Here is a 142,441-nt window from a genome sequence, read left to right on the forward strand (position 1 = left end):
TCGGCCTGCTCACCCGGAAACACAGCCTCTTGGCCTGGAGCTTGTACTCCTGGCTAGGCTGGCTGTCTCGTGCAGTTTGCCTGTCTGAGCTCTCCACAGCTGGGATCGCAGGCATGCATGGCCATGCCTGACTTTTTAGACGGACCCAGGCTTTGAACTCATGTCCTCAGGTCCTCGTGCCTGCATGGCAAGTGCTCTTACCCACTAAGCCATCTCCCCAGTCCTCCTGATATTTCGAGAGAGGATCGTGTGTAGCCCAGGCTGGTCTTGGGCATGCTGTGGCTAAGGCTGATCTTGAATTTAAGATCCTCTCGATTCCTGAGATTACAGGTGGGCTTCCCTGTACCCAGCTTACACTCTACAGCCCTGGGGCAGAAATGTGTCCCTTATTCCCAAGGATGGGGGTTCTCTTGAAGGGAGGAGGCTGGGACTTGAGTATTGATCCCCGCCAGGTCCTGTTTTGGTGTTTTTGGTAGTACTCATTTAGCCCTACCACAAGCCCATAAAGTAAGTGCCCATAGTCAGTCCTAGTTAGCGGCTGAGATGAGGCCCAGAGAAGGTCAGCAATTGGTTCAAAGTCACACAGCAGCAAGCAGCAGAGGCAGCGTGAAACCCAAGTGGTCTGGATCCTGAACCCTTACTTTTAACCTCAATTCCCCCCCCCCTTTTAACAACCCCTATTTGTACTTCAGAACCACTTGTGAGCCCAGGTATGTCACAGGAAGCGGCTTTGGCTCAGCACCAACCAGAGAGTCTGAAGTAGAAGCAGAAGCAGAAAGGACTAAGATCACAGACATCACAGAGAGATCTGGAAGAGCCAGTGAGCCTATGACCCCCACTCCTCCACGGTCACATCTATGGGAACCCTCTCCTTTGGCAGATGCGGAGAGCCCAGCACCACGGTGCCTGCTCCGAGGGCAGGGTGTCGCTCACGTCCCCTTCTGCAAAGGCATCTGAGAGCTGGGCACTGGTCAGCAAAACTCCCCTGCCCCCGACAGCAGTACATCAGTTGTCATAGCAACTCTTTCTGGGTATCGCCTGGTTCCCGAGTTCACGGTTTGGGGTCAGGCAGGACTGAGGCTGGCACAGTTTGGGACAGAGACACAGAGGCACCAGTGCCTAGCTCCTGGGGAGGTACAACACACAGGACACTCCCTCCTTCCTTGTATCCTAGAATAGCTGGTGACAACTGTCCCTCTCTGTACCTTCTCCAAAGAGCAGCCACTGGCCCATCCAGGCTGTCTTCCACTCCATCCACCGGAAATCAGAAAAGCAGGGGGCAAAGGTCAGGGTGAGGCCAACTTGTTCTGGTGACAAAGAAGATTATGAATCCCGGCTCTTGGAGCTGAGGGCTAGGGCCGAAATCAGCCTGTGATCCCAAGTGAGAGGAGGTCAGAGGTCACCAGCTGGCTCCTTTGTGTGTCAATATTAACACAAGAGTTACCTAATTGGGGTGGGTCAGTGGCAGACTCTGTCCGGAAGCACATCAGGAGAGAGGGTCTGCCGGCCCCCGCACACCGCTTGACATAAGCTGGCTCCCACCTCGCTTCCATGTCGCTTCTGATGCTGCCATGCTATGATCCCTGAAGAGGCAGCCGCAGCAGCCGCATGCTTCGCGTGCCTGTAAATAAATTCCGGCCTGGTGGCTGCTCCTTAATATATTAAGCTGTCTCGGCCCCCTTATCTGTCACATTCCACCGCGGCCTTACCCTGCAGCCCAGGAAACGAGGCACAGAAGGGTTAGTCAGGGTCTGGCATCACACAGCTGGTACAGAGGGCTGGGGCTGGGCTCTGCCAGTCGCTCTTTAAATGCATCTCTCTCTTCTCAGTAAGGAAAGCGCAGAGAGGGTGCAAAGTCGCACGGGGTGAGGGACAGAACTGAGCTGCAAAGGCAAACACTTCTGCTCCAGAGCCTGCAGTAGCCCCGAATCTACTTGTGAATGTGCATTTGTATGCATGCAAGTATCATCTGTCTGTCTGTCTGTCTGTCTGTCTGTCTGTCTGTCTGTCTTAGAGACAGGGTCTCATATAGTCCAGGCTACCCTTGAACTCAGTATGTAACTGTGGATACACCTTGCACTTTTGATCCTCCTGTCCCACTGGGACTACAGGCATGTGCCCCTCACTCTGGCTTTGTGAGGTGCTGGGAACAGATGCAGGCCTTGCTGTTCCCTGAGCAGGCAGGCACATCCCCAGCCCCCTCTGTGTCTGTTTTTAGGTTTATTTTAGTCTTAATATGTGAGTGTTTTCCACACTACTAGGAACTAGATCTCCAGTTGTCGTCCCCCACAAGTACCCTTGTACTTTTCTTTTAAGACAAGGTCTCACTAAGTTGCCTAGGCAGGCCTTGAACTTGTGAACCCCCCACATGTAACTGGTAACAGGGGCCTGGCTAGCGAAAAAAAATCTTTACTCCCTGAGATGTCTATGTTGGTGTTTTGTCACAACAGTGAAAAACTCTGCCACACACACACATTGGTTTATCACATCCCCATCAAAAGGCTCCTTTCTGAGCTGGAGGGATGGCTCAGAGGTTAAGGTACTGACTGTGGGTTTAATTCCCAGCACCCACATGGTGACTCACAACCATCTCTAATGTTAATCCTATGGGATCCAGTGCCCTCTTCTGGTGTGCAAATGTATATACAGACAAAACATCCCCATATATATATATATATATAATATTAATTGATATATACATTGATATATATGTATTACATAAATAAGCAAATCTCAAAAATAAAAAAGGACTCTCTTCACCAAGCAGTCACCAACACTGGTGAAAAAGGAAACATATTTATCCTTGGACATGAATCCTGCATAGGTCGCAGAACCATCAGGGCAGGACCCCAAAACAGAACCGCAAGTCATCTTGTCCTCGGCCACTTCCACAAGCTGTTCCCAGTGCTCTCAAAGTCTGTCACAGTGCCAACTCCTTTTGGCTCTGTCTTCAGGGGCTATAACAGTATAGCCAAGGTTGGGCCCCTTACAAAGAAAAGAGGTTTATTGAGTTTCCAGTGCTGTCGGCACAAGAGTACCGTGCTGGCTAAGACTTGGCTCTGTGAGGGCCGCCTCTTGGTGGATGATGTCAGGTGGGGGAGGGGTGCTGAGAGTTGGTTGCCATGACTTGCTCCCATGGCCACCAGTCCACCTCATGACCTCATGACCCCCGACAGACCCTACATGGTAAAGGTCTTGCCTCCTGGCGCATCTAACCTATTGGGACTCTTTCAACAAAATAAAACAGAAAAGCAGCTGTCACCGTTAGAGAATGAGAAGAAAAGTGAGCTATGTGGCAGAGCTGGGATTTGAACTCAGGTCCATGCCTACCTCTGAATAAATATGACCTATTTTGTTATAAATTTCTTCTTCTTCTTCTTCTTCTTCTTCTTCTTCTTCTTCTTCTTCTTCTTCTTCTTCTTCTTCTTCCTCTTCCTCCTCCTCTTCCTCTTCCTCCTCCTTCTTCTCCTCCTCCTCCTTCTCCTTCTTTCTTCTTTAAAAGATCATTATTTACTTGTGTGAGTGTGTGCCTTCATAGATCAGAGGACAGCTTGCAGGAGAGGGTTCTGGGGATCGAACTCAACCCGTCAGGGTCAGCAGCGAGACTCATCTTCCCAGCCCCATAGCTGAGTCTTTGCAACTCAGTTCTCAAAAGGTTCTGGGCCCGCAGGGCTAGACGCTTCCTAACTGTGAGAGCTGCCACTCCCTCCACCCCTGCCTTAGGCACTCCACCTGCCTCAGACCCATTTGCGGTGGCACAGACACATCGTGGCTCTTAAAGTTACCACTGAATACCCGACGACTTCAAGAGTGCCATGTGGTTCTGTTCAGAGGCCAGGCTGGCAGGAGTCTGTGGGATACTGGGGAGGTAGGGTGGATGGAGAGGGAAATAGGGGCATTTAGGCCAGCCTTAGCCTGGTTCCCCCAGCCACACCCACCACCCAGTGTCAGTGGCTGGCATTTTGGACCATGTACTAAGCAGGAAGTGGCTGCCTGGAACAGTGGGGTAGCTCAGCCTCCCTTTCATGGCAGTGAGCTTCGCACAGCCTGGACCTAAAGCAGCTGTTATAGCACAGTAGGAGGTGGGTGTGTGGGGAGGATGTGTAAGGTCAGCAGGGCACCACACACTGCCCAGTGCCTGCACTCCTCAGCTATGGGATTCAACCCCCTGCACCAACAAGGGCTCTTCATGTTCAGCAGTCTAGAGACATATCACTGGCTCATTTGCACAAGGCCCTGGGTTCGATGCTCAGGACTGTTAAACCTGGTGTTACGCTGCACGCCTGTGATCTCAGCCCCCAGCAGGTGGAAGCAGGAAGATTAGACGTTTAAGATTATCCTCAGCTACAGAGGAAGTTTAGGGACAACCTGGGCTCCATGCGATCCTGTCTCCATCTGGAGACACTTCCAAACCAAACACTCCCTGTGACCCTGTAGGCAGACATACTCATTTAGCATGGAGGGAGACCAGTCATGGGAGCTGCTGCTCCCGGGACTGTGGAGAATGTAAAAGCCACCTCTGGTTCCCAGGCCTGGGCAGCCCCCTCCAGTTTGCCGTTCTGGGACTCCAAGGTCAGTGGGGATGCAGAGCCCGCCCAGCACCAGTGGTCAAGAGCTGGGAAGATCACGAGGCTAATGGCCTGGCCATGAGCTGACATTTGGGTTTCACGCTCCCTGGGAAGTGCTAATTACTCCACTGCAAAGTCTGACTTCACTCCACTTGGATTTTATGGACTGCTTTGGGGTTGCCATTTCCGTGCGACTTCCTGAGACCACGGTGTGCCCTGCCTCTTCCTGGGCTCCTGGTGGCAGAGGCTCCGCACTAAGAAAGCTGAGCTTTCCACGAGCAGAACCTAGAGGAGGGCTCCTTGGCATACCCTTGCTCCACCTACCTTGAAGGTTCTGACAATCCCGTGTGGTAGGCGGGAAACTGAGGTCACGAGTCATGGGGCAGAGAGGTTTGAGCACAGGCTGCTATGAGCTTGGAGTCTGGCTGACAGTCACTGATAAATCTGCCATGTATCCTCAGCTACACAGGACCTCCGTTGTCTGGATGATGATGGTAGGAGCTAAGGACAGATGTGCATGCACATGGGGACAATCCCAGGGTCACTTCAGGCCACACTATGTGCCGTCCCCTTCCCAGGTTCTTCAGTCCTTCACCCAGCTCCAGTCTGCCTACCGTCCCAAGCCTTTCCCCAAACAGCCCCGTTCCTAAGATGCTGTCCCATCCTATGTGTGTCCTGAGTCCCTAGGCCAGGATCTCTGTTTTGCATGGACAGCCATCCCTCAGGCAGGGGGCAGACAAAGGAAGGACTTCTGGAGGAAATGGAGCATTCCCAGTCTCCCCAGAAATCACATAGCAAAGAGCAACGAGGAACTGTGTGGTCAAGTGTCCTACACCCCACTTTACAAAAGAGGGGGTTCAGAGGGTCTGTGTTGGTGGATGAATGATCACACGTGCCAAGAGCTGAGGCAATGCACGCTCTGCACTAGAGGCTGGAGCAGGCAGCAGATGACTATTGTAAGGTCGCACAGCCTTGGGGTACCCCAAAGTAGCTCCTGGGAATCCATGGATTGCGAGGGTGAAGACTGAAGTTCAACAACAGGGCGGGGGGGGTACCTACTGTGTGTAAGGCTAAGCTCTAGGTATTTTGTTCAGTCATCTTAGTCACACTTGTAGGTGGCTCTCACAATCCCCTGAGACAACGGAGCCTCAGAGACGTTAGGTCATGCGCCCCAAGCCACACAGGAGACAGGTTAGAATCCCAGCAAATTCAGCCCTGCTCTGTTTCCTTTCTCCCTTCTGTCCCGGTGGTGGTGGGTGGGGAAGGGGTGGGGCACGGACGAGGACGGCCGAAGTGAGTCTTGGACAAAAATGGGATGTGGGCAGCTGTAGGCTCTGCTCCGGTATGTGGGGCCCTGTGGGTAAGCAGCCCCAGCGGAGTCCACAGAAACTTCTTAGTGGCTTGACCTGGGGCGAACTGAACAGAGCTTTGTGTCTCCCAGGGAAGACGCCTCCTGGGGGCTTTCGCTTCCGCCCCACTCCTGCTGTCCTGAATTCCAGAGGCATTCAGGTCCCGCCAGGCCCTGCAGACAGTGACATTTTACACGGTTCCCCTGTGGTCAGCGCTGGGCAGTGATAACAGGATTAGGCTGCCAGGAAGATCACTTAATTAAACTTTGGAAAAGCTGCGCTCTGCGCTCTGGCTTCATCGCAGCTGGACGGGAAGGGGCGGTGGGGGCGGGGGCTGAGGGGCCAGGTGCAGACTCCACCCATCACCTTCGGCCTCTCATCCAGCCTCTGGGGCCTGAGGACCTGGCATGTGTGGTACAGGGAGGACCAAACTCCATCGCTCCCTGTCTGTCACCTGCCCCTTGTCCTTTCTCAGCAGTAGCTAGGGAGAGCCCTGCGCACCCCAAGCGGCTGAGGCATTTCATTTGCACTTTAGGCCCCTCCCACTAAAGGGTGAGTCTGAGTCCCTCCCGCCAAAGGACAGAATTAGATTCCCTGCCCTTGACGCACCCACTAAGGGGCTGAGTCTAATTTGCCACCGTAGATGCTGGGCTTTTTCCGCTGCAAAGACGGAGCTACGCGTCTGGTCCCGGCTAAGATGGCCACGTGACCCGCTGTGCCCAATAGAATGTGGGGAAAGACAAAGCGCTCTTGCAGAGCCTAGAGCGTTCCAGATCCCGAAGACGCCAGGGATTTTCACTCCCATCCCAGAAAGTAAGCAGGGATTTCACCCCCCCTGAAGCCACATTCCCCACAGCAGAGGCCAATCTAGAACACGCGTCAGCCAGTTGATGCTTAAATCTGAGAGAGAAGCCAGCCTAGATCCACAGAGCCACCCAGCAGCAACCCATCCCTGAAAGGGGATGCCTGAGAGTAAGGTCAAACCCAGGATGCAAGACTCGTGTTGTTTAGTGCTTACGCTCTGAAGTCCCTGGTCCTCCAAACTATCCAATCAGAAACCTTTCAGGTTCTCAAAAAAACGTTATGTCCAGAATGAACCAATCAATGGGCGCACACAACCCCTCCCGATGTTCATGGGGGAGAGCATCTAGGGAAGAACTAACGAAGAAATGGGAGACTCGGGCTGTGCGGTATGACGGGTGTGCATAGGACATCATGGGTGAAGACAGCAGAGACAAGCATTTCAGACAGGGACCAGCAGGTGCCAAGGCCCTGCGGCAAGAGGAAGCATGAAAAAAAAATAAACGAAGAAAAACCAAAGGAGTGGGCATTGGTTCTTCTTTTATTTCTTTTCAAGTGACCAGAAAGTGTTGATGCCCTGTGGCAGGGGTATATAGCCTGAGAAGATGGCTCAGCCACTAAAGTGTCTAACACGGAAGTGTGAGGACCTGAGCTCAGCTCCCAGAGCCATCTGGGAAGAAGCCAGGTGTCACGTCTGACACTTATAACCCAGGCATGGGGAGGCAGAGACAGGCAGATGGATCCCTGGGGACAGCAGCTGTCTAGCCGAATTGGCGAGTCCCAGGCCAGTGACAGACCAAACCAAACAAACAAACCGCCAAAGCGACTCGATGTCGTAGTGTATCCTCTTAATACCTGCACATGGGAGACAAAGGCAGGCAGATCTCTGTCTCCTGCTAGTACACTAAGCAGGAGTTTTTGTGTGAGGTCTAGGGATTTGAACTCTCCACGTCCCCAGGCTCCCACAGCAAGCACCTAACCCACCAAGCCATCTGCCTGGTGCCATGATTGTTTTTGGTGTGTGTGTGTACGCGCAAGTGTGTGTGTGTGTGTGTGTGTGTGTGTGTGCATGTGTGTGTGGTGTATGTGTGGACAATGCATGTGGAGGTCAAAGGACACCCTAGGGTGTCTGTCTTCAGGCACCTTCCACTTTTTATTTGGGACAGGTCCATGGGACTGACCTATCTCTTTCTTCCATCCACTCTCCCTAAAATATCAGGCTCATGCTGTGAGTTCAAGGTCAGCCTGGTCTACACAGTGAGTTCCAGCCTGACGGGGCTCCCTTGTCTCCAAAACAAATAGAACAAAAATCCCAAGGTGAACAGCTCTTAGGGAAGGTTGACCTCTGATGTCCTCCGAAGTCTCTCATGATGTGTGGGACCCCATCACTTTCATCTGGGCATGGATTTTCCCAAAAGGGCCAGTGAAAGCTTGCATGGGGTCAGTAACTACAAATTTCACCAAAAGGGCCAGTGGAAGCCCTCATGGGGCCAGTAACTACTAATTTCCCATCCTACCAGGTTTCACACACACACACACACACACACACACACACACGCACACGCACACGCACACGCACATGCACACGCACACTCTATCCTGGATAGAAATTAGTTTTCCTTTCAAAGGTGACTGTTGGATTTAATGGCTGCTTGCTTTGATTGATTAGTAATGTCTGCTCTGGCACAGGCACAGCACGTGTATAATATTGTGCTGTGTGTTTGCCCTGTTGCTGTGGGTACTGCTCGGGCAGATCCTTAAAGATTCCAAGACTGTACTTGAGCCATCTCTTGAAGGCTGGCTCCAAAATGACCAGTTAGGGAATGACATTCCCACCAGAGAAAAGTTCAAGGAGCAAAGCTCTGGAAAGGGCCCAGAGATGATGTGGGAATGCAGGGAGTAACATCAGGGATGCACTTTGAGAAGTGACAGAAGACATCCGGGGTTGGCCCGAGGATGTGACTCCACCCCAGACGCAGAGGCCCTTCAGCAGGTGAGCTGGGCTCCTGCAGCTCAGGTCTGGGTCTGCCTTCATACATATGGTTCCTGGTCTGATGGAGCCTGCAGCTTGTTTTTGGTACACGGAGCTCTGGTTAACCCCAACCATGCTCCATCAGCGTCTTCCACAGAAAGGCTCTAGGACCTAGGCTCATCCCTTTGCTGGGCCCTTTACAAACACTTTTCCAAAGTTCTCCCAGCGACCCTGGTAAATGTCACAAGCCATTCTGTGCAGATGGGGAAACCGAGGCTGACAAAGGGAAACTGACGTGTCCATCTCATAACCTGGGGGTGGAGCCCAGACTCAAGTTGAATGTGTATGACTCTGGATTCTGGAATTTTCTCCCATGCCCCTCTAACCCTGCTTGGAGCATTTGTGAACTTTCTCATGCATGATAAATTGAGGCTCTTGGGAACTCCCAGCGTTGGCTTGGCAGGGAGGGTTGGATATGGTTGGACTCTATTGTTTTGTGATTTATATCTGTGGATGTGTTGTGTACACACTCACATGTGTGAATGTGGGCTTACCATGCCACAGTGTGCTCAGAGGGCAAAGGACAACCATTTCTACCCTGTTTGAGGAGTAGGCGGGCCCGTGAGCACAGATCCTCCTCCTGTCTCCTGCTAGTACACTAAGCAGGAGTTTTTGTGTGAGGTCTAGGGATTTGAACTCTCCACGTCCCCAGGCTCCCACAGCAAGCACCTAACCCACCAAGCCATCTGCCTGGTGCCATGATTGTTTTTGGTGTGTGTGTGTACGCGCAAGTGTGTGTGTGTGTGTGTGCATGTGTGTGTGGTGTATGTGTGGACAATGCATGTGGAGGTCAAAGGACACCCTAGGGTGTCTGTCTTCAGGCACCTTCCACTTTTTATTTGGGACAGGTCCATGGGACTGACCTATCTCTTTCTTCCATCCACTCTCCCTAAAATATCAGGCTCATGCTACATGCCCAGCTTTTTTTTTTTGCCACGCCCCCCCACGCCTAGCTTTTTATGTGAAGCTCTGGGGAATCTGGATTCAGGTCCTCACATTTGCCAAGCCAGTGCCTTGTGAGCTGAGTCATCAGCCCACCCCGGTTCCTGGTGTCTGTCGCTTTGCCATTGAGCAGGTAGAGCGTGCCAGGCACAACGCGGTGCTGGGTGGTTCTCATAGCTCTTTGCTCGGATGTGAACCTGAGGTCCAGCCAAGTTGTGAAGTTCTTGCATCCCTAGGGACAGCACTGGGATTCAGCTTGTGGGTTTCATCTGTCTGATGGCCACCCACACCGTACAACCCCACAGCAGGAGGGCTCAGGCAGCAAGGGAGCCCATTTCCTCAGAAGGAAACCAAGTCTGGCTGGGATAACAAGTCAGGGCTCACAGGGATGGGTCCTGCCTCCCATTGCTTCTTCACAGCCTCCCCCTGCTCCTCCTCTCCCGCTGAGGCTTGCCCCCCACCCCAGGGAGAAGTGAGGAGGACAGTGATGGATTCCGGCTGGGCCTCATTTTCTTCCTCCCTCCCCGCTTCCCCAGCAGACGGATGACAAGCGAGAACGCCTGTGACCCAAAGAAATTATCTCCCTTTTCCTTTGCCGCATCATTTTCTGCCCTCGCGTCTGGACAAGCCTGGGTGATTTTTAGCTACAAAAAAAAAAGAGGGGGAAATTATCATTCAGGGGAAAAAAATAGAAGTAGGCTCCGAGCTCTCGACGAGACAGCCTGTCTCGGGGCGAAAATGAGAATCTCCCATCGTGTGAACTCAGGGGGATGCAGTGGGGGTGTTCACACTTGCAGATGGTGCCAGGCACCCCGGGGGGTTAGGCCTGCGCCTACAGCAGGTTCCAGCGGTTAGAGGCACCTGCAGATTTTTCTGGGGGCACCATATGTGGGCGCACACATGGCAGGCTTGGGTAAAAGCAACAGTCCTGAACTTCCAGCCACACCCCAGAATGACTGAGTTCTCCATTCTATTATACCCCAAAACTCTGCCTAAGCCTTGGGCTTTCTGGAAATTTCTCTTCTCTCTCTCCTCACACATACACACTGTGCTGTATTCACAGGATCTGTGCTGCTTTCAACAGACATGCTGGTACAGCCTGGCTATGTGGCCCAGGCTGGTCTTGAACTCATGACCCTCCCTTGAGCAATGGAATGACAGGTGCACATCACCACATCTGGTGCAAACCGCGGTTTTAAAAATGCTCCTGTACACACGTACACACGAGAGTGCGTGCGCAGGCACACGCCCTCGGTTTCTCCTCAGCCTGACACTTACTGTCTGTCCTTAGCACGCTTGAGAGTGATGCTCACGACATTTTAGAATTGATGGCTTGGCAGGGAGGATGAGTGGCAAGGAGGGAGATTCTCCTGTAGGGAGGTAAGCGGAGGAGTACGTGAAGGCTTTGGGAGTGGAGGGAGAGCCAGTCAAGAGTCAAAGGAGGGGCTTCTGGCGGGGTAGAAAGATGGTGGGTTCTCCTCACACCACCAAGAACAGCTGCTTCTTTGCTTCTGCGTATACCGTTCCAACCTGGAATGCTTATCCTTTGGTTCTTCTGCTTGAGTTTGAAGCATCTGACTTGAGGTATGGTGTGGTGGTTTGAGTAGGAATGGCCTCCACAGGCTCATATACTTGACTCCTTAGTCATCACAGAATGGCTGTACTTGAGAAGGATTAGGTAGTGTGGCCTTGTTGAACACTGGGGGGGGGTGGTGGTGGGGGTGTGCTTTGAGGTTTCAAAAGCCCGAGCCAGCCCCAGGGGCTTTCTCTCTTCCTGCTGTCTACAGATACAGGACTCTCAGTTCCTTCTCCAGCACTGCATCTGACCGCATACTGCCATGCTCCCCTCCATGAGGAGAGTGAACGAAAGCTCTGAACTGGAAGCCGGCCCTAATTAAATGTCTTCCTTTATCAGAGTTCTCGTGGTCACGGTCTCTTCACAGCCGCAGACACCCCAACTAAGACACGTGGCTTCACCACCAAGCTTTTTCTTTCCGAACACCAGGTCCTTGCCCACCGACCTCTTTCTTGAGTTTTCTTGGAGATAGAAGCGATCCCAATGTTTAATTATTTCTGAGATCTTGTCCCTCCTCATAAGGAGAGAGATTGGAGGCTCATTCTTGAGGCAAAGTCTCAGGGCCCAGGGCAGCTGGGAGCTGGCTCATCCAAGCAGAGATTCTGGGCTGTGAGTGGTGGCATAAGCTGTCATTCCAGTTCTCGGGAGGCTGAGGAAGGAGGGTTGTAAGTTTGGGACCAGCCTGGGCTACATAATGAGGCCTTGTCTGAACACAGAAAAATAAAACACTAAAACCAAGCAAAAGAAAGGGTGGTCATTCTCCATCCGGGTCACCCCATGAACTTACACGAGGTGATGTGACGTGTCACCAGTATCCAGCACATGGGTTTCTCAATCTCCAGGGTGAGGCTGCACTGGGGATTTGGAAGAGACCCTCCAGGTGATGCTCCAAGCAGAAGGTGAATCAGTGCCTGCTTCTAAGCTGGGCCACACATCCAGATGTCTGTCTGCGTCCATCCTGGTTTTGAAGCCGAACACATTGTATGATGTGCACGGTTATTTATTTATTTTTTATGGTCTCTGTCTTAGTTAAGGTGTCTATTGCTTCAACAAAACACCAGGGCCAAAAAGCAAGTTGGGGAGGAAAGGGTTTATTTGGCTTACCCTTCCACATAACCAAAGGAAGTCAGGACAGGATCCTGGAGGCAGGAGCTAAGGCAGAGGCCATGGAGGGTGCTGCTTACTCACTTGCTTCCCCTGGTTTTCTTAAAGAATCCAGGACCTCAGCCCAGGCCTGGCTGGTGGTTCTGTCCACCCTGGATGGCCTGGGATGATCACTAATTGAGAATATATCTTACAGCTGGATCTCATGGAGGCATTTCCTCAACTGAGGCTCCTTCCTCTCTGATGACTCTAGCTTGACCCAAGGTGACATAAAACCAGTAGGTACAGTCTCTCTATGTAGCCCAGGCTGTCCTGATCCTGCCTCAGTTTCCAAAGGGCTGGGATAACAGTGTGATGTATCCACCCCCAGCCTGCCCTGGATCCCACAGGGTTTTAGATCCTGCGGGATGGAGCCCCGTGATGCCAGCTAGAATCTTGCAACCCAAGATAAACATAGAAGTGACTTCTGCAAATCGTCCTCTGACCTAAGTGTGGCTGTGTCTCATAACAAATAAACACAGTGTAATATAACTACTGAAACATGTAAGTGGCTACCGCAACTCTCTTGTTAGAAGCAGGGAGGCATGTGCTCGGGTATAGACATAAGAACACACACACACTCTTGACACTCATACACATACTTATGTACACACACACTCACATACATACTTACGTACACATTGACACACACATACATTTGTTTGTACACATATACATATGTACACACATACATACACACTCATACACACATACTTACATACACACTGACACACACACACTTGAGTACACACATACATACGCACACACACACACATACATACATACACACTCATACACACATATACATACACACTCACTGACACACACTTGCACTTGTGTACACACATATACATATGTACACACACATTCACACCACTCCAAAATAAAGTAGGTTTATTTTATAAAGATCGGGAAGGATACCTAGGAATACTGGAAAATGGGAACATGAACGAAGACACTCACACCTTAAGAGCATCCTTTCTGATTTGTGACACGAGGCTGGACCAGTTTTCCGGACCAGTAATCAGCTGGGATCAGGTTGGGGCTCAGGCTTTCTTTCGATGTGGACTTGGTGTTGCAAAGCCATGATGAGCCAGCTACAGGGAGGGATCTGACTTTCACTCACACACAGCACTCATGAGTGTCTTTCAAATAGGCTGGTACATAGACCTCCTGCCCAGCCAGAGGGTCTCAGGGCCTGTGGGAAAACCCTCGTGGCTGACCCTGGATGGCCCTGGGTGACCCTGGCAGCTCCCACCTTGACAGTCCCGCTGGGAGACTGCCTCTTAGTCAAGGTCGTTGCTGGTTAGGGTTGCGCGTGATTGGCCCAGTGTCCGAACTATTTGTTAACTGCCATTGCCTTGGGCGGGCGTGGGCGCCTCTTTCCTCTCCTCTCCACGCCCTGCAGTTCTCCTCTTGTGATTTCATTCGCGCCCATCCTCAAAGCTCCTTCAAGCGCAGGGTCTGTGACTCTGGGGCACCTGGCTCCCAGGGTGCTTGGCCATCCCTGTGCTGTGGACCCTGAGTGTGACCACCTGACGCTCTTGGTAAGGGAGATGAGAAAGCGGCTGGGAGGCAGGGCTGGGTCCCCACTCCACAAGCCTCCCTGTGCTCCGTTCTCCATTCTGTAATATGGAGTCTGGAGCCGTGAGGGAAGTAAGTGAGCAGACACAGAAGGGAGGCCTGACCTCTGATAGGAAAGTGTCCTGCAGATCTCCTTCCAAGACCTCCTGGGTCAAACTCACGACTCTCCTGCATCTGCCTCCTCCATGGGCCACCTTGGACCGTGAGCCTTGTGTGGTGACCGCACCCTGTGCATACCCACGACCGCTTCTGCACAGCCTCCTGGCAAGCTCTGCTTGGCCTTTGGGGCCAGGGAGGGCATACTCAAATGCCTGCCGGTCACCAATTTCTATGGAAGCACAGGCTATAAGTCTTCAGGACTCCCCAGGAAGCCCATGGAGGGGGTCAGGACAGATCTCTAGAGCATCTTTCTCTAGGGGACAAGAGGAGCCCCTTCAGCCCAGTGGAGCCAGCCTACAGAGGCAGGCGGAGGGGGCGGGGCTCCCCTCCGCAGCAATGCTGTTATCAAAGAGGGAATTTGAATAAGGAGCAGCGGCGCCCCACCTCCACCCCACGGTTTCCAGGCGACACGGTGTCTGTTGCGGTTCGCTGTCATACAAACCCTCTCCCCGTAAGACAGCGGGTCCCACAGGGACAAGGGGCGAGGTGGAATATTTTATCAGCCGTGTACATGTGTAAGAAAAAACAGGTCTGAAAAGCCAAGCCTTGTTTTCATGAAAAGGGGGAAGGTGGGAGGGGTGAGGGGATAGAAGGGATTTATTTCTGTACCAGGTACTGGCTCCCACACTGAGAGGTGTCACCAGGGAGGATGGTCACTTGGAGGTTGTCTGGGGAAAAGGTTTAAAAGGCATTTTGGGGACATCTATCTGTCTATCCATCTATCGGTCTACCAGTCTGTCTGTCTGTCTGTCTGTCTGTCTGTCTGTCTACAGAAGGTGAAAAATGAGAGTGAACATTTTGAGGCTGAGGTCGGGTATGGTGGTGTGTTTCTGCAACCCCAGTTCTTGGGAAGCGGATGCAGGAGAGTTGCCACAAGTTCCAGGCCAGCCCGAGCTACATAAGGTGTTCCAGGCTACCCAAGAAATAGAGACCTTGTCAAGAGAGAGAAGAGAGAGAGGAGAGAGATTTAAAAGAAATGAAAGAGCAGAAGGAAGGAAGGGAGGAAAGGAGGAGAAAGAAAGATTTGAAAAATCACACAGTATTGGAAGACTCTTCGGAGACTGAGGCCATTTTCTCGATCACTCAACATTACATGTGTTTGTTTTATCTGTATAGAGCCTGACCACACAGCGCATTGAACAGTCCTCCTGCCTCAGCCTCCCAAGTGCTAAGAAGATGGGTGTGTGCCACAGAACCCCATTTTCACTTGAAGACTCCAGGTCTTTGGGCTCCTGGATGAGGGATTCTAAGCGGGGGTGGCCTGGCTTCTGCAGAGTGGTGGTCCTGAGTTCATCCTGTAACCAAGGTGGCAGTGAGAAGTGTGGCTTTCCTTGGGGTCAGAGAAAGCAGGGCTGGTCTCAGGGTCACTGCCTGAGAACAGTTTGGCAGACCTGGCTTCAGTTCTGAGCCACCCGCCTAGCTGGGCACCATTCTCCAAAGAATGTCCTAACGAACTTGGGAAAGTGGTCACCTTGAGAAACGCTTGCTTTGCCGGCTTGTCCTGTGAAGGTGACCACCCTGCAGGATGCCACCTGCCAAGTGGTGAGCAGAGTGGCCACTCACACGCTCACACCGTATGTCCCGGAGGAGCCTGGTCCATCGCCACCTTGCCCTTTGACAAGGGACAGGGAGGCTAAGTGCAAGCTGTGTGTGTGTGTGTGTGTGTGTGTGTGTGTGTGTGTGTGTGAGGGGGCATGGAGATGACCCAAAGGATAGGCAGGAGGAAACAGGAGCCCACAGCAAGGTTACAGATCAGATCTGGGAGGCTAGAGGATCGCTACACATCCCACACTGCTCTGTGCATCCTCGGGGTGAGCCCCCCCCCCCCCCCCCCCCCCCCGCTCATTTGGAAGTTGGTGAGACTTAAAGAAAAATAAGTGAAGCCAGGAGGGTAGGAGGAGAGAGGGGAGGAGTGAGGAACCCATCTGGGCCAGGCTGCACGTTGAAATTGCCCCGTATTAAAAATTCAGCGGCCGGAGAAGTTTCCAGGGATTTGCAGTAATTAGACGACAGAATGCTGGCGAACCTCAGGCTTGCCAAAGATGTTACACAGGGGTCAAAGACTCCACACTTTCGGCGGGGTAATTTGTAAGTGTCAATCACTCGCAGCCATCAGAGAGAAGCCGATCTGAGGGCTGCATTCTAACGAAGCTGCTGCAGCCAGACCCAGGCCCGTGACGCTAGCTCGGTGCCCACAGTGGCTGCTGCCCTACCGGCACTCAGCCCCGGGCCTCCAACTTCTGTCTTGAGTTTCCCTCCTTTTCCTGCCCAGCTGGTACCACCCGAGAGGGAGGCACGAGGCCTCGGTGGCGTCTGTGTCAGGGTGGCCACTTGGGGTCAAGGATGTATTAGCTCTGCACCTGTGAGCTGTGTGAGTCTGCAGGCCTCTGCGTTCCCATCTTTGAAGTGGGGATGAGAGAGACACGATGAAGAAATATCCTCTACCCACACATCTGTTCACTCCTCATCTGTGCACCTGGTTTGGGCACCATGGTGTCGGTAGTAACCATGAGAGCAGACCCTGTCTTTATGGAACACGAAAGATAAGGGAGAATGGGTAGGGAAATATGTGTATGAGGGTGTAGGTGTGAGTGCTAGGAGACAGTGACCCAGTCGGAGTGATGGGGCATGGGGACCATGCTTCCTGTTCAGCGTGGATGCACACTGGAACAGAGGGTCTTTGACAAGAGACAGGGAGGCCAAGTGCAAGCTGTGTGTGTGTGGGGGGGGGCATTGAGATGACCCAAAGGCTAGGCAGAGTGGAGAATCAGGCTGGGGTGGGGCTCAGCGGCACGGCATGGGCCCGTCACCCGCGAGGCTCTGGAGAGAGAACTACCCTCAGCAGGGTAGTTCTCATGAGGCTGGAGGATGAGGGACAGGGTTGGCAGGGACAAGGCAGGCTTAGCATCTTTGATAGCGTGAGACTCCAGGAAACAGGATCTGGTGAAGCCTAGCTATGAGCCCTGCGTGGAGCGGGGCTAGAGGGCGTGGGGGGGCGGGGTTGGGAAGGGGTGGCAGTACCAGGAATTACCCCATGCGACGTGAGATCTGACTGGTCCAGCAGGTGTGAGCCAGCAGAGGCAGGAATGCTCTCTGCCGATACCAGTCCTCAGCGAAGCTACAGAGGGACCTGGAGAGTCTGAAGGAAAAGTCAGTGCCATCACAGCCCAGCCTCTCCCTCCCTCACCACAGCTGACACAGTATCTTCGAGAAAGAGCCTGACTGGGCCATTCCTAAGCTGGATGACCCCAGGCAAAGCTGTCCACCTCTCTGAGCCCATGAACCCCACTAATGAATAAAGGGGCAGGTGTGAGACAGGCTGTGGGCATCAAGTCCTCTGGTCTCACAGGCTCACAGCATAGGACAGAGGGGTCAGTCTCAATGGGTTACCTGAATGTCCCAAACAGTGCGAGAATTAGGAGACCCCGAGTTTAGGAAAATGAACCAAAATGCTTTGCAAGATAAGGGACCAAAGCCCATGGTCTCAGCCTGTGTCTCACTTTCTGACATGGCTCTTCTCCAGCAGGCTCCATGTACTGCTGTACCGAGGGGTTTAGTGGCTTCATCCTGTCTCTGGGGATGGTCCTGTAAATTCCTCTCCCAGAACCCTCTCTGTTCAGCCATTTGTCCTGGGGGAGGGGAGGGGCAGGGGAGGGAGAGAGAGAGAGAGAGAGAGAGAGAGAGAGAGAGAGAGAGAGAGAGAGAGAGAGAGAGAGAGAGAGAGAGAGAGAGAGAGAGAGAGACTTGATTACCCCCTCCCAGGCCTGGGTCTCCATTCCAGCCTCCGCTGTGGGTCCAGCCAGGCCGAGAAACCACTCAAGGGGAAAATGAGAAACCGCGGGCTTTCACGGGTGGCAGCGGCTAGGCCTGCCGAGCAAGGCCTCTCCAGCTGCTAGCCTTAGTGGACGGACAGACAGACTTGGCGGTGGGAGGGGACCAGAGGCTTTGGTCTAGGGGCAGATGCTGGCTGTCCCCACCGAATTCCCAAGGCGTCCAGGCCACAGGCTCATTGAGGGTGCAGATAAAGGCAAGCCGTGGTGGCCAGCTGAGTCCTGGCTGCTGCCTTTATTGAGTGCCTACTGTATTCCTGGGGGTCCCTGGGAAACCTCGTCTTTGTCTGTACTCACAGAACCCAATGAGGTCAGTGTCGCCACTATCCTATGTCAATGGGGTCTTCATGCATGACCTCGTGGGAAGAAGCCCTGTCACGCAGTGCCCGCTCCTTGCTCTGACCCAATTCAAAGCAAAGGACCCCTTGGACACCACTGGGACATGGTGGCAACTTTGCATTCTGTCTCCTTTATGTTGCATCTCAGAGCTGGGTGGCTTTCAGTACATGTGTGTCATGTCAACTGATCTCCCCCCCCCTCTTTTGTTGAGCCCGCTTTGGTTCCCACTGTTCTCTGGGAGGACTCACAGGTGGGACATATGTGCTGCTGCTGGAGACAGCTCTCATCCCAGCAATGAGGGGCCAGGGCCACTGACATAGACTGTGCCCGAGAAGAAAGATTCGTTCAGTCATTGCTGCCGAGCATCGCCGCACCCTTCCCTGTGTGCACCGGGAAGGAAGGTTCCAGCTCCCAGAGCCTCGCTCCTGCTTTCTCAAGCGGGCAGGGTGGCATTCCTGGGTCTGTAAGAAGCCAGAGACTGTCTGGGGGCAGGGTTGGGAGAGGACACAGTGGAAAAACGCAACCATTCTGTCTGTTTCAACCCTGGCTCCCTTGCGAGCTGTGCGGTGTTGGGCGAGTCTCCGAGCCTCTCTGGTTTCTGAATTTGTCACTGGAGCGGAGGATGAAGCAGTGTATGGTGACTGCTTCATAGGGGGGCTGCTTATGAAATGGGTGGACATGAATGTACCCGGCGATGACTTCACTCGAGGATGTGGAAGAGCCTTGTCTACAGTGGGAGAGGTGGAGGGGGTGGTGTCATCCAGTGCCAAGGCCTGACACATGGGGACTTGGCTTGAGAGGCTTGGCGACACACATAACTTGGTGGCTTACATCATTCAGGCTCACTCAGTGGGTCTGCAAAGAGGTGTTTCTGACCCCATTTATATCATAAGAAACTGAGGCATGGGGCTGGAGAGATGGCTCAGTAGTTAAGAGTATTGCCTGCTCTTCCAAAGGTCCTGAGTTCAATTCCCAGCAACCACATGGTGGCTCACAACCATCTGTAATGAGGTCTGGTGCCCTCTTCTGGCCTGCAGACATACACACAGACAGAATATTGTATACATAATAAATAAATAAATAAATAAATAAATAAATAAATAAATAAATAAAAAACCGAGGCATGAGATAACCCAGTAGCTCCTGGGGTCAAAGCTTTGTAAGCAACAAGGTAAACCTCTAGCGAATCAATCCCGGAGTCTCCCAGGGTCCAGGTTATGCTGAGAACCTGGGTTTCTGGGGTTACAAGAAGTGCTCAGAGCAGTTTGAGGGTGGGTAACCTTCGGGGACCTGGGTTCCGAAAGCACCCTTCCAGGGCCTTGCCCTCATTCCTCCCTTGGTGAAGGCCCTGCCTGCTGGGATGGCCTGCCCAGATAACCCATTTCTTTCTCAGGGGCACAGTGAATGCCATAATTGTGGCCAGGGGCCTTGGAGATACTGGCCTTGGCTTTCAGTTAGGATAGAAGTGGCCTGAGGGGTCTCCCCCATGACTGATGTTATCTGGATGCTGGGAACATGGCCCTGGTTCAGTCTCCAACACACACACACACACACAGACCCGGAAACTGGAAGCCCACAGCCACACCCACCCCACGCTGCACAGATCAAGTTCTTTGCCTCTCTAGCTACGAATGCTCTTGGCTGGGGCTCCAAGCCTGCTGCCTGCAAGGGACACCCACTCCACCGCCTGCAGCTCTGCTGTCTGGCTTTCCAATTCTGGTCACATCATGCCCACACCTGCCCGCTGCTGTAGCTCTGCTTCCCCAGGCCCAGTTTGGGGTGAAAGCTTTGCTTATTAGCCAATCTGGACTCCTCTTTCTGTGAATTACCCGGCCTGATTGATATTCATGAGCCCACACATCTGAGGCCTCAGCCAGCTGCCACGTGACTGCTCCCGGCCTCCAGGATGACAGGGAGGATGTGTGCAGCCCAGAAGCACCGCCATGGTCCTCAGATGGGGATAGCGGTGTCTGGGGAGCAGCCCCTGGCTGACAGCATACCATCTCTGCAGTGGCAAGGACCTGGGCGCAGCAGCGGGGCTTCCCGCCAGAATGACCAAGAGGTGCTCATTCCTCCCACTCCATACAGGTCTTCTATCATTCTTCTGCTTTTCCTGGGGACCAGGGCTGGAATTCAGAATCACCATCTACCACTGTGCTGGCCTCGCCAATGACTGAGGCTTGCCACACTGTCCTGGCACATGCCACATGGGTATCATTTGTCACTTAGTCCCCCAGTCTCTGGGGAAGAGGACGTGGGGCCCTGGACTTCTTTCCCTGGCTTACTGCCCACTGCCTAGTACTGGGCAGTTATCAGCAAAACTCCGCAGAATGGATGGCTGCCAGGTCTCCTTTGGACTTGGGACGTGGTTCTGGCTTGATAAACGTCCTCTGGGTCCTTGAAACCATCTGGAAGGAGTGGTTTTCTCCCTGTCTTCAAGTGAGGGAGCAGGGGCACATCTGGGAACCTTCTGATCAGAATCTAGACTGGGTGGGGTTTCCAGACCGTGTTTCTAGGTCAAAAGGTGGCCCTTAACCCCACCACCTGAGGATGGGGATTCTTGGGCGTGGTCTCATCTTGGGAGAGAGGATGGCTTTTGCTCCAGAAACTGACACTCCTTGGCCAGAATAAAAGAAAACACTGGATAGAAGAACAAAAACAAAAACAAACAAACCTGCAAAAACTTACAAAAATCAACACCAACTGCCTCTCCCCAGCATCTGCCACTCTGTGAGCTTTGGGGGCCAGCAGGTGCAGAGCAGAGGTCAGCAGGTGGCTCACCTAGCAGGACAGGAGATGACAGAGTGGAGAATGATTCTCAGACCCAACCTGCTGGGGGCATGAGGGAGGTGCTGGCTCCTCCAAGAGTTCCCGGAAACGAGGCCACAGCATTGGGGAGGCAGGCGAAGTGGGGCCTCTATCTCTGATTTGGGCTCCAGAGTGAGGACAGCCAGGCCTGGGGAATTGCAGAGAAAGCAGAACGCGGTGAAATGAGGCCACATCCCAGACTAGGTTTTCTAAAGTCACAGCTTTCCCTGGGGCATTTGGATTGCAAAGGACGAGTCTGGGGGAATAAGATGAACTGGATCTGGCTGGAGGGGTTCCTGAGTACCTTCTCAACCAGGAATGGGCACCGTTTGCAAACGTCAGCGGCCCTGGGGAGGCAAGAGCAAGGGTTTGGGTCACTGGTCATCCTGGCAGGGATGATGGTTCCTCTTCCCATGATTTCAAGGGAAGACAGAACCCAAGACTTCTCAGTGGAGAGAAGTAGCTGCAAAGTCCACCACACCCCAGGTAGGGCTACTGGGTCTCTACCAATGTTCATGCTCCTAAAGTTGAGAGACAAGCTACTTGCCTTGCCAGTACCTTCCTGGGCTGGGCAGGGCAAGCCTCAGATTGGTAAGAAATGAATCTGCCCCAGTACCAGCAGAAGACAGTGCTCTCCGACGTAGGGGACAGTGCACACTGCTTTGAGGAAGTGGCGTCTGGATGAGAATGACAGACAGGTTAAGTCTGTCATTCACACAGAGGTGGAAGGTGCCCTAAAAATATGTGGGAGACTGAATGCATTCACAACCCCAATTTTCAAGTCTTTCCTCCTCCACGCCCATGAACATGGCCCCTCTTACTGACTATAAAATCTTTTCTTTTCTCTTTAAAGTAATGCTGGAGATTGACCTAGGCCTTACGTATTTGAGGCAAGCACTTTGCCACTGAGTTCTATCCCAACCCCTTCCGGCTGTCTCTGGGTCTTCCCGTGGGACTTACAGGCAACAGCAAACTTGACCCAAGAGGCTTTAAGGCAAGCTCTCCCGCTCTGCCTTCCCCACGAGGAGATGCCCTGACTGGCCTGCTGGAGGGACGAGGTCATGAGTCAGCTCAGACAAGAAATGAGCCCTGACATGGGGAAGAGGCCAGCCAAGATCTGCAGAGCCAGCTAACAAAGCCGCAACTGAAGGCAGAGGTGCGGAAGATGACTCTGAGGTAAGAACAGGTCACCCACAGCCCTCGACTAATGCTAAGCCGCTGGGCTTGGCAATCTCTATGCATTTTTGTGGCAGAGGCTAAGTGGTTCAGGAAAGGGGTGCAGAGCAGATGTCACGGGCTCAGATGGGACCAGACTTCTCTAGACAAAGCGTTCGCAACGCATCTTCAACATCAACTTGGCAGGATTTGGACCCTCGTGTGGGAGCATCTGGCACCGTTTCCCTCAATGTGTAACTGAGGTGGGAAGGCCCACTCTGAAGGTGGAAGGGGCACCAGCCCGTGGGCTGGGAGCCTGGACTGAATAAGAAGGAGAAAGTGGGCTGAGTACCAGCGTCTATCTCTCTCCGCTTCCTGACTGTGGATGTCACGTGACCCAGCCGCCTCACACTCCTGTCACCATGTCTACTCCCCCTCAATGAGCTATTCCCTTAAACCATGAGGAAAATGAATAAACAACCCCTAAGTCTTTCTTCCTTAGGCTGCTTCTGAGTCAGGCATTTTGTTACAGCAAGGAGAAAACTGAGTGATGGGCTGGACTCCTCCTCTCCTCAACATCCATCCATCTGGTATGGTCAGCATTGTAATCGGAACTCGGAATGTCCTCCCCTCTCCAGATTCCTACAGGCACCGGCAGCTCGGGTTGGATGCCGGCACTCTTAAACTTCTGTGTCTTCCCGACTGTGGGCAGAGACAGGGAAAGAGCAGTTCTCTGGCCCCTTCTGCTAACAGCCTCTGACCCTGTCTGAGCCTCAGTTTCCTCATCCATCAAGTGGGGCCACAGCCTCATCTCTTAGGTTGCTGTGAAGGCCACTGGTCTTGTCATTTATTGAATGCCCCACACCAATGGGGACACCCACCTTCCTTCCTCCGAGGAACTATTCTGGGAAGCTGGGAAATAATGGGGCTATGAGGGCCTAGCTAGAGGAAACGGGCCTTGGTCACCATGACATGACTGGCAGCCTCTGACTGCTATGCTGGTCTAAAATCCCTTGTCATAACAACGAGGACAGTCACTAATACACGGCCGCAGGGGGGCTTCCCAGTCACCAGGGAGACATCAGAGGGTGGCTTTCTAGGCAGATGGCGGCCATGTTCTTTCTGAGTGGTGGCTGAGCTCCACGCAGGGCATGGAGAGAGAACCAGAGAGGTGCCATGGTAGTTCCTTCCTCGGGAGTGTGTGGTCCCCGGGGAGGCATGGCACTGGGTGTCAGGGTATTACGGTTGGGTTGGGATTGGCTCTGCCTGCAGACAGGCTACTTGTGGGCCTTCAGGGCATCTACTTGGGAATCCACTGATCTCATGGGCTCATGTGCCACTTGGTCCCCAGAATGTGGCACTGTTTGGGGAGGTAGTAAACCCTTTTAGAAGTGGAGCCTTGTGGGAGGAAGCGGACCATTGTGGGTGGGAGGAACTTTTGGCCCATAGCCTGGCCTTGGCTCTTGGTCTGCCAAGAAGGAAGCAAGCACTGTTCCTACATCGATTGCCACACTTGTCAGTCACTCCCTAGAACGATGGACTGCACCTTCAAGCCATGAACCAGAATAAAGCCTTCCCTCCCTAGGTCACGGCAGTAAGGAAGGTAACGACCACAGACTGTGTCCCAGAATCCCTTGCAGCTAGGCTACCATGTCCTGGCCAGAGGAATATGGCAGGAGCCATATGAGGACTCCAGGAGGTGTGTCTGAGGGGCAGGGAAGGAGTTCTTTCTCCTCCACACTGGAGGACTGGGCATTCTCTGGGCTGTGTGAGGACGCATGCCCTCCAAACGAGAGGCATGCTCACCTTCCCACAGTCACTCTGGAGACTCACCTTTGTATAAAAAGCCCCCGAGGCCAGGGCTGGACACAGTAGCCAGAGCACACCTTCACCCTTGTTCACTCTCTCAGAAACCCTTGCAGCTAGAACCTCTGAGTCTGCAAGATTCTTTCGCAGAGCACTGAGGTACAAGACGGCCTTGTATTTTAGGTTCTGCGAGGTATCTCATGCTAAACCATTACCAAGAAATGCTCACACTGGGAGCAGAAAGATTTGGGGGTCTAGATCCCATCTCACCTCTGGGGAGCAGAGTCTGAGACCACATGGCAGGACAAGTGTTTTCTGTCTGCTTTCTCTGGATGGTCACACATGTCCTCACTAAGACTTTTTTCCTCCCATACAGCAAAGGGCAGAGAGAGGCCCAGGTTTTAGTCAACCATGAGGTGAGACTTGAGAGGAGGGGATGCTTGCCTTCCCCTTGCACTTTCCTGGAATATTCATGAGTACCTTGGCTCATCTGTCCAGCCTCAGTTTCCCCTTGTGCAAAAGCCCCTGCCTACGATCCCAGTGAGTCACTCTGTGAACTGCAGGCGTCCAGGGTCGTGGTGATGCCATCTGGAGTCCTGGGACAGAAGGACTCTCAAGTGCTTACAGGAGGAGGCAGGAGCTCCCGCTGTGCGGGTCTGCACAGATGGATGTGTTTGTTGCTGGCTCGAGCCCAGGGCAGGGGCACCGCGGCCCCAACGAATCACTGGCAGCAAAGTCGCAATGATGGGGAAGAGGGGTCTGTTAAGGAAGCCAGAGCGGAAGGTATCCTGGGTGTCTGGCAATCCTATAATGAACCTGTAGATCCCTTTTGTCACTCGTGGGGACAACCTCAGCCCAGGGCTGCTGGAAAGTGGGGGGGGGGGGGCTTGCTAGGCGTGCAGGACGAGAACACTGTTTTTGCTCTGGGAGGTGGGATAGCGACAGAAGAGGTTTTAGAGTGTGTGTTGGGGACCTATCCTAGCTCTTGGTATGTCCTGACCGATGAATCCGTGCTGGCTAATTTTATGTGAATGCGGCACAAGCTGGAGTCATCCGAGAGGAGGGAACTCCATTTGAGAAGATGCCTCCATTAGATAGGGCTGTAGTTAAGTCTGTAGGGCGTTTTCTTAATTAGTGGTCGATGGGAGAGGACCCAGCCCTTTGTGGGTGGCTCCATCCCTGGGCTGCTGGTCCTGGGTTCTATAAGAAAGCAGGCTGAGCAAGCCATGAGGAGCAAGCCAGTGAGCAGCACCCTCCATGGCCTCTGCATCAGCTCCTGCCTCCAGGCTCCTGCCCTGTGACTTCCTTCGATGATGAACAATGACACGGAAGTGTAAACCCAGCAGACCCTTTCCTCCCAAGTTGACTTGGGTCATGGGGTCTCATCGCAGCAATAGAAACCATTAAGATGGCATCCCCCGGCTCATGTGTCTGTCCTGCTATTGCCTGGAAGGACACTGAGGCACCAGGAGACCAAACAGCCAGTGTCGAGTCATATAATCCGTATGTGGCAGACCTGAGACCCAGCTCGGGTTGTCTATGCTGGTGACTGGGCAAGAGCAGTCATAAACTCTGCTGTGGTGACTCGGCTCTACCCACCGCAAAGCTGTGCAGATGATACGTATCTCAACTGGCACGGTGATGTTTGGATAAAACTTTATGTGAACACATAGTATCTGGACTTGGCCCTTAGACTGTCACTATTTTTATTTAAAATAACATTTATTTAAGAAATTTTCATGTGCTGTGGGGTGGGCAGCGTCATGTGTAAATGCCATGGGACGTGTTGTGAAGGTCAGAGGGCAACTTGTGGGGGGTTTGTGCCTGCCTTCTACCGTGTGGGTCTCAGGAACTGAACTCAGGTCGTCGGGCTTTGTGGCAAGCACTTTTGCCTAATGAGCTGTCTTGCTGGCCTCCTTGTTAGTATCCTGGAGAGCTTGGGAAAACCTGTGGATCCGCTGTGGCAACGGTCTGAGAGTGAACTCATGAATTGAAAAAATGAAGTAAACGTGGACTCTTGATATCTTCTCCTTGCCTCGAGCCACACTTCCTGTTTCTGGACCTGGTTTCAGCTTGCTGGTTTTCCACCATTGAGGTACTAGGGTCATGGGAGATGGCCCTATTCCCCACTTTGGCCTCCTCAGCAACTCTCACTTTCATGTGCTGTGGGGTGGGCACACTTTGAGCCGGGCAGTGGTGACACACACCTTTATTCCTCGCACTTGGGAGGCAGAGGCAGGCAGATCTCCGAGTTCGAGGCTAGCCTGGTCTACAGAGTGAGTTCCAGGACAGCCAGGGCTACACAGAGAAACCCTGTCTCAAAAAAACAAAACAATTGAAGGAGGAGTTGGTTGGCCAAGAGAGTGGGGGACTACCTTCCTGTGGCCCTGATGCAAACTTGAGGAACTGGGGTGTAGCTCAGTGCTAGAGTACCTGTCAAGCAAGTATCGGATCTCAGGTTTGATATCCAGCACCCCCAAACACACTACTATAAATAGAATGACAACAAACTAAATACCACCCCATGAAAAACCCCAAGGCAAACGGCATCTGATATTTGTGAGCCAAGGGTCAGGACCCTGGGCTGTGCCTCCCATGGGGGCTTGCATGGCTTGTCTCCTATTCCAAGGCCTCTGCCTCTTCATGGTGCCCATGCTCAGACTCACAGTCAGGATGGGACTAACCCCAAATAATCTGCTGCGACAGGAACAAGGAGTGGGCACAGGGCCCTGAACTTAGAGGCTGAGGTGGGTGGGTGGGGTCACAAGAGCCCAGGAGTGCAGGACTAGCCTGGGCAACACAGCCAGATCTAGAACAAATGGAAACGAGGAGGTATAATGTCATAAGAAGCCCCGATGGGGATGATGTGTCCCAGAGGGGATGGACAATGTGGGGGGCAGCCGCTGGGCCCTCCGCAGCAGAGGTGAATACATTACCAGGAAGCAAGCACCCCACTAAGATTTAAAAGGCGATTCTGCAGGAAAAAAATGCCTAGCTACTCCTGGTGAGGCAGAGAGAACAGGCAGATGGAGCCCCAGAGGCTTCATTCTTAGGACCCGAGCAAACTGGCTCCGCTTCCTCCAGGCCTTACCCGAAGGGTTAAAGCCATTTTCATTAAAATTTAAATTCCAGCAGGCACTCTCTCCCTCCTTCCCCGTACTTTGAACGTTTTGACTGGCAACCATTTCATATTTCAATCTCGGCAGAACAAATTGAATTAGATGTTGAGCCCGAGCTCGGCTCTGTTGGGCAAAGCCCGAGTGCACAGCCCCAGCTGATCCTGCCCCAGCCACCCTGAGCGGCAGTGGAAGCTGTGGACTGTGGGGAGGGTGGATCCCCTGCCCTAGGACAGCGTGGCGGGGTGGCAGAGTGAGGGGACACATGGGGGAAGGGCTGTCTCGCGCCTGATGTGGGCATCTCTTAAAAAAAAAAAAGCAACTTTTTACTGAGGCTTATCTTGGTCCCCTTTGTGTGCCACCTGAGTACAAGTGCATGCAGAATCCAGAAGGGGGCACCGGATCCTTTGGAGCTGGAGTTGCCAGCAGTTTTGAGTGTGGCTCACTGCAGGTGGCTGCTGGGAACCGAACCTGGGTCTTCCGGGAAAACTGCACAGTTTCTTAACTGGTGAAACGTCTCTCTAGCACCCCGCGTGTGCATCTCAAGACTGGGGACAGCCTCTGGAGTCCATCCAGCAAGGACTGCCGTGTCTCAAGAAAGACAGAGGCACCCGGGTTTGTCCTCAGGTCCAGGTCCAGCATGGGTTTGAGAAATGAATGCAAGAATGAAGGTCAGGTATCGCTGACTCTTACCTCCAACCTCTGGCACTTCCCCATCCGCTATAGGACGGCTGTTCTGATGTCTGTCTGTCCCTTATGGAGTGTGACAGCATGCTGGCGCCTTCCGGAGGCAGGGTCTCTGTGCTGGAACCAGCACAGAGGGCAGTGGCTGGCGTTCTCTATCTCAGGACTTCATGCTGGCTCAGACTCTACTCTCCTTCCTGATTTCCCTTCCCAGCTGGGTTCTTGGGAGGGTATTCACATCCCAAACACCAAAGCCTTCCTGGGTAATGAGTCTAGTCTCCTGCCCCTGACCTGCTGGCTGGAAACCATGTCCTCCAGGCCCCTGTCTGGTGAGGCTCAGTGAGGGCCCAGGCTTGCTCTACCCTCTTCTAGGCACTGGCCTCCCGCAGGCTCCTATTTATGTATGTGTGTGGATGGGGGTGGGGCAGGGCACACGTGAGGCCAGACGGTTGCCATGTCTTCCTCAGTTGCTTTCCACTATTTTATTATTATTATTCTTTGTAAATTTGACTCAGATTCTTACTCAACCTGGAGTTCACTGATTGGCTAGGCTGGCTGCCCACTGAGCCCTGAGGACCTGTCTGTCTCTCTACCCCATAAAATCAGGGATTACAGGCACACACACCACCTTCTCTGGCTGTTGCGTAGGAGCTGGGGACCTGAACTAAGGAGGCTGGAGGACTCAAAAGTTGCCTGCTGAACTCTAGAGCTTAGAGGGTCACTGTCGCAGGGGCCAGGCTGGCCAAGCACAGGTGCCCTGTGGACCCTGCTTTGGGGAGAGTTCAGCTGCTCCTGTGTCATCCTGGGGAGTTTATGCTGGTGACAGGCTGCAGCTTTCTGCCCCAGGCTCTCTGTGACATGTGGGCACACCTTGGTAGGACAGGGAAACTTCCCATCCTGTCTTCCATGGTTCCTGACGGCCCAGCCTTGGCATGGCAGCAAGTGACCTGACCCCTCCATGCAGGGCCACCGGTGGAGGTGGTGGAGGGTGATACCTGAAATGACGTAGGGGGAGGGGAGCCACTCTAGGTTCTGACTTTTATTGCCTAACTCTCAGCGCCCTTGGACTGTAACAAAGTGCCAGCCCCACCCACAGGGTGTGGTCCCAGCTTTGGTACGGGCCACTATGAAAAGCAGGGCCTCATCCCCCCAAAAATCACACAGGCTAAGATTCCCCCCAAAAAGTCCGAGTCCTGTCCAGCACCCACAGTCCAGGTGACAACGGCTCAGAAGTGGGAGGAGTCGTCTCAGGTCTTCCTGGGTTGGATGGTTGAACATGGTGTGGCTATCTGAGACCACCATGGCCAGCCCATCACCTGCATTGAGGAGACACCACCGGAGCTCCAAATGACGTAGGTCTGAAACTGCATGCTAGGGTGTTGGAGCTGAGGCTGGACAGTGGGTGAAGGGCTGTGGCCCCGCCCCCTGCCTGATGCCATGTCCTCTTTTGCAGTTGGTGATCTGGCCCAGGGCGAGGCTTGGACAGGGCTCCCAGGGCCTCCACTTAGAGAGGCAATGGTGATGGAACACCCAGGCCAGCCTGCGAACCTGGCAGCAGTGCTTGGAATGTGGTGCTCCAGGTCTGGGAAGGGCACTGTGTCTGAGGTGGCGTCCGCAGCTCCGTCCTCTGGCCGGCAGTGCTGGAGAGGGTGAGATGGCTGCAGGAGTCTGGCTGGGTGCGGCTGGGGTGGCTGGTGAACGGGGCTGAGGTGCGAGTCCCCGCCTAGACAGCGGCTTACTCCTCCCATGGGCTCTACACTGGCTGTGCACTGTCACCCACCACAGAGTCTCTGCTCCTCGGGAACAAGGAGAGGAGGATGTCGGGTCTGTGTCCCTGAAAGGAGCCACCTCACGTGGGCTCCCCAGTGCAGGTGCTCACAGCTGAAGAGCTTGCTCGTTGTCATCGTCGTTGTCCCTATCTTCCAGCTGCTCCAGGATCCCATCCAACACTGCGGATCGCTTTTTCTTCGGGGGCTCTGTGGCAGACGGCAGAGAGAGAAAAGACCCAGAGAGGGTTAAACAGTGAGGGGGGCAGAGGTGTGGGGCGGGCATAAGGAGAACAAATGGGGACTCAGAGAAGACCGAGAGAACACACAGGCCCTCTCTCTGGCCTCCCCCTGCTGCTGGCCACCTCTGCGCCCTCTCCCATCCTTGTCACAGAGCAAAGGACCCACTTTAGGGAGCCAGTGGTCACCTGAGAGTTGCTTCCTTCCTGCCAGCCAGAGGCCTAGCCAACTCTGGCAACAACTGGGCAGAGAAGCAGGAGCCAGCTCCGTTTCTGTGGCAGCCATGGGCCCCCAGGGTGTGGTTGAGTGGCTGTAAGCAGATCAGCCAATGTTAGGTGCGTGGCTGCAGTGCCCAAGGAATCTAGAGAGGCATGGGGACCATAACAGTGAGGGTGGCTTTGCAGGAGATGGGTTATCTGATTTGGGCTTTGATGAGTGCAGAAGAGTTTTCTATGAGGAAGGGGTGTGGGGATTGAGACACACAGCTGTTCCAAATGCCACTGACTGAGTACTCACTGTATGCTATGGCACCTTCAACAACCCCACAAAAGAGGAAACGGGGAGGCTGGCTATGAGCTGCTTGTTCCACCAGTCCCTCTGCCAGCCTAACCATCCATTCACTAGTGAAGGCCTAACTTATAAAAAGGCTGCCCACCTTCAGGAGACTCTAACTCCTTGTGTAAAGCCCCCCCCCCCCCCGCACACCTACCCCCACCCTTTACCTCACACCCGTACATGGCAGCAAATGGAGGGCACCATGCCTGGCTCCTCCTGGGATGTGGGTATGGTCCTAGAGTCCCTCTCCTTATCTCATTCTTCTCATGCTTATGAGGATAAGGACCCTGCCCACCTCCTCCATGGTGGTCCTCTGACCCAGCCACCTCCAACTCTCCCTGTCCACTCTGCCTTGCCCTAGGGGATCCTGCAGAGCCTACGCCCTGATCTCCCTTGCCCTGGCTCCCCACACTTCCCTGGCCACAGCCTGTGCCCCCCTTTCCCACTGTGCAGCAGGCACTCCTGTTTGGGACACTGTACCCAGCCGGGGCTCCCGTGAGGCATCCAAGTGGGAGACGCATGAACGCAGGAGCCCAGGGTTGGGGTGGAGGCTGTGCTGTGGGGAGAGGACTTGGCGGGGCGGGGGCACTGGCTGAGAGCCAAGGTCTGGCAGCTATGCCCATCATGGCCAACTGCAGAAAGGGGAGGAAGCGGCTGGGCTCCCTGCCGTGTCCTCTCTTCACTCAGCGCCTCATCCCGGCTGCACAATGGCCTCAGGAAATTGAATCGTGGGCAGGTAATAGGGCTGGAAATAGACAACAACAAAGCAGGTTCCCGGCCTGTGTCTGACGCCCCTCCCGCTGCGACCTTCGAGGCCACCAGAGAGCCGGTCAAGCCAATGGGCAAACCACAGCCAGAGCCCACCTACCATTCTGCAGCACCTCTGCTGTGCCCTGTTCCTGGGGGAGGCCGAAGCCGTCATACTGCTGGCGAATGGTTCACAGAGCTGGTCATTCCCCAATCCTGGTGCCCATTCCTCTTACCCCAGGGCCTTTGCACTGCCATGACCTGTCTGGAATGCTCTCTCTACTGGAGCACTCTGGGGTCTCACATCTGTGGTGAAGCTTCCCTGCTCTTCTCTCTTGCTGCGACTGTCCTGGGACCTGGTGGCCCTCAGGAAATGGCGACCGAATGGCTGAACAGTAGGGTCAAAGGGATCAGGCTATGGCAGGAGGGACAGACATTCTGAAGGATTTATGAGGCCAAGAACGTTTTCCATAAAGTTTTCCCCCGACTTCTCTCACACCAGAGACCTGGTCAACACTTGCTTTTGGAGCCACAAACAGAATCCAGCTGACTCCTGGGTGGGGCCTGTAAACACTGCCCCGCTAACCACCCTTGGGCAGGAGGCCTTGGGGACAGGGCACCCATTGCCCCTACCCTGGGCACATGGCACCAGACAGAGGTCTCTACTCCGTCTAGGCCTTTGTCCCCTTTCTAAAGAGCTGCTGTCTCGCTCGAGCACCCAGATGCAGGGGTGCTTCTTGCCTGGGGTCATTCCCTTAGTCACCAGGTCTCCTGCCAGGGAGTGGGTGCTCCACACTCTGCCTCTAGGGTGCACTAGGCTGTTTGTGACATGTGACCCTCACCTCCATAGCCCCTGGAGCCCATGGGTGCTCCTTCTACTCGCTGGCACTCAGCACACTTAGGGAACCCTTGTGAATGGGTCACTCTGCTCACATTCAGTCTTCTAGGGAGGTAGAGGAGGCAGTGTTCTGGAGCCTTCAGAGTTCCCACAACAGGGAACCAGCCCCCACAAAGGCCTGGCCTCCCTGAGGAAGTGACTGTGACTTCTGCTTCTGGTGACTCTCTGCTTGGCCCAGTGTGAGTGACCATCTGCTAGCTGCGAGTCAGTAAGAGGAGCCCAGGGTTTGGGGAACAACCAGCCATTCCTTTAGCTGCAGGTTAGAAAACGAGTTGTCGGGCTGGAGAGGTGGCTCAGTGGTTAAGAGCACTGGCTGCTCTTACAGAGGTGCTGAGTTCAATTCCCAGCACCCACATGGTGGCTCACAGCCATCTATAATGAGATCTGGTGCCCTCTTCTGGCCTGCAGACATACACGCAGGCAGAACACTGTATACATAATAAATCAATCTTAAAACAAACAAACAAATTGTCCAGGGACGTGCTGGAGGCCTGGGACAAAGGGGCCAGGCAGTGACCACAACTCCAGGACCCCAGACCAACAGACTCTGCCATCAGCAGCCTCCTGGGGCAGCTGTGAGGATGAAGGAGTCAAAGGGTGCACCTTGCCGTGGGTCTGGCTCAAGTTTACAGCCAGGGATTGGGGCTGGGCCCTTCCCCCGACCCACCCCCCCATAGAACACACTGGGCCCTGCGTCTTCGCTGCCACCCAGCCCCCCATTGGCCTGCCTCCACAGAGTGCCGGCTTGCCTGGCAGGAACAGCTGTGGAAACCCCACTTCCCCACATCGGAAGCCTCAGTGGGTCCTCACCAAACAAACACAAAGCAGAACCCGGGGAAGGTGTGAAATAAATAAACGAAACAAGCCGTGCATTTTCCCTCCACGGCGCAGCTGCTCCTGAAGATAAACAAGAAGTGACTGTCACCAAACATCAATACCGAGAAATGAACTTGACAAAAAGCTCGGCCGGCCCCCAGCAGCCCCCCAGTCCTGCCCCCTTCCCCCAACCTCCAAACACCACTTCTGCATTTCTCCAGTTCCCACCTAATGGTTTTATTTTTCAATTAATTCCTTGACAGAATGCCAGCCCGCATCTCTCCCTTCCCTGGCTGGCAATGTCGCCTGTGTGGAAGGCGCGGGTGGAGGGCCTGTGGGAGGACAAGAGAAAGCGCTTCCTGGGAGGAGAGGCAGGCAGGCTGGGGATGAGAGCGTGGCTGACAGGGAGAAAGGATGCTGGAAGGGCCTGCGAAGAAGAGACAAGACAGAGACAGCCTGGGATGGGAAGTTAGCAGGCCAGGAGCAGACCTTGCCGCTCTGGCTGGAGGCAGCAGGCCAGGCGCTTCCCCTGTCTGGGCTCAGCTACTGAATGAAGACAGAGCTCATTAGGAACACAGTTCCCAAGTTGCTGGCCATGCCTGGAACCCCACCACCAGAGAGGCTGGCACAGGAAGAAGGCCTGAGCCTGGTGTGAAGCCAGCCTGCACAATGGAGAGATCCCATTTCAAAATACAAAATATGACTGAATATGACTAGTCACAAGGCCTTCAAGACTGTGGCCAACACAAGGACGGACACTCAGGTGCCTGAAGGCAGAGGCCAAGGCGGACAAGAAGTGTTAAATGTACTATCAAGTGTTTATGATGGCTAGCACCTGGCAACCAGAGGGTCTGGGGGGCCATGGGAAAGCTGGAACACAGGCAGGAATGGGGTTCTAGGCAGCTGGGGGCTTGCTTAGCTGCGGCAGGCTGAATGTGGACTTTTCTACATTCCCACAAATTGGATGCATGCTCCCTGGGCTCAGGGGAAGTCCTCTGGGTAGAAGCTCTGCACAAGGGGCCCATGAACACTTGTCCTGCCATGGGTCCATCCTCTGAGAGTCTCAACAGAAATGAGAGCAGAGCCAGCCACAGGGCAACATTCATGCAGATGCTGACCCACCTCAAGGAGAAGGGGCACATGATGGCCTGGGGTCCTCTGTGCTTGGTCTGTGTGAGTGGGAACCCTGTGCAGCCTGGGAGAGCAGCAGGTGCCGAGGCAGGGAGACTTGCTGCAGAGAGAGCGAGTGCAGGAGGAGGGAGGCTGGCAGGAGGCTCCTGCAGCCCTGCTTGGCAACAGGAAGGAATATGCCAGTGTAGGGGCCAGGAGGAGTCATCACGGAGTCACATTGGACGACAGAGTCGACAGGGAATGCACGGGTCACATAAACGCACAGTAGCTCTGCAGGTCTCGCTGTGGGATGTGGGACCAGGGCGGCCAGACCTGATTTCCAGGTCAGATCTTCCAGTGGCCAAACAATGATGAATCCAATACTGTTTTGTATTCACACGTCACGGGCCAGGCACCAGTGGCTCAGCTGGTGGCCTCTGGTCTACAGGCTCCTCCCTGCCTATCACCAGTACTCGAGGCAGCCTTGGAAGCGGTTTTCCCTGACTTCCTCTGGTTGGGCCAGGCTGCATGTCAGGTACACTGGGCAGCCTGTACTCTCTGGTTCCTGGGCCTCCAGCCCCGCCCAGGATGGTGGCCGAGCCCTTTCTCTCCCACACCGCCCCGCGGCGCTCCCGTCAGTTTAATTCTGTGATCGATGAGAAGGAGCGGGCGAGATGGCCCGGCACAGCTGGCTTCCCCGTTAGCCCTAGCAGGGATTCGTGGGCTTGCTGGCGACGGCTGAGTGAAATGTTTGCAGAACGCACAGAACACAAGTCAATAACAATTTAGTGGGATTGGGAGCAGGTCCCTTCCTCGCACGGACAGCCGCTCCCAGGGGAGGGTGGCAGAGTGTGCAGGATATTGTCAAAGCGCTTGGAGTGGGAGGCTCGGGTGTGTGTGGGTTCAGAGGGAGGCAGGGGGTGTGGTTGGATAACACCTGCCCCAGCTGGTCCAGAGGACCTGCAGGCTCCAAGTGCATCTTCACTGGGAGATGAGGTTGCTGTCTGGAGGCTCCTCCACATCCCCATCCATCTGCATCCCGGCCAGGGGCTTTCTGGACCACATGGTTCCACTTCGTGAGTCTTGGTCTCCATTCACTTCACCAGCTGTGGCAATGGAGGCTGAGTGAGAGCGCGTCTTTGTGGCGCCTGACCTCTCCTGGCACAAGCCATCCGTGCAACCAGGTGCCAGGATGAAAGCCCTCTTGGGACCCTCACCGACAGTCTGGGGTGTCCAGAGGAAGGGCTGGCACAGCCAGGTCTTACGAGGAGTGAGAGGGGCGCAGATGAGGGGCTGAGATGTACAGCTCACACAAAACCCCCATCTCCAGGGAGCGAAGGAAGCGCGACCAGGGGATATTTTGAATAATAAATTCTGTGACTTCACATACTTGCTTGAACTTTCCGCCTGTGATTTGAAAGCCTGATGATTATGTCTTCACGGCTAAGATCAAGGAGGCCCATTTGCAGGGGCTGATGGGGGATAACGGGCTCTCGTAGTCCCTGGTCTTCTGAAAGCATGCCATTCTGCTGACAATGGAGGTGTGGAACGGGTTTGTGGGAACAGTGGCAGGCTTTAAATATCATCTGTATGCTGATAACTTCAAATTTATATCACAATTCAGTCTGAGCCCCTGAGCTCTGAACCCGTCCATCTATGTGCTGATATCCATCCCTTGGACATCCTGGCTGACGTCAGACAAACGGCCTCCTGACTCTGCACCTGCTCTTGGCCTCTCAGTCTGCTCACGGCCGGCCGAGGTGCCACCCTTGACTTCTGGCCAGCTCTCCCTTCTCTGGGCCACTTTCCTCCCTGCAGCCTTTGGCTGTGGCCTTCACCACCATCTTTGGACAATGGTGTGCTCCTCAGCCCAGGTTTCGGCACTAACCACTGCAATCCGACACAGCAGCAGCGATGGAGTCTGATGAGCTTGGTCTGACGTTTGCCTTCCCCTCCAGTCTTCCCAGACGACAACAGGGGAAGCCAGGCTTCCTGCCTCTCCTGTCTGTTTTCCACACTCTACTCTGGAGCTCCAGCACTGAACACACTTCTGCCTCAGGGCCTTTGCACCTGTGGTTCCCTGGGCTTGGGATGTTTCTCCCCTAAGTCTTTGGCTGGCTGGACCCTTGCAATCACACAGGAATGCTGACTCCGTGGGAAGGCTTTTTCTAGCTGCCACATTAGATGCACCCCTTCCCTTGAGGTATACTGTACCACCCATACTAATTTCTCAGAGAACTAGAGAACTGCCAGCACTTCCATCCTTCTAGCTTCTGGTAGTCGCCTGTCCCTCCCACTCAAACACCACCTCTGTGAGGGAATGAAGCGAGAGATGAAGCCACACGCCTTCTCCTAGGAAAGCTTACACTGAGGTTGCTAGCTAGGATGTGTGTGCATTGGGAATTCGAGAACTGTGGGGAATGCAGGGTGGAAAGAAACAGTATTCACTCTATAAGGGTCCAGGGCTGTGTGCTTTTAGCAAGGCGAACAGACCTCTCTGGGCCTGTCTGCACATGGGAACTGACTTTCTCTCCGAGTGTGTCAGGCTAAAGTGCCACTGGGCTTTTAAACTATGTGCAAAACTGCACAGTGCTGCTGCTGCTCAAAGGCCTTCAACAAAGATCTCTCTGGCTTCCCTGAGGCCGAACTCATCTTTAGAAAGAATTCACAGGGCCATGTTTCTGCAGATGCACAGGGCCCGAGGAACAAAGTGAGAATATCATGCTCCAAGCAGGGTCCTTGTCTTCATGTTTCAAGTCTAATAACTCTGGGCGGGGGTCACTGCTGGCTGTGCTGAGCCCGGGCCGGGGGGCCTATGCCTAATGTGGAGGCGGCTGCAATTAGCACCACCTGGGGCCCGGAACATGCTAGGTGTTCAGGTAACATCAGCCACACCCATAACTGGTTTATTGGGGTTCATTCATCTACTCTGTGAATAGTTAACGAAGCCAGCTTTATGCCTGATGCAAGGTAAGTTAGTGCAGAGGGAGAGAGCTGTCGCTCCTGGAGGATTAAGCTTGAGGGGAAAAGGACTCAGCTCCATGTGAGGACACATGGGCGTCGGGGGAGGGTTAAGGCACCGAGAGAAAAAGGAATGCTGCATGTTTGGACGGAGGGCTGGTGGTGGATTGCTGGGACAGGGTCAGGGGGCTGCCCGAGGCTAGGAGGCTGGCTCAGAGAGTCAAGCCTGCGGCTGACTGGCCAGGACTATTCCCATCTGTGCCCAAGGGCTCGTACCGTGTGCACTTTCTGTCTATGTTCTGTCCTGGCCAGCGTCGCCAGGCCCAGTGGGCAGGGTATAAGGCAGGGGTGGGGTGGGGCGGGGCGGGTGGAGGGAGTGCATCACCAGCCATTTGCCATGCTGCTCATGCCTGCACTCCTGCTCTGGAGGTGAAAGTTGCAGCCGCTAACCATCCTAACCACAACCCATCAGGCCTCCCCAGCTGGACTAAGACAACAGAAGGAAGTCGAGCCACGCTCCCAGCCAAGTAAAGGCCCATGTGCCAGGCCTCCCTGGCTGTGAGTGCTGAAGACAGGGCTGGGCAGCAGACTGCTGCCAGGCCACTTTATTCTGTCGCCCGTGCTCGTGGAGACCATGGCCTGCCAAACCCTGAAAGCTTTGAGATGCCGCAACCCTGCTGGTTTGTAACATGCTTAGGAAGAAAGGAACACAGCCAGAGGCAGACTTTCTTCTTCATCCCCCCTTGCGCTCTCTTCACATCCCACTCGGCAGGCAGAGAAGAACAACACTTCACCTACCACAGGGCCAGGGGCTGGAGACCAGAAATCGGATTCCTGACCAGGGAGGGAGGGGCTGGGAGGCAGAGAGCAAGGGAGAGACAGGAGTTGGAGGGATGGGAATGGGGAGAGGACCAGATTGGGATAGTCCAGGAGTGTGCGTGTGTGTGTGTGAGAGAGCGAGAGAGTGGGGTGTGTGTGTGTGAAAGTAGAGCCTCCTTCCCCCCAAGGTACCTGCTTGACTTTTTCCCAGTCAGGTCCAGTGACTTCCTGGGCCCTTCTTCCCACGTGCCAGGCTGTGTGTGCCCTGGCTGGAGAGTCAGGAGCACCAGGCTTTCACTCTACCCAGTCACAGCTCCCTCAGTGCACTAGCCTGGGACTGGGAGAGTGGCAACAAGGGGCCATTGCTATCTCCTTGTAGCCACAGGCCCCGAGGTGCTGGCACCCTGTACCTACTGTACAGATGGCAAAGCTAAGGCCGAGACTCACCAGAGACCACAGAGTGGATACTAGAACATGCACACACACGCTGAGTCTAACATAAGGGTGCTGACCTGATCAGTCAATGCAAAGGCTTGGACAGAAGAACGGCTGAAAACCTAGGTTTGTGTTCCAGCTGCGCTACGGGTAGCTGGGTGGCCATTAATAAGTTACCTGTGCTGCCTGAGCCTCAGATTTCTGATCTGCTAAATGAGTCAGCGACAGCCTCTACCTCCCTGAGTCCTGTACGATTAAGCACACAAAAGACTGCAGCTATGCCTGGGTCCTGGCAAGGCCTAGCAGAAGAGACGCACAGGGATGACAATGGGAGCTATGTCTTCACCACCCCTTCCATGTCAGCAGCGGGGCTGTGGGCAAGGCATAACCCAGGGCAGGAGCTGCACTGGAAGCTCCAGTGTAGCGGCTCTGGCTACGCATCACTAGCCCTGAGAATGGCTCAGGCCCGTCATGAGCAAGCTTGCTCCTGAGCTTTGCCTTTGATGACATGGCCTGCAGCCCTCAGGGAGCCTTTGTGGTGGCCAGTACTTCAAGGCCTCCACCTGAGGTCTGAGTGCCTTCCTGGCAGAGCCCAAGGGCAAGTGGGACTCGTGCCCAATCTGTCCTGGACCCTGGATGCTCAAAACAATGCAGAGTTTGACACAAATGAGCCAGTATTTTTCGCGGCAGGGAAAAGGGCAGAAGAGAAAGGAGGCCCAGGCAGGCACTGAGGCCTGCAGCCCTGTTCTGAGGACTTTGGATGCTGTGCACACGTGCAGGACAAGGTGGAGGTGGACGCTGCACACCTGGCAGCCTTGCACCTGCCCCAGGGCCTGCAGGGCAATACCTGATGTAAGTCATAGCCATGCTTGGAGGCCTCAGTCCTTGTGGCCACCTCGGATCTGCCAGAGAGGCAGACACAGGTATCTCTTGTCAGTTTCATTGCTAGACCTGCCTATTGGCTCCAAGGCTCTGCGCAGAACCAAGGCCTGGCTTCTGCTGCATCCTCTCACCTGGGAGGAGAGGATGCTGTCTTCAGAGCTCAATTTATTGAAGGGGCTTCTGCCCATGCGAAGTAGAAGTGCTGAGCCCGCACTCTTGCAGGCCTGGGCTGGGTGGTGGGGTGACCACAGGGGAGGCAGGCCTCTGCCTCGGTCCCGGGAGAGCGCCTTCCATAAACATTTGCCGATGGGTGCATTTGGGCCTGTCGATGCCTGTCGATGAAGACAGGTTCTGCCCATCAGGACTTGGGATCTTATTGAGTTGTGAGCCTGCCACTGAGTGTGCAATCCCCCGCTTCTCCAGCTTTGCATTGGCTTGGGTTGGAATGCTCCCGGCCCTGGGTGGAAAGCCTGGTGCTTCTCAGAGCCTGAACTAAACAGGGGTACCAGACAGAAACCAACCAGTCCCGATACAAGCATATAGCACACCACAGTTATCGTGGGGGATGGGGGGAGAGGCGGCTGGGCCTGGTCAGAACATAGAAGGCAAACAGCAAGAACGTACGGGGCAGAGGCACAGAGGAGCAAAGACAGGCACTGACTGACGCCTGACACCCAGAGGGAGGGAAGGGCTGCAGGAAGCAGCGGTCCTCTGAACGGGTCTCCACACCACTAACAGCCCAGTAGCAGCAGAGAGAAACGTATTAGATTAATGTGAACGGCATGGGTGAGGGCCCGAGGCCCCACCTTTAGGGGGGAACAATGAACCCTGTAGGGCAGAGGTTCTCAATCTATGGGCTGCAACCCCTTTAGAAGGTTGAACGACCCTTTCCCAGGGGTCACATATCAGATATTCTAGATATAAGATGTTTGCATTACAATTTGTAACAGTAGCAAAATTACAGTTATGAAATCGCAATGAAAATAAGTTTATGGTTGGGGTTTCCCACATGAGGAACTATATCAAAGGGGCGCAGCGTTAGGAAGGCTGAGAACCACTGCTCTGGGAAGTGTGGTGGGCAGGTGGCATGGCTCTGGATAGAAGACAAGTGGAAGGCCAGGGTCTATGTTCCAGGGCTTTGGTCTGCTGCAGTCAGTGGCCCCATGCTGCCTCTGGTTTTTAGCACTGGCCAGAAACAATCTTGCTGGACTGCTTTAAGCCCCCAGGACAACGTCCCTTCATGGTCCTCCGACTATCCTTGGCAAGGAACAGGGACAGATGGCTCCTGATCCCAGCTCTATAGACACAGAGCTCACAGCAAACACTTTCAGGGGACAACAGTGGTCTCTGAGTCTACTACCCAGGAGGATACCTGAGGGTCCTGATGCTGGGACAACCAGGTAGGAAGAAACTGCCTGCCTCTTGATCACAGCATCAATGTTACTGCAGACAGAGATGTTCCAGCCTAACCCAGAACCCGGCCTTGCCAGTAAGTGGGAGGAGGAACGTGTTCCCGGTTGGGAGACTCATAAACCAACAGACCTCAGGCCAGCAGACAATGGTAACTGCTGTGCTCTGCTTCCTGGGGACCTTGTGAGGATGCTGTTAAGGAAGTAGGCTTCAAGTTCAAGCCTTGACATCCTAGTGAGGGGTGCACACCCTATTAGAGACGAGGCCCACTGACTCCAGCTACCCCCCCCATTCCCTCTGTCCCTTAGCATCAGGTACAATGGACCCCCTGTTTTTCCCACGGCCCTGCTTAGTCACCATGGTGTCCCAATAATGAGAACAGCAGGGCTTAGGGGGTTCCTGGTCATCAGCTCAATAGTCTCCAAGGCCACAGAGTGTCACCTGGATGAAGTCAGCTCTGGGAGCGCAGAGCTCAGGCAGAAAGTAGGCAGCCCTTCAGAAAGGCATATTGGTAACCCCGTGGTTCAGGACCAGCCTCTGGGATCCATTGCTGCATCCCTGGGCTCGAGGGAACAACTGTGGAACCTGAATTGAGGACCGTAACATGGACAGAGGCGATAATTGCCTTGTCCTTCCTGCTTGCCTGGCCCCACTGCCCTACCTGCATGCAAGACAAGGTGGCTGTGTATATGGCTGTCCCTAGACAAGAGGGTTTAGTCACAGAGGCTGGGGCTTGTGCACAAGTGAGGACAGCTCTCCAGACCATCCCTGTTCCAGCTCCCACCACTCCTACCTTGGAAGTGTCTGGCCGTCTTCCTCCGCAGGGCCTGCACGGTCACCTCTGAGTCTGCCCACTCCAGGACCAGCCTCCGGCCATACAAGTGAGTGCTGTGGCAGAGGGCGCTGAAGGCTTTCTGGAGGGGACAAGAGAGATATTCTGTGAGCTGTGGGTTCCACGGTCTCCCTCCAGCCCTGGGACTCTGGGCGTCTGGCAAGGTACTGGGGTGCTGTTGGCACAACTACCTAATTAGTAAGTTGTGTTGCAAGGGAAAGAGTTATAAGTAGTGAGCAGTCAACACATCCACCCCCGGGACAGGCGGGTCACCCGCTGCCCATGCGCCATCTTATCTGTAGAGGGTGACTCCAATGACTCTCAGGGTCATCAGAGGACAGTTCCTCAGGGATACTCAATGCCACTTTCTTTTGCTGGCCCTGGGCCTGTCCCCTATTTCTTCCTTGAATCTGTCCTGTTTGTTTCTGCTGTCTCCTTACTGGTCCCCTGTCCCCTCCACCAAGGGCTCCCATGCCCAGTTCAGTAGCACGGGCCTCAAACAGCCTCTTCCTCCTTGCTCTGCCTAGCTCCCTGCCCCCTGCCCCTGCCTTTCAAACACTAAACTGCGATATAATCAATACACGGTCTGTGTATTTATATGCAAGCATCAGCATGTGGATTCTAGAACATCCTATCACCATCTCAAATGAAACAGGCACCTTGGTTGTTGCTCCTCAAGTCCCCCAATTCTTCTCCCAGCTCATGGAGACCACAAAACCACTTTCTGCTTTTCTGGATGTGCCTGTCCTGGGCACTCACACGATCACCAGCCAGCACTGACTGAAGCCCTCTATAAACATGGCTGGTTGAGAGGCTGAGTGGCCCAGTGCAGGAGCGGCCTCCAGTCTTCCGGAAACACCCATGTCACCAACACAGGACACTGGAGGCCAAGAGTCTTTGAACTCCAGAGTCACCACGTCTGGTGTGAGGCAGGCCCCATGCTTCCTTTTCTTCAAGCACTTAGGCAACTTAAGGGAACCTTCTGGGCTCAGCATCATCAAGCAGAAGGGTGAATACACCTGGGTGTGGGGCCCTGGCGGATAAGTGGGGACACAATGTGGGTACACAGCGTGGGTACCCATCTCCTGTGCTCAAATTCCCTTTGCAGCTTTCTAAGGAGAGGATGCTCTCGGGGCTCCTGGGAGGGGCTGCAGAGCACCTGGGCTGCTCCTCTCACCGCACTGACACGTGGAAGAACTCATTAGCTAGCACAGTGAGGCCTGGAACCAGCCACTGTCCCTTGCCCGTGATGTGACTGCTGTGGTTGGAAAGCTTCCCTCGGAGATGTGTCGGGGCCTGACCTTGGGCACTCTGGGAGGTGACTGCCCTGGAAAACAGTGGTTGAAGGAACCAGATCACACAGGAGCGAGGGGGCCCAGCTCAAAAGGACTACTGTCAGACACATAATATCATGTGGAGAGGTGAGTCTACCCACCACCAGATACCCAGTATCACCAGCTGTGGTCAGCGAATGGGAGGGAGGCAGGGGTTACACTTCACCCCACAATGCTTGGTCTGGGGCCCTGGAACTGCCAGGCAATGCACCTCTGTTGTGTACGCTTCAGGGTGTGGGGAATAAGGCGACGGCCCTGGGATAGTCACTGCCCCACTTGGGTCATGCCCCATCTTGGAAAGGCTGCAGGACTTAGACCAGGTTGTAAAGGCGGCACCCAGTGTCCATTTAAGACAAACAGAATCTGGAAGGACAGGAGGGCCTGGGATGGTTGGGTGGGAGAAGAGGCGTCAAACAGCTGTGTAGTCACACGGAGAGAGGAAAGGCCTCCACGCTCTGTTCTCTGCACTCTTGAGAAGGGCCAGGTGCAGCACCCCACACTTTTTTTTTTTTTAAGTTTAATTTAGAAGCCTCTCCTGGCTGCTAGCAGAACCCCTGCCATTTTTTTTCCCAGGCAGATATAAAAATGCATCTGGGCCCCGAACCGAAATGGCTCATTCTGAGCTCCAAAGCACAAGTGCTCAGCTGGCAGACAGGGAGACGGCGGGACTGGGGGAGTCAGCCCCTCAAGACTGAGAGAGGAACTGGTAGGGAGTCTGGTGTGCGTCCCCGAGGAGCGGCATCCTGGGGGCACGGCAGTCTGGGCAGCCAAGGCTGCATCTGGCGACTTCTCCAACCACACTTACAGAGAGAGTAGAAAGAGATCCTGGCAGGGAGGCCCATGAGAGCTGCCCCAACCCAGCCTTCATTTTCTTTCTCAATTTTTTGCAATCTATTTCTTCTTTCTTGTACCCCAGAAGGCCTGGTGGTGTTTCTGTTCACTGGAGGAGCTGCTAACAGCTCTTCTTGGTTCTCCCTCTCTCTCCCCCTCTGGTACTTTATCAACTCCTCCCATCAGAAGGGCTTTCCATACTCAGAGCTGTGGGGGCTGTGTCTCTACAGCTAGGCTGCCTCAGTTCAAATCCCTGTTGTACCACTTCCAAGCTGTGTGATGTTGCTCAAGCTGCTTGAGGTGTCTGAACCTAGGCTTCATCACATCTGCTCTGTGTGCCCACTTCCTGAGCTGGAGTGTGGTGTTCTCGAGCAGCGACTGGAGGCTAACGGCAGTCTCGGGAAGGCAGAGCACACGCAGCCTGTGGAGGTGATGGACACTTGTCTGCCTGAAGCATCTTAGGGGTGGAGTGAGGAGGGAGGAACAAACAGACCACTATTGAGGGGCTTCTGGGCTGGGGCAAGGACACACCTGAGATGCATGGAAGATTCTAGACTTGAGTGGGAAGAATGCAGGCTGCTGGCAGCTTCTCCCCTATACCTGGCCCCAGAGAAACCACCTCGCCACCTCCACAGAGAGGCTAGGCCCAGGGAACTCACTTTTGCCAACACAGCCTGAGGGATTGTCCCTTGTGGAACATGCAGCCCTGTGGCCGCTTTTTTGTCACCCCTAGTACCAACATTCTTCTTGGTGTGGCCCAGGGAAGCCCCAGGTTCCACAGGTCTCCAACAGAAATGACTCCAGCTTGCTCATTTCACTGACAGTCACTGGTCTCCCACTTCAACAGGGGACACCTGAGGGCCTGCTATCTGTTCCATCTTTGCATTGAAGCAGTGGCCTAGTCTGGGGGGGGTGGGTGTCTGTCACCCTGTGCCCAGCACACCCTGAACCCCAGAGGAAAGGTGCCCTGTCCCTTCCTTAGTTGGGACACTGCTCTCAGTAAACCAGAGTCACTTCCACCGAGGGCCTTGAGAACATGTCTCCACACTGGAGGGATGGTCAGCGGGGCTCTGTCACAGCATTTCACCCCACACTTCAGAACACAAAGACACAGTGAGAGCACAGCTGGGGTCCCTGATGAATGGACACAGCCACCCACCTGCTGACATAGGAGACAGAGCAACCTTTCACCGTGGCCTGCTGGGAAGCCTATAGTCCAGAGTGTAACTCAAGAGACTCAGGGTTGATAAAGGGAATGCCAGAGAAGAGCCACACCTTGCCATCTCCTGGTGGCCATCACTGGCTACCCTTAGCTTCATCCTCTACACTCTGGGAGCCTCTTCCCGGGACCACAGCCAGCGCTGTCTCCCTATCTCTACAGAGGGGAGGCAGATGGGAGATGAGAGGAGGGAAGTGGGAATTCCTTCCCACCCCAACCTCCAGACAACAGCATGGGCCTTACCCCTCTTCCTGAGAGTCTCTATCCCGAGTGTGCTGTTTTACCCCCACCATCTGACCCCGAGGAGACCACTGCTCATAGTTAGTCCCTCGGTTCCTGGGGTGTCAGTCTCTTTACTTGAGCCTCTGTGGGGGTGGACCTGTCCCAGCTGGACTAACTCCTATTGTCGGGCTCTGTTTCAGGCAGCTACTATCCCAAGTTGTGAGCATCTACCCCAGCCTAAGATACCGCACTCCATATGGGATGCCCTGTGATTGAGGTCTTAGCACTCAGGACCAAGGCCTCTTGCCTCCTCATCCTGATCCCACCTGGAAGACAGTCTGCTCAGGCAAAGCGGGGGAACCAATACAGGCTGCAACGAAGCTGGACCTGGTGGCCATCTTTTAAGGCCATGGAAGGTTCTAGAACGCTGCCAGTACAGTGCTGTGTTTGACCTCTATGCAGTTTCCCTGAAAACAAATTTCTTCCAGCAACCAAAACCATTTAGTGCCTTTGATAGGACTCCAGTCCCATGTGGTTACAGAGGACTGGCTGATCCCCAGTTGTGGGCAGAGGCAAGGATGAACCTAATATTAGATGTCAGGAGTCTCCTGGCCCTGCCCCCTGCTTCTTGGATGCCAACCCTGGCAAAGCCAGAGGGCTGCAGACACTAACACCACCAACCTGCCCTAAATATCTGTGCCCAAAACCTGAAGGGGAAGGGGAAGAGGTGGTCCCGTGAATGCAGGTGTCAAGACACTGAGCACAGGGGCAGAGGGGCCAAGTCCTATCAGGCTTGCAGGAAACACTGCGTAGTGACGTCCAGGGGTGAGTCTGCCTCCTCATGGCCTGCGCTATGGCGACGGGTCAGCAAAGCTTGCCAGCAGCTTCTTGCCTGCCCAGAAGTTGCCTCTTAGATAGGAGTGCGTCCTAGCTCTTTGGAAACATGGGGTGACTTCCGCAGTCCACTCTGAGAAGTGACACTGTCTTAGTCCCTGTTTCGTTGTTGAAAAGGGACACCATGACCACGGCAACTCTTACAAAGGAAAACATTCCAGCAGGGGCTTGCTTACAATTTCAGAGGCTTAGACCATTATCATGGTGGGAAGCATGGTGCTGGAGCAGTAGCTGAGAGCTACTTTCTGACACACTTCCTCCAACAAGACCACACCTTCTAATCCTTCCAAACAGTTCCATTCCGGGGATCCTATGGGAACCAGCCTAATTCAAACCACCAGACACCGAGGAGTGGAAGGCGATCATTCAAGACGACCAGTCACAGGCTCACTTATAGACTGTACCCGACTCTATGACACAAAGAGATGAATTCCCAGTCTTCCATCAGTTCAATCCAGTCAACTTAACCTCTGAGGACACTGCCCTGACTCAAAAGACAAACACTACCGCAGGGCAGGGGTGAAGCAGGGAGGGCAGCTGTCAGGTGGTCAGGGTAAGAGGTGACAGGCAGTGCTGACTAGGCTGCTCCTGCACTGTCCAGTAACCTGCTACAAATAGCACAATGTTGTACATTTCTCAATTCAGTATGAGGACCCATGACCCTTAGCTGGTGACCTAAGCAAGGCAGTGGCTGCTCCCTGGCCCTATGCATACCTCATGGCCGGGTTTCTATCTTCTCTGACTTACACTGTACCCGACAGGTCTGAAAGCCAAGTCTTTGCTTGGGTCTACAAGGTGCCTGGCAGGCCTCGGTCCCCAGAGGTCTGCGGGGTTGGAAATGGCAGCATGGCACAATGTGATCCTGCTTATGCCTCGGCAGTGAACGGGCAGCACCTGATCCCAGGTTGTTAGCTGGTGGAGCCTGAGTCCCAGCCCTGAAATGCAAGCGTGGCTAGAATTTGTACCCATGGACTGTGGTGACAGACGCCTGGCAGAGCAGCACCGTTCACATGCCAGCGTGATCTTGTATACAACATGAAAACCCACGCAAACAGAAACGTGGGGGTGAGACCCGGATGCCCGGGTCAGCTCTGGCTGCATCCTGGCAGACACAGAACAACCCATCAGCAGAGGCTGCAATCCTGGCAGACAACCCCAGGGCCCAGAGGACTCAGCTGCCTCCCCATCCCCAGCATGCGCACCACAACGATCTGTTCTCTCATGCTCTGCTACTCCCAAAGGGCAATGTCACCAGTTCCTGCTGTGGGGCAGGGTCACCTGCGCTAAGGGGCCCACATGTGGAACAGGAAGGCAGCTGACGTCATGGGCCACCCTGATCCCACTTGGCGTTGCTTGGTTGGAAGAGGTGTTGGGGCCATCCCCACAGACCCCATGTACTGACACCTCATTCTTGCCCTGTGCACCCATGCAGTTGTGTGCTACACACATGCTGCCGAGGCTGTCCACCACCCCGTATCTCTCTGACGGGCCCGCAGCACCACATGGCACCACCAGCCAGCGTGAGCTCAGGCCAAGCATCCTGTCGCTCGCTCCCTGGGCATCCACCCACCATGGTGGAAAAGTGGAAAAGAATAGAGAGAAGCATGAGACCCTACAATTAAAGTGGCGGTTGTTTATCACAGCAGAGCTCTGCCTGCCAACGCCAGCCGCCATCGCATCTCCGGCTGCCGGCTCCCCCCGAGTGTTTATTTAAGCCAACACATTGCTCTGCTAATTGGATAACATTCTATGTGAAAATAGGCCTTTTAAAACAACAGTGTCGGTGGCTAAAACAGCTGCAACCACAAAAGTACAAAGGAGCGTGGCTCAGGAGGGAGAATTAAAGGCACCTCGCGTGGGGAACAATTAATATTCTGGGTTCTGGGCATCTGTCTGCTCCTCCCCTCCTCCCCTTTCCTTCTTCCAGGGCCAGCCTGGGCTATGCAAGAAAAGGACGGTGGGGCCTGAATGAAAACCTGGTGCCTATTGGTGGATGTCTAGCCAATAGGGGCCAAACCCACCTGCCTGGGACTCCCCATTGCCTGTCCAGGTGAGAGGGCCACACTAGGAGCTGGGACGGGCTGGAGGGAGCTCAGCAGTGCAGAGGTTCAAGGGCTCCTAAAAGCTGTCTGCATGGGACTTCTTGGCCTCCGTGTGTCTTCACCCAGAGAGCCCTTTCCCAGGGTGAGGCTAAGGCTGGGTAGCAGGGATGGCTGCGTGGGGCGGGGCAAACCAATGCTTAACAGGAGGGAGGAGCCTGGCTGTATAACACTGTGCTATTTACTTCCCCACCTGTCAAGCAACCACCACCAATCTCCAGGGGGTAACAGAAGGGCTTTACCATCAGAGGTACCTAAGAAGCCCAGAGACGGGTGTGTCAGTGGTGACATGACAGGGGGCCAACACGCAGGCAGGTCAGCCCAGAGACCCCCCCACAGATAGGTAGGACGTGTGCCAGCCTGACTTCCTGCCCCATGCTACAGTCTCCTAGTTGACATTGGCTTCCCTCTTTCCTGCAGGGCTAAGTTCCCTGAGAAACATGGAGACTGAGATAATGTAGACCCCTTCAGTAGGACTGACATTTACTGCCTAGAACAAGGGGCTGATCCTAGACAGGGAGATTTGCCTGCATGCAGCAGGTAAGGAAGGCTCATGTCACCAGTGCCTGTGACTAGGCAGGTAGCCCCAGTGCCTCCTCCCATTTGCCTGAGCAAGTCCTTACTAACCAGGGATGGGCCCTGCGGCTGTGCAGATGTGCAAGGTCAGGAGAGGGAGGTTCTGTGCTAATCTCCACCTGACCTGGTGCACTGGACTGGGGCAGGCAATGTGCCTGTGGTAGACACGTCACTCACATAGGAGGTACCCTCAGGAGCCCCTGCCTATTATTGTTGGGTGCCTGGTTTCTCTTGGTTCTGCCTTGGTTCTTCATGGAGCCTCCTGCTAGGTTTGCTCTCCAGCATTGTTGTGTACTTGACTTAGAAGGGGTCTGATGGGTCAGAGAACCTGAGTGTGCAAGGTGTGAGGTCAGGCCTGGAGAGAGAAGCAAACTCCTCATTCCAGGATGAGGGAGCCCTTGTTTAGGGCTCAGTGGACCTCTGTGGGAGGGTATACCATGACTCTCAAGACAGTGGGGCCAGGGCAAGAACCTGATACCAGGAGCTGAGATGGCATGAGCCCCTCTGGGACTTCCGGCCTCATGATCCTCCATTTAGCAATGAATGCAGCCTCCTGCCTCAGCCCTACTGGCTGCCATACTTTTTCTCCCATCCCTCTTCCCTTCTTCTGGTTTTCCTTCTGTGTCTGAGGACGGCTTGAGGAGGTCTCCTAGTGTACAAGGTTGCAGGTACCCGCGACAAGCTGCCGCTCTGCATGGAGGAGTCATTCAAGAGGGTCAGAGACCACTGGGAGACCCAGGTGCTTCTAAAGGGGCCTCCCTTCTCTCAAACATCACATGATAAAGGAGGCTCAGGAAAGCATGTTCCAAGAGGCAGGGCCTGAGAGCCCTTTTCCAGCTTGGTTGGGTTCCACTCTTTCTCCACTGAGAGTAACTCCCACCCCCAGGCCATATATGGTGAAAGACTCCATGTTCCGATTGTGGCCACACTGTGTGCAGGGCACATGCATCCATGGCAAGTGAAAAGTACCCATAGTGCCACTCAGCAGACAACCCAGTTCTGCCGACAGAACGAGGGGATTATGGAGAGAGGCGCAGCTGCCCCAATAAACGAGATCAAGGGAGCACTTGGGAGAGGTACTGCGGCTCAGTCCCACATCCATTAAGATGATCTCACTGGCACAATGGGAGAACGGGCATGAGTCCTGGCACAGAGGGTAGGACAGGGGGACTGCTGCAAGGATGGAGAGGCCCGAAATAGACCTGGTGAGGGGCGGGCACAGACAGTCTCCAGGGCCGTGGGCTGAGTCCTCGCTGTCCTCAGCTGCCCTTTGTATTTCAGGAACTGAGAATGGGGAGGAACGGAGGAATGGGGAGGGGAGAAGCTGCTGCCTCACGGCTGAGGGGGCTGTGGAGGCCAACCGGGTGTAGAGTGCCCTGTGCCCCAGGGACTCAGGACTGCTCTATAGGACAGGAGTGGGTGTGTGGACATCCGCACCAAGCCTGTCCCTTCAGCCTATGTGCCAGGACAGCTGTGGCACTGACCTTGGGCAGGGCAGTCACTGTGCAGAAAGAGGGCTTCTGATTAAGGGGCTGGCACCGAACCCCCACTTGTCATAGCCCCCCCCCCCCACAAGGCAACACAAGGAGCTAGCAGAGCCAGGTCCTGGTCTAAGTGTCAGTCAGAACTGAGAGGTGTAGGAAGGGCGAGTCACTTTTCCAAGGTCACACAGAGGGGAAGAAGCCACGCTGGCTTCACAGACAGTGAGCACGCAAGTTTGGGGTCGACATTGGTCAAAGAGCTCTTTCAGGGACAGAGAGTTCTTTCTGCTTCTCCCCAGGGCTTCCTGGTCTAGGAGCCCGGACAGGAAACTGACAGTGGCGGTTCCGCCATCCCCACCCTCCTGTCCCATGCCCGGGAATCCCAGAGGTCTCGGATTGCTGCTCTGCTGACAGGAGTCACAGGTGTGCACAGGCCAGACAGCCTGGGTTGCCATAACTCAGGGTCCCTGGGTTATGGCAACGAGAACCAAGCTGTATTGAGTATTTGCCATGTGCCCGTGACCCGGCCTCATAGGTTCATCTGTCACAAACCTGGGACGGGGTGGGGGGCACTACTGCCAATCCATTTCACAGGTAAGGAAACCAAGGTACAGGGCAAGGCTAGGGAAAGCCACGTTGCCTTCAGTGACAGCGTTCTTCTGGTTGCCAAGGTCTAGTGCGTGCATTGTGCTGTCCCTTCTGTCACGGATGGAGGTGACAAGGGAAGGGCTGCCAGCTAAGGAGAGAGGACAAATGTCTAGGCGGTGTGGCAGGCACCTAAAGTGCGGTCTGGTACCCTGTGCCCGTGGGGTGCCCAGGCTGACCAGGCAGTGCTGATATCCTAAGCTGTCCCTTCTGTGCCATGCTGCCCGCGGGGCCCCTTGCAACACCACAGTTGGCTCTCAGAGTCACTCTGCTCTTCAGCAGGCTGCCCCTTGGGAATTGTCCTGGATGATCTGGTTCCCAGGGAGGAAAGCTGGGGCAATGGAGGGTCAAGGGTGTACAGGCAGGTGCTCGGTGTGGGGTACAGGATGGCCCAGAAGCCCTGACCTGTACAACCTAGCCTTCTGGATCTTGAGGCCGGTAAGAACAGTCCCTACACACTGGCAGGATGACGGCCTGGCTGTTATCTTGGGCCTGAAGGCAGAGCAGCTGCTGTGCTTCCAGGTCCTGGGTGGTGGTGGTCACAGGGGTATGGTAAGATGGCTCAGTGGGTAAGGGTACTTGCTTAATAACCTGAGTTCAACTTCCAGTACCTATGGGTAGGAGAGAGCCAATTCCTGCAAGCCGCCCTCTTATCTCCACATCCACACGTGCATGCACACACTCACGCACACGTACCAAACACATGTATAACAAATAAGCAAAAGTATCCACAGCCCCCAAAGCTGCTCTGCCCTCTGCACAGAGAAATATCTGCACAGGTGCATGTGTGCTGCAAGAGTGGCCCCTTGGTGTCACCAGCACAGAATGGAACTGGCCACAAGTGGAGGGAAGAGGAGGGAGCCGGGTCCCAGCCCAGGCACTGTTTTCTGCCAAACTGTTTAACTGCTGTCTACACCGCTCAGCCCCAGGGTCTTCTCCCTGCCATAGAGTGGCCTGAGAAACAGGTCAACCCAGGCTCCTGCACATGTATGATGGGCACATACATATACAGGCCAACACATGCTGCCTGGCCTTCCAAACCCCATGCCCAGTTCTCTTCCTCCAAGGACAGTGGTAAATTAGCAGCATCAGAGCCGATGGCACGAGGGAGTGGCCGCCACACTCACCTTCGCATCCTGCTTGGTGACGAAGTCCACAAAGCCGAAGCCCCGGTGCACTCCCGTCCCTGTCATCTTCTTTGGCAGGCGCACTGTCTTCAGCTCCCCAAAGGTGCTAGAGACAAAAGGCCCACATGGCAGATTAGGGGCTGAGGTACGGCTGGTTTCAGGGAACACCCACCGCCCAGGCACATTCATGTGGCTTCCCACTTCCCCACTGCCAGCCCTCACTCCGCAGGCGTGGCTTCCTTCTTCCTGCTGGCCACCAAGTGGGGGAGGGAGGGCACCATCGGGCTGGAGGTACTGATGGAAAAATTTTGGTGCCTCTCCTGCCACCTGGGGGACACCTGGACACCTATCCTTTCCCCGTGGGACGAGTCTTGTGCACACTGTGCCAGGCCAGGAAGGCCCCAGTCATGGCAAGGGACTGCTTGTGTTTGAGAGTGCGGGCTCGGGATGTTGGTGTGTTCCCCCACCTTTCCCAGGCAGTCTCCACATACACCATGGAGTCCCTTCTGCCAGCTCGAGGGCCCAGCACTCTGAAGACACAAGGCTCCTTCTAGCGCCATGCCCTCCCCAAGCTTCCCTTCTGATACCACTAAAGACAGTCAAGCAGCATTCTGCAGCAGATGGATCGGGGAACTGTGGCCTGGACCACCCTTGGAGTCACCCCTCCTCTCCACCAAGCTAACCTTTGAAAGACTCTAGGACAAAAGGAATGGGTCTCCTCAGGGTCTCCTGGCCACACGCCCAACCCCATCCCTTTGTAATGTCCATTTATCTAATATATACAAGCACACTGCCACTGATAAATATTTAATGCACTCAGTATATGAAGAGAGGTGTTATTTTTATTTGAAAAATCTACACTCTCTGGTGGCTGTTGGGTCCACACATCCACACACCACGGTCTGAGATGCTCCAGGCCAAGGACCGATTGGGTAAAGCACACGGCGCAGGCCATAAGCACTTGCAAAATGATATAAGTTAAATCTGAGGCGTTAACCCGCAGCCCTGACAGCATGAGCAGGCATCTGCTGGCCCCATTTCTGAAGGCAGGACGGTGTGTAAAAGCAGCATTATGAAGCCTCAAAATGAATCAGCACGTCCAGCTCTCCCCGGCAGCCCCCCCATCCCGCTCCTGTGCAGGCTGCTGGGAATGAAGCTGGTGACAAGGCCAGCCTCCCCGGGATGGAAAGGAGGCAGAGGGGAGCCTGGCCAGATTCTTTGCTGAGAGGGAGCTCTTAGCTAATTTGGAGGGGGTCCGGAGTCTGAGCAAGTCAGATGAGAAGCCTGGAGAGCTGACAGAGGCGCAGAGCCGGCAAACCCTGCTTTATTCTGCCACCTAAAGGCCTGCACATCTCATGACATGGCCTTTGGTCCCTCTACCCAGTTCCAATGAGCCTCTGACGTGCCTGGGATAGGGATAGCTGGGATGCACACAGCCTTGCTCCTAGGCTGGTCTGCAAGAAATAGCTCATTGGTCACTGTTGCAGGTAATGTCACCTGTGGGGACATTGAGGGCCCCGGTCCAAGGGCTTTACACCCAAGGTAAGAAGGCTAGAAGGTGTGGGGCAACTAGGCCAGCTGTCTCTGACAGAGTGGAGAATGCCAACATCTAGTTCTCCAGACCCACCGCATAGCCAGCACACCTATTAGCCACCTTCACAAAGCCACCACCCACTGCGTCCCAACATGGGAAAGGGGTGCTGTGTTACTTCAACGGTGAAAGAAGCCACACTGATCTTGCTTGTGTCTATGCCTGCAGCCTGATGCCCAGTGCTGTTCTGCATAGGGGGCTGCTAGAATCACTTCCAGAATGAACCAACAGGAGACGGCCCAAAGAGGTGGGGGTAACTGAGAAAGGAGCTGTGAAGTTCATCACTTCAAGTTTTTCCACCCTATTTTACAACCCAGCAGAGTCCTGGAGAAGCAGCCTGGTTCTGGGTGAAAAACAGCAGGGGTGAGCGCCCTTGCTCTGCCACAGGATGGTTCAAGCCTGTTCTGTCCCCCATAGGTACCAGCCACTTCCAGAAATGGGGCTTCTTTCTTTCCCAAACAGGACCAAGTCTAGGGTGAGGAGACGTGTGTGTGTGTGTGTGTGTGTGTGTGTGTGTGTGTGTGTGTGAGCGCGCGCATGCGTGTCTTGTGTGGTGGTGGCTGGCCTGCACAGAATCCAGGGTCCTAGCGATCCACCCAGGATCATGGGGGAAGGGAGGGAGAACCATGCGTACCTCCTTTCTGTCTGTCTGGCTCTACGTCAGGGGGATGGGGAAGGGAGACAGAGGAGGGGTGCTGCTGAGGTTAATTCCTCCCCTCTGCAACGTGCTGTGAGCCGTGGATGCTCGGTGCATGGTAAGCAGCTGAGGGGCCGGAGGAAGCGAGGAAAATAATTAAAAGGTGGAGAAAGAAGTGGTGAAGAGGCGGAAGGGGCCGAGCTGCTGTGGGCTGAGGACGTGCATCTGAGAGTGTGCTGAGGGAGCCGTGACAATTCGGAGTCACTGTGGAGCTGGGGTGTGGAGGACGGGAGCTGGGGGCTTGCCTTTGTGAAAGTCCAGAACCCTGGCGTGGGCTTCTAGACTGCCAACTGAATGGCCAAGGAAACAGGTGCCCAGAGACCAATCCCAGGAGCATCAGGGGAACGGCTCCCATGAAAAGTGGCTTCTAAGAACAGGGCAAGAGAACCAGGCCGAGGAGCCACTGGAGAGTCAGGGTTAGATCGTCCGAAGAACTTCCAGTTATCTGCGGACATTCTCAGAAATGTACAGTGCAGGCTTCAGGGCACTGTCACTGCTGCTATAAAGGAGGGCCTACTGGCTACCTGCCAGGTCTCGGAGGCCTGCCACTCCCAGACGTAACAATGCTGGGGTTCCAACTCACAGAGAAGCAAGAGGCACAGGGCAGAAGTGAGCTTGGTGCTCAGGGACAGGGCTGGCAAGAGACTGGCTCTGGGTGCCTGTGTGATGTGGAATCGTGGGAGGCCAGCACCAAGGACTGCTGAGAGATAGCTGAAGAGAATTAAAGAGAAAAGAGAAGGATGGGGGAGGAAAAAAAATCAATGAAGTACCTTTCGTTCCAAGGAGATAAGCGACATATGAATGCCGGCCATTACGAAGGTTCTTATCTGCTGGCCAGGTCTGTGAGGCCAGTTTTTAAAAGAGGCCTTTGAAGGGAGTTCCGCGTGAACTCTGTCTCCTGGGAGCCAAGGACATGGCCAGTGGGGAGAGGCTGGGCAGGGCCACCAGGGGCCAGGGAGGGAGCAAGGGAAACTGCAGCACCCAGGGATTCATCCCCAGCCCAGCACGCTGGGGGACCGAGCTGCGCACGCTCCCCACTGTGTAGATAATAGAAACCACAAAATAGCAATTACTGTATCAGAAGCTGTGAATAAAGAGGCCAGAGCGGGCTTTTAAACACAGCCCTCCTTCCCTCCCCCACACGCTCACACTTCCCCAACAAACTCACACCTCACTTTTCCAATTATTTCAATCACCCTGGGTTCACCAATTACTCCTGCACTGCGGCCCCACCCCCTCCGCCATGCCGCCACCACCATGATTGGTGGCGGGTCTGTGGGTTTTCAATGACAACTTGAGTTTGCTGTGGGTAGGTGGTTCTGGTTTCTTCAGGTGTATGGGGTGGAAGGAGGCACCCACAGGCCACTTATATCTGGCTAGGTATGCAAGGCATGTTTGCATACACAGGTCAAGGCATGTGTCCCCTCCCGGCAGGTCTCCTCCATACAGGCCACATCCCCTTCTTCCAGACTCAACCTACATAGTCCTGGCCAAGAAGATGGGCTCAGGGGAAAGAACAGCGAGGGAAGGGAAGGAGAACACCCTGAGCAGATGCCGGTTGAATGACACAGCTGCTCTAGAACCTGGCCCTGGGCAAGGTGGGCAGGCTGGGAAGTGGGCCTCACTGTGTGCATGCTGCCTGCCCACAAGGGAGTGGTTGGGGCACACCCTAATCCCAACTGTCCCTGGGGTCCAAGTCCTCATGCTGCCTGGAGCTCTGACTCTCCGGCTGAGTGTGGAGTTACATGGGAAATTCGCTGGCAGGTCCTTCCCCCACCTGAACTCAAGGCATTGTTGAGGAAGAGTCTGCTGCCACCCAAGGGACCCAGAGAGCAGTACTGCAGTGTGGGCAAGATGAAGGGCAGCTTTGTGACGGGCTAAACTGCAGGCGTCCTCTTGCCATGGAGTCCTTCAATATGTCCCCAGCGCTAACTACCACATTACACACGTGCGGCACAGCAAGTGGTGACCAGCACGTTCAGTCCCCTGTGTTTTGCAGTGTTGGGGGCAGCCTGGGCTGTGGACTCACAGGGCCCTGGAGAGAAAAGCATCGTCATTTCTGCTTTACAGACGGAGGTGACCAGGAACAGAGCTGGGTCACGACAGGCATCTGGTCCCCAGGCCTGCGGCTTGGCTAACAATGTCCATGGCTGAACCCAGGGGGAGCATCTAGACAGCCCACTTTTGCTGGGACGCACATAACCTAAGACTCCGGGGTGGTTTGTCCAGGCTTCCTTGTCCGATCTCTAGCCTTGCAAATCAGCTTAAGGCTATGCACAGCCCACAGCAGATCTGGGGGCCCCATTGCCCTGGAAGTCACATCTGTGTGCCAGACCCATGGCCTCAATGCTGCAGGACCTTCGCCTTCACCTCTCTTGTGGTCCAATCAGCTCATTCCCTGCCCCTTCTCACCTGTTAAGGACCTACAGGGGTTTTCCCTGGAGTTGGCACCAACCCCAGGGCCTTTGTACCAGTCGGTCCCATCACTTAAGACCCCTGACCTGGATGTCTCCTCATCTACCCTAGCCTCTCTACTATCTTCTCAGTTCAAATTTTGCTCCTGCCACTAATGCCTCCTCTACCCTGCTGGCCACTATGAAGACTGTCACCATCTGAACAGCCGATCTCCCTCCCTCTCCTTAGCTAGAAAAAGAAGGCACACTCTGACATGGCAGGGTCATGTCACTTAGCTGAGTCCATGGAGCGATGCCCAACACCGAGGAACACCCCTGCCTCTCTCTAGCTGCTGAGTCAACACTGCAAGTTCTAAGTGTCAGTACAGCCCCACCCACTCCCACTTAGGCAGTCACCCATGCAGGCAGAACATTCAGACTTAGGATGATGCCCTGGATGTTAGGTGACCCAAGAGTCACTACAAAGGCCTCACCTCTCCTCTCTGAATCTAGCAACAAAGTCACAGCAGGAGAGAGGGGGGCCTGTCCCACACTTGCTCTGGAGCTGTCCCCAGACAATGACCTTCTCAGTTATTTCCCAGTTAGTGGGAAAGAGAAGAGGCGACCGGCCTCCAAAGGTGATGTGGGCTGGGCGCGACACCTCAGTGGGATCTGTTCCTTCCCACAGAACCACGAACATGCAAGCGTGGACAAGCAAGTGTGTGCATGCGAATGCAGAAGCCACGGCGCAGGGCTGGTTAATGGAATCTCTCCCTCTTTGTCCTCGCGCTGGCTCTTTAAAGGTGCCTTTTACCCTGAGCCCTTCCAATTACCCGGCGCTTCGGCCTGGTGAGAGCCGATGTAAAAAGGTTACCCAGTCGCCATCAGCCAACACTCCCTTTCATTTTTGTCTCTTGAAGGCTGAAAAATGGCCTGGTTTCTAAGCAAGCGAGAGGAGCGGAGGGCAGCATTTAGCGTCTCTCAATAGCCTTTCACAGGGCCCTTGCCAGGCAGGTGCGGCCTCTGTATTTCCTAGATGAGAGATCCAGGGCTGAGTGGTTAAACGGAGTCTCTGAATCTAAGCTGGGGCTGAGTTCCAGGTGGAGCTCAGGGTCTCTCCTGAGCAGCTCTACGGAGGGGACACTGGGAGGTGGCCCTTGGCCCGACTGCACCTCCAGGGGTGGCTGTGGGTGAGCCACTGCCTGGCTGTGTTGATGGGCGGAAGGGGCGTGAGGTTGGCCATGCCTAAATTCATGACTCCCAGGTCAGGCAGATGGCAGGTGGGACACGTTCACTAAGAGGCTGGAGTGAGGAGCAGTCGACGGCCAAAGGTCCATCCCCACCAGGTCACTGAGCGAGCAGCCCCCACATTCCCTGAGACTGTCAGAGGCATGACCCTCACCATCTTTCTGAACTAGCCATGTGGGTTGCCATCAAGCTGCCAAATGCATGGGAGCTTGCACATGTCCAAGGCTACCGTTCCTCCAGGGAAGGCAGGGTCCACTTCGTCCAGCCCTGGCCTTCAGGTGGACACTTGGACTACAGACTGGTGATGCTTCCCTTCTAGAAAAGGAAGTCGGTGTCAGAGTCCAAGAGATTTAAATGATGTCAGCAAAGCCAAAAAAGCCAATAATAGAGCATCGCTAGATACATCAGCATCAGCACCGTCTCCAAGTCTGAGATCTGATCTGATTCGGTTCAAAGAATCCTGCAGGGCCGGCCCACTTCCTGAAGACTGTCTCCCACCCTTCCCTATCACCCGAGTCTGGGCCTTCCCTGCCTTACAGGAGTCCATGTCTATACAAGAGATTCTCGGGGACTCCATGTTCCATGAGAATCACGGACACACAAGGCCCACCCTCAGCTGCAGATCCACGCAGTGAGTTGCCCTCACCACGCTTCAGGCTCCAGAGCTGTGTCATTCTGAGGTGATCCGATGGAGCCCTTGGACTTGGGTCCCGTGGGCCTCAGCTGCACCTGGCCACACCTCCCTGTGCCCTCTGAGCAGGCTGAGCTCTGCTTTGACCCCTGCCATGCACCGTCAATAAGTTTGTGGTCTGCGGTCTTGGCTCTCCTGGGTGAAGAGGACCTGAATTTGGATCCCAGAACCCAAAGAAAAGCTGGCCCAGAGGCATCCCTCCCAGCAGGTCCCTGGACTTGCTGACCAGCCCCGTTGGTGAGCCTCATGGGAAAGTGAGAGGCTGAGTCTCAAAATATAAGGTGGAGGGCTAGAGAGATGGCTCAGAGGTTAAGAGCACTGGCTGCTCTCCCAAAGATCATGAGTTCAATTCCCAGCAACCACATGGTGGCTCACAACCATCTAAAATGAGATCTAGTGCCCTCTTCTGGCGTATAGGCACACATGCAGGTAGAACACTATGCATACTGAATAAATAAATCATTAAAAAAAAATAAGGTGGAGATCAACTGAGGGAGACTCTGGAGGCTAACCTCTGCCTGCCACACATACTCAGGGGTGTGCGCACGTGCAAACAAACTAGAGACACATAAAGGGCACTGTAACCCCAGAAATGAACTCTCCTCCTCTGACTATACCAGGTATGTTTGGGGCCACAGAGGACACAGAGCGCACCCTAGGTACTGCCACACGAGGGCCTTCTAAGCCATCTAATGGATCTGCCCAAACACACAAGGCTGTCAGGTGATGAGGCAGGGCTCAGCGGAGGCCCTGCACGACTCACTTGCTGTGCACACACCAGAGCAAGAGGGGGTTAAAAGTGTGGCAGTGCCCTTTGAAACCATTGCGGTTCAAAGCTATCCCGAGGGTCTGAGTCAGTATTAGAGTGTAGTGTGGTCATTGTCTCTGCTGTAGGCCTTGCCAGTGCCTTTAACACAGGGACACAAAGAGTATGTCTGGACGGTGAACGGATGCGGTGCTTCCCAAACTCAGCTGGCCACCAAGTCCGTTTTTTTTTTCCTTTTGTGCAAATGAATAAACTCATGGGATGTGTTAGCACACCCCTGCAATCCCAGATACTCAGGAAGCTAAGCAGGAGGAGAACTCCAAGTTCCAGGCTAGCCTGGGCTACTGAGTGAGTTTAAGGCCAGCTAGCAAGACATGGTGAGACCATGCGTGAGAAGCGAGCGGTAAGAAGGTTGGGCACATAGCATCTGAGCACCTGCGTAACACGTGTGAGACCTTGGGTTCCAATCCCTGTACTTCTGGGCAAAATACCATTGGCATCTCTTGGGACACAGGAGCCGCAGACACGGGGTGCTGTGGCGGATGAGAGAGGGCCTCTCTCCAGCAGCTTAGGCGCTGATGGTCCTGAGATCCAGGTGACGGCTCTGAACCTCCAGTGACTACACAATGAGTCACTCTGCAGAGGGTCCAGTTCTGACATGAGAAGCACCTATGCCTCAGGGGGAGATCTGGAATCAAGTCCCAGCCCCGTACCCGCCATCACATGTCTGAAGCACCTAACAGGGCTGTAGAATCCATGACCGTGTCAGAAACTGAGGGTTATGGCCACCCACATCAGTGCTGGCACCAAGCAAGTGAGGCCTCCCTGGGGACCATGTGTGTCCAACAGAGTTGAGTCACTCCTCACACCCTGAAACAGGCAGAGCTCCATCTTGGCATGTATCTCACCAATGTTAAAGATACTGTGCACAAGTGTCACCGTGAAGTGGCCCTGGGCCAGGTGAGCCCATGGAGAGCAGGGATAGAGAGAAGAGCCCCCTCTGGCCCAGGGTGGGCACTCAGTCAGGCCTGCCCTCCACCCGGTGCAGCAATGGAGCACACTGGCCCTCTCCCCTCTGGTCTTCAACTGCCTGGAGAACAGCTAATCCCATTACGAGAAAATAAAGTGGATAATTTAGGTTAATGAAATCGTTACAAGCACGCAGCGGCCAGAGGTGGATGCCTAGAGCCAGTTCAACACCCTCTGTTGTCATTATCCTCAAGACAGGAAGGGACAGAAAGGGAGGACAGACGTTTAAAGAGACAGCAAGAGAGAGGGGGAAAAAATCCTGGTCTTTCTTATTGGCTGAAACCAGCAAAGGCTTGTTTTTGTTTTTGGTCCCCCCCCCCCCCGCTGTTATTTCTACCCCGCCTTGAGGACACCCCAGAGGTTCGGGCGTGCTGGATGTGCTCACGGCTGTGCAGGACCTGCTCTATGCTGCTCTGCCATCTCTCACCCCGCTCTTTGACAACGACCGAGGACGAATGCCGGCCCAGGCTACCACTGCCGAGTTTACAATCTCCAGCTCTCACTGAGCTGTCCCAGGGTCTTCATTAGGAGCGGGGTCTCCAGGCTTCCCTGCAAGCCATGATGGGAAGTGGGAAGAAGGGAAGATGGGGCGAGCAGGGGCTGGGACCCAAGAGGCGAACCCAGAGCACTGTGCAGGCAGACAATCCTGCCACTGGCCCACAGCTGCTCAGATGGGCTCCCCAAAGCTTGAGTGTAGCCACCACACCTGCTGGCACATAGCCAGACTCAATTAAGACATGGTTCTACCTATTCGCATTTGCTTGGACCAGGTCACAGTGGTCTTTGGTGGGCCATTCCACCTGAGTGCCCGAGCTTCCATCGGTTCCCTGCTTTCTGCCCCGTCCCTCTCACACACAAACCGCCCTGTCAGTCAGGCATTTTGAGGATCCACTCTGACACTCAAAACATAATGATGGTTGCACGCCACCAACCACACCACGTGAAGCTGCTTCTCACAGGCCCTACATTATTCTCCGGAACTAGTCACTGCCTATGCTAATGTCTTAAGGGCAAAGAGTCTTCCAGCCATCTGGATCCTGACCAAGGATGGTGGCCAGGAGGATGGGAAGGGAAAAGGAGGGAGGCAGGTCTTCCTGGGCAGGTGGAAGATGCCCCACTGAGGGTGACAGCCAGGTCACCTCCATCAGCCAACACTGACAGTGAGGAAGGAGATAGGGCGTGGAAGAGGTGTGTGGCTACCTGATGCTGCCTTCTCTGCTGGGGTACAAAGTGATGTACCCCAAAGATTCAGAAAGGCCTCCATGGCCTCCTGACACTGTTTCTAGGAAACAAACTCTTGTGGCGGTAGGAGCCTCGGTGTGTGCAGGGAAGCAGAGCCTCTTCACCATGATTGCTGATGAGATCAAGACGGAAGGGCAGTCACTGGCTGTCACTGTGGAGAACCCAGGGATTCAGAAGGAAGGACGGATGCCTAGTCAGACCCTTCCTCCCCTCCTTCCTTCTCCCAGAGTGGCAGACAAGGGTGCAGGCAGATTCCAAACGCTTTAGGAAGTGACAGGTGGCAGCCACCGTTACAGCGGGGCGCTCACACATTTTCTATAAAGGTCAGATCGTAACTGGCTTCAGCATTGTGACTACTCAGCTCTCCCCGTACTTGGAAAGCAGCCAGAACTGTAAGTGTACAGACATGGGTGACTGCTGATAAAACTTTATTAAAACACTAGAAAAACATGGCAGCAAGAGGCTCTGAGGCACAGGAGCAGTGGTGCACCTGCTCTGGACAACCTGGAGGTTCCAGGGACATGCAGGAAAGGGCAGTCTCTCCCAAAGGCTGAGATTTTCAGAATCCCTGAGGGTGCCAGACACTTCAGAGGAAACCTCTCCTCCCCCAGAGGCTTGAGGCTAAGCTGGGCTGGGCATGCCTGCTGTCCAGCAGGAGTGCTGGCCCCTGGAACCCTGAGCCAGACCGCTTCCCATCCACCTGAGGACTTTCTGAGCAAACACAGGACCTTTAACCCTGGCTGACAGGCAGCCAAGGGAGCAGAACACAGGGTGGGCTAGCCCAGGGTGGCTTCCAGGAGCCTATGCAGGGGCTGGCATCTGTTCACCACCTAGACCCATGCTCTCGCACAAGAGGAAGCCTCCCTTCTTCATCTATGCTGGGCCTCCCTGCTGATGCCTAGGTGGTGCCAGTGGCATATGGCACCTTCTGGAGAAAGCCACCCATTCACATATGCTTGGCTTCCCTACTTCTCTGGTTTGCCGCCATTTTCCTCCTCCCTCAATCATGACCAGGTCCGTAACAGTGGAGTTAGCCCCTCCCTTTAGGGCCAGAGCGACCCTCTGAGGCTGCCATGGTGCTGTTGCCTGGGGTGTGCTGTGAAGTCTCTGCTGACTTCCTACTTCGCCTCACCAAGCCCTGCCTTCCCAACTCTAGATATAGTTGCAACATTCTGCTCTTGAATGGCTCCTGAATGTCTTGCTGGGGTGACTAGGCCCTGGAAAGCCAGCAGGCAAACAAAGGAGGCAGTGGAAGAGGCAGTGGAGTGAATGGCTCTGGCCTACAGTCTGAAGAGCTCTGGCTGTCTGGCCGTTTCTTCTGTCTGACAACTGACCTTGGGGAAATGCTCCAGAGACCTCACCCCCAGGGCACCAGAAGGCCTCTGAACGCTCCTCCCCCAAATACTAGAAGGCTTCCAAAACTCCACCCAGCCCAGCTTAGGGTGGTAAGAAAGTCTTGATAGGAAGTCCTGGGGATGCCAGGTTGACAGTTGGGAGGTGGTCACCCTTCCAGAACAACAGGGTACATACAGCCTGAGTGTGCTGCTTCAGCATTTGAGACAGCTAAGCCCAAGGTCGGGGAGGAAATGCCTTTCAAAGTCTGGAGAGCAAGCTGGGAAGAGGGCCTTAGAGGCTTCCCAGGGGCGAGGGAGATGGCGGGCGGGGGAGCAGCAGTGATTCATGCCACTGTGCCCGCGAGCACACTGGGGAGGGCAACGCGCCCAGCCTGGGACAACTGTTATTTTTAAAAGTCTGGGAAAGAAAACAATAATAAACAACTGTGAACATGATGGCCAGTGAGTTCTGAGAGAAAGGGAGCCTGGGAGATGAATCTGTGAGCTGCACCATTTGTTTGGGGCCAAGCAAACCAACACAGGACTCCACTCAATCCCATAGGGGAGAAGGTGGGGGCAGCGGCATGGTCCATCAGTCCTGGAGAACCAAGGGACTGGGACAAAGACAGGACTCAGCAGGCGGGTCCAAGGAACTAGAGGCAAAGATTTAAAAAAAAAAAATTCAATTAGGGCCAGATAGGATTTAAGTGTGGGAAAACTCAGGGGGATCAGCGGAGAAAGGGGAGAATCCTTTGGCCATCAGTACTAGCAGGACTCTTCAGAGAGGTGGCAGGGGGCACAGGAGCAGTGTGGCACAGCTGGGGACCAGATCCTGCTGGCAGGTCTGTGGTGACAGGGGACTTGGGGTGGGAGTGAGGGTGTTACCAGGGGGATGTAATCAATGCTTTCCCACCCTTAGGGGACAGGACGGAAGATATTAAAACCAGACTCGGTTTCCCTGGCTGGATTGCAGCCCCCATGAAACAGAAGTTCTGTCTGGACCAGATGTGGTGTTGGGGGCTCAGTTTTCATTCCAGGCTCTGGGTCTGGGAAACTAGGAGGGGTTGGAGTGGGGGCCCAGGTGGAGGGCGGGCTGCCTCTACACAGAGCTTCCCCACCCCACCCTGCCCTAGCCTCCCGTCTATGTTAACTAGGAAATGCACTAATCTATCTGATGTGTGTTGGCCCACACTGAACAGATGGTGCTGAAGAAGAAGATGAAGAAATGAACGAATGGTTGAACAAGAGCTCTCCCTAGCTGGGAATGGCAGCCCACGCCTACAATGCTCGCATGTGGGAGGCTGAGGCAGGGTTGCTGAGTTGGAGGCAAACCCGGGATACTTAGCGAGACCATCTCAAACAAAACAACACAACACAATCTCAAAGCCTATGTTCTCGGAACCAGTGACAGGTACTGAGGTAACGAGTAGAGATTACCACTTTTTGCAGCATAAGGAAGGAGGGGGCACTTGCCCTACCCACCTACACAGTGAACCTGGGCCCTCAACCATAGAGACCCTTCCCCCGCCTGCTGCACCTCTCCAACTCAGGGCAAGGAGGCTGAGGCTGGTGAGCTGGCTCAGGGGGTAAAAGTGCTTACCGCGCAAGCCTGACAAGTTCAGTCACACAGTGGAACCCACGGTGGAAGAAGAGAATCGACTCCCGAGGGTGGTCCTGAGTATGAGCGCGCGCACACACACACACACACACACACACACACACACACCCTCAATGGTACACTAAGGAGCAGATAGATCTGTTCTTCCCGGGCCTTAAGTCCTCCTATCCCTGAGGGTGGTCAGATGAACCATGTGACCAAGTATGACGTATAAGCATGAGCCCGACGGGACCCCCATGGTTCTCCCCTCGTGTTTGGAGTGAAACTGAGGACGAGTGTCTGTGTGGAGCCTACCAGTGACCTCACTGGACCTGCACACCTGTGGCTGGACCGCAGAGGCTGGGTGGAAGCCTCTGGAGGCACAGAAAGGCAGAGTAGAGGCAGCCCTGCTTTACTGTCTTTTGGTGCCTAGACAGTGATTCGTTTTAAATGATCAGCAAAGAAGGAAAAGCTGGTTGGCTCTTTCATACAGGGAGGGCCGGCAAGCTGCGGTCCATAGACCAAACAAATCTGACCTTCTAGGGACACTCCAATTACACTGGCATTCTGTGTCATCTATGGCTGCCGTGAGCCCCAGAGAACATGACCCTCACAACACTAAGACTTTACTCTGGATCCCCTTGTGGACGGCCTGGCACCCCTGCTTCACCCGGAGGCATGGTGCAGACAGGTCTCCCGAGGCCCTGGTGACTCTGTCTCCTCCTTCCTGCTGTCATTTGTTTTCCTTAATCAGGTACTTAGGAGGCCTGACGAGAGGCCAGGGAAGACCCAGTCAACCTGTAATTAGGAGGTTTGCAGCAAGCCTCATTAGGCCTCCCAACCTTGCCTCCCACATTCACCTGAGGGGCCTTGATGAGAATGTTTCCGGGTACACTGCTGAGAGGGCTGCACCCAGCATCGTCCCCAGTGGACCCCAACCCAGCTCTGCACTATGGGGACCAGAAGCAAGGGGAGGGGGTCCCCTAATCCTCAACAGACACAGAGATGGAAGGATGGAGGTACACTCTCCACGTGGACCATCAAGTCATAGTGCTACGTGAAAAGGAAAGTGCTGGAGAGCTGAAAACAGGACAAAAAAACCATACAATCAACCAACAACAACAACAAGCAAAAAAAACAAACAAAAACCCCAAAGTTGAGGGGCTGGGGGTGTGACTCAGAGGCAGAGTGCTTGCCTGGTATTCTGAGCTCTAAGCCCATCCCTGCCATCACCAAAACAGAGAGTTCTTTGTATTTGAAAAGCAGTATGAATGTACTCACAGCAGAGATCTCGGAAGGACAGATGGCCTAGTCTTAGCAAGTGTAAGGCAAGGCCACTCACTCTCAGGGAGGCTTCACCTGTCTACCAACCCACACATCGAGGCTCCACCTCATCAGGAGCCCGAGTATCCTGGCTGCTTTTGATGCCACCTGATTTACTGTCTAGCTCCCCACCTGCATGCCAGCTCTGTGACTGTAGGGTCTCACTGTCCCCTGAGGTCCCCACAGCTCCACCACATGTCAGCTCTGTGACCATAGGGTCTCATTGTCCCCCTGAGGTCCCCACAGCCCTACCACATGCCAGCTCTGTGACCGTAGGGTCTCACTGTCCCCCTGAGGTCCCCACAGCCCCACCATATGCCAGCTCTGTGACCATAGGGTAGCACTGTCCCCCTGAGGTCCCCAGAGCCCCATCACATGTCAGCTCTGTGACCGTAGGGTCTCACTGTCCCCCCTGAGGTCCCCACAGCCCCACCATGTGCTCAAGAAACAAAGGTAAAGATCAAGAAAGACTGGGCCTCTCCTTCCACCTTGCTCAAAAAAAAAAAAAAAAAAAAAAAAAAAAAAAAAAAAGACAGCCGCGAACATCACAAATGTCACTCAGCCTGTAGGCACCAGTGAGCATTTGGTGATCTATGTGAGCATCCCATAGAGTGTAAAGACCCCACCCACCTGGCCAACTTGTTACACGCATATACGGAGCTCTTGTCCTGCCCCCACCCTGCCCGCGCCATAGATAATGACTTCTCTTCAGCAAGTTTCTTGCAGCTGTGACTGCAAAGACAAGTGGCAGAAGCTGAGATGGGGACAGTTGCCATGATACGCACTGTGGTAATTTAGCCTCGGAGCTTTGGCTCCTGTGGAATAATTTAATGATCTGGTGGGGAGGGAGGGAGGAGGACAGGGGTCATGTGGCTTCACGTGCCCACCTCCAAAAACTCATCTAAGTTCCCAGAGCCCATGGAGGTGCACGGCTTGGGGAAGAAGAATGAGGTTTTCCTCCAGGACCCTGAGAGGTGTGTGTGTGGGGTGCCCTCCTCATCATTTTTGTGGGAGGGAAACAACAGGTGAATTAGAAAAACTGTGGAGCCTGCATCTTCCTCGCCCTGGGTCCCTTCCTTCCCATCCAGCCTGGAATGTCTTTTCCTAAAGGGACAGTCTGCGGGAGCCTTTGGCTGTGCCCTGCTTTCCCCTGTGACGGTCACCTTCATTGTTAAATGGACAGGATTTGGGATCTCCTGGGAGACACACCTTTGGCTATGTCTGCAAGGCTGTCTCCAGAGAGGCTTGACTGAGGTGGGAACACCCATCCTGTGTGTGGGCAGCATCATCCTGCAGGCTGGGGTCCTGCACACAGGCTGCCTTCCATCACCAGACTCCATCTACAGAGCCTGCCACATGCTCAGAGCTGCCCAGAGCCATGCTGGTTCCAGTCCATCATGATGCTCATTCCTGAGGGAGGAAGCTGAAGTTGGGGCACACACCCACCCAACTAAGGTCAAAACTGGCCAGAGACAGAGCTGGTATCCAAGCAGTCTGATGCTGTTTCCAGCCTTCGACCACACACACAGAATCTTTACAAAACAGGGACTCTGCATTGGCCCAGGCCTTTGAGCGCGCGCGCGCGCACACACACACACACACACACACACACACCCCGAATCTTCACAAAGCAGGGACGCTGCACTGGCCCAGGCTGTCAGAGGCAGCAGGATTTGAACCTAGATTCACCCTGTCTGATGTATCCATCTGAGGGACATCCACAGAGCAAGTGTCTGGGTGCCTGTCACAACTGCCTGAGCTGTGAGGAACAAGGGAGGAGGCTGTCCTCCTGATCTAAAGCCAACTCCAGGCTGAGGATGAGAGGGGACGTGCATTCTGCTGGGCCGGGATGTGATTCCCTCACATTTAGGTGGTGCACAGAGCAGTGGTGTGGGGACGGCCTGGTTTGTACAAACTATGGTCATTAAAGACATCTTGTTTTGACAAGAAAGATCTCTTAAATAACTTAGGGGGAGAATCAGCAATGAAGTTCACCCCCAAGTAGCCTCAGAAAAAACACCATACATATGTAAGAACAGAGAACAGACCAAACATGGATTTTTACAGTATTCTTGTAACTTCTCTATTTCTGAACAAACAAACAAACAAACAAACAAAAAACAAAACAAAAACCATGCCACCCTGCCCCCACAGCACTCAAATCCATCTTCAGTGATAGTGACAGACCCAGGCACCTATAATCAAGTCTCCTTAAAGATTAAAAAAGAAAAGAAAAAGTAACACTTGAGGCTGCGGCTGGGTCTTTCTCCTGTGCCAGGCAGACTCTGGCGGGCTCTGTAAGGTGCTCCATCTGGCACTGGGGGCTGGGATGGAATGCATGCTTTTCTGAGCTTTCTCTCGTCAATGATCGTCCCAGCCCTTGACGAAGGGCAGACACCTGACAGGGCACTTCCAAAGGGCTTCAGGAGATCTGACTTTCACACCAGTGACTCAAATGGTTAATTCCAAAAAGACAGGGCAGCAGGACCTCAGGGTACCCATCTTCTCTTTGCTGTCTCTTTATCCTAAAGCAAGTATTTCTGGGTGCCCGAGATGCACATCTATAACGTGTTAAGCACTGATGTAGAACTGAGGACATGGGGGCCCATCTACAGGAGGAAGCAGACACCTTCGGGGTGAGTGCCCCGAAGTGACAGTAGTGGGGGCAGAGAAAGGCTGAGTTTGGATAGAAAAACACAGGACCAGAGAAGTCACCTATAGTGAGAGTAGACAGTGACAGCCTCAGTAGGCCTGTTGCCCATCTCTACACAGCCTCAGAAAGAGCAGCGTTTGCACTGGGGAATGGTTGAAAAGAAAAACCTCACAAGAACACTGTGTGCCACAGGAGAAAGGTACGGCTTCCCGTCCCTTCACCCCAGTCAAAACTCCTAGCAACAGCCATACCCCCTTCCCTCCCAGTCCCCAGTGCTTTTGAGCTGTGACTATTGTCACCATGTCCCCTTCACAGAAAAAGCCAGACAGTCTCTGCTCTGGATGAACCCTGCTACCCTTGGCTGTGCCTGGGAGTTCCTGAGTCAGTACCCTGGGGCTTATGTATGCTGTGACTCTATGCGTACGATGCAGAGGGACTGAGAGTCAGCACCCTGGTGTTCATGATGAGGGCTATGGTAAGACTCAATCTGTATGGTGTACAGAGGTGGACAGAGCTGGAGACGGAAGAAGGAAGGAAGGGAGGGAGGGAGGGAGGGAGCCAACACATGGCCGAAAGTGACCTTACTAGACTGAACGTAATTTTAAAGACCCAATAGTTTGTTTAACGACGGAACACAATCCCTAAGATGCAACAGCCATCAAAGAGTGTTTGATTCTGCTTAGCCACACTTTGTATATTTTTTTTTTGGCCCAAATCTAATCTGGCTTTTCAATCCTGACTGTTTTTAGGGGTGCCAGGGTAGACCTGGAGCCTCACAGGAGTGCTCTACGCTGAACTACACCACAGCGTCTTACATTCTGAGGCAGACACCTAGGCTATGCAGGCAGGCCTTGAGCATGGGATCCCCCTGCCTCAACCTTTCAAGTGGCTGGGACAATGGGCCTGTGCTGCTCGGATGGCTTCTTGGTTTTATGTATTTATTTATTTTGAGATAAGAGCTCATGGTTATGGCCCGGTTTTAGGTCACATCTCCACGGCTGCTGACTGACTCTAACGTTCAGGGCCTCAAACAGGTTTATCATTATCCTCACGGACTTAGGTTCCTCCCAGGCACAATGGCTTCCTTCTCCATGTCACAACTTTGCCGAGTTCCTTTCCACTGCCCTCCCTCCCACTCCCCACCCCCGCTATATTGTGCTCCTGCCTTCCCATCTGTAAAGCAGAGGCAAACTTGGACTAGCAGTAGAGAGAAAATAACTGAAAGACAGTGGTTTCAAAGGCGGTGTTTCCGCCAGAGGGTCTGGGGGCACCTGTGGGGCTGGTCTGTCACAATGACTATCAACACTACCGGCTAGTCTTGGGTGGGCACCCACTCATGCAGAATACTCCCTAGACACTGTTGTCCCTCCATGTCAGTCCCACCGCTAGTCATCCATTACCATTCCCCAGCAAACCCCGCCACCAACCTCAGCCTCGTGTGTCCCACACCCTGGAGGATGCACACAGTACTCTGGCACGGGTACAAGTACCTCCTTCCCAGGCACGACAACACCAATGGCTCTGGACGCCGCTAAACGTCACATTCTGAGACCACAGCGCTCAACTCTGCGGTACTGACAGTAAGGGAAAGCCTGCACCAGGCCCAAATGGAGCAGGTGAAACCTGGAGGGAGGGAGGCTAGGCTCCCACGGGGGAAGTCTGAGAGAAGATGGGGATTTGGTGAAGGGAAAAGACGACACACGGCCCTAGCGTCTGGTCGAGTGCTGTGAAAGAATGAAATCTTTTACAGCACTCTGCCTGGAGCACGGCCCCCACGGTCCTCAATGCAAGGCGGAGCCTGCCTGCTTCTCCGTCACCACATCTGCCTTCTGGTGCTGCTGCTGACTTTTTTTTCTAAGCCTATAAACAAAACAAATCCAACAACCAAACAAACAGGGAATTTTCAACTGCTCGGGTAAAAGGCAGCGGATGCGAAGTGTTATTTATTCCCCTGCCTGGGCGCACAGCGCTCAGAGAGAAATGCGCAGGATGCAATTCCTACCATGGAGGAAGGCCTGTGAGGGACGGACAGGAAAGTGCACGCATTCTCGAGCTTCACTTAAGCAGACAGAGAGGATGAACAGGCTGTTTGGTGGACCGGGACTCCCTCGCCATGATCACCTCCTTCCCAGGCTCCCTGATGCAGGGCTTCTGGTTACCCCCGGTTTGAGCGGCTTACAGCCCTGGCAGCTGGAAGCTAGGAGTGGAAACTTTGCTAATTCAATCAATGAGCTCTGACAAGCCTAAATGGTTGTTTGGAAGGGGCCTCTCTCATCTACCTCCCTCATTGCCCCAAACCTCAAATACAATAAATTAAATAAAACATGAGATACAATTGGGGCCTTTCTGGCTGCAGTTTCTACTGGGAGTCAGAAACATGTAAATGAAGCCCGCGTTTTCCCTCCTCCTCTGCGATGTTTGCTCTTCCTCCTCCCGGCCTCTCCTGGTGGGGTGGGGGCAGGGGGGCTGGGGTATTATTCAGCGCACTGCCATAGGTGTCTTCAGCCAATCGCAGGCGATGGCAGCCGCTTGCACCTTGCTGACAGCTGCTGTCAAAATACTCTCTCAACCAGCGGCTCGATAATAACTCGAAAATGAGATACAAATGAGTGATTCCTTGCGTGTGACTGCGCCAACGGTTCTGCAGTCCACGGGCCCTTGCTGTGGCCGGGGAACACTACAGGGCAGCTCTGGCCTCTGAAGGGAGGGTAGCTCAAACAAACAAACACAAAAAAACAAAAAAACAGAAGCCAAATGGCTAGCCCTGGATGACTGTCTGAGGAAGATGCTCTGACCCCTGAAAGGGTCTTGAGAGTTGGTCCACGATCCCCCACCCCCTTGACATGTGGCTGGAATCTTTCAGTGCAGGCAACCTGTGAGGTGCTTTGTCTACTATGTGGGGGGCCATGTCTGGAACCCCAAGAAGAAATAGAACCCCACGGTGGCTTCCCAGTACAAGTACCACCCGCCTGCTTCCCCTGTCACCCACAGCCAGGCTGGCCTGTTTCTCCCTCAACTGATGTCAGCCTCTCAGTTTGGTAAGAAAGGCAGGCGAGCCCCTGGGAGGATCAAGTGTGTAGTCAGTCAGTCCTTCCCCATGGGTCCCTGGGATGGCGGAGCTCACGGCCACAGGCAGCAGGTCCTTGGGGACAGAGTCGACGCCTCTTCCCCATGGCCAGGGCTACTACTGCAGAGTCCCTCTGCTTGTCACGGGACAGATGTGTCGACGGTGCCTCTTTCCTGCTTAATAAACTGCTCTGTACTGACATGGCTGTCTGGCCAAGTTAAAAGAAGCTACGGTGATGGGGAGGCTGGGATGGGGGAAAAGCCGTTAGAGAGAACCTTACTTAAAGCAGTATTGTTGTGCCAAGGCTTCGGGAAGGGGCACCCTTGAGGCCTGCACTAAAACCTCTTCCCTCTGCTCGCTTTCTCCTCCCTCAACAAGCTTTTATTCCCAGCGCATGGTGGGAAAACATTTTGCTTCTTCCCCACGTGTGACAGTGTGTGTTCCCCGTCAGCCGCCTGTGCACCCATCTACTTTAAACAGTAAATGCGGAGAAGGCGGGATCAGCCTGTGGAGCCTGTCGTGTGAGCCGAGCCACCGTAGGAGGCTTTTAAGCGTACACTCGGAAGGACAAGAGGCTCTCAGCAGATACGAGCAGGGGAGATGCCGGTTTGGGGTTACGTCCATCAAACTCGCCCATGGAGCTAGGGGAGGAGTACAGACTGGAACCTGGGCCCCAGGGCCTCCATTCTGGCACTTGACGGCTATGAGACCTCAGGCGAGTCACTTAACCCCTCTGCCTTGCCGGCTCCTCATCTGTGGAGCGAGGACATTAATGCCGAGCCCTGCACAGAGGCAAGTGGGAAGAGAATGGGGAGGAGCCACAATGCAAGCAGAGAGTTGCATGCAGCTGCTTTTGTGGCTTCTGCTCACTTTCCCACGCTCTTTGGAACGAGACTCACTTTAGAATGGGGAGAAAGCCTTTTAAGAGCTAAGCTTTGACTTGTTGGCAGGTAATGATCCTTAAGGTGTTTAAGTTTCAACAGCGTGTGAAGGGCCAGGCAGAAATAGCAGTGGCCAGGACCATCCTGGCTACATTTATGGCAAGGAAATTCGAACAAGTGGTTGACCCAGGAGTTCAAAGGTGAAGCTATGAGAAGGCGCCGTCCCTGGAGAGAGAAGGGGGCGCGGGTCTGACAGAGTCATCCATGCACTGCTCGGTCCCTCACCAGCAGCTCTTCCACCAGGACACCAACTGAGAGGAAGTGCTTTTTCCTGACTCCAAGCGTCATAGCAGCCCATAGGGAGGGCATCTATGCCACCTGTAAGTGGACCACACTTCTCCTGCTCGTCACTGTGTGTGAGTGAGCACCTTCCACACAGACATCCTTTCCCTTCACTGCTGGGAAGACTCCCCGCCCAGCATGGCTGAGGTCTCCCTGATGTCTTCAGCCCCTCTACATGGAGACGGTCATAGGGAAAGGCAGGGAGGTGATGGAGAGAGGAACCCATGTGCACCGTGCCACTCCTGGCACCGGAGCACTCTCCGGGAATGCCCTGCTCCACCTCTGCCCCAGACAGTTCTCCCGAGGAGCCACACTGCACCTGTGTCTGGGGCTGGCCCTTGATGGGAACAGACGACATCTAGTAGACGCAGTCTTTTTGGGAGAAATGTAGCAAGCCCCAAAAGCTGGGCCTGGAAGGTAAGTGTTCTGAAATTGATCTAGTAAGAGAGAGGTGAGCAGCAGGGTGTGGGGTGAGGGGCAGGAGACATGAAAGAAAGAAATTTCTGGAGGACGTCAGGAACCTGCATGTCCTCTGGCTGCAGCCTAGCATTGGGCATTGTCGTGTATTTAATCACAATTCCCAAACTCCTTTGCTCCATAGCACCCCACAATGCCCTCAGAACCTCAGTGAGTTCTCACGGGATCCCTCAGATGCCCCCTAGTCTGCAGCAGCCCCCATCACAGCTGAGATAGGTTCACAGTGGCACTCAGGGGTGCTGGGTACACAGTTTTAGAACCGTGGCGTAGTGCCAGCAATTATGTAAGTGGAGCTGTTTTACTATGTGCTGATGAGGACTGCTGCATCCCCACAGGCCAACAGGCGTGGTCTGACGGTGGCAGGGCCACACTCAGAAACTCTGCTCTGGTGTGCTCCAGGGATGCCCTGGACACTGCACAGTTCTTGAGGTGGCCCCTCCCACAGCACTGTGCTCATGGCCCTGCCCTGCTCTGTGACTTCTGGGGTGACCTCCTGGCCATTTCCCACTGTCAAGCACAAAGACCAACGACATGCCACAGAGCGCCAGAGGTGCCATCAGCAACTGACCAATGCTAATGGGAAAATTGCACCAAAATTAGAGGTAGCACAACCAACCACCACTGAGGCTGACAGCAAAAAAGATTTGCAGGCTTAAGCGGACCCAACATGTATATTATACAGACATTTGGACTAAGGTAAAGGGCCAGTGTTCTGTCAGGATTCTTTGATCAAAAGTCTGCTGCCTGGAGAGACCCTGTCCAACCAGGACTAGCCTTGCCTCTCTAAGAGCTGATTACCCTGTGATGAACCTGGTGAGGACCTGCCCTTTACAGAGGCCCACAGAGTATTGCTCACTTAAAAGCTTTGTAACATGGGAGGGGCCTGAAGATGCTCTGGGGACATCTCCCAAGCTGTTTGGCTCCCACTGCCTTTTGCACCCAGCATGCCAAGTGACAGACAAGCGGAGAGCCCTGTGCTGGCTCCAACAGTCATCTGCAAGCAAGACCAAGACCAAATAGAGCGAGGGCTGGAACAGCCACTGTGTGCAAAGTGAAGAAAGGAACCATCACCCAGGGTGTACTACCTCAGTCTGTATCTTCCCTGGAGAGAGTGAAAGGCCGCCTCCTGCAGTTGGCTTCCTCATGTCAGGGTGGCAGGTGAAAACACCCTTGTAGCAGGTGAACATCCTCATCACTAGTGCCAACTGCGGCTGCTCACATGTCAATGCTGCGCTCCTGCAGCCACAGCAGACATCGCTAATCAATTGCAATGCATTCTGCATAGCCCAGGCAGTCTCCACAATCCCCAGCACAGAGTCCTAGGCAGCCATGACCAATGACTTTTGCTGCCTTGGAAGGCACAGCTCTCTGCCATAGCTGAGGCAACTGCACTGAGTTATTCAACCAACACAGGTCAAGATAGGTCAAGAAGTGGCCTGAGTTCCGCCTTCTTGGTGGTGCCCTGCTGACTTGGAAAATCACACTGGCTCTTTCCCAAGCTCATGGCCAACTTCTGATACCCGAGTAAGGAGATGCCAGATAAGCCCCAAACTCTCCTCTTAGCAAGTGGCTGGGCCTGGTGGAGCAGCAGAGGAACCATCATTTGGTATTGCCCTGAGTTCTGGGGTGTACATGGGGCTCATCAGGATAGGTGGGCTTAGAACTATGGCTACATGCACACCACAGATCCTATCCTACCTCCAGGGAGGGTACAGAGACACTCCCTGCCCCCATGGTGTTTGTTCCTTCACACCACAGACAATAAGGGTTGGTACTTCCAACTCTCCAGAATGCCAGGTTCATATCAGTTAGCACAGATTTAAGTACTAAAGTTTATGCAGCATATAGAAGTTGGGGTAACTTCTCTCTCCCTGATTCTTCCCCACTGGCTGTTGATTGACCTTGGTCGTAGCAGCTGCAAGACTCAGTAGTCTTTCCAACAGAGAGCTGCCATAGATGCTACTTGCTTACTCCTGTGACAGGCAGCTCACTACTGCCATCTGTCACAGCTTGGGGTACTGACTTCCTAGTTGAAATCTGAGGTCATTTCACAGAGTTACATGCAGCTGGCCTTGAACATATTATACAAAGATGTGGGGGACAATGTGGCCCTGTACCCTGCTCTGCTGTGGGACCAGCAGATTAGAAGCTTTAGTTTCCCAGGGAGGCAGAGGAAACAAGGGGATCCCAGGCACTGAGTGGTTCAGGCCTGGCAGGGTCTGTGGTCAGGAGATACTGTCCAGTGTGCCCTGTCCCATGGATCAGAGACATAACAAATGTTTACGTCACAGCTAATGCTCATGGATTCACCAGGAATGCTCACCAAGAGCCCAAACCGATGCCAATATTGGACAGAAGAACCAAAAAGCTCAACTCTGGATTGTGGCCCTGGCTAAGGTTCTCTTTGATGCATATGGAGGCAAGGGAGTGTGTGGAGGGACTGAGGGGCACTGCCAACCTCACTGGCTCCACTCCAGGTATAACCCACTGCCCTGCTGGCCACATGGTGCTTCAGTCATTGTCCTGGCCCTCACCGCGTGTGCACCCCGGAGTGGCCAGCATCTCACAAGAGAACTGCTAGCTTGATACCAAGCCACAGGAACCTGAGTTACAGGGTACACAGAAGTCCCTCATGGCCACTTGTGTGTAAGAGGCTATGTTCTCCCACAAAGGGCCTTAAATGGCCTTAGCCAATAAGATCCAGAGACCTGATAGAAGTACAGAGAACTGTAACACTCGGTGGGAAAAAACATTCCAGAATGTTCTGGGAGCATGTAGTAAGGTCTGCATCACCATCAGCCAGGTGGGCTAACTCTCGACCTCAGCCAGGTATAATGGATTTCAGAGGAACTGTGCTCGATGCAGGAGGCTTCACAGGAGAATATGGGGAGGAGGTGGAGACTGAGTGACAGCTACACATGAGTGGACAGTGAACTTCCACAGGACCACAACAGACACCGTGATCATGTAACCTGGGATGCAGTTCCAGAAAACACAGAATGACAGGGCCAATTAGGAAATTAATAAGAGAACTTAGTTTAAAGACAAGACAACCGGGGCTGGGGTGGTGAAGAGAGCTTGCTGCTATTCCAGAGGATGTTGTTCAGTTCCCAGCACCCATATGGCAGTTCACAATCACCTGCAACTTCCCTCCAGGAGATCCAATGGCCTTTTCTGCCCCCCATGGGCAAATGCTCTCCCACAAGGACATATGTGGATACACACACACACACACACAGACGAGACACTTGCAATAGAAAAATCAGAGAAACTAAGCCAGAGTCTCACAAATGAGATCAGTAGGCGAGTCGTGGGTGCACTGGCCAGATGTGGGGTATGTGTGTGTGTGGGGGTGGTGCAAATACTCCTACACTGGTGTTGAGTGCAGCTAGACCAGAGCTGCTCAGAAGCCTGCTCAGTTGTGGCACTTAAAGAACCAGGAAGCATGTGCCCCACACGTAATATACACAACAGCCAAGACCTGCAAAAGGCTGCACTGCCCCACAGTGAGACGCACGGCAGCACTGCCCCATGCACCACAAAGCTAGCCACCCTATACACTGCAGCACTGTCCTGCAGAGATGCACTCAGTGCTAGTCTATGCACCACAGCACTGCAGTGAGACACCACAGCACTGCAGTGACGGCACCACAACTCTACAGTTAGACACACCACAGCACTGTCCCACGCACTGAAGCCCTATAGTGACAGCACCACAACTCTACAGTGAGACACACCACAGCACTGCCCCACGCACTGCAGCTCTACAGTGAGACACACCACAGCACTGCCCCACACACTGCAGCTCTACAGTTAGACACCACAGCACTGCCCCACGCACTGCCAGGCAGAGCAGGACACAGCAATAAATAAGCAAGCAATGGCTCAGCTACCCAGCATGGATGCACCTTACAGCAGTATGGAGACCTCCCACAGACAAACATGGAGGCCCAGGAGTGGGAAGTGGTACTTCACACAACATGCTGGCAGAGGCACAGAAGTCAGTGGAGGGGCCACTCTTGCTGAGTGGTAGCAGGACCAGGAACCATGTGGGAATCACACTGGCTAGGGTATGGATGTGTGGGCACCCAAGCTTGTGATCCACATGCACCTCTGCATCTAATTACCTCTGTCAACCTCCAGCATGTCATCGGACCCAACATCTGTCTTCAGAACCTGCAAAATTATTCTGACATTCTTAGATCTCTGCAGGTGTCATCTGAGACAGAGAAGGAGCCGGCATGAAGCCCACGTCAAGAGGACTGTACATTATGACGCGCAGATGGGCACAGGTGGGTCCAGCAGTGAGGCAGGGACACTGGTCCAGGGTGTGGCATCTTTCCAGAGAGTCAGGGGAACCCGAACCCTCTCCCCTTATCCTACCCACAGTATGCAGAGCAGCTCAAAGAGCTTGAAGCTTCTAGAAAACACTGGCAGGAATGGATGTGCAGCAGAGCCTCCAGCCCTGGGCAGGGAAGGGAAGCCACTGTCTGTCCTCAGCTTTCCCGCCACTGTCACAGTGACTATGAGAAGAAATGAGCCCACAGGGACAGACTGAGCTGTCCACAAAGTCAGCACAACAGGTGTGCGGGGCTGAGGAGACCCAGGCGTGTAATTAAGGGCTCTGGACACCTGTTGTGAATTGCCCATTCACACCCTAGCAGGTGGCTCACACCTCTGAGGAGGAAACAGCAGGGGGAAAAAAGTTGTGTTCTATCTGGAGCCAGAGCCTAGCCAATGGAGCGGACATCCCTGCCCTTCAGGGACAGTTCCAGAAGGATGGTGGGCTCTAAAGAGGGAGCTGACTGCACCACCACAGAGCTGTGTGACCTAGGCAAACCGTTAACCCTCTCTGTGCCTCCTAAGATTTGATTTCTAGAGTAAGGTTCTGCGCAGTAGGTCTACATACCCTGAGCATCTGAGTACCGGCTGGGCGCCAGGCTCCCATGCACACTGTGTGATTCCAGTGCCATCTGACCTTACAGACTGGAGGGGTTTTGTTCAAGAAGCAGGTAACTGCATGGGCCGAGGTCAAAGGGGAGCTGGCAGGCAGGCTGGGAGAAAGTGGGAGAAACGAACAGAGTGGGAGGGGGCCAGCCAAGGGCAAGCGGAAGGGCTCGGCCCACACAGCTGTAACTCCAGAGGCACTGTGGGCCGATCTGTGCCCAGCATGGGGCACTCCAGATGAGACTCAGACACAAAGACAGTGGGTAACAAGCCCAGGCCACACAGCTAGGGATGGTGGCGCTGGGCTGGGTACTCAGGAGCTACCCCAGGCTGTGTCAAATCTGGCAGATGCTCAAACCCCGATGCCTGTTGGTGGGGATGAGGTGAGAGCAAGGGGCTGGACAGGGCTTCCTGGTAAGTGCTGTGTAAACAGAGTGGCAGTCGCTAGAGCTGTGTAGGACTCACGCTGATGGGTTTTCCTATCCTCAGAACCAGGACCCTAGGAACCTCACTACAGTACACAGCTCACCACTCCAATGCTGGTTGCTCCATAAAAAAACAATGTGGGCCATATGTGGCCTATAGTCTGTCAGCAGTACAGAGGGCTGTGATAAGCCAAGAGACAGTGACACTCTGCAACAGCCAGGTCTTAGGAACTTGACAGACAGAGGCCCTACCTCTGTGGGATGGCTCACATCCCAGGGCTCTGTTCTGAGAGGGTGGCAGCACTAAGGACACTTTACAGAGGAAACTGAGGCAGAGGGACGTGTCTGGGGCTCATGGGGAGTCAACAGCACAGAAGGCCAGGGACCTAGGTTCTACAGTGACTAGCTAGTGACTAGGGGGAGTCCTCGGGCTCTATAAGATGTCCTATTAGCCATCTCGTCTGTAGCAACAGTGTGGTACCTTTGAAGACATCTGGTCCTTCCAGGAGGGAAGCAGACAGCCTGCAGGCCTGGGGACAGCTCCAGGTACATCCCACAGCTTAAGAAGTTAGGTCTGTCTTCCCCCAGCTTGTCACCTGTGCCCAGGGTTGGGGAGGCAAAGTAAACTACCTAGACGTAAGGGGCAGAGAGGGCAGTGTGGGGAGCAACTGCGGGCAGGAAAGGGACAGCTTTCTTTTTGTACCCTGGAGAAGAGGACGGGAACTTCTGAGCAGAAACTGCACAGGGGCTATGTGGAGGCCCACCAGAGGCTGTGCCACCCAGGCCTTCTCACCCACCTTGGACCCATGACACTGATCTTCCCAACCTCAGGCTGGGAAATCCACAGTGACACAAGGGGAGCCTCTGGATCCTCTGTGGTTCTGCTGGGCATGCTCTCTAGCTCCACCCTGAAGTAAGGAAAGCTGAGGCCTCAAGGGCACCGCAGCCACTCAGGAGAAGAAAAGGAACCCTTGGGAAGCAGACAGTCTGGAGCACCCCTCTGGGCCTCCGGGCCTTCTACAGCGGCGGTTCTCCCCCCGCAGGTCTCAACCCCTGGGATATGTGTGTGTGTGTCAAACAACCCTTTTACAGAGGTCGCATATCAGATCTCCTGCATATTAGATACTTGCATTATGATTCACTAACAGTAGCAAAATTACAGTTATGAAATAGCAATGAAATAAGTGTATGGTTGGAGGAACTATATTTGAGGGTCGCAGCATGAGGAAGGTTGGGAACCACTGTTCTACAGGGTGGAGGGACCTGAGCACACGGGTCCCTCAGGCATCCTTGCAGGCTGACGGCAGAGAGAACGGCAGTGTGGGATGCAAGTACCCAGGGAAAGGTCAGACAGTGAGAAAAGCTACAGAAAACCTCCGAGGATCCCGCACTGTGGGTAGAGACACGGGCTGTCTGAAGCCAGGCCCTGGGTTCAAATCACACTCCTGCTGTTCTGGTGACGCTGAACCAGTCAATACTGGATACTCACTGTGACTGTGGCCTCTGGGTAACCTCACAGAGCCTCTAGCAGCCCCAGGTGGGAAGCCACCTAGTACAGGAGGGAACTGAGGCAGCTGGAGGCACTGGACACGTGAGTGGCTTGGACCTGGGCTTGGGAGCAGTTTCTCCCTGGAAAATGGATGCTGTTATAATGACTGCAGCCTGTAGCAACAGGGGATCCTGACAACTGGAAGTGTTCAGCCCAGCGCCTGGTGTCTGACTCTAGTAACAATCATTACATGTTATGATAGCACAGTTATTATGCGCACACCACCGGCATCAGCATAGTTATTATATGACAGGAACTGAGGCCCAGAACATGGACACCAGAGAGAGGCACCACTGTCCTCACCCACTGATGGCTCAGTCCTCAATCACTCCTGATGAGGTTCCTGCGGGCACGGGGCCCCACAGTGCCTCCTTCCTGCTCAGGTACTGTGGGAACTGATGGAGTCCAGTGGGCAGTTGGATCTCCAGAAAGGGTCCAGTGAATGCCATCCTGCCCTGGCAGGTAGTGATAAGACCTGCCCCACAGGCCCCGTGTTCTCGCATACTCTTCCCTGCCCCTCTGCAGGCAGCAGCGGCAAAAAGGAGAATCAAGACCCTCCTGATACAGCTGTGTTCCCTGGCATCTAGCACTCTGCCTCATACAAACCACACAGTATATCCCCACCAACAACGTGGGGGTGACAAATCCTCCTAAACCTGGGAGGACAATAGATTCCAAAGACCAAGTTCTGGGTCAGGGCCCTGAAAGCCATATGTTGGCCCAGATGTGTGGCCTCGTGTAGACCGTGCCTTGAGTTTCCTTTGGGCATAGCAGAAGTCCTCATGAGCCCAAGGCTGCAAGCACCAAGCAGATCCAGCATGGCAGGTACCAGGCATAGAGCCCAGCACACAGGCATGTGCCTGGAATGTGGGTTGTGATTTTGATCATATCCACCAGGAAAAGTCCCCCTAAATCCTGACATAGTAGGCCAACCAGTTCTTCCAAATCCTGAAGCCTCCCCTTAGTTAGTGACATTTTGCTGGCCAGTGGCTTTGTCTATAATCAGGCCTGAGGTGCAAGCATCCCCAGGAAGGCTCACAGTGACCCCTGCTGTCCACCACTGCAATTGGCCTCAGACCTCAGTTTGCTGGGAGGCTAACAAAAGCAAGGCAGGGTCTGTCCTGGAGGAGGGTTCCAGCTTCAGGGTTTATGACCACTCAGAGAGAACAATGGCCGACAGAAGAGACGCCACATGTAAGTCCATTCAGCAGACACTAATTCCCTGCCGACTAAATAAATGTACAATATGCAGATCAAACAAAGCTCCTTCCCTTGCCTTGCCATCTTTTGTTCCCCTGGATAAATGTCATCCCCTGAACACTGTAGAACCAAGTGACACTGTCATCTGCGAGGTATGTGGCTCCTGATTAACACACACCGGTCTTAGCATTCCTTTTGACAGGGCAGCGGTGAGACAGGACTCTTTAGAAGCAGAGTCACGGCAGGCAAGCACCGAGCCAATGCTCTCACTCTCCTTTTGGCTGATGGGCACGTGAAAAATGCCCTCTTGCCCCCAACTGTGACCTGTCTCACCAGGCTCCACGGCTCAGACTCAGAGGGGAAGGCCCGCGGCATCAATTCAGCTGACCTTGGCTATGCACGCCCCCACCCCAGGGGACAGGGAAGAACACAGAGAAGGGAAGGGTTTTGAAGCTGATTCCCCAAACAGCATCCCACTCTCTTAACCTCACAGCAAGAGTAAAGACGCAAGTCTCACAAAGATAAATCCTTCTCCGCACTCATTCTGCAGCCACTGCGCCTCGCAGGACGCTGACATGTCATCCTCCCAGACACACCACCTGAGAGAGTGACAAGCAGGGCCGAGTGCTGCTGACAGTGCTCCTCCCGGGGCTTCTGCAGCTGCAGCAGAGGGGAGGGGACTCAAGGCCCCAGCTGAGCCTCAGCAACCTGCATGGAGGGGTGAACTCACCCAACCAGTGATGTTGTGAGGGCACACAGCACTCCCCTCTCATGGGACCACAGGAATGTCTCCTTCAACTGAGGCTCAGTGCAGAGCCATCTCAGCAACAACTTTCCCATCAGAACGCTCTACTGCGCATGGGTGAGGTGGCCAGCCCGAGGCCTGTGTGTTGTTTTTAAAGAGTCCATAAGTCCTTCTGGGTTCCCCGTAAGAGTTCTGACTGAAGGGGGGCCAGACAGAGGGCTCGGTGTTTAAGAGCACTGTTTGTTCTTCCAGAGGACCTGGGTTCTTTTCTAGTGTCCACATGGCAGCTCACACCCATCTGTAACTCTAGTTCCAGGGGATCTGATGCCCTCCTCTGGCCTTTAGGACACTATACATACATGGTACAAAAATGAAAGCAAAATACTCACACACGTAAAATAAAAAGGTTGGGGGAGAAAGGATTTAAGCTTGAAAAAAAAGTTAGAAAGTGCTAACAGAGACCATGGCCTGTGGCTGTATGAGGGATATTCACTAAATGGCTTTTCCCAGGGACGAACTGAGATCAATGGTCTTATTCCCATCAATTATTCCCCCACCCGGGGGTGGGAGTGGGAAGCTGAGGTGAGGTCCCACTGCCTGGGGCCTTGAAGGCACTGACTCTCTGGAAAAAGAGCCCACACAAAGAAATGCCAGTAAATCCTACAGGGGAACCACAGGCTGTAGCCACTAGAACAGCTGTCCCTCAAGTTTGGTGACAGCCCTGGGGTGCAGACATACACCTGGCCATCCTCTTGCCTCAGAGAGGAGGCCAGGGTACTCCTGCACCATGATGAGATCAACGGCAGAGTTTGGAAAGCACCACTGTGCTGCACAGAAACAGTTTGGACCCAGGCGGCCTCCCAAGCTCCAGGGGGCACTGTGCCTACAGCCCAGGGCAGGACCTACCTGAAAAGCTCCCGGATTTCCCTCTGGTTGGCCTGGAAGGGGATATTCCGCACCAGAATCTTGGAGGTCGTCTGCTTCTTGGAGACCTGTTTCTTCCGAGAGGTTGTCAAGGCAGGCCTGGGGTGAGACGGCAGAAACAATGGGTTGAGGTGTCAACTGCTTCTGCCCAGACAGACCCTGCCACCTTCCCCCACAAAACACAGCTCCCTGTCATTCCAAGTGGCCTACTGAAGGGGCCACGTTGAAAGTAGAGGACTGAAGTTACTGTCTCTCCCTGGTCAATGCAGTCCATTGCTGCTGTCCCATAAGGAGGACCATGAGAAGGAGCCCCACGAGAGAGGACATTGTGCATTCCGGGCTAGCACTCAGCTCCAGAGCTACACTCTAGCCCCACTTGCTCCTTTATTATAAAAACAGGCCTGCCTGTCTAAGCTCTCTACCCAGGAGATGGGCGCTGATTGGTCCGGCCAGGCGGGGAAGTTGGCATCAAAGCTGGCAAGAGAAAGCTTAACTGGGAAGAACCCAATGGGGAGGAATTGGGGTGTGTGAAGGCATTTAGTAATCAGCACCAGGGTCAGACAGAGAGCTGCTGCCCAGCAAGGGAAGGGGAGATGCCTGAGGACTCACTTAGTGGCCCGTTCAGAGATTCGCACTTCCAGCTTATGGCCATCCACGACGTGACCCTGGAACACAAAACGACCATGACTGGTCACTTACCCATGCCTGCCCTTCCCTAGCATCCGGTCCCTGGTTTGAGGACAGGGATGGCTTGAACAGAAAGGCTGTCCCTGAGCTGAGCAGCAGGTGGCCAGAGACCCAGCCTCCTGATGTACTCCTGATCTCCTGGCTGCCCGTTTCTACCATTGGAGGCAGTCTCACAGAGTGGAGCCTGCAGGTCTAGCTTGCAGGCTCTTTACGGAACACTTTGACCCACCCGAGCCATGTGTAAGCTGGGCTCTGAATACAGTCCCCAGCTGCAAAGCTGGTGCATTGGCAGAGTGACCCTGGGAAATCCCCACACCGTGTGGGGCTCCGGACGCACGATCCCTGACAGAGATGTGCACACACGTTCCTGCACAGAGCAGTGCACGACATGCATGCAAATGCCCGGCTACCAACTCTCAAGAAACATGAAAGGGAAGATATGGACCACCATTTGCTGAGCTGAATTTGAGTTAAATGAAGACACAGGGTGCAGGATCAAACAAACAAAAAACCCCACAAAACTTCACAAGGCACGTGCTGGGCTACGGCCTCTGCCCTACGTGGCCTGAGATGACTGCCAATGCAAAGAGCTGTCTTTATTTACTCATTTATTTTTTGAGACAGGGTCTCTTACGTAGCTCAGGGATCCTCTTGAGTGTCAGCTGCCGCAGGCCCCAGTCCACCTTTGTCTAGACACCAGGGTGATATCTTGTGAGGGGTACAAGGGTTCCCCAGTCACCTCCAGACCATGCTCCTCACAGCGACGCAGGAAACTGTGCTAACACTCAACTCAGAGCCTCAGTCTCCCACTACCTTTGGGCCAGATGCTAGCCCATCAAAGGACCTATAAGAAGGTCTAGCCTTCCACACCTCTCTCCTTACCATCCTTCCCAGAACCCTGGCCCCCATTCTGCCCCCATACACTGAGCTCCTTCTCTGCCTCTCCAACATACAAAGCTCACTCCTACCTGTTCCTGCCACAGGTCTCTGCACTTGCTGTCCCCACCTCCTAGCTGCTCCCTCCCAGAGCTCCGAGCAGATGACTTCTCTGCCATGACAGGTATCTGAAGTTTTCCCCAGGGGAGGTGTTACTGTCATGGAGCACCTGTGACGGAGCACCTGTGACGCTGCCTTTGCATGTTTGTTCAGGTCAGAGTCCGCCTTTCCCAGCAGAGGAAGGGGTGAGTCCAGTTCACAGTCATGGTCTGAGGGAAGATGATAGACAGATGGCCTGCATGTGAACACAGTCTCACTAGCTCATTTCCTGGATAGCTGAGGGATTTCCAGGGTCATTTTGCTAATGCACTGGCTTTGCGTCTAGGGACTGCAGTTAGAGCCCAGCTTACGTGTGGCTCTGGTGGGTCAGAGTGTTCTGTAAAGAGCCTGCCAACTAGAGTAAGTATGTTTGGAGCCATGATAAAAGAATGGATGAGTGAGAGTGACCAGGGGGAGTGGGGGTGGGGTCTTAATCTTTCTTGGGCCATCGTCTCACCGTGATGACCCAGAACCCCTGGCTTACCTGGAGCTGCTTGAGGGCTTTCTGGGCTTGCTCTGGCTTCTTGTATTCCACAAACCCAAATCCCATTGAAAGCAGCACTCCTGAGGGAAAGAGGGACAGAGAAAGGGGGTGTGGGTAGAGCTCGGCACAGACCAGATCACTTGTAAAGACTCCGTGGAGGGACCTACACTTAGTGTCTCTCCCTTTCTCACCCCTCTTCCTTCAAAAGACCTCAGCTCGTGAGACCGCAATGGGGCTGCGGGGCTGCTGCCTGGGGCCTCCTTGGCTTGTACCAAGCAGATAACTGATATGACATTAACTTCCTAATCAGTGCCTGCCTTTCAGAGGTAGTGGGAAGTAACAGAAATAACCATAAGGGCAGCAAGCAACGAGACCTCAAGCTGGCCAGGGTCTGCCATGCATGAGGCAGAGGCGAATGTGGATGTGTGCAACGTTATCTCTTCTACATACATCTGACACCCGATCACACCTGGGTCCTGGGAACAAAGTCCGGACAGGGAGGCTGACCATGCTACTGATCACACCTGGGTCCTGGGAACAAAGTCCGGACAGGGAGGCTGACCATGCTACTGATCACACCTGGGTCCTAGGTAACAAAGTCTGGACAGGGAGGCTGACCATGGCTCTTTCCTGTTCTAGGGAGTGAGGAACAATAGTTCAGGTAGCAGGAGTTCTTGAGGACATTCTACCGGACTCATGCCTTCAGAACAGCCGTGTCTGAATGTGTACACTGTCGTATACATTGGTGTCCCACACTTGGTGTGAGGCTCCTGAAGACCAGGGATGGCAGGCAGTACTGGGTGCCCCAGAACCTCGTGTGGAAGCCAGTGTTCCTTAGACTGGGACCCTGCTTGAGACATGTTCTTGACTAGGGAAGTTGAGCAAAGTGAGGTCATCACAGTGTCCCTAATCCAGCACAGCTGAGGTTCTTTACAACCTGGGGGAGGCCAGACAGGGACACATGCCTATAATCCCAACACGGGAGGCTATGGTAGTCAAGACCAGCCTGGGCTAGACAGAGAAACCCTGCCTCCAAAACAGGCTAAAATTTGAACCCAGGACGGGCATACACAACCAGAATGCTATATGGGCCTGGAGATGGCTACCCACAGGCTAGGGGATGGGGCAGCAGGGGGAGCGGGAGACCGGACAGTTCCTTCCCCTCAGGAACCACACCTGGATTTCCAGTCTTAACCATAGTGACATGATTCACTCGTGACTTTAACCCCCAGATTAAAGCCACCTGAGTCACAGCCACCTGAGTGGAAGGGTGCAATGGACCTCTGACTCTCCCATCTGTTTACACCTCAGTGGCTCCCCGCTAACTAATGTGTAGGGCATAGGAGTTACCTCATTCCTGGACTCTGCCATCTGACAGCTCTGTCTCTCTTCAGGTGATTCACCGACTGCTGCCATGCAGGGCTTCCGCCCACCACAGCCCTTAGCACCGTGCTATACTTACTGCCTCCCCTCTAGTCCTCCAGAGAGTCTGGACACTCTTGGGGACAGGCACCTTTAAATTAATCGTCTGCTTTCATTTACAGGGAGGATCTCAGGACCCATCTGAGGTACCATGGCTATCCATCACTACCCAGAAGCAGGCTGGGCCAGCCCACATGATAATCCCACCAATGCTGGCTAACCAAAGGGACTCTAGATGGGGATGGGCTGGCCCTGCCCATCCCTTGCAGGAAGCCAGAAGGAAGACCACCAGCAGACTCGGGATAATCCCTGGACCAAAGAAAGATATGAGGCCTATGTGCCCACTGACCAGGGAGGATCAGGACTAATGATTCGGTAGAATGCTCTAGAACTTGTCTCTGGGTATTCCCCTTGGAAAAGCAGGAGGAAGAGTCCAAGGCCAGCCATTCCTTGGCATGCCCAGGAAAGTTCCAGAACACAGAGGTAAAAGAGGAGGCAGAGGCTTCTGCTCCACACTGCTGCCTCTGTGGAACTGTTCCAAAGCCACTCACTCTTGGGGAAAGTTCTAGAGAGAGAGGACCTAGTGTATTCAGCTGGGTCCGCCAAAGAGCAGGAGGCAATTTAGAGAGGGTGGTAACACTTGGAAAGCAAAGAGGAGAGGCCTCAGAGGCGTCCCATCTCCCTCCCTCGTGGGCTCCTGCAGAGTCAGGGGATAAATACCTGCTTTACTCTTCTTCTTGGACACGGTGCAGCTCTTCACGGCTCCCACTTTGGAAAACACCTGCAAAGACACACGCCCGTCACCGGCTGCCTTCCAGACAGACTACAGCTGCCACCACTCCCTTCTGTGAGGACCTGCCTCTGAGGAGAATGAGGGGGCCCAAGAGTTCTAGGCAGGGCGGACAGTGTGTTGTCACCAGGCCACGGACTGGGGCTTCACATCCCTCCCCGCCCAATTCACTCACTTCCTTCAGCGTCTCCTCTGTGGTGCTGAAGTTGAGGTTCTTAATAAATAAAGTGCATCCTGGGACACTTTCTTCCTCCTCCTCTTCCTCCTCCTCTTCCATCTCTTCTGCGGGGGCCTCTGCTCCTTCCCCTGACGTCTTTTCACCCTCTGGGTCGAGCGCTGGCGCCATCAACAGACAAACCAGTGCATTACATGGAGTCATTGCAAAGGCACAGAAGTCTCAGACTAATGGAGCACAGACCCTGCCAGATTAAAGGGGTTCTGCAGGCACTGTAGGGCTTCAGCAGGTGGGAAGAGAGAAAAGGAGGGAGAGGGGAGGAGGGGAAGAGAACTATAAGACAGGCAGGCAGACACACAGACGCCCTGCTGTTGGCTCCATTTGAGAGAGAACAGATACTGAACACAAAACTCTTGAGTGCTGAACAGGCCCAGGCCGCTCTAACTTAACTTTAAATTACTACACGAACTACTTTCTTTAACCAGGAACCTAAGCAAAATGTTACTTTTCCTCAAAAACAAAATCAAACAAAAACCCAGGGTGCTTAGTGAACTTTCAGATTAAAATTCAATTTTAAATTTCTCAAAACTGCAGAACGGGGATAGAACAGATCCTTATCACCAACTCCAAACTCAAGGGATTCAACTCAAAGCCCCCAGAAGCACTGCTGTCAGAGATTCCAGCCCAAGTGATGGTGACAGCTCTCAGTCCAGCTTCTGCCTGCGAGAGGGGCTTCCGTCCTGGACATCAGCTCTGCCCACTTTCCCATCCTTTCTGAAAGCCTCACACCACGAACCCACCCTGGTAAGTCCAACAGCAATGGCGCAGTGACCCTGCCTCCTCTCTGAAACAGTGGGAGACGCAGCTGCACCTTCTATGAGCCTGGCCCAGAACTCAGACTCAAGCCTTGGCAATCAGGTAAGTCTCCCAGCAACGCTACCACAGTGGAGGAAAAGTGTGACTCGTGATGGGGAGTGGGGACATCAGATCCTGGGGAAGGCTCAGGAGGCTTGTGACAGACATCTCTAACATGTGTGCCAAGACCTTGAGCTGTTGCTTCAGGAAACATGAGAGCCTAAAGAATATTTTGGAGGCTTCTGCGTCTGAACCCTAACCATCAGGCAGTCTCAGGTTGGTGCAAGGGTTCATCAGAATCAGGAAAGCCATTTTCACAGGGAAGGTAAGGAAGACGACGGCTCAGGAGGTGTGGCGCCCACAAGAGCGGTGTCCCTTGTTGGAACTGGTCAGTGTCTGACACTTGGGGACATCACCTCAGCATGATAAGAAAGGTGGAGTCTTCAGGAATAAAAAATAGCTGTTTAAAAAAACCCAGTTTATCAATTCTTGCAACTTAAGTTGGTAGCACTTAGCCTTCATCCTCAGTTGGGGCCAGCAAAGGAACTAGTTTGCTGGCCTCATGCTCTAAGTCCTGGCCTGTGCCCCACTGCTGACCCTACCCTCCTCCCATCCCTGGTCTGGACTCAGGCCACTCTCAGCAGCATCCAGGGGACAGGAGCCTGGCAGCCCCTGGCATGTGCCTCTGAGCGTGATCAGATGGTCACAGAAAGACGACACTCAGCTTTAACAACAAATTAAGCTAGGAAATCAGTATCCAAGTAGCAGGCTAGCTACTCCTAGTCCCAGCCTCAGAAGATAGGGGACTTTTGAGCATGGCTGGCATCTACTCTTAGGTGTCTGGCCAGAACAGTTCCAGTGGCCTCCTGGGTCCAAGGAAGGGCTGGAGGTGGCTGAAGCACCAGGAGGGTGGAAACAAGGTCTTTAAAAGAATTGCTTCTGCTTTAGCCCCAAGTGACAAAAGAAAGAAAAAAAAAGGGGTATCATGAAATCCAAATGGATGACAAGAAAGGCAAGAAGAACCAGAGAGAGGGAGTAAGAAATGTGGAGGCCTGGGCAAGGGCAAGGGCTGGGGTGAGAAGCTAGATGCCAGGTGCGCTGCAGGGTCTGGAAGGAGCAGGGAAAAAGCCACCTCTACCTCAGTCAGTACAATGACAGACAGCCACAGGGGGCGCCATTATAATCAGGCTGCAGGATTCCCCTGCCCCTCCCCACTCCAGGCTCCTGTGAGGCCCACAGCACAGCCTGTTATCAGCAGCCAGCAGCTTTGTGGGACCTCCCCTGACTCACAGCCCTTTATCTGGAGGTGAGGGTCTTGGTTGTGGGAAGATAAAACACGTTGTTCCTCTCCCTCGGGACCCATGCAGGGAACAGAAGCTCACTGCAGAAAAGCCTGCCCATCCCACCTCCTCCTTGCCTGTGAAATCTGAGTCTGGGTCCCCTGCACTCTTGGTCCTCACCCCACAGGGATGGGAGAGCTGGTGGCGCCTCAGAAACAATGCGCAATGGGCAGGGGGTGAGGGGGCACAGGATGGAACTCAGAGGACTTGGGACAGAAAGGGGACTGTGTAGTAAAACAAAGATTAGAAGAGCCACAGGATGCAGTGGGCCTAGGCAGGGCTACAGCCAGGGACAGCTTCCCAGTCCAAATATGGGTAAGTGCTCGGCCTTTCTCCTAGATCTGAGGACCTCGGTGCAGGTCACAGGCGGTAGCCCTGGAAACCAGCCCCTCCCAGGGTCAGAGCCTGGTGGGGACAAGGCAACAGAGCACCAACTCCAGACCCCAGACGCTGGTGTCAGGAAACCTCTAGTTCCAGAGAAAGGTCTGCACCCAAGGCCACCGACACTACTCAGCCCTACCAGGCCAGCTAGAAACTCTGGCCAGCAGGCTCTGTGTGGGTGGCTACAAGAGCACCTGGAGAAATGCCACTTGGCTTCCAGCCTGTGGGTGACAACAGTGACCTTGGTCATTCTGGTGGCTATCATCCATGTTACAGACGCAAAGACAGAACTCAGAGAAAGGAGACACTCCCCTACCAATGCAAGGAACACTAGACAGCACGTGCATCTCCCCAGAACAACGCAACTGCTGTAACTGTACCTCAGGATCCCACTGACCACTCACGGGCTCAGGCCACAACCACCTAAAGTCACCTTCACACCGCAGTGTCCTGACCACGCATGGGCTCAGGCCACAACCACCTAAAGTCAGCTTCACACCTCAGTGTCCTGACCACTCATTGGTTGGGGCCACCAAACACCTGAAGCCTCTTTCAAACCTCATGTGTGCCAGAGGCTCAGGCACAAGCACCACCATAAGCCAGCCCTCCCTGCAGAGGGATGGAGTCACAGCTTCCCACAGTCCTCTACCTTTGAAGCCATCCTGCCGACCCTGCCCTGTGCCTAGGGCTGCATGCTGAGCACCTGGGGTGCAGTGATAGACTGGCCCAGGAACACACAGGGAGAAACAGTGTGCGGATTCCAGTGTCACCTGGGGGGGGGGGGGGGGTACTGTGTCAGACGAATATATCAGGACAGGCAGGCAAAGCCACACACCATCTTCATGGCTGGCTCAGTGCCTCACAGGCTGATGCTGCCGCCCAGTCGGGAGATGGGCCTCCTGGGGTGTGTCTCTAGGAACCCTGGCCTTGGTTAACTTTCATGCTTGACAATAGTACTTGCTTTATGCCAAAACGTATCACCCAGGTTCAAGTGTAGTTCAGAGCCAAGAAGGAAGGCAGCTGGAGGCCGGGGGTGATATGGGGTAAGAACTAACCCAGAGAGAGGTGGGCAGATCAAAACTAAACACTTGCAGAACATCCACCGCCTGAGGTTCCAGCCCTCAACTCTAATGTAAAACAAACACAGGACTGCAAGAAGGGACGTCACTTGACTTATCACAACCATGCTGCCTCCTAACAGAAACTAGGAAAGGGTGTGTAAAAGGTCTCACCAGCTACAGAAAGTGTCAGGGTCAAAGGGCAGAGACAGAACTACCTTCCCATCTGGAACTATGGCCTCAGGCAGACCCTCAGTGGAGCGAGCAGAGATGTCACTCAACCCAGGCAAGAATCTGAGCCTCCATCTGCCAACCTCATTACTGGCCTTTGCTTTTCTTGGGGGCAATATAGTCCCATGTCCATACACATTAATATACAAAGACCACAGGAAGTGGGTGTAGTCCCAGTACTCAAGAGCAGAGAGGCAGGGGATCTGACGCTAGTGAAAGCCCTCACATCTGCTGGTCCACTGCCCAGGGTGACCCTGGCACGACACCTGGGTGCTTCATGTTCTCGGAGTAACAGCACTGCTGAGCCATCAGTCTGATGGGGGACAGTGATCCTGACCCTGACATCACAGTGAGGCACCAGCTAGGGGGACCACTGCCTTTTCCTTTTCTGATCATGCAGCCACTGGACACCAGGGGCAATGTGGCACCCAAGCTGCTGCAGAGGGAACATGTCTTCCAGCAGCCACCTTGATGATAGACAAGATTTACACAGCCTCTTTCATCCCTGTCAATCACTCAAAGATTCTGTCCCTATAGCCCTCCACCAAGAGGCTGAAAGTTGGCCACCTCACGTGGCTCACTTTTTAAAGGGCACTTGATGCTCTTATGCAATCTCTCTGCAGGGCATCTATCTGGCCAGTGGCCCAGTAACAGTCTCAGCTGCCCTCGCCCTCTTCCCACGACTGCCCATAGCATGGTGACCCCAGACGCTGTTCTTACCCATCTCTGACTCTGCCTTGTCTTTCTCTGCAGTCTGCGCAGGTTGGGAATCTTTCTTCTGCGGGGCTGCACCAAAGACACCAATTGGAGCCCACTCCAGGTACAGCGGGACATGATGAAACTGTAGGGACAGGGGTGCCAAGGTTGTAGGTCCCCATCAAAGAGCTGGCTGGGAGACTCAGTGCCACCTGACAGAAGAGCCTGAGGGGAAGAGGTGACAGGCACGGAGCCCTTCCTGCATAGGCCAGTCCCAGGACCCTTGTACAGCAAGATGCCAGAGTACAGCCTGTGGAGACTCCTGTCACACTGAGCCCTATGAAGCATAAAAGTGTCAGACAGAAATTCCTTGTACAGGGCTGAATGGTGGCTTCCCAAGATAAGGTCACATGTTGACCTTGAGCCCTGGAGCCTGTAACTACGAACTCTGCAATGTGAAGCAGATCCTGGAGGGAGACTACCCTGTGCTAAGTGTGCTCTAAGTTTAATAAAAACCAACCAAACAAAAAACTCCCTGCCTTTGTGTGTGTGTGTGTGTGTGTGTGAGAGAGAGAGAGAGAGAGACACCCATAATCCCAGTACCAGGGAGGCAGAGGTAGGCAGATCTCTGTGAGTTCAAGGACATCCTGGTCTACAGAGTGAGTTCTAGGGCAGCCAGGGCTACACAGAGAAACCCCATCTTGAAAAACAAAACAAAAGCCCAGAGGGAGGAACGGTTCAAGCAAAGAAGAGACTGGAGTGACTGACGGTCAAGTCAAGGGTCACTGGGGTTATCAGAAGCAAGAAAGTAGGGGACACACTCTGTCCTGCAGCTGGCAGAGGAGGGAAAGAACTGGCTGCTTGGTGGCTTGGGCTCCTGGCCGCCAGCTTTGGGGAGCCCAGACTCGGTTGTCTGATGCCACCAAGTTGGTGGCCACTTGTCACACAGTAGCCCAAGAAGCTCACACCTAATTTTTCTTTAATCAGAAGTCAGGAGGCAGCCCCAGGTACAGCTCACGGCCAGCACAAGGAGGGCAGCAAGCTCCTAGATGGAATGTGGACTTGGACAGAGCCTATATGTGCCAGGCCCATGCCAGCCTGAGGGCGCCACCAAGATCAGCGGCCATACCTTGGAATAGGCCAGGTGCCTGAAGGCCTTGCGGGCCTCCAGGGGCTCCAGGAACTCTACAATGGCTGAGATGCCACCTTCAGGCAGCAGCACACGGCCCAAGCTGCCAAAGCGGCCGAAGATCTCCTGGAGTTCTGCTGCCAGCGTGCCTGCTGGGAGGTTCTTCACCAGGATCACAGTCTTACTTCGCTCTGCTGCAGCCTGAGGGGAAGAGATGAATATGTATGACAACAGGAAGGTGACCTCAGCATGGCTTTAGCACTGACCACTGGTGGTGGTCCCATCAGGTCCCCTTGTGGACAAACCTGAAAAGCAGAGCTGGGGGGCTTGGTGGGGGCTGGGGGGACATGAGACTCACACGTTTATTTCTTGTGTGCTTCATGCCCCACAGACGGAACCACACCTCCCCCAGTTCACCCCAAGCCACACATATTCCAACAGTTCCTGATCTCAACCCGGACTGGAACACCCAGAGTGGCTCTATGGGCTTCCAAAGGACAGAGCCACATCTCAGTACCCAGGTGTAGAAGGTAGGAATAGCTGGGGGCTTTCATCACTGGGTACACCCGACCTTCTGCAGGGGATATTCTGAGGGGCCACTCCTGCAGGCCTCCTCTTGGTTCAGGCTCCCATCACCCACAGGATCTGTCTACATCTCTCCAGCCTCCCTCCCGGGAAACCCTTTCCCAGCTCTGTAGTGGAGACCCACTATGTGCAGTGAGGGACTCACCTGGCTGAAAGAGTCCAGGCAAACGCCATTGTCGATAAGGAAGCTGCGAACCTCCTGGACCAGCTGGGTCTCCCCCAGAGCCACACGCACTGCCACGCTGCCCTTGGTCTCCTGTGGGAGGAAGAAGCCTGGAACTGTCAGTCGGTGGCTCAGAGGGAAATGCGTGTGGTCCACGCACATCATTCTCTATGCGGAGGCTCCCAGGACTAAGACTCCTCCGGACTTGTGTAGTAAACTCTGGACTCCTTGGTCCCTCCCCTGGCTTTTCTCAGGTAGCTGGCCCTGGTGTTCTTATAGCTCACTGCCTGCAGGGGCTTCAGACTCATCCACCTCAGCCTCAGGCAGCTCCTACCCTAGCTTCTTGTCACCTGTCATTTGTGTCTCCCCCCATTAGAGGGCACCAGAAGAGCAGGTGTCCTTCTGTCCTGGGTTCCTGACATCTGAACCAAAGCAACTGTCCCTCTTAGGTCAGGCTATGGCCGCTCAAAACAGTGGCCATGTCACCAAATGCGGCCTGCTCAATTCCGTCCCATGCCAACTATACACACCCGCACCAAAGGAAGACAGGAAAATGGCTCGGGTTGTTTTATACTGGGCACATGTTCTAACAGGAGTACTTTAGATAGCCTGACTTTAAACACCATGAAAATGAACCCTGCTTGCTTCTCTGAAACATGATTACTAACTACCTCATCTGTGGTGGTGTGTTCGGTATCCAGGGACAGTGCTGACCCTGTGACAAGGGAGGGTGAGCTATGAGCAGTATCAACAGGCACCCTGGCTGACCGGGCCACAAGCTGCTCCCACTTCAGTGTTGGCCTAAGACAACTAACTCTGTGGCTGTCCAGGTCCAGACACCTGCCCCGCGGAAGAACTGATCCGATATAAATCACAGGCAGAGCCCCTTCACTCACGTGATCAAACACTTGGCTCTTAGTGGCGTTGTACTTCTGTGCAATGGCGTCGGCTACAGCATTTGGTCCCATAAACAGCGTGTTCCAGTTGTGAGAACTGAGGAGTAGGGGCAGAACAGAGGTCACATAGTGGTTCACTCCCTCCAACTCCAGGCCATGAGCCAAGCCCACGAGGTCTGAAGACCAGGAGACTGAGGGGGTCGCTAACATTCTCTCAAGCCAAGTCTCAGTCCTAGCTCTGGGCAGGGACTCTAAGCACCCCTCCTCCGATGCTACGCTGCAGGTCACAGGGAAACGCTGTTTCTGCTCTCCATGTCTCACAAATGGGAAAGCTGAGGCCCTGAGAAGTGATGAACTAGGACTCCAGTACCATGAAGAGTGAAAGACGGGGCCAAGGGCAGTGGAGCCTAGGACTGGGACTCAGGGGCCACTGAGGGCTGACTAGGACCTGGAGCTGTTGGCTTTGTCCATGGCTTCCTTCTTCTTCTTGTAAGAGGATCCCGGGGCATCTGCCTCCTGGCTGGCTTCTTTCTTGATAGTGGAAGGAAGGACGTGGAGCATCCTGCCCTGGAGGGAACAGAAGGAGGATGTAAACACAGGTTCTTCCCTTAAGGAAAATGGCTCCCAAAGGGAGTGTCACTGTTAGGAGGTGTGATTTTTGTTGGAGTAGGTGTGGCCTTATTGAAGGAAGTATGTCACTGTGGGGGTGGGCTTTGAGGTCTCCTATGCTCAAGCTTCCCTCAGTGTGACATTCAGTCTATTTCCTGCTGCCTGCATGTCAACATGTAGCAGCTCCGTCTCCAGCGCCATGTCTGCCTGCACACTGCCATGCTCCCCACCGTCATAATAATGGACTAAACCACTGAAACTATAAGCTGCCACCTCAATTAAATGTTTTCCTTATATGAGTTGCTATGGTCATGGTGTCTCTTCACAGCAACAGAAGCCCTAAAACATCTCATCTGGTCACAAGTACACTAGATCCATGTATGACTGGAGGGAGACAGCAGAGGGACCTTGTGGTTTGTGGCAGTTTGAATAAGAATGATCCTCATAGGCTCATAGATTTGAAAGTTTGGCCCCCAGTTTGTGAAACTATTTGGGAAGGATTAGGAGGTGTGGCCTTGTTGGAGGGGGACACTGAGGTTTCAAAAGCCCACACCATCTTCAGTTAGCTTTCTCTCTGCCTCATGCTTGTGGCTGGAGAGGTAACCACTCAGCTACTGCGCTGGCACCATGCCTGTCTGTAGTGACACTTCCACCATGACGGTCAGGCTCACGCCCTGAAACTGTCAGCCCCCAGTAAACTCTTTAGAATTTAAGACATCCATGTGTCAAAAGGCCGGTCACTGTAGTGAGGCCAGCTGACACCACCATGTACAGGAAACACGGTTCACGTTTAAAAAGATTTAATTTATGTACACGTGGTGTGTGCCTGAGCCTGACTGTATATATATGCACCATGTGTGTCGGGTTGGATCTTCTGAAGCTGGAGTTACAGGTGGTTGTGTGTAATCCAACATGGCTTTAGAGACTGAACTTTGATCCTCTGGAGGAAATGTTCATTTTTCTTCTTTGTTTCCCTCTGTCTTTTAAGACGGGGTCTCACTATATACCCCTGGCTGGCCTGGAAACTATATATAGATCAGGTTGGCCTTGAACTCACAGAGATCCACCTGCTTTTGCCTCCTGCGTTCTCCAGCTCTGGAAAGTGTTCACAGCCCCACAAACCTGCATCCCGTCCTTTCTGTCCCTACCCAGTGAGAGAACATGAGAAGTCCACAGGTGGATGCAGGTCTAGCCTGGTGACAGTGACATGCCATCTATAGATCAGGAACAAATAATCCCAACAGGCAGCCTGGGGCTCAGGCAGGTGTACCGTACGCACTACCTGTTACCATTGGGCACGCCCTGGCTACCTGCTTCCCACTTCACTGTCTGCCAAGAAGTATTTCAGGAGGCAAAGGGCACACTTTTCACTTAACAAATACTCTGTAAGTACCCAACGTGTGCCAGGCCCCTGCTGTTAGAAATTCCGCCCTCTAGAAACTCACTTGAGGTGACAGCATGGCAAGTCACTGTGAGCACTAAGGTCTAAAACAACAACACACACACACACACACACACCTGCTTCCTTGAGCCCAGCAATCTGACTAGTCCTGAGCAAACTTACCTGGAATACCTGCCCATCTACCTCAGCATAGGCCTTCACCGCGTGCTCAGGGAACATGAAGGTGACAAAGGCAAAACCTTTGGGCTTCTTGGTCAGGCTGTCGATGGGATAGTGGAGTTCTGACAGGGGACCTGGAGATGGGAGAAGTGCCAGTCAGCTGCGGGCCAGAGCGCTAGCATTGGGTACTGGCCAGGGAAAGGTCTGGACTGGTGAGATCAACAAATGGCTGTTCTGGACCAGCCCAGGCTGCTGGGTCCCACAGAGAGCATGGCAAAGGCCAGCTGGCTTAGCCGCTCGAGGTGTGGGCTATCTCCCCATCTGCTGCCTGCTCTATAGGCTGCCTTCCCTTGTCCCTGTCACTTAACACACACAGGCCTGTTTCCTCACCTACGAAATATCACAAATCCCTGGTTCACAGAACATGTATGGGGTGATCTGTACCAACACACGAGTGCAGCTAAGAGTGCCCCCTACAGGTGGCGGCGTGTAAGTGCCATGACATTCCCACACAAGACAAACAGAGCTTTCCACTCTGAACAGGGCATAATCGCGTCCTTACCATGAACCTCCATCTTCCCGAATGGACACCCACAGTCTAGACAAGCCCTCTCCTGTCCAGTCTGGCCATACCAGGCAGGAGAGCCTGGCAGGACAGCTGTGGGCACACTGGGAGGTTTCACCACCACCATGCCTACTCTCGGGACCCTGTCCTTGGATGAGCTACTTCAGGCATGCTGCAAGTGTTATGGTCTCAGCCCCATTTAGAGCCCTGCTGCCCTCTGTGCGATAATCCCAACCCCATAGGTAACCAGACAACTTACTGGCTGGTGAGTTTTCAGTGGGACAAACTACAACAGCAGCAACAGTAAGGATAGCATGCAAGGCCCCGGGCCCAGCCCTAGCACTGTTAGGAAGAAAGTTAGCTCTGGGAGGGACTGACCAACTGGTCCTCAGAACAGGACAAAAAGGACATAGTGCTGGTCTCTCCAGCCAAGCCAGTTCAGGGTCCTGAAAGTGGGGAGGGGAGCTGAAGAAGAGAAGATGGAAAAGGCGGGGGTGGTCAATTAGCTGAGACAGCTCAAACTGGCGTCAGGGTGCCCTTGCAAGGGGCGCGTGTGCAGAGAGGCTGTTAATCTTTCCCTAGTGAACTCTTCAGGTTTAGGGGTACTTTAACTCCCTGGCATAGTCTTGTATCTTTTTTTCCCCCCTTGAGATAGGGTCTCATTGTGTAGAACAGGCTGGCCTGGAGCTCAGAGATCCATCTGCCTCTGCCTCCTGAGTGCTGGGATTAGAGGCTGAAGGGCGTGTGCCTCTAGGCCCATCCACTTAACAGCCCGAGATCCAGGCTTTTAAGGTGTTCTTTACCTGGGAGTGACCACCCTGGGGGGCGGGGCACAGAGGAGAGAATAGCACAGGAGGAAGGACCTAGGACCTGCTAGGACCAGAACCACTGCTGCTGGGCTTGGCTCCTCCATTTGTTAAGGGGTATTCCTGCTTCCTGCTTATTTTAATTAAACTCCTGACTGCTTGATTCTCTTTTAAAAGCTAAAACTAGGGTAGAGACTGGAGGAGACCAAAGGATCCCTTTAATAACAGCATTATACACCCAACAAAAAGACCAGCCTCATGCTGGGCATCTTTAACCCCTGCACTCCAGAGGCAGAGGTAGGTAGGTAGATCTCTGAATTTGAGGCCAGTCTGGTCTACAGAGTGAGTTCGAGGCCAGTCAGGACTACACAGAGAAACCCTGTCTTAGAAGAAAAAAAGGCACTGCAGTACACTCTAGTAACGCCTGCACTCAGGAGGCTGAGGCAGGAGGATTGCTACAAATTCAAGGCCAGCCTGGGCTATATAGCAAGATTTTTGTTTCTAACACAAAAAAGACTTCTGACAGCCAGGTGCCTCGGTGTCTATTAAGGATGGGACGACAGCGACACCGGCCTGAGACACCATTCTCCCTGCTGCTCCACACAGCAGAGGAACCTCTAGACGACGGAAGAAAGCCCACCCAAGACCAAGTGCATGCAGCACCCACCATAGGCAGAGAACAGCTTCTCCAAGTCTTCCTCAGAGCTGGTGTAGGACAGGTTCCGCACGAAGAGCCTCCCAGAGTCGGCCAGGTCCTCCTCCTCCTCATGTTCCCCAAGCGTGCGGCCCTTCCAGGGTGTGGTGCTGCTCTTTGGGGGGCTGTGGGCCTTGGGGGCCTTCTCCCTGAAGACCTCAATATAGCGTCCACCTACATGAAGACAGGGGCCATGCCTGTATGTGCCTGAAGTTGGCTGAGCTTCCCGAGGGTGGCATTAGCTTCTGCTCTGCTGCTGTCCTCCCAAGTTAGCCAGTGTCACAGGCTCTTCCAGGGAGCTGGAGCTCAGGTCAGCACAGCCTGCCCCCTGCATGTCACTCCGGTGGACGATATTATGTGCCATTTCTCCCTTCCCTTTCCCGTGTTCACTCTGTGGCTGTGGACTCTCTGCTCCCTGTTGGGTCCCCAGAGCCCGCAGGTGTTTCAGCACCACATGTACAGTCAACACAGGCACGACCTCCCTGGCGTCCCACACACTCTCACCCATGTATTCCCGGTTGCACTTCAGAGCTTTCTTCACGTCTTCTTCACTGCTGAGGTCCACAAAGACACACCCTGAGAGAGGACAGTGACAAGGAGGGTCACAGGCAGAGCTGGAAAACCTGGCTGTATGGAGATGTGGGTCCCGGGAGTGAACGCCATGGTGGTGCAATGCTAGCTTCGGAGGGGTTCCATCGTTTACGTTGTGGGGCATGTGTTTAACGACGCAAAGATGTACTGCATCCTTTTATGTTTCGTTGGTTTAACTGCAAAGCTGTGCTACTTTTTCTGTCTAAAATACCCGATTGTTCTAATAAAGAGCTAAATGGCCAATAGCAAGGCAAGAGAAAGGATAGACGGGGCTGGGTGGAGAGAATAAACAGGAGGAGAAATCTAGGGAAGACAGCAGAGGGGAGTGAGGAAAGGAGAGGAGGAAGCGAGGGGCCATGGAGTAAGAAGGAAAGGGTGACATACAGAATAAAAAGTCCAGAAGCAAAGCACAGCTAGAGAAACAGGGTGATTCAGGTTAGAAAAGCTGGCTAGAAACAAGCCAAGCTACGGCCGGGCATTAGTAGAGAATTAGTAGAGAATAAGTCTCCCTGTATTTATTTAAGTGAGAGCTAGGTGTGGAAAAAACAAAGAAAACAAAAATCCTGACTACACTGCACAGCCTTCCTGCCCGCCAGCCCCACTCTGCTCCTGAATTCCCTAGAGCAGTGTGGGTGGAGGCAGTGCTGTGACTCAGTTCAGCTTGGTCAGGGCCACCTCCACGGCCACTGTCCCTGGAGCTCAGATCCAGGCCTGGAATCTTTGCTGACCCTGTGAGGCAGCAGAGCAGGGCCACCCTCTCTTAGAATAGTTAAGTCACATGCCCGATGTCACATGGGGATTGCCACAACCTGGCCCAAAGAACAAGGGTTTTCCACATGAAATCTGAGGAAGTCCTTTCTGTTCTCTGTTCTGTTCTCTGCAGAAACATCACCGACCCACCACGCATCTCCCAGAGACAGTGGCCCACGCCCTGCCAGACCAGCTAAGAGACCCCTCCATGCATGGCCGAGTCCCACTCCCCAGCTCTTTCCCAGCCCTGCTTGCTGCCCTGGAGGGACCGTGCTCGGGGCTGATCTTGACTGACAGCTTGGACACACTGCCTCCAGCTCCCTGCCCAGTCTATAAAGCAGGGCACCGTCCTCACCGCAGACCAACGCTGCCACAGTTCTCAAGGAGTGGGCAAGGCAGCCCTCGGTGTTAGCTCCTGGGCTCCTATGCTGCGAAGCTGGGATGGAGCCCCTTTAACCCCCACTGCCCTCTTCAGGATTAAACATGAGAACTGGTTTGGTACAAGATGTGATAAAGTCAAGAGGGGCGTTGGGGCAAGACATGGGACAGTGACTTAACTGTTCCTAATGCATGGGCGCTTTATCCCTCAGTGGGATAAAAGTGCCCAGGTGGCCTTTTCCTGCCAAAAACCCTCACAGCCTGCAGACTGTGGATTCCCACACCACAGGGCCTTGGTGTGGTTCTGAGAGATGCAGCTACATTCCTGCTGCTGCATCTCCCATAGCCTCCTGGCCCGGCCAGTAGGTAGGCCCCACAGGTGCCAGTCTACCCCAGCTCCAAGTCTGGTCAATCACCAGACTCTCTGCCTTAGGACTGCCCGATACAGTGCTCTGAGACCAGGAGACCCTGGGAAGACATGGCCCAAGGCCATGCCACATATACTCAGCTGTCAGACATGCCTATGGGCAGGTCAGCCAACCCTGAGCCCAGCATCTACCAACGGGGCATGTGAGCCTGCCAGGGTAGTGGAGCGGAGAGGGAGGGAGACAGAGGGAAAGGAATCAGTGTACAGGGCCACCAGACGCAGGGCTAGGAGACCCGTCTATGCAGATGAACTATGCCGAACTGAGGGCAATGGATGGCCAAAAAGAAATGGGTGTCCCCAGGGCAGCCTGTGGCCAGCAGTCTCGGGGCTGTGGGGCAGGGCAGCCTCTGCCTCACCTGTTTTGTTCCCGTGGACGTTTCTCATTATTCGAATGGCCGTTGGCTTCAGGGGCGCCAGGAACTCTGTAACGTTTTTCTGGGAGGAAAAGAAATGTGTTTTCCCTTCTGTCTTCACTTTTTACCAGTGAAATACTTCATTGAACCATTAACGATCAGCAACTGGACAGTGACAATTCTCTGACACTTTCTCTTAGGGTTCCAAGCACCTGACAACCTTATCAGGGACATAGCTTAGTGGCCGTGTGCTTGCCCCCAGTTCTCAAAACAAGAGAAGTAAACACCTGACCTCATCTTGTCTGTTAAGTTAGCAGTAACATCATGGATCTGATTTAGTTTTCTCTATCCTGGGGCTTGAACGGAGATCCAAGCACTCTGACCCGAGCTGTCTCTCCATCCCTGTGCTCCCTCGCTTTTAGACAGTGAGCCTGTCCACCCTGGCCCTCCCCTCCGGGATGTGACTCAGCAGCCTCCACACCCACTTCTAGCTCATGGTTTCACCTCACCCTGGCACCCCCCACCATCCTCTCTGCATCCTGTCTTCCGTGAACACACACCTCAGTGACATTGAAGGGGGCTCCCCGGAGCTTCACGGTGTAAGGGGTGGTGGGTTCCTTCCTGCCGACTGGTTTCTCTACCTGAGTGATGACAGAGGAAAAAGGGTTGTGGTGAGTACCTGAACCCACATGGCAGGCTGTGGCACACTGGCGCTAGAAGGGGCACCTGCAGCTGGGGAAGCTGGACGACTCCACGAGAATCCGTGACTGTTATGAGCTGAGCCCAAATGGATGGGGACAGGCAGCTGTGGAGCCTTCACTACACCCGAGATGAGGGCTGCAGGCAGAGCCTGGAGAGCCGTTGGCCCACAGACAGAGGCCTTGGCCCCAGGGAAATTGAGGCATACTCCAGAGGCTGAGCTTGTCCTGTGCCACATACTGCCCAGCATGTTCCAGTGCTAGGCTGGGCAGTACAACCCCACAGGGGTGCTGAGATCATGCCCAGAGTTCTGGAGTTCCAACAGCTCTAAAGAACTTCTGCTCTCGGTCTCTCTGAAGCTCAAAAGCCTGTCCTGGGCTGCTGTGTACCCCGGCTTCCTTCATCACATGAACCCCAAGGGCCTCCCTGGCTCCAGCTGAGGGATGCATGCATGGTGACTACACCACAGTCATCCTCTGGAAACTGAACGGCCCAATCCAGGCACTGTAGGGAAACATGCCATGAGGCAAGGTGGAGATCAGAAGCCTGAGGGGTGGATGCATCTCACCCAGGGGAACAGGCTCTGAGGGTCAGTGCTGGGATGTGAACTCCTAACTGCCACATGTCCTGGACAGGGCCTGTTGGTTTGAACTGGCAGCAATGAAGTGAAGAGCGGGGCAGGAGATGAGATGGTCCTGGGGAGGAGATGTGGTCCCACCCAAGTGTCCACGTGTCCTGTCTCTGCAGCACAGAGGACCTTCTAGTGGGAGATTAGGGGAGGGAGCATCCTCAAGGTCTCAGTCATCTTTGAAATCTCAGCTTCAGAGTCCCAGCCCCACTATCTGCCAGTCATGACCAAGGGTGAGCCACTGCCCCTCCGAGCCCTGCTTCCTCATCTGCGCAGAGGACTGTAAGGAGAACCAGTGACTTGCCGGGGACATTACCCAGCATGCAGTGAGCCCTCCCTGACCTCATCTGAGTGATAGGCTTCCGTACATCTATCCATCTTGTTGCTAAATACATGGCAAGACCTACCCAGCTCATGGATACCCAACACTCCAGCAACAGGGGATCTCCCCACTCCAGCTCATCGACACCCCCAACTCCAGCAACAGGCGGCCTCCCCTTTCCAGCTCATCAACACCCCCCAACTCCAGCAACAGGCGGCCTCCCCACTCCAGCTCAGGGACCTAGGCTGTAAAGACATCCTGTGGCTAAGTGGCCTTCCCTCCCAGGCAGGTCCCTAGGGAGGGGGCTGCAGTGACCCTGCGTGACCAGGCCCAGTCTCTCCCTCAGCCCTCACAGCAGAACACGCACCTTGTCAGCAGCGGCTGCCCCACTCGTACTCTTCTGCGGGACTGGGGAGGCAGGGGAGCCCTCCTCCTCTTCCTCCTTCTCCTCCTCGCTGCCCGCGTCACAGTTCACCGCCTCATCCTCGCTGTCCTCTTCATCCTCGGAGGACACCTCAGCCCGCTGCACCATCTTGGACTTCAGGTAGTCCATGTCGGACAGTTCCTTCTGCGTGGCTGCCTTTGTCTGCAGGCCTTGCTCCTCTGGGGACACAGAGGGTCAGCGGCCTTAGTGAGCAGAGACAAAATGCCCACCACGGCCATGGCCCTCACACAAATCCACTCTGATCAACACCTGGCACTGAATCAGACCACATGTGACTTTGCATGTCTTCCCATCCTGCCCACGACACTCCTCCCTGATAAGATTTAGTCATGTATGTGTCTGTGTGTGGATGTGAGACCATGAGTGCAGTGCCCACGGGTGCCAGCTGGGGGCAGCAGATACCCTTGGGCTGGAGTTTCAGGCCAATGTGAGCCACTGTGTGGACTGAGAACTGAACTCAGATATGGATGAGGAGTTAAGTGCTCTCAACTGCTGAGTCGATCACCCCCAGCTCCCCAAGATCCCCCCTTTACGTTAATATTTAAACAATATTAAAGTAATACACACAACACAGCTCATAGTAGAGACTACAATAATCTCCTGGTTCAGCAAACTCTACAAGAGTGCAGATTATAGTCCTTGTTAGACACTAAGCACATGTCTGTGATGCACACCTGCCACTTTGTCCCTTACTCAGGCTGAGCTGAGTTAGTCCCACATCCTCACCGATAAACCAGAAGAGCTCTTAGAGTGGACCATAGGACTTAGGGCCTATGCTCTGTGCTGATAGGCTACTTAGCAGTCACAGCAGGGCCCATGAGGACAAGACATCCTACCACTATCCCCTAGCACAGCAGGCACCCTTCTGGGAAGCTTTCCCACACGGGGTCACCACACCTGCTCAGCTGGGAACCACTTGTCTCTGTCCCTCTGCTCTTACTGCAAAGCCCACGCTACAGGTACGGGGATCCTTGGGGTCTTTTCTCACTGCTGTGTCCATAGTCTCCAAAGCTGTGCTGGCACACTGCTCATGCTCGGTGAATACTGGCTGAGTCAGGTGACCAGATCGGCCTGTGGGTAGGCTGCCCATCCCACAGGTGGCTGGAGGGAAGCACCTGACTGTCCCTTTCCTGCAGCCCTTGTCACCAGAAAGTGTCACACAAAGAGTCCTTTGTATGCCTGTGCCAAGTATATTGTCCTTGTGCCCATCCGGTCAGGGCAAGGCAAAGGCCCACATGTACCTGGGGTATACGCTCACCTTCAGGTTCCTCTCCAGTTGGCTCCTCCTCACTCTCCTGTCCTGAGTCTGAGTCAGAGTCGAAGTTCAGATAGTCACTCGCTGGCTTGGTCTTTGCTCTCGGGAGCTCGGTGTTCAGAGCATCATTTGCCCATGTGGCCACCTGGGCCCTCTTCTGGTGAATCGACAGGAACTCCTGGAACTCGGCATCTTCCTTCAGCTGCGGCAGTCAGCCGGGGGAGAGGCAGGAAAGAGAGAGGTGAGGCAGAGGCTCTCCAGCCCTCCACCGTCTCTCTCAGTGTTCACACCCACCCACCTCCAACCACAGAACACTCACCTTCTCCAGGTCACTGGGCACCTTTTTCTTTTTGTCATCCTGAAAGTGGAAGGCAGACAGGGTCATGGCAATGATGAAGGCAGGAAGACGAAGTGCACTGCCCTGGGCATGCCCACCTTCCAAAACCATCCGAAAGATACTTTCCACTCCCTCCCAGCGAGAGACCACCCTGCCAACACTGGGCACAGGGCGGGGCACACCACCTGCATACTTTTTTAGTATCTGAGGGAATGGAGTCCTGTGATGACTGCTTGGGCTGGCTGGGCTTCTGGGCATGTTTGCTCCAGGCTCGGGGTTTCGTTGGATCTCCAAAGGACTTGCAGAATTCCACCTGTATGGGGGAAAAGAGCTGGCTTCCACAGCTGCTGCGACACCCTGACACGTGTATGCCCCCTTCAGCTCTAGGGGGGGGTGGCTTTCCCAGAATGCAGTGGTCACTGACTTGCTGAGTGCATTAAAGCGATCCACCCACCCTAGACATCGTCCTCCAAAAAGTCATTCTGGCTACTGCCATTCAGAGAACTAGCTCTGTCTCCCACGCTCTCCAGTAGGTGACAGGAAATGATGCTGTCCCCTCTGCTCACACCAAAAGGTTAAGACAGAGACGGGGGGGCCCAGGAAGCAGGTGACGACAGAGCGGAGACAGAACTTGGGGCACATGGGGATTGGAAATCCACATTCACCCCCTAGGCTAACAAAGGATGTTGGGGGGTGGGGCAGCACCTGCCTGGCACAGGGCAACAGCAAATGGTGGCTGTCAGGGTGACGACAGAAGTGTAGAAGAACGCCAGGGACCGTGTATGAACCGATGTGGCGCTCAGCCCTGTCACCTCGGGTACACTTTCAGAGGCAGCTTTGGGGGGACATGCCCATGAGCCATCCCCAGACAGTCCAGGCTGTTACCAGTTAGCAAGCCACTTTATCCCAGTGACATGCCTTTAGAAGTGACTGATTCTATCAATTCTACCGTAATCACAAAGTGTTCAGGGTACAAAGGTCGAACAACAGAGTACAACGAAAGTCAAAAGCTTTAACTCATCAGACACTCTGGAGAGGGAACAGTTAGCAGATTCTCAGGAAATGATGCTTGGGCTCTTGAGAGCTTGGGTAGTCCTGAGGTAAGGCAAACTCTCCACGGCAGGCAGGATGAGACTCTCTGACTCACCGTGATCCGGGATGTGTCAATAAAACTCCGGTTGAAATGGCTCAGTGCTGCCTGCGCCTCCTCCTCCGACTTGAAGCCTATAAAGCCGAACTTGCGGAACTTGCCATCTTTGGTGAACTTAAGGCTGCAGTCAGTCAGTGTGCCAAAGGCGGAAAACAGCTGCCGGAACCGCTCCTCCTTCATCTAGGGGAGAAGGGGCATGATGAGGAGCCGGGATCCCCAGAGCAAAGAGACAGACAAGCTGGACACCTAGAGGACCTGGAGGTCACCCTGCAGGTGAAAAGATGGCAACATGGAGCCTGATGCCAGCTGAGTACCACAAGCAGGTTACCACTTCTTTAGTGAGGGAATGAGACCCCGGGGGCACCTCAAGTGCGCTTTCTTATTTATCCTGGGCCCTGTGAGGTCCACATCAGTTACAGCATCCATCTGTGGCTGAGGCTTTTCTAAATAAACAGACAAGGGAAGCTGTGTAAATGTTTACTAACCGTGGGAGGGAAGAATGGAACTCATTAAAGACAACCACACCCTGATCCCCAGCACCTGGGGCTGCACTGTGGTTCACTGCAAAGAAGAGTTTGTAGCCCTCATTGGGCTCTAACTAGAGATCCATCTGCCTCCCTTCCCAGTCCCAACAGAAATGCTCCACCACACCCTGGTATTTCAAAAGGGACATTTCAGATGTGCAGACGTGTTTAAACCCTGGTGATGAAGCCAGGGATGGTGATGTGCACTTTTAATTCTACGACTCTGGAGGCTTAGGAGGTAGATTTCTTAAATTTCACGCCAGCCTGGTCTACATGTCAAGTTCCAGGACAGCTAGGACTACTAACCAGACCCTTTCTCTAAAAAGAAAAGAATCCTGAGATGAAGTTGTGTATGGTGAGGCAGAGGCAGGAGGATGGCAAATTCAAGGTCAGCCTGGGCTACAAACTAAGGTTCTGTTTGTCTGTCTCTTTCTTTCATTTTGTTTTTCAAGACAGGGTTTCTCTGCATAGCCTTGGCTGGGCTGTCCTAGAAATCACTCTGTAGACCAGGCTGACCTTGAACTCCCATCCTCCGGCCTCCGCCTCCCAAATGCTGGGATTAAAGGCGTGCGCTACCACTGCCTAAGACTGTGGTTCAAAACCAAAATCCCAATGGGGTAGAGCATCCTGGATCTCTTTTCTGGTACTCCAATGCCATCAGTGAGGTCGAAGGCTCAGAGTGAGGAAGACTAGATGGTGGGAGAGAATCAGAAGACCAGGTGATCTGGACTTGGAGGATGGGGTGACAGAAGTGAACGAGAGTCACAGAGGACAATGGGCAGCACATGCTGAAGAACCCTAAGAAGATCCGCTGGCAGCCATGGTGTGTCATGTTGAAAGGTTAGACACCCGCCCCCCCCCAGCCAGCTGTGAGTGCCTGACAACACCTTGACATTAGGCTCCTTGAACTCTGAGATGATAAAAAAAAAAAAAAAAAAAATACCGATGGGCGGTGGTGGTGCACGCCTTTAATCTCAGCACTCTAGGGAGACAGAGGCAGGCGGATCTCTGTGAGTTTGAGGCCAGCCTGGTCTATAAGAGCTAGTTAACATGTTATTACTATAATGTGACTAAAATGTCCCACAGTGTAGACAACTGGATGCTTTATTCTCAACAGGCCAGACTTCTGGGTGTGGCTCAAGGGCAGTGGTTCTCAACGTGCCGGTTGCAACCCCCTTTGCGGGATGCGTATCAGATAACCTGCACATCAGATGTTTACATTACAATTTACAATAGTAGCAAGATGATAGTTATGAACGAGCAACAAAATAATTTTATGGTGGGGGGGGGCTTTTGCCAGAACATGAGGAACTGTATTAAAGGGCTGCAGCTTTAGGAAGGCTCAGAACCGCTGTTCTAGGGGCATGTGGCCCCACCAACAGCCCAAACAAATTCATTTATTTATTTGTTTGCTTATTTAATTTTGCCATATCTTGCTATGTAACCCAGGTTGGCCTCTCGCTTGCCATCCTACTGAAAGCTGACAATGGGTGTGTGCCACCACACTTGGCTTTGAAACCAGTCTGGAGCTGAGCTTGCTCTGTGATAGTGGAACAGTAAGTGCTCTGGTCGGCTTCCTGTTGTTGCCATCCACAGCAAGACCAAAAGCAACTTAGGGAGGACAACGGCTTATTTGGCTTACAGGTCCCAATCACACATCCAGGAAAGCCAAGGCAGAAACTGAAGCAGAGACCACGGAGAAACTCTGCAGACTTTACTTGCTCAGCTAGCATTTTTATGCTACCCAGAGGTGACACCACCCACAGCGGGCTAGGCCCTCCCACGTCAATCACCCACCAACGTCTCACAGACTTGTCCACCGGGCAAGTATACGGAAGCAATTCATCAACCGAAATTCCCTCTTTCTAAGTGACTCCGACTTGTGTAAAGTTGACCAAAATTAACCGCCACCACAAGGAAGAGTCCTCTGAGTGGCCACCTGGTCGCCTGTCACCACAAACGCGCGCTGGTTTCCTCCTTGACCCCGCACGGCACGCAGTTACCGAATGCCTGCTACCGGGTGCCAGTCCTGCCTCAGACTTAAGAACCCCTCCATCCTCCCGCCTCATTCACTTCCTGACCCCTCCCACGGCTCCTGCTCACCCCATTAGGGAGGTTCTTCACGATCAGTCGCGACATGGCTCCCAGGTCCTTCACGCTTCTGATTCACGCACCCCGCCACGCCGACTTCCCACAACTTTCACGCCACCTCACTGGGCGCCGCCATCTTTGGTGCGTCACGTGGCCCCCGCCAGATTCCGCCCGGAAGTGGGCGTGACCTCACAGAAGCGTCTCCAGGGAAGTCACGCCCTCAGGAGGGGAAGGAGGAGCGTTGAGAGCTTTCTGCGCAGGCGCAGTTTCTCCTCCGAGTCCTGGCGATGACAATGCTCGGTAAGGCCGGCAGGGGGCGCTGGTGCCGAAAGCCCGTAGGGTGACTGAGAAAGAGTAGGGATTTTTGCTTAAGACTTTTTTTTTTTTTTCCCGGCTGGTGGTGCTCACACTGCACTCGGGAGGCAGAGGTTGGTGGAGCTCGAAGCAAGTGTGGTCCACAGAGAGAATTCTCTGGCTGTTACACAGAAAAACCCTGTTTCAAAAGAAAAAACAAAACAAACCCTTTTTACAAATTCATTTGTTTATTGTGCATATATGTGTGTATATGTATACATATGTGTATATGTGTGTGTGTGTCTGTGTGTATGTGCACATATTCCAGGGTTCACATGTGACCGCCGGAGGACAGCTTAGCAGTGGGTCTTGGAGATCAAAGTCAGATGGTCAAGCTGGGCGGCAAAGCCCCTTAACGGGCTGAGCCATCTCAGCAGCCCCCTTGCTTGCTTTTTATATAGAGAAACTGCCAGGCACTGACTCAATGACTGAGCATGTTCTGTGAATATTGTTATAGGGTGAGCGTTGACGACAACAGCCCTGTTTTGCAGGCAGGTGTACTAGGACCTGTTGAATGGTGGTCTTGATTCAAGCCATGTAGGTGCTAAGTAGAGCCTCACAATGATTACCAACAGCCTGTAACCTTACAGGCATCCCACTGCTCTCTGGGGAACCTTTTTAACCCCTCATCTGCCAGCCTCAGGGCTGAGTTCTTGGCCAGACTTGCCTCTGTGGGCTTTGTGCCTGCTGCAGTTAGATGGGTTTTATCCTATTCAGTTCTTAACACGTCCCATTGCATTTCAAGGCCTTCTCTGGACCTGTTCTTAGGCAAGGGAGGTTTTAAATGGAGACTCCTGGTTCTCTGCAGAGAGGGCACCATCTACTATCATTACCCACAATGCCTCAGCTGAACCCTGCATCTTCCCATAAAGCCTTTGCAATTTTCTTCTAAAAGACATTCACCAGGTGGGTGACGGTGGTGAATTTAATCCCAGCACTCAGGAGGTAGAGGCAGGCAGCAGTCAGATCTCTGTGGGTTTGAGGCCACCCTGGTCTGCAGAGCGAGTTCCAGGACAGCTAGGGCTGTTACACAGGGAAACCCTGTCTTGGGGAAGAAAAGACATTTCACCCCATCTCCCCATGTCCTTTGTTCCTGTTGGCAGCTTTACTAAGATACAGTTCACACGTCACACAATCTACTCAAAGTGTAGGATTCCAATTGGCAACATAGGAGCTTGCTGCCAAAACTGACAACCTGAATTTTTACCCCTTTTACACCCTGGTACCTCATACTGGAAGGAAAAAGCCAACGCCAGCGAGTTGGTCTCAGACCTCCACGTACATGTGATAGCACACACCCCACCAAACACAAAATTAAAGTGTCCGGCTTGATGGTCTTTAGTATATGGACAATCTTTCACGCGTCACAACCTTAGAACATTTTTATTGAAAACTGCTTTTCATGCAATCTATTTTGATCATGGTTCCCCACGACTCCTCCCAGATCCTTCCCAACTCCCCACCAGCTAAACTCCCAGCCCTTTCTCTCTCTTTCTCTGTAGAAAGCAAACAGACAAACAGAACAAACAAAAACTCCAAACAAATTAGAATTTTTAAAAAATAATCAAAGAAAAAAAAACACAAGAAGCAAACACACACATAAACACCATATAAACACCAAATCTGAAACCATTATACACAAGCAAAGTACCAGGACATTCTCAGTTTTTCTTCCAGAAGCCCAGCACCTGCCATCATTCCTCCCCGCTCAGAACCTAGAAGTCCGCAGAGTCTCTATGGCCGCATTCCCCTCCTGGGGCGTTTCCCTTGGCACCTCGTTTCCCAGCTTCATCGGCATCCCTAGGTGAATTGTTCCTCGTTCCATTTCTTTCCCCTGACTAGTGTTACATGTCTGACCCTGCTCTGTTGTGTATTCACCCGTCAGCCTCAGACACCCGGATGGGTCCGGTCTGTGTGAATTATGTTGCTGAGATCATCTGTGTGCACGTCTTTATGTGGACACGTGTTTTTGTTTCTCACGAGCACGGTTCTGGGGTAGGATTCCTCGGACACATGTAATTCTGTAGGAACTTGTGAACAAATAGTTTTTCAAACTGTGTCATATTCTAAGGTAGCGTGTAAAAATTCTCATTTCCTGTTCTACCATTTTTATTTTTTTTTTATTACACCTGTCCTGCTGGCTGTTCTTGCTTTGATTTGGATCTCCCTGTTGGCTGGTGAAGGTGGCTATCTTTGTCTCTGAACCCCCCCCCCCCATTCCTGCTCTCCAAGACCAGCTCCAGCACAATGCCTGGACCAGCAACATCTTCCTTGCTGAGTGCCAGGTGCAAGGGAGCTTGTGTGTCCAGAGGAACTTAAAGCTGCAGAAGTCACTGCTGGAGCTGGGGAGAAGGCTTAGTCAGTAAAGTGCTTGCCTTGCAAGGATGAGGACCCAGGTTAGATCCAGGACCCATGTCCAGATGCCAGCTGTGGTAGTTCCTGATAGAACTCAGTGCTGGGGAGCAGAAGGCAGAGGTAGGTGGATCCTGGGGGTTCCAGGGCCAGCCAATCTAGACTAATTAGTGAGTTCCAGGACAGAAAAGACCCTGCAAAGGCGGTGGACCATATTCCTGAGGATGACACTGGGGTTGTCTTCTGTCTGTCTGTCTGTGTGTGTGTGTCTCTCTCTCCACACACACACACACACATGTGCATAGCTCGCACATGTACCACACACAAGTATACATGCACATGTACTGCACACACACACAAACACGTGCATGCATACATAAGTGCACACACATACATAAGTGCACACACACACATACACATTCGGGAATCTTTTAAAGCATTGCTTCCAGGGAACCTATTCAGCTGATTCCCAAGCTATAGCCAGGCAGCCTGCTCATTCCATGTTTTGCTACTAAAGGGGCCTCATCAAACCCACCTTCGCAAAGCTCCCCACCAGGAGCCAGGTGAGCCACCAACAGCTGTTTATGGAATGCTGATCACAGGCAGAGCTTGGCATAGTTCGAGCATCTGGAAGGTCTGTGAGCAGAGCCAGGTGGCTATGTCTCGTCTCTGAGGGAGTGAAGTTAGCAGCAGGCAGATATGGGGTGGCTGTCACCTAAGACAAGCATGGTAGCTCCAGAAACCAGACCAGGTGTGCAGAGAGCTTTGAGAGCGGGTGTGGCCCTGAGGACATCTTAATCTCAGGCTTCTCACTAGAGAGCCGAGAGAGGCCCCCTTCTGGCCGCCATGGGCACTGCACTCATATGTGCGAAACTACAGGCAGACACACATATGTACAGGTCATCTAAAATAAAAGTAGAATGTTTTAGGAAGAAGAAACAGCATGTTCTAGAGCCCAGAGGCCAGCAGTCCCTTCCCCCACAAACTGGGCTCTGAAGCGCACTGGCCAGGGCAGGGGCCATGGAAGCTGGGGAGGTTTCCAGGAGCTGTGGGAAGAGAGGTGGGGCCATCACAGAGCTACATGGGGTGTGGCTGCTCCCCCCATTTCCCACTGTAGCCTCACACTGGGCAACCCAACCAGAATCTAGGGCTTGGTGACTGTCTTTCTGTTGCTATAGAGAAATACCATGGCCAAGGCAACTCCGATAAAAAGAAAGCGTTTAATTAGTGACTGGCTTACGGTTTCAGAGGCTTAGTCCGTAACCATCATGGTGGGGAGTGTGGTGGCACAGGAGCAGGCATGGTGATTGAACAGTAGTTAAGAGCTACATCTTGATCCGCAGGCAGAGGGGGAGTGGGGAGGGGAGAGAGACAGAGACAGACAGAGAGACAGAGACAGACATAGACAGATAGAGACAGACAGAGACAGACAGACAGAGAGACAGAGATGACAGAGAGAGATACAGGGGAGAGACACAGGGAGACAGAGACAGAGAGACAGAGACGACAGAGAGACAGGGGAGAGACAGAGAGAAACAGAGACAGAGACACTGAGCCTGCTGGGGGCTTTCAAATCCTCAAGTCTGCTCCCAGTGACATACCTCAACAAGGACACACTTAATCTATCCATGCAGTTTACCAGCTGGGGACAAAGCGTGCACACGTATGAACCTATGGGGACCATCTTCATTCAACCCGCCACACTGACCAGGGATAGGGGCAATACATAGAGGGGGTACAAGGAAGGGTGAAGGGACAGGGATGGTCGACTAGGGACCAGCTACTGGAGAATGGTCACAACCTCTAAGATACGCCGGAGGATGGGAGCAAACCAAGTACAATCTGTCGTGTGCATTGTCCTTCGAGTGTAGGGAGCGATGGCATGGAGAAAGGGCACGCACTGTCTCTGTTGCCACGGCAACCTCACATTTAGCCCTCCTCCCAGGGCACTGCCTAGCTCTGTCTTTGTCTCCACCTCCCCACATCTCACTGCGGTCTCCTCTGCCCAGTGCGAGACCACACCTTGCCCTCTCCCCAGGGGAAGCAATGATTCCATTTTAACTCATTCACCTCTCAGACCCGGTTCCAAATAAGGTTCCCCATGTGGCTCTCAATGTTAGAGCTAGTAGGATCTCGATTTCTAAGTGTTTCCCAACCCCTTTTCCTGGTTTTTTTGTTTGTTTGTTTGTTTTGAGAGAGGGTCTTTCCACATAGCCCTGGCTGTCCTAGAACTCACTCTGTAGTCCAGGCTGGCCTGAAACTCAGAGATCCACCTGCCTCTGCCTCCTGAGTGCTGGGATTAAAGTTGTGCACCACCACCGCCAGGTTTATATTCAACCTTTAACAATCACATTAGTCATGGGGTGGGGGGGGAGGTGCACGCCTTTAATTCTAGTACAGTCAGGGCTACACAGAGAAATCTTGTCTCAAAAAACCAACCAACAACAAAAAACCCAAAACGAAACAAAAAGCCAAAGCCAAAAATCCCCAATTACACTAGCCAAGATGATCTCACAGGCCCATGAGGAGGTGATAGTGAGCAGTGCTTCTGAAAAGGGGACAGAGAAAGTGGTGTGGAAGAGGAACGCATCTTTTTAAAAGTATTTATTTATATTTCTTATTTGTGCACGTGCAAGAGAATGGGAGTGCAGTGCTCCCAGTGGCCAGAAGAGGGCGCTGGATACCCTGGAGTTACCGGATGTGGGTGGGTGCTGGGAATTAAACTTGGTCCTCCAGCAGATACTCTTAACCACTGAGCCATTGCTTCAAAGACGTCGTTTATGTTACGTAGCGATTGTCAGAAAACAACTTCCGACTTTTTAAAATTAATGACAGTGTTAACGACATGCGGATAGAGCTAAACTGAAGTTAGCACCGAATCAGTCGGCAGTGATGATCATGGAAACCATCCCCAAGGCATGGGGGGAGGGCACAAAAGCAAAGATTATCAACTTGGCTGGATGTAGGAGACACTCGTGGGGTGTATCTATGATTTAATTGCCAGAAAGGCGTAATTGAGGGTGTGAGAGCCACAAATGTGGGTGGCATCATTCCAGGGGCTGGGACCCCAGCATTCATCTCTCTCCGCTTCCTGACCTCAGATGCAATGAGGCTGCCTGTCTTTCAGTCTTGCCGCCTTGCTTCCCCACCACGGTGGACTGTACCCTCAAACGGTGTCCAACAAACCCTTGCTGCTTTCCTGATGCCTTAAGTTGTGTCCGTCAGGCCTTTTGTCACCCAGCAAGAAAACAAGCTAACATGGATTGATTGACTTTCCCCTAAAGGGCAGAGGAATCATTTCAGGTTTGGTGAGCTGCAGAGTCTCTGAGGAGGGTGCTTACTTCTGCTCAAAGGCAAGTCCAAGCAGTGGGCGTAGACAGGGGGATTTACTTGAGAGCACGCTGCATGCATGGCTTGATCAGGTGTGGACTCAACCACTAGACCACCAGGGAGTGTTGCTTCTGTTACATCTATCAAAGGTTACACCGCATCCTACATATGAACCCCACTATCAAGCTGGAGAGATGGCTCCGGGGCAGAGTGCTCGCGGGGGAAGCTCGAGGACCGGACATGCCCACACTCTCAAGGGAGGAGGACAGGAGAGAATTTCTGGAAGGGAAGCGGCGAATGACAAAGGGACTTCGTCTCACTCAAGGTGGATGACAAACACCGGGATTGTCCTCTGAACTCCATACACGCCATGGCACCGCCCACACACATGCATGAGATCAAGAAAATGCAATTATCACATGTGAACTATGATTATTTATTTTAATTTAAAACATACCTTCAATTCTGGGGACCACTCGGGGTCACCGTGCTTCAAAGTCGTTTGTTGACTCTGCCCCATTTTTTAATGTACGGAAATGTCCACACCCCAAGACCCTGTCAGGACAGGCTGGCTCAATCTTCATGGGGGGACTCTGGGGGCTTCGCCTTTAACTAAAGGGCAGACACAGGCGACTCCCTAGGTCCCAGATTCATAGACTTTGATTTTTATTATTTTTCATGAACTGCCGTTATTAAAACACACAACTAAATATAGCCTCCCCCCAGAGACGGCTCAACTCAGAAAGGTGTTTTAAAGGCATTAAAAAAAAAATGGAATGCTCTTTATGAACCCCATGTCCCCACGCTGGTCGGGGAAATATGGTTGCCACATGTCCGGAAGGCTGCTCTGTTCGCGGCCTCTGTCCCCGTGCATTAATAAGCTTGCTCACCTTGGCTTTATTGTGTCCTTCTTGCCCTCCTGACTTCCTGTCTTGCCCCCTACCCCTTGCCCCCTCTTTTCCTCTCCTCCTACCATTTTAAATTTTGGGGGCACCTGGAACCCCCAGGTTGGCCTCAGGAATTAAAAACAAAACCAACCCAGGGTGGTCTCAGCAGCTCCAGCCACAGTGGTTGGTTCCTGCATAAATTTGGGACCCTGAGGCACTGGAACCAGTCCTGAGGGGGCTGGTTTCCCATCTAGGGAAAAAGCAAGCACTGAATGGGGCCAGAGAAGTGGTTCTCAACCTGTGGGTCATGAACTCTTCAGGGCTGAACGACCCTTTCACAGGTGGCACCTAAGACTAGCAGAAAACACGGGTGTTTATCTACATCACAATTCATAACAGTAGCAAAATCAGAGTTAGGAAGTAACAATGACTAATTTTATGGCTGGGGCACTACAACATGAGGGACTGTATTAAAGGGTCGCAGTGTTAGGAAGGTTGAGAACCTCTGGCTCTGGAGGATGGAGAAAGGGATTACACAGGAGCTCCTGGTTTCCCGTGTTGCTGTGTGTCCTATTGATTGGGACCCCCAGGACCCCCAGAGGGGCTGCCAAGACCCTTTGGGATGCTTAATATTACTTGAAGCTTATTTAGCCTGTGTCTCTCTGTGTGTGTATGTGTGAGCATGCACAAGGGCACACACATGTAGACACGGATGTCCGTGTGTTCCTGAATCTCTCTTTCCCTTGTTTCTGAGAGAGATTCAGCAAGGCTGGCTAGTCTGCTGACTCCAGGGATCCCCCCCCCCCCCATTCAGCAAGGCTGCCTAGCCTCTCAGTACTCACTCAGCTCCAGGAATCCGCCCTCCTCCCAGGTGCTGGGGTGAGGGACTCACTCACCCAGCTTTTCTCATGACTCCTGGGGGCTGCACTCCCCTTCCATCTGCAAAGTTAGCAGCTTCCCCTCTCTGTGGAGGTCCCAGATCCTACTCTTAAAGACACAGGTGTCAGGGGTGGAGAGATGGCTCAGTGGTTAAGAACTCTGGCTGCTCTTCAGAGGACCTGAGTTCAATTCCCAGCACCCATACTTGGTGCCTTCTTCTGGCCTGCAGGCACACACGTGGAGAACACTGTATGTATATGTAAATTTTTATAAATATATATTTATATACACAAATATATTTATAAATATATACTATATATAAAATATTATATAAATAAATAAATATAAAAACATATATTAAGAAAATCTTTTCTAAAAAAGATATAACAATAATAATAACAAAGGCCAAGTAACATTAAAAAAGAAAGAAAGAAAAAGATACAGGTGTTATTTAAAACTTTTGTGACAGCCACATTCCACCTTCTTTCCAGCTCAACACTTTCCAGGAGAGGAGCAGAGAGGAACCCAACCCGGCTTCAAATTCCCACTTGTACACTTTCTGCTGTGTGACCTTGGACCGGTCAGCCACCCACTCTGAAAACTTCATCCCTCGTTTGAAAAACAAGACTTCTAGGCACCCATTTTCAGGGGAGTGTGTGCGCACGTGAGAACCAGAGGGAATGTATTCACACACCTGTTATCACAAAGCCAACAGCAGTTAACAACAAACTTGTGTTTTGAAGCGTTGGCTATAGAGACTAGCTCTCCCCAACTTCACAAAAGCCCAGGGATAGCCGTGCAATTATGGAGGGCTGAGCTTGCCCAGCCTGGAGCTTTGGTCAGGGCTGTAGCTCCGAGTCCTACTGGCCACTGGCTTGGTCTGGATTTCTGTATGGTTATCTGCCTCCCTGTTACACTGCCAGGCTCGTCCTGTCTGGGAGAGAGGGAGGCTTTTAGGAAAGATGTCTGCAATTCCAAACTAATGCCAGCAGAGGGAGCAAGAGGACCGCGGAGTAGCGCAAACCACAGCCTCTTTCTCCCTGGAAGGATCCAGGCCAACAACACAGGACTCGCTTGGTTCCAGTTGGCTGGTCAATATTTCTGCAAACACGAATAGGTTGGAATACCGAGTGACTGAAAGAAGCCAGGGAGCCAGCAGGGTGGGGATGGCAGGATTTGCCAGGGATGGGCCGCCAAGGGCTTGAAGGGACTCTGATGGGGGAGGGCATGGTCCCCAGAGGTGTGGGCGTGGTAAAGGAACACCAGAAGAGGCCAGGGAACTGTAGTAGGCTGAGAAGCACTTCTCCAGCTCCCCTAGTGGCAAGCGCCCTCTCAGGTGTGAAGTTATGGGCCCTTAAGATGGGAAAATTTGGGGGAATTGCCCAGTGGGCCCTTGGGCCATCCCTTGTATCCCAAGACAGAAGATCTAGGCGTGACCAACAAAGTCATGCAAGGACAGGGTCAGACTTCAGGTGGCAAGGGGAGGTTAGGAAGGGCCGACAAGTGGAAATCCCAGGAGCAGGGTCTTCCCCTCAAATGTCTAGGGCAGTGGTTCTCATATGTGGGTGGAGACCCCTTTTCATGGGAGTCGCCTAAGACCATCGGGAAACAAAGATGTTTACATGAAGTAGTGTATCACTGTGGGCTTAACTTCGGGGCTTTAAGGACATGCTCCTAAAGGCACCTTGGTTGATGGGTGTGTGTGTGTGCATGTGCGCATGTGCGTAAATGTACAAGTGTGTGCGTGTGTGTGCTCGTGTGGTTTTACACATATGACCGCAGGCTTCAACTCTGAGCGTGAGAAAGCTGGGCCACTGTGTCCCCATGAGTCGGAGGTCCCATCCTCAAGTCACCTCCCTGCCATCTTCATCCTGTTCGGCCGTCTCACAGGCAAGAGAGACCTCCCAACGACAGATGGGTTGACTCCTCTGTTGTGGGCGTCAGGATGCTGGGATAGGCTGCCATCTTAAACAGCATCAGCAGCAGGCGGTCGGTCATAAAGTCAGAAGAACGGAGAAAGACCATGGAGCTGGTTTTCACCTATGCTGGCAACCCCTCCTCTGATCTCCAAGCTGTGTTACCTCGGGAAGGATGCTTAACCTCTCTGTGCAGGTCAAACTTCTTCTCACTGGGCCAGGACAGCACCCGACGAGGTCTTTGGCTCCCATAGGAGGCTGCGTAGGCAGTGACATCGGGCTCCACATGTCACCTGCTCTCTGGGGGCTCAGATGGGCCTTGGGGGCTCTTAGGTCAAACAGGGACGAAGTGTTGCCTTTCTGTCGTGTCTTTGGGCCTCTGAGCTCCCGAGAGAGGGGAATGAGTGAAGTGTGGGGCTGGGGAGGTGACCTGACTTCTCAGGGTCTCCCAGGGAGCCCAGGTTAGCAGGAAAGCCTGACTCCTGCTTTCTGAGCCCGATTGGCCCAGGGGATTCAGGAAGGTTCAGAAGAGAATGTTGGCTTTGGGGGGTTCAAAATCCAGGTGGTAAATTTAGAAGTTGTGTGAGCATGGGAGAATGACTCATCCTCTCTGATCTGCTCTGAAGAGCTAGCCCAGGACTCCCCTGGGATACCACAGTGTCATCAAAAGAGTCAAAGCTCCACTCTCTTCAACCCCGTCTCAGCCACCAGTCAGCTGTGTGGCAGCGGAGACCCCCACATCAGGAAGGCCCGGTCCTCCCTGCAGCTGTCAGTTCCTCCATGTGGCCGCCAGAGGGCGCACGACCCAGTGCCTATCCGTTTCTCCCTGTATCCGCCAAAAGGTGAGCAGCTCTGGGCTTGCTTGACTTTAGCTTGGACTTGCAGGTCATTTAAAGCCACACTGGCTTTGGTTGCCTGCGGCAGAAGCCAAAGCAAGACATTCAGCCACAAACCAGAGCTCATTGCTCCTGTGTGCACATGGGTGACAATTCGTACAACATGGGGTGCCTGGGCCAGATATCCCTCTTTGTACCGATTGGTGGACTCCGCCAGTCCGCGGCTGAGCTTCTAGGGGAGGCCTGCCAAAAACAGAACAGGATCCACCGGAGGCTGGGCAAACCGGGAGAGGCTGAGAGACGTGTCTGAGATCATATGGCTGGTCAGAACTCGAACCCAGGACTCTGATGTCCAAACTTGGCCTTTTATGCTCCGCTGTGCCTCCAAGAGCAGCATGCTGGGGTGAGCCTGAGGCCTGGACTGGGGTGAAGTACCAAGCCCAGGGGGCATGAGAGAGACCGGTCCGGTTTGCCTCCTTCCTATGCTGTCTCTGCCCCGGAGACGCTGGCTCCCCACACGTACACAGCTGCCAGGGATCAAAGTCCTCTCCAAGATGTATTTGCTGTGACTTCCAAACAGACGGGTGTTAGCATGTAGCTAAGAGAAACATCGGGAGGACACAGCGTACAAAAGCCGAAGGCCCTTTAAAGTCCCGGTGATTGATGGGCCCCGCTTTGCTCTCTGGCTCTCTGGGGGCTGGAGTGGAAGGGTGAGGAGCCTGGAGCTCGCGGAGTGCAGGGCAGGGCAGAGCCACTGGCCGCCGAGGGGACGCGTCCCATGGCCTGCTCCATCTCTCCTGCTTGTGTCCTGAGAGGAAACTGCCCAGACTATGAGACACAGACCAATATCTGCACAGGAAAATATAAATCCCTCTAGTCTGTGCCAGACTGTGTCAGTCAAGGAGGGGGGAGCACTTCGTAGGTGCTGTTTCTGGAAACCGTGCCCCTGGTGACACAGAGGGCCCAGAACTGGCTGCCAGGGAGGGCTAGGCTCTGCTCTGTGCTCCTGGAATACTGACAAACCACGACAGTGGAAAAGCCCATTGTGGAGGGACATGCTTTTAATCACAGCTCTGGGGAGGCTGAGGCAGGAGGATTGCCAGTTTGGGCAAGTGTGGGCTACATAGTGAGACCCTGCACTCAGACTGGGGACTCTGACCTTGGCCATCCCCCAAAAAGCTTTGCAGTCCCAAAGCAGGACTTGGAGGAGAGGAGTGCAGATCTGACTTGAACCAGTTTCTACTTAGTGTAGTCTGGGGTAACCTCAGACCCATCGCGTAGCCAAGGATGTCCTTGAACTTAGATACTCCTTCATCTACCACTTGAATGCTGGGATTGATTCCAGGTGTGCTCACAGAGTAGTGCTGGGAGCCAAATTTGGCTTTGCGGGTGCTAGATAGGACCCCTAGCAACCAAGCTACACCCCCAGCCTTCTTTCCTTCCCTCCCCCACACCTGTGCATGTGTATACCCCAACACACACATGGAATCCCCAAGACAGATAGTGAGTCAGCTTTCTCCTTAAAAAGCAAAAGATTTATTTTGTGTATGTGTGTGTGTGTGTGTGTGTGTGTGTGTATGCGCACGCGCACATGAGTGTGGGTACCCACAGTGACCAGTAGGGGGCATTAGATCTCGTGGAGCTGGAGTTACAGGTGGTTATGAGCTGCCATGTGGATGTTAGCAGTGAATCAAGTCTTTTGAAAGAGCAGCTGATGCCCTTCACCACTGAGCCATCTCTCCTGCCCTGGGTTCTCTCCTTCTACCATGTGGGTCCTAGGATCAAACATCAGTGCTTTTACTCACCGAACCATCTTGGTTTTACAAAACCTCCTTACTTTTGTAAAAGTGGACTGGCCTCAAATCTCAATCCTCCTGCCTAAGCTTCCCAAGTGCTAGGAATATTAAGGGCCATTAGGCCCAGAAAGTTTCAACTATCAACCAAGAATTTTTTTTTTTTCTAGCAGTGTTCATGTGTCTTGGGGAATAGAATACGTGGAGACTGAAGACAGGCTGCTTTTGCGAGAGGCCAGCTGGGCCACCTATGGGTTGTGGGTCTCTTTGCTTTTCCCTTCCCAAAGCTCCTGGGTTCCTGTGACGTTGGGGCCTTGGCTGGGGAAATAAGAAAATCAGCAGGTGTTCCAAAGCTCTGGTGACCATCCCAGCATCTGCTGGAGGAAGAGGAATTGCCTCCAAGTCTGCATGCAGCCTGGTTTAGAAAAATAGAGCCATGAACTAGAGATCCCAGCACACGAGTTGGGGAGAGCATGAGCTATAACCCAGCCTGGATTATATAGCAAGCACATATCTAATAACACGAGAGAGAGAATTCTGGGCTGGAGTTTAGACAGCAGCGTGCTTGCCTTATCATACACAAAGCCCTGGGTTCCATGTCTAGCTCCAGCCTGGAGTGCATGAGACACTTCTCAACAAAACAAAAACAAAAACAAAAACAAAACAAAAAAAAAAACCCAAATCCAAAGCTTCATGTTATACACTGAACACATGCTTCCCCACTCCCATTCCCAACTCTCATTTGATTTTTTTTTTTTTTTGAGACAGGGTTTCACAGTGTAGCTTTGACTGTTTTGGAACTTGCTCTGTAGACCAGGCTGGCCTTGAACTCTGTCTGCCTCTGCCTCCCAACTGTGGGCCACCATGCCTGCTTCGTCGTTTGATTTTTAAAAAACACATGGTGGCTTTGGGTGTCCTCCATGGTTGTCTATTCCTTTGAAACAGCGACTGTCTCTGAACCCAGAAGTTGCATTTTCTCAGTAAGCCTCAGCGATCCTCCTGCCTCTGTCCCTCTTGGGGCTGGGGTTATAGACATGTGTAGGACAGCTGTCTGGTTATGTGGGTGCTGGGATCTGAACGCTGGTCTTCATGAGTGTCCAGCAAGCATTCTTAACCTCTACGCCAGATCTGCAGAAGTCAAGTATCTCCTTCCACAGTGTGGGTTCCAGGGACTGAGCTCTAGTCCTTGGGCTTGGCAGAAAGTGTCGTTATCAGTTGAGACATCTCGCTTCCTCCTCCTTTGTCTGGACTTGGTACTTTGTGGCCGAGACAAGGCTTGGGTACAGTGTGGAACTCTTGCTGTGGTTCAGGAAGTGGGGGAGAAAGATCATGTCCTGATCCTTTGAGAGAGCCACAGCAGATCCGAGGGACACAATTCCTGGCATGTGTGACTGGAGAAATGTCAGCTGCCCAACAGTTAAGAGCACTTGCTGCTCTTGCAGCGGACCCATTTCAAACCCCAGCACCCACGTAGGTAGGATTTACAACTATCTGTAACTCCAGCTGTGTGTGGAATTCTGACACCCTCTTCTGGTCTCTGTGGGATCCCCCCTAAATAAAAATAAATATATTTTTAAAAGTTCCCAGTGTGTAACAATACTGCTGCGGTCAGTCTTTGTAGGCCCCTGGCCCTGAATACCGAGCCGGGTTTCCGTTATGTAATTTTCCTGCTGACCAGCAATAAATAAAATGTAGAGAGACATTAGGAAGTAAGGCATTTTGGGTAATTCCCTTATTTGAATGTAACTTAACCGTTAGCTTGTGTACTTTTGGGGGTGGGGGGAGCGGTACTGGAGGCGGAACTTGAAGACACTTTGCGAGTGACCCTACTGAGCGATGCCTCTAGCTTCTTATTTTTAATTTTCTGGTGATTTGGGGGGGGGGAGTCTTGTGTACCCCTGACTGACCTTGAACTCACTGGAGAGTCGAGGATGACCTTCAACTCCCGATTCTCCTGCCTCCACCTGCCAAATGCCAGGATGACGAGCCTGTGCCACCATGGCTAGCTTTTCATTTAATTCTCAATAATGTCCGCGCTCGAGAAAGAGCTGTTGGAATTCCTGGTTACTTGTCACTACGCTTGTGAGAGGAGGAGTGGCAGGGCAGTGTGAGTGTGCGGAGGAGGGGCTTTATGCTCCACAGGAAGTGGGGGTGGGTGAGGGGGTGGAGGGAGGAGACTGAGTTGGGGAGAGGGGTCTGTGTGTGTGTGTGTGTGTGTGTCTATCCATCTGTGTCTGTGTTATACGTGTTTGTTCTGTGTGGCGCATTTATATGTGTGTGTGTTGTGTGGTATGTGTATATTATATGTGGGTGTATATATGTTGGTATGTGTGCTGTGTGAGTGTGACAAGACTTCTCTAAGGACCCATCCCCAGAGACCTACAAACTTACCTCCTAAAGTCTCTCCAAACCTTCCAAATAACGCTAGCATCCAGGGCCAATCCACTAATACATGGGCTTCTGGGGGTGGGGCACTTCATAGCTAGCTTGCAACACCAGCACCCCTTTCTCTTCTTACATAGCATGCCTTTGAGAAAGTCATAGCTGAGTCTTCACACTGATATTTGGTTCAAACATTAAGACTCCTTTGTACTGAAGCAACATGTTAGGGCTGGAGATGACTTGGTGGTCAGGGGCTCTGCCTATTCTTGCAGGGGACCCGAGTTCAGTTCCCAGCACCCACAGGGTAGTTCACAACCATCTGTAACTCCAGTTCTGGGGCTCTAACACCCTCTTCTGGCCTCCTCAGGCACTAGGCACGCACATGGTGCACTGACATATGTCTGTGTAGATACATGTGTGGGCATATGTGTGTATATAAGCCCATATATCTACATAAAAATTTACAAAGCAATATATTAATTGTCCAGGATAGAGAAAAAACTAAAATATTACTATTTATCATTTTTGTGTGTGTGTGATCATTGTGCACAGTCATGCACAGAAGTCAGAGGACAGCCAATGTCCCTTTCTTCCACCATGTGGGCTCTGGAGTTGTCCCTGGCCCTGCCGTTAGCCCCTTTAGCCGCTAACCCATCTTGCTGTCAGAAGATAACACTGTTTCTCAGTAGAGAAGCATCCACAAATGTCCGAGTCAGCAAAGGGGATGGAGATGTGTCTTCTCCCTGCTCAGGCCCATCCACCCCTCCTCCCTGCACTGAGGATCAACCCCAGGCCTGGCCAGTGTTCTGCCTCTATGCTATGCACCCCTCCACGTTATGCACCCCTATTGAAGATACGGTCTCAAGGCTGGCCTTGAACTCACGATTCTCCTGCCTCAGCTTCCCCAGTGTGCAGTGCTCAGACTATTAATAGCAATTGCAGCTCTTGAAGGCCTACAGGGAGACAGATGGAGCCAAGGTCCAGAGGCCATCTGGTGGGGGCATCATGGCCGCCCTGCCTGGGAACCGGCTTCCTCTCTGAGTTCTTGCTTCGGGATTCCTTTTGAGCCAGACGGGTCCCTGCAACTGGCACCAGCTATCCCTAAGCTCCTCTGACCAGTGGCCTTCCTTTTTGGTAACTGGTGATGGATGGAGAAGGCCCCGCCCAGCCAGGTTCCACGTCTGTCACGTGTCTGTCCCACACGCTCTGGGGAGGGTCTAGGCAACAGCTGCCTTTGATCAACCCAACATCTGGGCTGACTAGTGATCAAAGATGGGAGCGCTGTGACAGCTGAGACTTTGCAAGGACCCAGCCTGGCTGAATGCGTGGTGGGGGAGGGGAAGGACAGGGCAGGCGTGGAAGGTGGGGACAAAGTGGGGGGTGGGTGGAGTGAACCACCCAACTGCTACCTGATGGGAAAGCAACGGGGGTGCAGTAGACTGCCTCTGTAACTGCGAAGCTCCATGCCTCAGTTTGCTTTTCTGTAAAATGGGTGTCATATGGTCAAATGGGCTGAGACATGTATAAAACACTCAGAGCAGCGCCCCCTGCTGGTGCTATCTGGCATCACGAGTCTCCTTCCTTCCTTAGGCAGAGCCTGGGATGAACCCTCATTTGGAGTCTCAGTTTCCCCAGATGTAGAGTGAAGGCCCAGCACAGGACTTTGTAAACAGGAAACGATCATTTCTTTTCCCTAGACAGGTCGGGAGACGGAGGTCTGCAGTTGGAGGTCCCACGAGGAGGAAGCTGCATTTGACCAATTGGGGATGAGCCCAAATGGAGAGCATGGGCAGGAGACAGGGACCCGAAATAAAGCCCAAGGTGTTTTGGCGTCAGTCAAGAGTTCTGTCCTGGTCTCCTACACCTGGTGTCTATCGTGTTAACAGTAGCAGCAGGGAGTTTACTTTTTGTATGTGTGTGTGTGTGTGTGTGTGTGTGAGGGCGTGCGCCAGACCCAGCTTTCTTTATGCGTGTGCTGGGGCACATAACCAACGGAGCCATCCCCCAGCCTCAGGCTTATTAATAAGCCCATGTCAGCATGCTACACTCACAGTCTAGACTCACCTGTGGAACCAGCACCCAGATGAAGAATATTCTAGTCGCTAGGACACTCCCCATCTTCCCTGAGTCAGTTATAAAACATGCCCTCCCTCCCCCCCTCCGAGACCCTGTGAGGCAGGTGCTAGCTGTCCAGGCTCTGTCACCATAGCAACCTTGCAACAGCTCTGAGGTGGCCAGCACTCTCTGGGTGCTCACTGTGCAAAGGCCAAGCTCTTCCGGACTCTGGAAATGGGGCTGCTTGGTGACCTAGGGATGGTCCACTCATGTCCTTGGCCCCTGATGTAAAGTTAGAGCCTCGCTCTTGGGAACTCCTCACAACCCTGCACCCTTTCCTTGTGTCTGTGGCAAAAATGCGAGAGGAGCAGCAAGGGAAGGAGGACTTTTGGACACAGGTTCCAGGATATTGGTCCAGCAGGGCAGGGAAGGCTTGGAAGCTGAAGCGTAGTGGCTGGGGTGGATCTGTCCCTGATGGCAAGAGTTTGCAATGTCTCTTGTTCCCATCTTGGTGGATCATAGGGAAGCAGGGGTCTGCCTGGAAGAAGGACAAGGCTAGAATCCTCAAAGGTGAACCCCAGGGGCCACTTCTGCCAGGTCTGCCTCCATCATAAAGGTCTGTCAACCTCCGAAGCATCTCCACCTGCTGGGACCAAGTGTTCAAAGACACGAGCCTGTTGAGGACCACTTCACTGTCAAACTCTGACCTCAGGCTTGGACTCCTACGTATCAGAAACAGGACAGTCTTCTATGTTGTTTAAGCCTTCTAATCTGGCATATTTTTTTTTTCTCGAGTGGTCCCAGAAAGCTGACAACCCATTCAGCAAATGTAGCAATTGAGCAGAGGGGGAATTCTAGCCTTTATTTTTTTTCTTTTAATTTAAAACATGATTTTTATGTGTGGGGGTATTTTGTCTGCATGTATATCTATGTACCACGTGTGCCTGGTACCCTTGGAGGCCAGAAGAGGTCAGATCCCTGATTCTCTGGAAGAGCAACCTTGAGCCACCTCTCCAGCTCCAGAACACTAATCTTTGGGTGTGTTTTTGTCTCATGTAGCCGAGGCTGGCCCTTGAACTCACTACAGAGCTGATAGAAGCCTTGAATGTCTGATCCTTTTGTCTCGGAGATTACAGGCGTGAGCTGCTACACCTGGTCTATGCGGTGCTGGAGATGGGGACCCAGGGTTTCATGCATGTTAGGCAAACAGCACTCTACCCACTGGGCCTCCGCCCCATGCGCTCTCAGTAATATTTGGAAAGGTCCTATACAGCCTCAAACTCATCTGTGGCTTAAGGACGCCCTGGAGCTGGTGAACTTCCTGAAGGGGAAGAGGGCAGGGTGAGTCTCCAAGCTCTCACGGTTTGGGAGCATCGCTGTCACTTCACAGATTCACGAATCATGAGTAGAGATACAAGCTAAGACAATTCATGAAGGAAGAGACTGGGGGGAGCATGGATTGTTGGCCAGATCTGCTGTGAGTGGCCTTCAGTCTCACTGCAGCTCCCAACTCAGCCTCCCCTTCCCCTTCTGCTGCCTCCGGGGAAGGACAGGCTTACGTCTGGACAGGTAACAGCATTTTGCAGATTAGGAAATAGCCTTAGGGGCTATTCATTTAAACCCAATCATTGGGAAATTTTTGGCACATTGTCTAGGTGGGGGGGGGCACCTGTGTTCTCCTCCCTTCTCCATTCACGTGCAGAACCTTCCTACTGAGAGCTTGCTCCTCTTGGGGCTTCACCATCTTCAGAGGTCTGCTCCTAGTGGCTGCTGCTCTGTTAGCTCAGTGCTGATGGTGTCCGAGCCAGCACACACATCAGCACCACTCCGGGTGACCCTCGGCCACCAGCTGATGGGGCCGGGGCCACTATAGAGCTAGGCCCAGCTTGTCGCTGCCACGATCTTGCAGAACCAGGTTAAAGAGGGGTTGTGCTGAAACTCACCTGGGAGAAGAGTTCTAACGCTTATCCTCAATGGCCGCTCTCAAGTCTCCTTGAGCTGCGCTCTAATCCTGCAATCTTACGGAAGGCAGTGGTTTCGTGCCTTCTGGGGCACCCAAGTGTCCTCTCGGATATCCTGGGCTTGGGCTGCTTTCTGTGGCCCTGGCTCTAGATGTTTCCATGGTCCACAGAGAACAAGCATCAGCAGATAGAATTAGTCACTTCCATCAGCAGCAGTGACCGAGACTGGGGAAGGCTCTGCCCTTGAGCTAGGGTGAGCCTCTGCGGCTCCATAGGCCTTTGACATTTTCCTGGCTTCGTGGAACATCAGGGCTTTGACCTCTTCTCAACTAGAGGTCAGTGATGCCCCTTCAGTGTGTAAACAGAAGTGTCTCTGGAGACTACCTCCATCAAGGAGCTGCTGTTGTCAAATCAAGGGCCGAGAGCCCTCAGATGGGGTGAGTGGCTTGGTTCAACCACTGACAGCTCTGCAGGGAAGGACATGGGGTGTGTGGCACAGCTCTCAGGTAAGGGACGGTTGTGACTAGGGTACAGAGATGCAGGGACAGAGATGTCAGCCAGCAGTGTATGTGGACCACATGCGTGACGTGCCTGTGTGATACACCTGTCCCTGTCCATGCGGTGATGAGGACAGGCTGAAGCAGACTCTAGACAGCAATTTTCTTCCTAAGGTCATCAGACAAGATGGGTGGTGACTGGGTTCCTCTGAGTCTCAAAGAAGGGGAGACACTGAGTGCTGGGCTTTCTGGGTCCATGAGTTACTGCACACCGGTATCTGTTAGTTCCCTTATGGAAATACGGGGGGTCTTGGCTTTCATTCCTGCCCCATTTCCCCTCTTCCTATCTCTTAATGTCTTTCAAAACAGAGGCTTCCATCCCGAAGCCTTCACACGTCCATTTCACCATGGCCGTCACGCCCTTGGAACGGACCCTGGCTTTCTTCTCCATCAGAACAGGAGCTCAAACACCCTTCACAGCAGCATCCCCAGACCCTCCTGGCTGACTCTGCCAGAGCAAACAATCTCCACCTTTCCTCCCAAGCCCAGGGCCCGGCTGTCTGGGGACAATGAGTCCTTTGTGAGACATGGAGGACAGTCTTGCCCAGGGTGGTCCCTTGGCATGTCTGCAAGATGGCCTCCCCTGCCCTGGCGAGGCTAGCCCCATCCAGAGCTGACCAGCCTGCCTAGGCTTCCTTTGGCTCCCACTTGGAAAAGGCAAACCCAGTGCCCTCTCTGCTCAGGGTTTTGCGTCTTCTTGGAAGCATTCGATGACCGGTTTGTCAAAAACCCTATTCTGCTCCTTTCCCAAATAAACACTCTATAAAACGATTGGCAGTCAAAGGACGCATGCCCAGGCTGAGGACTGGATTTTCTCTTGGCTCCAGGCTTAAAGATACTCAGCCACAATGTAGTATTCTGTTCTTTAAAAAAAGATTAAAAAATTAAATTTCTCTCCCTCCCTTCCTCACTTCCCCTCTCCCTCCCTCCCTCCCCCTCTCACTTTCTCTCTCTTTCTCTCTCCCTCCCTCTCTTTCCCATACATGTGTGTGCAGGTGCCCTCTGAGGCCAGAAGAGGGCATCAGATCCCCTGGCACAGGGGCCACAGGATGCTGTCAACCTGGTGTGGGTGCTGGAAGCTGAACCCCAGTTCTCTGCAGAGCAGCAAGTGCTGTGAACCCTGGAGCCAGCTACCATGCGTGCTTCTGTTCTTAAGTTTTAAAGATAACTTTGGGCTCGCTCCCCCCGAAATGGGCCACTTAGTCTTCTCAGGAGTGGGAAACACTGCCATGTAAGCCCCTTCTGTCCTGGGTCCATGTCTGTTACAGTTGCACCCTTGCAGATTGGAGTAGCACAGAAGCCGCAGGTTCAGTGAAGACGCACAAGGAGTCCCCACGCCCCAGACCGTCATCCCAGGGGACCCAGGCAGCCTGCAATGTGTGGAATGACAAGAGCCAAGGAGGCCACATCTCTAGCTGAAACTTTCCAGGCAGTTCAGAACCAACCTGACCTCCTCTCCCCTCATCACCATCACTGATAGAGTAGGAAACAGTGTCTGCGCTAGTCAGGTGTGACCAAAGAGTCACACCCAGCTGGGCCCAATGGTGCACGCCTGTGATCCCAGCCTTGGGAGGCTGAGGTCGTAGAATCCAGCTTAAGTCTAGCCCAGGCAGCATGGTGAGACTCTGTTTTGAAGAGTAATGGCATCTGAGGTTTGGAAGCATCTTGAGCGGCTTCTCCCTAGCAGCTTGAGCTGAAGTCCTTTGCTTGGGAGGCAGTCCCAGGTCCTCTAGTGTGTCTATAAAGGGTGGTTTCCCGGCTTGGATCTCTACACTATCGTTACAGTGCAGATGGGCAGGGTGGCGCGCCCACAAGAATTTAGCTTGGAGCGGGAGGTCTACACAGAACACACGACCGATGAGTGTGTAACAAGGCTGTGGCATCTCCTGAAGTACAACATCCAAATCTTCAGTGGTCACCATCCCGCTCTGGGCTAGGATTCCAGCAATCAATTAAGCGGGTCCCATCTCATTTGCCAGTCAAGGCACAAAATCAAAGGCATTTTCCTGAATGTCCCAGAGGCTTGTGGAGAAGGGACTGTGTATTCACCTGTAGCAGAGAAGAGAGAACCTGGGGGCTCCGTCTTTTCTACAAATGGTGAGGAAAGAACGGGGATGCAGAGATGAGCCCTGAGATGAATTGGACGCACCTTCAGGCATTTTGGGTCGTAGTGCCCGGGTCAGGGTTCTAAGGGTCGCATGTGATGTCATATTGTAGAATGGGGGTCTGACCCTAAAAGAGACAGCTGCAAAGGGGGTGAGGTGGAAGTGGGAGAAATTCCCAGGTGTTAGGCGGTCGGAGAATGTACTAGTCAGGGTTCTCTAGAGTCAGAGCACATATGGAATGAATCTCTCCAAGAATCCAGTAGCCTCTCAGTCCCACACGGCTGGGTGTCTCAGCTGGCCTCCTGTATATGCTGGGACCCTGAAGAAGTAGAGTGCTGACATATTGTCCTTATATAGGCTTCTGGCAAAAGGAGTATCTTCCTGCCTCAAGATCCGGGTCACAGGTGTGTCTTCCCACTCAGGTCCAGACTAGGAGATTCGCCCCCTTCAAACCAAGCAGAAACACCTCACAGGTGTGTGCCCTCCATTTCTGGATTGCAGTTCATTCCAGGTCTAGTCAGGTTGACAACCTAGAGTAGCCATCACGGAGGGCTTCTTGTAGGTGGTACCGCTGAAGCTGGCAGGGCAGGTGGAGGATGAGGGTGGGCATGGGGTGGAGATCAAGAAGACCCTGGGCAGGCCAAGGGGACAGAACACAAGGGATTCTTAGACAACGAAGAGGGTAAGAGTCCTTCTCTCTCTGAGAAACGGATGCAATCACACAAGTGCCCTCGGATTAAGTGGGAAAACTGCTGGCAATGATTCATCTTTTCCATGAGGTGAGGTGACATTTTGCCACAAGAGGGCGCCCGAGCTCTTCACGGGGGAGCAGAGGGCTTCATTAGGAGGGGGGAAAAAAGAGACAGGTTTGGCATCCCCTTGCTGTCTCCTTGGTCTCTGACATCCTTAATAAGGGACTTGGCCTCCTACGCCTCAGTTTTCCTTCTGAGAACTGGGATGGCATGGTGGCTTATCCTCCTATCTGATCTCCATGGAAACCCCACTGGAAGGTGCTGAGCATGGTGCCTGGCAGGCCCTGCCTGTGGGACCACTGGGTCCTCCTCATGCCTCTGAGTCCTCCTTTCTGAAGAGTGGAGTTTACAATGGTGCCACTTGTTCGTGGGACGGTAGGGGACGGTTAAATGAGTGTCCGTGTAAAGGATCCAGGTGGTAATGCCAGTGGATTGGATTTTACCCTCTTAAATCTTTAACAACCCACACTTCTTGGTGTTGTTACGACACCCTGGAAATGCCCCCATTTTACAGAAATGGGCAGGAGATAACTTAGGCTAAGCAGTTGGCTGGAGGTGAGAAGAGACATGACTTTTCTCTCGGTCCAGTAGACCTCTAAAGTACCAGCTACAGCAGTAGGCAACACTGTCCTGTTCCTTGTCTATGCTCCCCGAAGGCCAAGCACCAACCCCAACTCCCTCGCAGTCTGCCTGGCCCAGCTCCGGCCCCTTCTGCCTTCTCAGTGTGAAAGCATCTTGGCACTTCCCAAGGGACACCATCTCCACAGGGGGTCAGCTCTCACCATGTCCATCAGTCTGTCACGTGGCCATCTTGGGAAGCCTCCTTGTTATTTTCGGAGAAGATTAAACCAGGTTCTCTGCAAGTTCATCAGCCGGGCTCTTTCCTATCAGTCTAAAGATGGATTACTAACAAGGGCAAGCGCTTCATAAACACTGGCTATGTTCCCAGCGTGGATACGAGAATATAGAACATATACGGCTACATAAGAGATTACAGGCCATTCCCCGCCCCCCCCCGGCCCCGCCCCCGACTGAGTTCTCTGACTCCAGGTAGAAAAGGCTGTGATCACTTTCATTTCGCAGATGAGTGAGCCCTCCCTCTCCCTCCTGAGCTCCTCTGGCAGGCAGGGGGCACGGACAGGGCTGAACACAGAACCTGGCCCTCATGAAGCCTTCAGCACACGACAGCTGTTATCACAGGAGGCTCCGAAGACCCTAACGAGCCAGCCCAGGGGGTCCCTCCTCTCTGATTTCCTGTGGGAGAGCTGGGGCTGGGTTATCTCACCATGCCCTTTCAACCTCTCAGAGGGCCGGGGTCAGGGCTGGGGCAGCAGGCCTGCTGGGAGCATGGTGTGTGTCAGTGTGAGATATACCAGGGAGATGGTTAGAGATGGCCAGGGAGCAGGGCAGGGAGAGGGGGAGAGGGACAATGAACAATGCCCACCCAGGGCAGGGGACAGTGTAGAGAAGAACGGAAAAGGGTACTGGAGCCAGTGGCACCTTTCTACCATTCTGGCTCTGTTTTGGCAACTCATAAAAAGCCTTTATTTAAAAACCAAAACTTATTGTGTGTGTGTGTACATGTGTGTGTGTGTGTGTGTGTGTGTACATACATGTGCATGCGGAGGCTAGAAATGAATCTTGGGGGTTGTTCGTCAGGAGTGACACATGTAAGTTGTGTGTTTGCGACAGGGTCTCACTATGTAGCCCTGGCCACCAGGGCTATCTTAGATCTGCTAAATTTAGCCAATAAATTTTTAGATTGCTAAAGTACAGCCAATAACATTCTCGAGATTCCCCCCTCCTCTTTCTTATAATTTAAAGTGAGAATTTCAACCATTTTTTTTTCTACTATAAAAACCATCCTCCACTCAGCTTTAAGTAGACCAGGCTGGCCTTGAATTCACAGAGATCCTCCTGCTACTGCCCCCCTCCCCCACCCCCCGAGTGCTGGATTAGAGGCGTGCGCCACAAGGGTCTCCGTAGGAATGTTTGAAGTTGGGTCTCTCTCTCTCTGGAGTCTGGGGCTTGCTGATTCAGTTAGGTGGCTGGCCAGTGAACCCCGGGGATCAGCCTCCACCCTGCCCAGGGATCAAACTCAAGCTCCGGCTTGGCGGCAAGCTCCTTTACCCATTTAGCCCTCTTGCCAGCCCCTAAATACTTAGTCTATTGCTTTGAATACCACCAGCCGGTGAATCTCTTTAGGAAACTTCCGGAAGTTGTAACATCTTCCCAATGGAGCCCACCCATCAGTCGTAGCTGCACGTGAGCCTCCGTGTCCTCTTCCATGTTCAAAGTCGCACAGCCTTGACATCCTTTTGCAAAAGGCAATTTGTATTATTGCTATTTCTCCGATGCACACTGTTCATTTATGTCTTGAAGGGCATGCCTTCAAGTTAAAATTCTGTGGGCCAACCTTATCTTTATTAATAGCTGCATGCTATTCCCCTCCTCTTTGGTCATGGGCTTGTCATTTCCCTACCGAGGGTCAGGGGGTCACGTCCAGTTGTTTGATTAAGAGTGCTGTCACCAACATCCCTTTCATGAGCTTTGGGTTCCGACGCTTATGTTTCTAGGGGCGAACTCCAGAAGCAGGCCAAAGGCCACTCACCTTGAGAATTTTAAATTTACCGCATGGTTTTCCAAAGAGATCCTAGACTCTTCAGCCATTGCTCCCATTTTCACCCTAAGGCATCTGCGAGTCCCGAGACAAGAGAAGGTTTCATTGCTCTTTTGGGAAAGTGACTATGGTTTTCCAGACATTTTCTTACCTAATCTCTCAAAGGGGGAGGCTGGGGTCACGTGGGGACATAGGAGGCAGTACAGTTGAGGGTAGTGGGGTCGGGCACAGTGCTGAGGGCTCAGGGTAGATATGTGTCTAGGAACCAGGATGAGGCTCACCATCCTGAGATCCTTGCTATCCCATCAGCATCCTGACACCTGGCTTCTCTGCTCCTGGACTCCCAGGGGCTGCACCCAGCTCTCCAGGAGATTGTGTGTGTGTGTGTGTGTGTGTGTGTGTGTGTGTGTGTGTAGCAGGGGTGTCTGGAGTGTCTCTGGCCCCAGTTACAGATGGAGGGGAGTATTTGGACTCAGCACTATCCTAGAGGTGGTGTACAAGGGGTGGGGACTGCAGGAACTTGAGAGTTCAGGCCCAGAGGGTCTCCACAGGATGGGTCTTTTCTCAAGCTACCCTGCTGACTGGGCTTGACCCTTGCACCGCACTTGGCCCTCTCCCTCACCTGTGTGTCTTGGGCACAGTCTACTAACACCCTCCCACACTCTGGGCTCATGCCAGGCTTTGTGTTTCTGGGGCAGACTCTTAAGGTGGTGGCAAAGCCAGGAAGGGTTTAGTCTAGAGATGTCACAGTGGAGGGAGTTTGTATACACACTGCAGAAAAGGAGGTCTGCAACTTGAGGGTAGCGTTGAGGGCTTCCCAGAATGCAACAGAACCCTGATGGTCCAGGTGTTCCTTGTTCTGTGTCGGAGCCCGTGTGGGTCCAACACAGATTCCCTAACTCGGCTGGAATGGAGTCGCGAGGAATAATCAGACACAACTTACACGGTCATCTTTCACGGGCAAGATCTCTCTCCAAAAAGATCTTTCATTTATTCTCCAAACAGCTTATATATCCTCACATGAATAGAGCGGGAACACATTCGGCTATCTCCTAGGTAACCAGGTGCCTGGGCTCTAGTCACTTCTGCATCTGGCATCTGGCAGTCAGGTAGGCCCTGAATTAGCATCTCTATAAGACATCCTTCAAATTACAAAGGAAGCACCAAACAACCTGACCAGTTTCAGCCAACACCTCTCCTCAGGAGATTTACATTACTAACAAGTACATCGTTGCTCTTGTTAGGCAGAGACAGCATGTCTGCAGAGCTACTGTGATCAGCTCAGACTGGGCCTATGGCTTTTGTGCCATATTGAAATATGGGCCCACAATCCACTCTCTCTTATTAATTTTAATAACCCCTGTGCTTCTGCAACAGGACAGATAAGCCCTGAAGTTGTCAGCCACACCACCATTGACAGGTTGCGTCCCCTCCCAAGGCTTCTTCCATCTCTACTGCCTTCGCTTTCCCCATCTGGATGGTGCCCACATGCCTGGATCACAAGCTTTGAGGAACGAGAATAACGGTGAAGTTCATGTTCCCCTCCTTGCTGCCTGCTCCGGTAGATACATACTCAGCCACTCCCTCCTGCGCAGTAGTAGACCTTGGACTACTGCGCCTCAGTTTCCCCCTGTTGCCACTGGTGACAACTGCACCTGTCTTTAGGATGCCGGAAGGATCACATGGCAGAGCAGGTGCACAGCCACCCAGAGAGAAGGGACCTAATACGGCACGGGTCACTCTCAGGTCCCAGTGGAGATGGAAGGAGGTTAGAGGCATCCACACTGGTAGACGGAGGGAGAAAAGGATAACTCTGTGTGTTTGTGAGAGAATCACAAGCATTTTTATTATACATTTATATGATTAAGACATACAAAACTAATAAAGTCACAGCCTCCCTTGGTGCCCCTCATAGGAAATCACTGTGATTGGTTTATCCATCCATTTTCCATGCCTTCCTACCTATTGCATATTAATACATGAGTCTGGCCTGGACCTCACTCTGTAGACCAGGCTGGCCTCAAACTCACTGAGATTCCCCCGTCTCTGCTTCCCAAGTGCTAGGATTAAAGGTCTGTGCCAACACATCCGATCTTTAAAGATATTTTTGAAAGCTAATTATTTCCTATGTGTACTTTAAAAAGTATTAGTGATCCCAGGAAAGGTGGCTTGGTGCATAGGCAGGGCCAGTCTGTAGCCACCCACCTAGTCCTTCCCTCGTGTAATCCCTTTGGGGACCCTTCATATGGCCATTCTCTTTCATTGATCTTGGAGCATGTGCTGTAGCGGTCTATCTCTTTGGGGATCAGTTCCTGGACCTCCTGTGTGTAAATTGACACACAGCCTTTGCGTGTAACACAAGCACTTATCTAGGGATCGAACCCGGGAATTGTACATTTTACTCCACCACAGAGTTACAGCCCCATACCTCTTTTTGCTTTTTTGATGAAGCTGGAACTCATCATTGGTCCAGGCCGACTTCTAACTCCACCTTCTAGCCCAGAGCCCTCAGAAGCAAAGGGTAGAGTGTTCACAACACACATGGGCAAGTCTGTGAGCCAGGAAAGTAAAGGGACTTTAGCAAGGAGGAACTCGGCTCTGTCACACACCTTAAAGAGGTCTGAAGCAGGAAGCAGGGCAGCCTATTTACGGGTGCGAGTCTTGGGCTTGATAAGCATGCTCCCCGGGTTCCTCGTCTTCTAGGGACAATTTTACCATGTGCATTATGGATAATTTCACTCAACCTCAGTGCTTAATGTGGGCACAGAGATTAATGGTAGTTTCAAATTTCAATATCTAAGAGTTAAAATTTTAGCCAGTAGTAGCTTGTGTGTGTGTGTGATGTGCATGTATACGTGTGATATGTGTGCTTATGTGTATTGTGGTGTGCATGTGTGGCACACGTGTGTGGTGCACGTGTGTCACGTGTCTGTCATGTCTGTGTATGTATCAAAAATAGATTATACGTTATTGTTTCAAGATCTTTTGGAGAATGTACCCTTTCATTGCTTGCACCTGGGTGGGTCAGTTTCCCCACAGCCTCCTCCATGCATGTAACCAACATCTCATTTCCAAAGCAATTCTGTACTTCACAGCAGAGTGCTTTAAAACATCAGAGACGGAGCATGCTGGTTTGTGCGATCATGAAGTTGAGGCAGGAGAAACACTGAGTGTAAGGTCAACTTTGGCTACATAATGGGTACAAGGTGATCTGAGCTCTGGAGTGAGAACCTGTCTCAAAAAACAGCAATGTGACAGTGTGTGTGTGTATGTGTGTGTGTGCGTGCATGTGCGTGCATGTGTGTGCATGCACACACGCACGCGCTAACATCAGGGTCCCACGCAGAGGCCAGAGGACAACTTCAGGAGTCAGTTCTGTTCTTTCACTGTGTGGGTCCTTTGGATTGAACTCAGGTCATCAGGCTTGGTGCTAAGTGGTACCTTTACCTGCTGAGACATCTTGCTGGCCCCCAGTAAAGAAACCCTTGTATAGGAGCCCCTTGTTACACTACCATTTCCAAGTTGTATTTCTATTCAAGTGCAAAAGGCGAAGAGCTAGGTTATATAAATACTTCTATTTGGAACTAACTTCATGAACTAATTTTATGGCGACCCCTGTGTGTTGGCATTCACAGTCCTTCCTCAACACCAAGCCCCAGCCTTGACATGTTCCTGTAAGTACAACTTTGCGCCGTCACTGGACCGGTATAAAACTGCGAGAAGTGCCCAGCCTTCCTGTTCCCAGGTCTTGTCCAGGACCCCAACTGCATGAGGTCAGTGAGTCCTTGTCCCCTCCAGTCCTTAGGGGCCCCTAACTGCATGTGCTCAGCATCTCTTGCCCTTCAGTCTGAGAAGGGGGATGGAGAACATGGGGGGGGGTAGGGAAGACTGGGGGATAGTGTGTGAGTGGATAGAAATGAGAGGCCGGAGCATGAGGTGATGTGGGTTATGTGGGGGTGGGAACATGCAAGGATGAGGGGATGAGGAGGTGGGGAACAAAGGGATGGAGGTTAGTGGGTGAAGGAAAGGGGGACGGAGAGATGAAAGGATTGGAAGGACTAATGGAGAGGTTGGAGAATTAACGGGTAAGCAGGGAGGCCACCATTCTCACTCCCAACGGGGCATTAGCCGTTACTACAGCAGCGCCTCCCCTTTGCCGTTTCTAGAAACACAGGCTCAAGGGGAGAGAGAGTGGAGCATCCTTCAACAGATCATTCACTTATACAGTAGGGGTCCCCCTCTCTTTCTTCCCCCTCTCAGACAAGGTCTCATGTAGCCCAGGCTGACGCTGAACTTGCTAGGTAGCAAAAGATGACCTTGAACTTCTTGATCCTCTTGCCTCCACCTCCCCAGGGCAGTGATTTGAAGTGATCACCACCAAGTTCTGTTCCCTGAGTTCCATCCCAGACCTGTGGCATCCCCCTCCACCCCATGACCCTTCATTATCAGTGACTTCATAAAAGAATTTCTCAGCATTCACTAAGATTTCCTATCTTTCTCCAAAATGAACAGTGTGGAGCGAGTTGAAAGCAGCCCACACTCCAGACTCACTCAGGTTGTTTTGGGACAACTCTACAAGTTCTCATATGAGGTCCCCAGTGGTGGCAAAGCCCTTTGCAGAGGCCTCTGGAGTCCTTGGAGTTGGGGATCGGAGCGGTAGCCAACAGTCTCAAAGGTGACTTCTCAAACCGTGGCCCATGGAGCAGCAGCTGAAGCTGCTTGGAAATGCAGAATCCCAGGCCCCACTCAGACCCCCGGAATCCCGCTCCACACTTGGGCAAGACTTGTAATCACATACCCACACTGTGAAGTTTTAGGACCACCGTGTCCCTGGGTGAAGACAGGGGGACAGTGGCTCCAACATCTCCCCAGATTTAGAGGATGGTCTCGGAAGGCACGGAGGGGACAGAGGTGGCAGCAGGTGGCTAAAGATGAGTGGGTGGGCTGGGCGAGGCGGGCGAGTGGTGGCCGTGTCGCCATGGCTGACGGATGAGCAGGCAGACCCTGGGAAGATGGATGAGTGTGGGGACGGAGTGATGGATGGGCTGGGGGCAGCAAAGGTTGCTGGACAGCTGCAAGGAGCAAAGGGTTTAGCGCACAAGATGCTGCGCTGTGGGTGGCGGGGAAACCGGGCAGCCATGTGCAGGGAGCGGGCTGGGCTTATCCATACTTCTCCTTCCCTCTCCTAGGAAGACAAGTTCAGGGGTCTCAAGTACAATGACATGGTCACACAGCCATTGCCACCCACCTCCAGAACTGCCACCTGCTCATTCCTGTTCCTCCCTCTGCCCACTGGTCCACTTTCTCTCTTTGAATTTGCATACTCAAGGTACCTCCATGTGGGGACTTGTGTGGTTTGGCCTCCTGTGACTTCTTTCTGGATCCATAGCTACATCCTGGATTAGAGGTAGAATCATGCTTCTGATGCAGACGAGGAGGAAGGCAATGGGGATGGGAGACCACTTGCCCAGCGCCTCCCACCCAGGGCAGCAATAATCGAGAAATCAGGGGGCCCTTTTGGTGTTCTGTGGAACATTCTGCCTAACTACCTTCAACCTTTCCCCTGTTTACTGGTGGGTTAAATAGGAGAGAGCCTGGGTTTGGAGAAGAAAGGAAGGGGGCTGATGAGGACACGCAGGGGTCCACGGGGCCCCTCTGAGGCTGAGATGCAAGGTGCAGATGGAATTGAATGGTTCTGGCTCCCAGATCTTCCTGCTCTGCCCCAGTGCCTGCAATAAAAGGGGATCAAACGTCTGAATGAATAAAGCCCGCTATTTTCTTGCCTTTGGTTCTTAAGACAGCATCGCAGGTAGCCCAGGCTGACCCTGAACTGGCTATGTAGCTCAAGGTGACCTTGAACTTCTGCTCCCCTGTCCTCGCCTCCCAAGTATTGGGGTTACAGGAGTGAGTGGCCACGCTTGACTTAGGTGGTGCTGAGAACGGAACCCAGCTTCATGCACGCTAGGAAGGCACTCAAACAACCGAGCCATGCTCCTTGCTTGACTGAAGTCTAACCTCAGGTATTGAGAAGAAGGGGGAGTCCTTACAAGGATGCCTTGAAATTGGAATTGAGTGGCTTTTGTTAAAACTGAAAAGAACCTTCCCAACAAATCCAGCGGGGGTGCTGGGCCCCTCTGTAGCTGTTCTTGCTGTCCTGTGGGGCCGTGCACACAGTAGGTGGGAAGATGGTCCACATGCCCTGAGTGGGGAGTGTCACGTGGGGGGTTTTCATGTCGTCCTTTGGCTGAACAAATATGCTCCGTTTCCTGATGGATTCTGAGCTCCGGGAGGATTGAATGGCGCACGCACAGGCTCCACATGAAGTACTTACCTGCTAAGTACTTGCTACCCTCAAAGTACTCCTGCTAAGTACCTCTCATGAATCAGGGTTCTTCATTGTAGGTAGGACTTGAGTCTCTAGGATGGTCCCTAGCGGCCCTTGACCCGCACTTCTTAGGCCCTCGTGAATCGACCCCTACCCTCCCTGACTGAGAAGACCCTGCGATGTGCTTCCGGCCGAAGGCATGTGATTGTCCCACCCATTTGCCAACATACTCTCCATCTTGCTGGCATCGATGGGCTCAGTTGCCAGAGAATGGGGGCCTCTATGTTCGAGTCTGCAGGTGAGACCTCAAGTAACAGGCTCACGTGGCCCTGCTCCAGGGGATCCCTGAAGCTGCCATGTTGATCTGACCCACAGGGCACAGTGCTCAGCTCGAATGGTATCTGCAGAGCGGGGTAACAGCAAGCTAAACCTGGGGTTCAGAGAGGCTGTCTGCCTGCCCTGAGGAGCACAACCAGGGACTGGCACCACAGTCAGACTCTGCCGTCGGTCTACGGTTCTCTCCCGTGGGTACACGTCACCCGGTGCTGTCCTTGGGAAACGACTTGTCTCTGAGCGCCCTCCTGTTCTGCCCATCACCCCCCACCCCCCCGCTGGGGAGCAGCGGAGGGCCAGGGTTTGTAAAACAGTGTCCAGCTGTCAGCACTGGCATTTGTCAAAGGAACTGACTGCTCTTGGGTCCCACCACCCTTTCCAAAGTGGACAATGCTCTGGAGGAGTGCGAGTGACCGGGCTTGTCAGGCCCAGCCAGGGGGAGGGGTGGGAGCTGTGTTCTGACCCCGAGGGACAGATAAGGGAGTCACAGCTCAGGGCAGAAGCGGCTTCTTTCTCCAAAGCAGTTCATGGGAGGGGTGGAGAGTGGGTGTGGGGATGGGCAAGACAGAGACCACTTCCTCCGTGTCTTTGTGGTCTAGAGACACAGCGCTGGAGGGCATCTCTATGGGAACCAGTGATGCGGGACAGATGGAAAGTCCTTTTGCGAATCTCAGTGGAATCCAAAGGATTCCTCTCTGCTGCAGGGTAGGGAAAATGGGGTACAGTCCCCCAACGGAGGTTGCCAAGATGGATGGCTCTGGACTGTAAGCAGTTGGGTAGGTTGGCTGGTGAAAGGGGAAGTCTCAGAAGTAAGGACTAAGTAACGAGGTGACCTGTTGCCGCTGTCTGAGTAATTCTATAGTTCCGAGGGGACAGGTAACTGGATAAAGGGATGTTTGCATGCATGTCATCTCCAGGTGACAAGAAACTGACCTGGAAACACCAGCTTGGCATGGCGGCCCAGGCCTGCAATCCCGACACCGAGGAGGTGGGGGTACTCAGACCCGTGAAATTATGAAATCGCCAGGAAAACGAAGGGAACTGAACAAATGGAATGAGATAACCTGGGCTCAAAAAAGACAAACTCTGCATGTCCTCTTCTCCTGTGTGGAGCCAGGCATCTACTTCCACATATGCGTGTGTTTCTGTGGAGGCCAGGACAGAGAAAGGGGCCCGTGAGCCGTCGTGGGGGTAGGGGCTGGTGAGGGTAATGAAATACATGTGGTTTGGAAGTGGAGGGGGAAAATACTGGGCTGGGTTTAAGAGGGGTGGAGAAAAAGGAGACAGGAAGGGGAGAGGCAGCCAACTAAGTATTTATGAAGATGCGAAATTAAAATACTAAAAAGGAAAGAAAAGGAGAAACCAGACTGCAGCGGTGACCAGGGCCCCACACTTGCTCAAATGGATGGTTTCAACAATCTCTTAAGATTCTGAAGCATTTTCTAAGTGTCTTGTTCCTGGCTAGGTTTGGGGACACAGTGGAATCAAGAGGGACAGAAACCTTGCATGACCAAGCTTTCCTCCTAGTGAGGGGACTCTGATGGTTGCTGTGTAACAAGAAGTCCCAGCTTTAGATACCTAGGGCAGCACATCTGCGGTCTCTCCGTGGGTCTGGTGTTGGCCAGGCTTAGCTGGGTGGTTCTTCTACCCAATGCGGTACGAGTGAAAATCCTCATGCTTGTGTTTCGCTGTTGGTTTAGATGGAACACCAGGATAGCCTCTCCTTTTCAGGGGTCTTTAGACATGTGCCCTTTGTCCCTGATGGTCTAGCCTGGGATTCAAGAAGAGGAAGTAACCACAGTTCACGGCCAGGGCAGATTGAAGAAGGGAGAACGATTCATCCTCTTGCTATGAGCTGCGGTGGGTGCAAGGTGGGAAAGGGATGGTTGGAGGCAGTTTTTGAGTTGAGGTTGTGGGTGTGTTTCACACTTGGATAGAATTGATGTTGTGAAACCATTCACGCCTAAGCATCTATGATTT

At 53.3% G+C, this 142,441-nt stretch overlaps 1 protein-coding gene across 2 annotated transcripts; it reads right to left on the reverse strand.

The window, feature by feature from the left end:
* Positions 1–28,916: 28,916 nt before the first annotated feature.
* Positions 28,917–109,194, reverse strand: Rbm19 (RNA binding motif protein 19). 2 transcript variants are annotated; one of them, XM_050158995.1, is made up of 24 exons: positions 109,037–109,194; positions 106,407–106,589; positions 105,453–105,572; positions 105,242–105,280; positions 104,926–105,124; positions 103,590–103,825; positions 102,134–102,214; positions 101,577–101,655; positions 99,579–99,650; positions 99,048–99,248; positions 97,013–97,143; positions 95,288–95,406; positions 94,840–94,936; positions 93,926–94,036; positions 93,196–93,396; positions 92,091–92,211; positions 87,506–87,666; positions 87,261–87,321; positions 85,119–85,198; positions 83,522–83,577; positions 82,895–83,011; positions 51,792–51,897; positions 41,325–41,445; positions 28,917–29,868 (listed from the first exon to the last, which is right to left on the reverse strand). In XM_050158995.1, the coding sequence occupies exons 1-24, from the start codon at positions 109,070–109,072 to the stop codon at positions 29,768–29,770; spliced, it is 2,829 nt and encodes a 942-aa protein (XP_050014952.1). In that variant the 5' UTR covers positions 109,073–109,194; the 3' UTR covers positions 28,917–29,767. The 2 variants fall into 2 exon arrangements, with proteins under 2 accessions (XP_050014952.1, XP_050014953.1); XM_050158996.1 differs by lacking the exon at positions 83,522–83,577.
* Positions 109,195–142,441: the final 33,247 nt, after the last annotated feature.

The sequence above is a fragment of the Alexandromys fortis genome, unplaced genomic scaffold, assembly GCF_014885135.2.
Source record: "Alexandromys fortis isolate MF-2015 unplaced genomic scaffold, M_Fortis_MF-2015_v1.1 scaffold_90, whole genome shotgun sequence".
Lineage (NCBI taxonomy): Eukaryota > Metazoa > Chordata > Mammalia > Rodentia > Cricetidae > Alexandromys > Alexandromys fortis.

Coding starts and splice junctions, on each gene's coding strand:
- Rbm19 (XM_050158995.1), bottom strand. CDS start 109,072: ATGTCGCGACTGATCGTGAAGAACCTCCCTAATGGG. Junction 93,397..93,925: donor GCCTGGACTCTTTCAGCCAG/GTGAGTCCCTCA, acceptor TCTTCCCCTCAG/GCTGCAGCAGAGCGAAGTAA. Junction 85,199..87,260: donor CAAGAAGAAGAGTAAAGCAG/GTATTTATCCCC, acceptor TCTTTCCCTCAG/GAGTGCTGCTTTCAATGGGA.